This window comes from Neofelis nebulosa, chromosome X, assembly GCF_028018385.1.
Source record: "Neofelis nebulosa isolate mNeoNeb1 chromosome X, mNeoNeb1.pri, whole genome shotgun sequence".
Classification (NCBI taxonomy): Eukaryota; Metazoa; Chordata; class Mammalia; order Carnivora; family Felidae; genus Neofelis; species Neofelis nebulosa.
The window spans coordinates 42,949,938-43,088,214 of NC_080800.1; the positions used below are offsets into that span (position 1 = coordinate 42,949,938).

The 138,277-nt window shown below is 48.6% G+C and overlaps 9 protein-coding genes across 21 annotated transcripts; 2 read left to right on the forward strand and 7 right to left on the reverse strand.

Annotated features, from left to right (window-relative positions):
* Positions 1-1,793: 1,793 nt before the first annotated feature.
* On the forward strand, positions 1,794-3,088 carry ERAS (ES cell expressed Ras). The gene has a single exon (XM_058712252.1). It carries the CDS (start codon positions 2,146-2,148, stop codon positions 2,845-2,847), a length of 702 nt encoding a protein of 233 aa, XP_058568235.1. The 5' UTR covers positions 1,794-2,145; the 3' UTR covers positions 2,848-3,088.
* A 906-nt stretch (positions 3,089-3,994) lies between these two features.
* Positions 3,995-9,261, reverse strand: PCSK1N (proprotein convertase subtilisin/kexin type 1 inhibitor). The gene is made up of 3 exons (XM_058712251.1): positions 9,054-9,261; positions 4,804-5,264; positions 3,995-4,359 (listed from the first exon to the last, which is right to left on the reverse strand). Exons 1-3 carry the CDS (start codon positions 9,165-9,167, stop codon positions 4,164-4,166), a joined length of 771 nt encoding a protein of 256 aa, XP_058568234.1. The 5' UTR covers positions 9,168-9,261; the 3' UTR covers positions 3,995-4,163.
* Positions 9,262-24,779: 15,518 nt separating this feature from the next.
* Positions 24,780-28,930, reverse strand: TIMM17B (translocase of inner mitochondrial membrane 17B). 2 transcript variants are annotated; one of them, XM_058712254.1, is made up of 6 exons: positions 28,800-28,930; positions 27,838-27,937; positions 26,373-26,436; positions 25,449-25,577; positions 25,252-25,362; positions 24,780-25,155 (listed from the first exon to the last, which is right to left on the reverse strand). In XM_058712254.1, exons 1-6 carry the CDS (start codon positions 28,823-28,825, stop codon positions 25,067-25,069), a joined length of 519 nt encoding a protein of 172 aa, XP_058568237.1. In that variant the 5' UTR covers positions 28,826-28,930; the 3' UTR covers positions 24,780-25,066. The 2 variants fall into 2 exon arrangements, with proteins under 2 accessions (XP_058568237.1, XP_058568238.1); XM_058712255.1 differs by lacking the exon at positions 26,373-26,436 and having other exon boundaries at positions 28,800-28,911.
* Positions 28,931-29,009: 79 nt separating this feature from the next.
* Positions 29,010-33,055, forward strand: PQBP1 (polyglutamine binding protein 1). Of its 2 annotated transcripts, none has more exons than XM_058712249.1 (7): positions 29,010-29,158; positions 29,616-29,700; positions 31,411-31,522; positions 31,784-31,896; positions 32,077-32,361; positions 32,593-32,656; positions 32,839-33,055. In XM_058712249.1, the coding sequence occupies exons 2-7, from the start codon at positions 29,634-29,636 to the stop codon at positions 32,993-32,995; spliced, it is 798 nt and encodes a 265-aa protein (XP_058568232.1). In that variant the 5' UTR covers positions 29,010-29,158; positions 29,616-29,633; the 3' UTR covers positions 32,996-33,055. The 2 variants fall into 2 exon arrangements, with proteins under 2 accessions (XP_058568232.1, XP_058568233.1); XM_058712250.1 differs by lacking the exon at positions 29,010-29,158 and adding an exon at positions 29,249-29,384.
* Positions 33,056-33,113: 58 nt separating this feature from the next.
* On the reverse strand, positions 33,114-42,272 carry SLC35A2 (solute carrier family 35 member A2). 3 transcript variants are annotated; one of them, XM_058712246.1, is made up of 6 exons: positions 42,135-42,272; positions 41,339-41,918; positions 39,607-39,789; positions 36,335-36,486; positions 34,736-35,478; positions 33,114-33,422 (listed from the first exon to the last, which is right to left on the reverse strand). In XM_058712246.1, exons 2-6 carry the CDS (start codon positions 41,427-41,429, stop codon positions 33,395-33,397), a joined length of 1,197 nt encoding a protein of 398 aa, XP_058568229.1. In that variant the 5' UTR covers positions 41,430-41,918; positions 42,135-42,272; the 3' UTR covers positions 33,114-33,394. The 3 variants fall into 3 exon arrangements, with proteins under 3 accessions (XP_058568229.1, XP_058568231.1, XP_058568230.1); XM_058712248.1 differs by lacking the exon at positions 41,339-41,918; XM_058712247.1 differs by lacking the exons at positions 41,339-41,918; positions 42,135-42,272 and adding an exon at positions 40,455-41,216.
* A 1,047-nt stretch (positions 42,273-43,319) lies between these two features.
* Positions 43,320-48,395, reverse strand: PIM2 (Pim-2 proto-oncogene, serine/threonine kinase). The gene is made up of 6 exons (XM_058712253.1): positions 48,132-48,395; positions 47,887-47,996; positions 47,104-47,154; positions 45,270-45,642; positions 44,598-44,774; positions 43,320-44,499 (listed from the first exon to the last, which is right to left on the reverse strand). The coding sequence occupies exons 1-6, from the start codon at positions 48,190-48,192 to the stop codon at positions 44,336-44,338; spliced, it is 936 nt and encodes a 311-aa protein (XP_058568236.1). The 5' UTR covers positions 48,193-48,395; the 3' UTR covers positions 43,320-44,335.
* Positions 48,396-51,336: 2,941 nt separating this feature from the next.
* OTUD5 (OTU deubiquitinase 5) lies at positions 51,337-79,867 on the reverse strand. 6 transcript variants are annotated; one of them, XM_058712236.1, is made up of 10 exons: positions 78,513-79,867; positions 77,936-77,986; positions 67,710-67,803; positions 59,874-59,938; positions 59,631-59,787; positions 59,384-59,532; positions 54,670-54,855; positions 52,979-53,180; positions 52,776-52,889; positions 51,337-52,471 (listed from the first exon to the last, which is right to left on the reverse strand). In XM_058712236.1, the coding sequence occupies exons 1-10, from the start codon at positions 79,104-79,106 to the stop codon at positions 52,347-52,349; spliced, it is 1,737 nt and encodes a 578-aa protein (XP_058568219.1). In that variant the 5' UTR covers positions 79,107-79,867; the 3' UTR covers positions 51,337-52,346. The 6 variants fall into 6 exon arrangements, with proteins under 6 accessions (XP_058568219.1, XP_058568217.1, XP_058568218.1 ...); XM_058712234.1 differs by having other exon boundaries at positions 54,652-54,855; positions 78,513-79,865; XM_058712235.1 differs by having other exon boundaries at positions 51,337-52,468; positions 54,652-54,855; positions 78,513-79,862.
* Positions 79,868-82,978: 3,111 nt separating this feature from the next.
* Positions 82,979-91,313, reverse strand: KCND1 (potassium voltage-gated channel subfamily D member 1). 4 transcript variants are annotated; one of them, XM_058713179.1, is made up of 8 exons: positions 88,486-91,313; positions 86,386-86,548; positions 86,200-86,283; positions 86,010-86,108; positions 85,487-85,737; positions 84,179-84,400; positions 83,814-83,853; positions 82,979-83,065 (listed from the first exon to the last, which is right to left on the reverse strand). In XM_058713179.1, exons 1-7 carry the CDS (start codon positions 89,604-89,606, stop codon positions 83,835-83,837), a joined length of 1,959 nt encoding a protein of 652 aa, XP_058569162.1. In that variant the 5' UTR covers positions 89,607-91,313; the 3' UTR covers positions 82,979-83,065; positions 83,814-83,834. The 4 variants fall into 4 exon arrangements, 3 of the variants coding, with proteins under 3 accessions (XP_058569162.1, XP_058569161.1, XP_058569163.1); XM_058713178.1 differs by having other exon boundaries at positions 82,979-83,853; positions 88,486-90,870; positions 91,049-91,312; XR_009257053.1 differs by having other exon boundaries at positions 83,814-84,400; positions 88,486-91,312.
* Positions 91,314-93,090: 1,777 nt separating this feature from the next.
* On the reverse strand, positions 93,091-115,624 carry GRIPAP1 (GRIP1 associated protein 1). The gene is made up of 26 exons (XM_058713781.1): positions 115,510-115,624; positions 113,372-113,438; positions 113,169-113,230; positions 111,633-111,659; positions 110,734-110,841; positions 107,759-107,909; positions 106,598-106,782; positions 106,355-106,402; positions 105,631-105,662; positions 105,480-105,527; positions 105,249-105,348; positions 103,654-103,731; positions 103,359-103,451; positions 102,509-102,643; positions 101,609-101,704; positions 101,139-101,351; positions 100,890-101,003; positions 99,560-99,637; positions 99,359-99,454; positions 99,178-99,234; positions 98,993-99,092; positions 97,088-97,218; positions 95,473-95,595; positions 95,250-95,343; positions 94,343-94,497; positions 93,091-93,640 (listed from the first exon to the last, which is right to left on the reverse strand). The coding sequence occupies exons 1-26, from the start codon at positions 115,549-115,551 to the stop codon at positions 93,548-93,550; spliced, it is 2,526 nt and encodes an 841-aa protein (XP_058569764.1). The 5' UTR covers positions 115,552-115,624; the 3' UTR covers positions 93,091-93,547.
* Between the last annotated feature and the right edge of the window lie 22,653 nt (positions 115,625-138,277).

Below are 138,277 nucleotides of genomic sequence, written 5' to 3' on the forward strand. Positions count from 1 at the left end.
CCGCCCCTCGACGCACACCCCTGGCAACTGGGCGAATCCACACACCATGGGCCAGCTGGCTCCGAGTGGGGCCACAGCGTCTCAAAGGCCCTATGGTGACACTCGTAGGTCTCGGCCCACCGCAAGTGACTTGGTATCACCCGGGGAGCGCGAGACCCCTCTGTGGTTGATCTCCCGTGGGCCCTGTGATCTCGGGCTGGTCACCGCCACCGCCAACTCGCTTGTCCCGGCATCGCTGTTCCTGCACTGACAAAACAGCCATGGTGGTGATGGCCCAGCATCTCCAGGGTGGCGGGAAGAGTCGAGTGGGCCGTCATGCGGGTCCCCTGGCACCTGCCGAGCTCCCAGGAACTAATGCTGCTGCCCCTTATCGCTCCTGGTGCCCTTTGCCAAGGGGGCAGAGCCCGTCTCATAGGTCCCTGGCCTCAGGCGAGAACACCCTCAGATTCCCAGCTGCCCGGACCCCAATCCTGATAGTTATCCTTGAACCACCGCACCCCCTCCCGCCTTTTACTCAAGAGCAAATCCTCTCCATGAGTTCCACCGTCGGCACCTACCAGAATCCGATCCGATCTCTCCCCTCAGTCTATCTTTGCTGCTACATTTCTCCCTCTTTCTGTCCCCCAAGCCTTCGGGTACCGCAGAGCTCCATCCTCAGTTTACCTTTTTATCATGCCCCCCCCCCCGCGCTCTTCTTTCTGAGCCAGCGTATCTACCGAGAACCCCACGGGTGGATCCCCATCTGGGATCTGCCCCACCCCCCAACCCTGACCTCCAGAGCTCAAACTCAACAGAGCCCCCCCACTGATACCTCTAACCCGCCCTCTGTCCCCAAACTGTCATCATCCCTGGGTTTCCAGAAAGACCCGAGGTAGCAGCCATTATGATGCATTTCCTGAGGCCACACACTGAACCAAGACCAGAATGTGTATTGAATAAATTTAATCGTAATTTGCTATTAATAGCTAACACTAATTGAGCGCCTGCTGTGTGCCCATCCTCTCCTTAACTGCATGATAATTTACTTGCTTATCTTGTTGATTGGCTCCTTCTCACTTCCAGAATCTAATCCTCCCAAGGGCAGGGATTTTAGTCTATTTTGTTCGCTGCCACTTCCCCACCCCCACACCTCCCACCTTCCTTCCCCACACCCATCACAATGCCTGGCGCTTCAGGAAAACTCTGGAAATAATGCATGAAAATTAAATAATAATAAGAATGCCTAACATTAACCAATCCCCTTCTGCATGTTTATCACCTATTGTTGAGATACATTTTGCTGATTCCCCTTTGTTGTCTGTTTTCCTGACTAGAATGACAAGTTCCTGGCAGCCAGGGTTTGGTAACAATTTTCCCAGTTGTTTGTCCTTGCCACACAGTAGGTTCTCAATAGCTGTATGCTGAATAGGTAATAAAGGCTAAATTCTAATGTTAATGGATAGCTGACCTCATAATTTGCTGATTTACTTGGTTTATTGTCTCCACCTTTTAGAATACAAACTCCCTGGGGGCAGGAATGTTGCTCAGCATATAATATGCAATGGGGCACTATGTGGGGCTTGGGGATCAATCAACAGTGATACAAAACCAAATAAAAACTGACCAAAATCCCTGCTCTCCCTCCTCCGGAACAGGGAGGGACTGCTAATGGGCAGGAGATTTCTTTTCCGGGTGATGGAAATATTTTAAAAGTAGATTATGGTGATGGTGGGGGCGCATGCGACTCCAGACCTCGAGGTTGTAGGTTCGAGTCACGTGTTGGGTGTAGAGATTACTTAAAGGGTAAAAAAAAAGATTATGGTGATGGTTGCAGAACAGTTGAATGTACTAAAAAACAGTGAATTGTGCACTTTAACTGGATTAGCTTTATGGTCTATCAATTAAAAGTAAATAAAACTTTTTTAAATCACTGCCTTCACATAGAGGGAATGAGACAGAAATTAAGCAACATAAATAACGTATATAGCATATTAGAGGGTGATTCGCACACACCTAGGCCCTTAGGGAAAGTGATGCGATGCCATCCAACTGTCCCCTTGCCCCCAAATGGTCTTGCCTAACCTACCCCCGTCCCCATTGTCTTTTCTTCTCTTTCCCTCGTAGGGTCTGGTGTTCACATCCCTTCCCTGAGCTGCCCACGGGGTAATGGCACTGCCAAGAAAGCCTAACATGTTTGATCTGGGCCTGGGCACGTGGAGCCTTAGCTCCCAGGAGGAGAGCCAGAGGGCGCAGGGACCCCCCAAGGGTGTCAGCAAGCAGCTGCCTGAGTACAAGGCGGTAGTGGTGGGCGCGAGTGGCGTGGGCAAGAGTGCGCTCACCATCCAGCTGAACCACCAGTGCTTCGTGGAAGACCACGACCCCACGATCCAGGATTCCTACTGGAAGGAGGTGGCCCTGGGCCACGGGGGCTGCATTCTGAATGTCCTGGACACGGCAGGGCAGGCCACCCATAGGGCCCTGCGTGACCAGTGTGTGGCGATCGGGGATGGTGTGCTGGGGGTCTTCGCCCTGGATGACCCCTCATCTTTAGCCCAGCTGCAGCAGATGCGGGCCACCTGGGGCCCTCACCACACCCAGCCCCTGGTCCTTGTGGGCAACAAGTGTGACCTTGTGACCACCACCGGAGACGCTCGTGCGGCCGCTGCAGCCCTTGCGAAGAGCTGGGGAGCCCCCTTCGTGGAGACCTCAGCCAAGACGCGGCAAGGTGTAGAGGAGGCCTTCACCCTGCTCATCCATGAGATCCAAAAAGTCCGGGAGGCCATGGCAAAAGAGGCCGTGGCAGGGCCAGGTGGGGAGAAGGGCCGGCACGAGAAGGCCATGTGCCGCTGCGGCTGCTCTGTGGCCTAAAGATCTTGGTCAAGAAAAGCGGCCCTCCCCCAGGCCAGGGTGGTGGTTCCTAGACATGCAACCTCGGGAGCAGCTAGCTGTGTGGGGACACTGTTGGTGTACTGGGGATAGATGAATCCCTCTCTCTCAGGGAGTTTTTTGTTTGGTGATGGGCATCTGATAATGTAGGGCATAGTACTGGTTACTGTTGAGCTAAGAGATTTTGTGCAAAAATAAATGGTGTTCTCAGGTTTCAAAGCTGCCTCTGTGCCAAGTGTTCTGTGGGTGGGAGTGAAACTGGGGAGAATGTTACTTGTGAGATTTCTTTCATTCAAGAAATGCTGGCGGGGGGAGCCCACTGTGTGCCAGGCCCTGCTTTGAATGCAAAGGATGGAGAGGCACAGACACTTAAAAATCCCTGCCCTCCTAGATCTAACATAAGGCAGGTGTAGGAATAAAAAGTGGGGGAGGTCGAGGAAAGCCTTATCGAGTAGGTGACATTTGCGCAAAAATTCGCAGGTAACCTGGGGCAGAGGGAATAGCCAGTGCAAAGGGCAGGAGCATAAACCAACTACCACCACACCAACTCCCAATAGTGCAGGGCTGGGTGAGAGTACAGGTAGAGCGAGCCTCTATACTGCGGAACTCAGTATGTCAACATTAGAAATCAAGCTAACTCAAAATGCACCCTAGCTTTCTGCCCTGACAAAGACACTTTGTTAATGACCTGGAGCCCCAGGTTCTAATTTCTCAGACTCGGAGTTCCAAGCCGGGATAAGGCCTGCAGCTTGCTCCCTCTCTTCCCACTGAGAGCCCCTCCCTGCATCTGGAAGCGCTCACGTGTGCTTCTGGACCCCCCCCCCCCCTTCCATACAGCCCAACCTCTGCTCCCACCTCACAGCCACCCCTTGGTCCTCAGAAGGATGGACCCTAGAAAGATGCTACTGCGGGCCCCTGAAAGAGTCCTCCAAGCCTTCCGGAGTGGGGCATGGGATCTGGGTGGTTACTACCATTGTCTTTATGGATGCCGCCTCCTGCGAGAAGAGGCTTTAGAGTGGGGAGGGTGTCTCTACCGCCCCAGGGCAGGGGTCCCTATGCCTTTGTCTAAGGGCAGCCATCACCATACAGCCCACCAGCCCCCTAGAAACTGCCACTCAGACAAGCAAACAGCTGCTTTAGATCGCATTTATTGTGGGGGCAAGGGCGGGGACCTTGGGAGTCCAAGGGCAGCAACTGCAGCTGACGGGGTAAGCCGCTCTCAGTGTGCCGACGGGGAGCAGGTGGGGTGTTGGGGTGAGTGGTCCTGGGCCGGAGGGCGCGCAGGATTCAGGCGGTGCTCAGGGGGGCAGGAGGCGGCGCACCGGCGCCTGGGGCGAAGGGTTCTCCAGGCGCTTCACCCGCAGCAGGGCTCCCAGCACACCCTCAGGGGGCACCTCCGGGCTCAGATCCTGGTCCGCGGCGCGGCGGAGGCGGCGCGGGGCAGCCACAGCCTCGGGGTCCGCGCTCCCCGCCAGGATCCGCCCCAGCAAGTACCTGCAGGAGAGCCGAGTGGAAGGCACGGAGAATGTGCCCGCTCATCAACATCGCGGGCCTAGGTCCCAGATGACCCTGCAACCCCATACTGCCTGGGGACCCAGCAGTCACCAGCCTCCTCCCCACCCAGGCGTCCCCAGCCCACAGCTTTCCAGCTGTCCCTGCCTCCCATCCCAGAAACTATAGTTTCCCTGCCCCCCACTACTCCCCCCAGGAAGCAGACATTGGAGTCCCCTCCCCGGGACCGAGAGTCCCGTTCCCCCACTTTCTCCCCAGCCAGACATCTCCGACTCTACACCCTGGGTCCAGCTCCTCACTCCCTCCTAGGGTCCCAGGGCCTAGGTGTTGGCACCACGCTGTGAGGCAGGCCCCAGCCGTCCCCCTCGCCTTCCTTCCCCCGGCAGGATGCAGGCACCGCCCCCTGCCCGCCCCTTGCTGGGCTACCTCAGCAGCTCCGGGTCCACATCTGGCGTCTCCTCGCCGGCGTCCTCTGCATCCGGGCCCGTGGGGCCGTCGTCGTAGACTGGGGGCCGGGGTCTGAGAGCAGGGGCAGGGACGAGCTGGGCCGCGAGGGCTGCAGGGTCCAGACGGGCGCGGAGCAGGGCGCGGGCTAGCTGCGCGGCGGGCGCGTCGGGGTCGTCCTCCAGGCCCAGCGCGGGGTCGTTAGTGCGGGGTGCGCTCCAGGCGCGCAGCAGCTGTGCTAGGACGCGCGCCTGCTGATCCTCGGCCTCCTGCGCCTCTGCCCGCGCTCGCTCCTGCCTTTCGGCCTCCAGCAGGTGCGCCAGCGCCCGCGCCAGCTCCTGCATAGCCCCCGCCCCTTCGCCGCGGGGCACTGCTCGCCGGAAGCGGCGGGGAGCTCCAGCCTCCGCCATGGGCGACGAGGCTGCGCCCAGGCCGCGGAGTTCCTGCCAGAAGACGAGGACGAGGAGGTGGGGGAAGAGATGTCAGCGTCCGTCAGGCCAGGGACCCCCCCACCCCCACCCCACCCACCCAGGGGATCTCCATGGACCTCGAAAATCCCCAGATGCCACCAAAGGCACTGTGGCCCCGCAAATATACCCAGACACCCCTAAGGCCACTGGAGACCCCCAAATATCTCCAGATATACTTAAGACAACCAAAGCCCCCTATAGATCCTCAACCCCGCAATGGTTTCCTAGTGATTCAATTTGCCCCGGGGCTGCTGAAGAACAGTTTTTCTTTTTCTTTTTCTTTTTTTTAACAGGAGTGGTGATGGCAGACATGACAGCCATAGATTTTTCTGTATTGATGTTATGGACTAGAAGAACCATATCTGCATTTTATGGGTTCCTATTTATTGTTCACTTGTGTTACCCAAGAGATAGCAGACTGCTCTGCACCTTGAACTTTGGAATCTATATCTAGATCAATACCTTTAAGTTCATCTTTCCCCTATCCCTTTTCTTTCTCCTCACTCCCTCCCTTCCTCTCTCTCTCTCTCTCCCTTCTCTTCCTCCCCTTCCTCTCTCTCTTCCTCCATCTCCCTCTCTCCTTCTCCCCCTCCTCTCTCCCTCTCCTTTTCTTTCCTCTGCATTGAATTGTTTTCCTGTGGATGTACATATTTTATTTAACTAGTCTTCAATTGATGGACATTTAGGGTGTTTCCAATCTTTTGCTATTCTTTTTTTTTTTAATATTTTATTTTTTAAGTAATCTTTACACCCAAAGTGGGGCTTGAACTCAGCCCCATCAAAAGCCTCACGCTTCACCCACTAGGCCAGCCAGGTGCCCCCAATCTTTTGCTGTTCTTATCATGTTGGGATAAATAACCTTGTTCATATATTATTTGGCTTGTGTGTACGTCTTTCTTTAGAATAAATTACCCAATGACTAATTTTCAATTTGGACAGTTTTAAAACAATTTCAAAAAGTTTAAAGAAATTTTAAAAAGGTATCAGAAGTGCGAGTAAGGAAAAAAAGACCATAAAAATGACCATGAAGAGTTGAAAAAGAAACACATCGAACATCTAGAAATATGTTTTGTTCTTTGTTTGTTTTTGTTTTTATTTAGGTAATCTCTACAGCCAACGTGGGGGGCTCGAACTTACAACCCCGAGATCAAGAGTCGCAAGCTCTTCTGACTGACGTATCCAGGCGCCCCTAGAAATAAGTTTTAAATGAAATTAAAAATTAAATAGGCAAGGGACGCCTGGCTGGCTCAGTCAGAAGAGCGTGGGACTCTTGATCTCGGGGTTGTAAGTTTGAGCCCCCCACGTTGGCTGTAGAGATTACTTGAAAATGAAATGTTAAAAAAAATTTAAAACAGGCCAGTTAAATAGCAGATTCAATAGAGCAGAAGGAAGTGATAAGATTGAACAGATCTTGACACTTGCTACACAATGGAAGGGACACTCCGAGCAGACAGGATCAACTCCTTCAAAGACTCATGCAGGGACAACAAATGATCCTAATGCGGGAGCAATGGAAAGGAAAAGATGAATACGTTTGACTCCATTCAAATTAAGGATTTCCTGTTATCCCAAGACACCACAAATAGAGTGAATGGGAGAAGATGCCTGCAACACAAATAAAGGATTGGCATCAGATACACAAAGAATGCCTAAAAAGCAAAGAGGCAAACAAACTAAACCTAGGGAAAACTGATGATCAAATATTTCACAAAAAATGAAACTCAGTTACTAAATATGAGACATAGGGCACCTCATTAGTAGTGAGGAAAATGCAAATTAAAATGCCAATGAGCTACTATGCACAGTGCGTCCAAAAGATTGCCAAAAATCAAACTGTCTAATAATGTCCAATGTTGGCGTGGCTGTGGAAAAAATGGAAACTCTCATACACTGCTGGTGGGAATTCAACTGCCAGAATAACTTTGAAAAAACAATTTGGCAATGTCTAAAAAGACGCACAAATCCTGTGACCCACTCCTGGGGTGGTACACTGTTTGAAATAGCATAAAAGTGGAGAAGGGGAGGACAAAAGCCTGGAAACAACCCAGATGTCTATGGGCTTATTGAGAATGCATTTATAAAACCATGATATACTCATATACTGGCAATATACTCAGAAAATAAAATATTATGCAGCAATTGACTTTTGTAAACGAATTACAGCCATGCACTTCAATGTGGAAATGTGGATGGTGGACGTATCTCACAACCGATGCACAGCCAAAACAAAAACAAAAACAAAAAGGAGGTTGGAATTCGATTTCAGGCGGCCTAAGACATCCTGATGACTTCCTAGTGACCCCTAGTGACAACTAGGAGCCAGATGCCTGGCATGATTCCATTTCTATGAGGAAAGGCTAAAACAACATATTGTTTAGACATATATACCTATATGAGGATTCCTTTAAAAAGTAAGGAATCAATGAACAGAAAATACAGGATAATGATTCTGGAGGAGAGGGTTGCTGTGCGCAGGGGCACCAGAGGCTTCTAACTACTGATCATGCTCTATTTCTTAAACTGAGTGGTGGGTAGACATGGGGGTTATTTTATCATTATTTGCTACATCATACATGTATGTTAACTATATTACGCCATATGTAAAATATTTAATAATTCTTAAATCCCCCATCCTTGACGCCGACAGCGCTGAAGAGTTGGAGGATGTTGTGCTCCAAGCGCCCTGTGCGCCACAACCCCTCAGCCCCTGGGGAACCACACACTCACCAGCAATCACAACCTCACACACACTCACATGGACTAGCAGGTGTTGAGATGTCACATGCGCAACGCAAAACTGCCACATCCACTCACAAGGAACCGCACACGTTCACACACACGGCTGCTCATGCAGTTACAATCGCCAAGCTACCCAGATGCGTGGACACGCACCATCCTTAAAGACACAATGCAAAAAAAAAAAAAAAAAAAAAAAAAAAAAAGACACAATGCAGCACAGAGACATCATGGCTCCTCTCCCCACAATGACACAGCTCCACAAAGAGACAGAGAAACAGCCTCATGAACACCCATACAAAATCCTAGTCACTCGGTCCAACAGAACCCAAATGGGATGTGCACATGGGAATGCAAAAAGTATTCCCTCCCAAAGATGAAATCTCTTTCTCCCCCCCCCCCCCGCCTGCCTCTCTCTCTCTCTCTCTCTCTCTCTCTCTCTCTCTCTCTCCCTCCCTCTCTGTCTCACACACACATAGACACGCCCAAAGGTCAGTCATCACCATAGGATTCACCAACACACGGTGTCACTGAGACAAGTCACACGCAGGAACACCACCGGCATCACACACGATGCACACTCAGACCCACAACCGCACCTCTGTATGGACGCTTGGAAGCGCTGACATCAAAGGACACACACTTACAGGGCCATCACGTTCTCACGCCCCTGTCATAGCATCTCGTGCACACAGACCGGTGCGCGCACTCCCTTCCCGAATACGCGCTAGTCCCATGGAAAGCGCACAGGCGACGCCGGGGCGAGGCCCGGCCTGCGCCAAGTGCCAAGGATGGGCTGGGCGCGGCTGCCAGGCGAGCCCCGCACACCGCCACCCACACACCCAGAGACCGAGTCCGGCATGGCCTGGGCGCCGACTGGCGGCTGCACCCCAGGCCACCCTGACCGACCTCCCCGCACGTCCGGGAGCAAGGGCCAGCGAGGATGAAGGGCCAGCAGCCGAGCGCAGACCCTTGCCTGCAGCACCCTTCTCCCCACCCCCACCCCGAACCCGACTGGTGTCCCACCTTTCCCGGCCGTGCGCAGAACGCAGGGGGAGGCCGAAGTAAGCCCAACAGCAGCAGCACCAAAAGGCCGACGCCCCCGGCCCGCGGCCCGCCGAGCAGTGGCGACCACGCCATGCTGCCCCAGCGAGCCGGGCTCCGGACGGGCGGACTGGCTGGCAAATGCGCAGCACCTGGGCTAGCGGGCAAGGCTGCGGTGCTCTGCGGCTGCGCACACCAGGGAACCCGGCCCTCCCCTGCCCACCCCTCTGCCGCCACTCCACGCAGGCGCAGCTTGGGAGCACCAGTAGCCCCTCCGTCCAGCCCATCGCCATGGAGATGCCCAAGGGGCAAGGTGGAAAGCTGGAGCCTGCGATGGCGGTTGCCATGGCAGTAGGAGGGCAGTTGCCGGGGCAACAGACCTTGCTGTCCCTTAGCAGACAGGCAAGAAAAATGGACTCAGTGGAGTGGAATGGGGGTCTGGTCCCCACCTCTCCCTCCCTGGGAGGAGATATATGACTTGTTCAGTGAATAAACAGTTACTCGCTACTGTGGGCGAGGATGGATACATAGATACATAGATTTCACCCATATATTGCTCAAGAAAGGATTTCAAGTCACTTAAAATGATATATCAAAAGAAACAAAACTGGTAAAATTTGTGTATCCATTGGGCAAAAAATGTTGGGAAAGTAATGTTAGTAGTTATTTCGGGGTGAGGCAATAAATAATGGTTTGTCAGTTTCTCCTTCACACTTCTCTCTGCTGTCTGAAAAATGTTGCAATGGATATGTATTACTATTAAAATTAGATAAAAAGATAAAGATTATTTTCATTTTGGAATTAAAACAAAGTATGCTAACACAGCATAAATTAAAAGTGAAGAAAAGAAAGACCCATTTATGTTGCTGTGAGTATATCTAATCCATTGATTCTGTCTCCATCTCTGCAGTGTAACAATTTTACAATGAAAATCATTATACACATCCTTTTATGGACCTGAAGATGATATACCCAGCCACAGTGTGATGAACACGTTTAAGGTGGTTCCCATGATCCTTGCCTCCTGGTGTCCACAATCTTTTTCTCTTTCTTTAATGTTTATTTAGTTTTGAGAGGGGGGAGGGACAGAGAGAGAGGGAGACAGATGATCCGAAGCAGGCTCCCCGCTGACAGCAGCCAGCCAGACGGGGGGGGGGGGGGGGGGGACTTGCGCTGAAGTCAGATGCTCAACTGACTGAGCCACCCAGGCGCCCTCTGGTGTCCACAATGTTGTGTAATCCCCTTCCCTTTGAAAGTGTGCATAACCAAAGGTGAGCAGATATATGGGCTTACGTGTACATAATTATGTTAGAAATGAGGTTGACACTGTTACGGATGGGAGAGTCTGCATTTGTGTGAATGGAGGTCTGGGTTCTTGGATTCCCCAGGAAAGACTCTTGTGATGATCCTTGCTCAAAGAAAGACAGCCAGAAGGAAGGTAGCAAGCACAAAGCAGTTTATTAAGGACAATACACTGTCAAGAAGGGAGGGTGGGCAAGCCCAGAGGCAACAACTACTCCAGGGCTAGGGGTGTCTTTTCTTTTTATGTTTGCAGAGGGTATGGGTCATAGCTTGGGTGGTCTCCAACTGAGGTTTTTTCCATTCATCTAAGGGACTCCTCTTACCAGTTGGGAGGGGAAGTTTTTGGCCCTACAAGGTTCTTTTTTTTTTATTTTCCATTTATTTTAAAATTTCTTTTTAACGTTTATTTATTTTTGAGACAGAGAGAGACACAGCATGAACGGGGGAGGGGCAGAGAGAGAGAGGGAGACACAGAATCGGAAGCAAGCTCCAGGCTCTGAGCCATCAGCCCAGAGCCCGACGCGGGGCTCGAACTCGCGGACCGCGAGATCGTGACCTGAGCTGAAGTCGGACGCTTAACTGACTGAGCCACCCAGGCGCCCCTGGCCCTACAAGGTTCTTGATGGAACTGTCACAGCCATCTTTCCCCAGGGAGGAGGGGCTGTTGGTGTGGGGGTTGAAACCATAATGCAAATATATTTTAATGGAGCTATAGGTTACCCTGGGGCAGAGGTTGAAGAGAAAAGTGCATGTTCTGCACCTGAGGCTCTTGGTCTGTCAGCCCTGGGGTATTGGAAGCTGTAAGGCCCGGATGCTAAAAGCCACAAAGTCAGGGTGTGGTGCCCTCAGACTTCTTTTAAAGTTTATTTATTTATTTTGAGAGAGAGAGAGAGAGAGAGAGAGAGAGAGAGAGAGAGAGAGCACACAAGTGAGGGAGGGGAAGAGAGAAGGAGAGACAGAATCCCAGGCAGGCTCCACACCATCAGCACAGATCCTGATGCAGGGTTCGAACTCACTGTCAGATCATGACCTCAGCTGAGATCTAGAATTGGACATTTACCTGACTGAGCCACCCAGGCACCCCTGCCCTCAGGCTTCTAATGTGTCACCTATTTATCACTGTCTTTGCCTCCAGCTGATGTCTAACTAACTGCGTACTCTATTGAAATGACCACGTTGTGAGGTGATTCCCACTCCCTTACCTCTAGGTAGCCTCTAGGAACTGAAGGTGGCCACCAGCTGACAGCCAGCAAGAAATCAAAGCCCCCAGTCCTTCAACTGCAAGGAACTGAATTCTGCCAATGACCTGGGTGGGCTTGAATCCTTCCCCAGTCAAGCCTCAGATGAGGCTGCAGCCCTTCCCAACACATTCATTTCAGTTTTGTGAGACCCTAAGCGGAGATCCCAGTTAAGGAACTGTGAGCTAATGTCCTTGTAAGTATGTTGTGTTAAGGTGGGAAGTAACATATCATCAACAAACGAGAAATAGAAGAGAACTTCTTCAGCCTGATAAAGGACAAAACCCCACAGCTAACATCATACTTAACAGTAAAAGGCTGAAAATTTTTCCTGCAGGGATCGGGATCAAGACAAGGATGTTCCAGGGGTGCCTGGCTGGCTCAGTTGGTAGAGCATGTGACTCTTGATCTCAGGATGATGAGTTCAAGCCCCACATTGGGCGTAGAACTTACTTAAAAAAGAAAAAAGATGAGGATGTTCCCTCACCACTTCTACCACTTCTATTTGACATTGTACTGAAGGTTCTAGCCAGGGCACTTAGGCAAGAAAAAAAGGCATCTGTAGTGGAAAGGCAGAAGTGAAATTATTTCCATTTGCAAATGACATGATCTGACACGTGGATAATCTTTTTTTTTTTTAATTTTTTTCAACGTTTTTTATTTATTTTTGGGACAGAGAGAGACAGAGCATGAACGGGGGAGGGGCAGAGAGAGAGGGAGACACAGAATCGGAAGCAGGCTCCAGGCTCTGAGCCATCAGCCCAGAGCCTGACGCGGGGCTCGAACTCACGGACCGCGAGATCATGACCTGGCTGAAGTCGGACGCTTAACCGACTGCGCCACCCAGGCGCCCCAAGACACGTGGATAATCTTAAGGAATCCACAATAAACCCATTAGAGTTAATGAATGAGACCAGAAAGGTTGCAGGATATAAGATCAATATTATAAAACTCAATTGTATTTCTATATACTAGCAATGAACAATCCAAAAACTGAAATTAAGAAAACAATTCCAGTTGCAATAGCATCCAAAAGAATAAAAACACTTAGAAACAAATTTAACAAAATTAGTGCAAGACTGTACCCTGAAAACTACAAAAGCCATCTAACATAAGCTCAAATCCCATAATCGCTCACTTCCAACACCCCTTTTTCAGATACTCCACAGCTCCCTATGGTGTGTGGGCTCCCTCACTGCAGCAAGCCAATAAACCCAATTTGGTTTTGACTGCAGCTGTGTTCTGATGGTCTTTGACTGATGTGCATTAACATAAATGAAGGAGGTTCAGCAGAAACCCTCACTTCCTTGCTCTGTGACCTTCAACTCAGTAATAGTGTTCCTATCTACAACACCTTGTGTCTCCAGCTAATTAAGTCACCTCCCCGCCCATGCTTGGAAGGAAGTTCACAGTGACTTGAATCTAGACATTTCAGTGAGGCCCCCTGCATTGGGTTTATTTGTTTTGTTTGTTTTCCTAGGAATAAGGATCCCTGGGACTGTGGTTATCTGATCAGATATGTAGTGTTACTTGGAAAATTGTTTTGTAGCTTTCTACCACCTGCTCCTATGGTCTGTCTAATTGTGTATAGTAAATATATAAGTGTTCTATTTAGTTACATAGTTGATTGTTACTACACAACAAAAAGAAAAGTCTATAGGAAGACAAAAAAAAATGGCCCTGACACATTTATTCTCAAGCTGGCCCTGGGAGGCTAAGGAGCTCAGGTTTCCTCAGACCAGCATCCTTTGGACAAACAAGGCTTGGATCACCATTAGAAAATCTTATGTGGAAGCAGTCTCAAATAGGTATCTGTTCACACATGTTCACAGCAGCATTATTCACAACAGCTAAAACATGGAAGCAACACAACTGTCCATCAGAGGATGAATGGATCAGCAAAATGTGATCTATACCTAAAATGGAATATTATTCAGCCTTTAAGAAAGGAAATTCTGGGCGCCTGGGTGGTTCAGTCAGTTGAGTGTCCACCTTCTGCTCAGGTCATGATCTCACAGTTCGTGAGTTCGAGCCCCGCATCAGTCTCTGGGCTGACAGCTCAGAGCCGGGAGCCTGCTTCGGATTCTGTGTCTCCCTCTCTCTCTCTGCCCTTCACCCCACCCAAGCTCTGCCTCTGTTTCTCTCTCAAAAATAAACATTAAAATATTTTTTTTTCTAAAGAAAGGAGATTCTGACACACACTACAACATGGATAAACACTGAGGACATTATGCTGAGTGAGATAAGCCACTCCCCGAAAGATGAATACTGTATGAGTCCACGTATATGAGGTACTTAGAATAGTCAAGATCACAGACAGAAAGTAGAATGGTGGGTTGTCAGGAGGAAGGGGAATAGGGAGTTAGTGTTCAATGAGTACAGAGTTTCCATTTTGTAAGATAAAAAAAGTTATGGAGATGGATGGTGGTGATAGCTGCACGATCTTATGAATGTATTTAATACTACTGAAATGTATACTTAAAAATGGTTAAGATGGTAATTTTGATGTTATGTGTATTTCACAATAAAACGAACAACACTTACATGAATTTCTTTGTCAGTTTTGTCTTTGTGTCCCTGAGAATTGTTTTGTTTAGTTTCATCTTCCCAGAGTCAGGAGAGTTTTTATTCCTGGCCCATGATCAGTGACAATTGGCCTTTGGCCAAAATCTGGAGACACAGTTACACAAGCACCATCCTTATGGTGCATTGCAATTCTTGTGGGATCTCCTCAGTCTAAAACTGCCTCCTTCTGGCCACATACCTGCTTCCTTCATGTTTTCTCAGTGAAATGTCAACACCTATGTTTATCTCTCTAACTGGCATGATTTCACCAGGGAGATTTCAGAATTGCAGTAACCAAACTTTTGCTATGAAAAAGATAATTCATTTGATGGATACCTTAGAACCGAAAGGGCAGAAATCCATATGAAGAGATGGTTTGTTTCATTTATCTAAGAGAGAGATCATTTTGTTTAATAAAGGAGATGTCCTTCTCTTCATTTCTGTATTTGGGAATTACAAAGTGCTGATTTTCGAGGCACCTGGATGGCTCAGTTAAACGTCCGACTCTTGATTTTGGCTCAGGGCATGATCTCATGGTTTGTGGGATTGAGCCCCACATCATGCTCTGTGCTGACAGTGTGAAGCCTGCTTGTGATTCTCTCTCTCTCTCTGCCCCTCCCCTGATCATGTGCGCACACTCTGTCTCTCAAAATAAATAAATACATACATACATAAATATTTTAAAATTCCTCTTTATTTTTTAAATGTTTATTTATTTTTGAGACACGGGGCTCGAACTCACAAACCATGAGATCATGCCCTGAGCCAAACTCGCATGCTTAATTGACTGAACCACCCAGGCACCCCTAAAAATTCCTCTTAAAAAAAAAAAGTGCTGACTTTTTAATAGTATGCCTCGGTGACATTGTCAAGGGCCTGATTTATTGTTTAAATCAGCTGTAATAACTCTCTTTGCAGTATGTTTATGTCAAATTGTATTTTCTTGCAGCCAAAAGTCTTCCCCTCTGCTTTCTGAGGGAACATGACTAGCTTTTTACAGTGTTCATTTCATGTTCATCTGAAGACACTATGGGAACCCTTATCAAAATGGACAAACCAATGAAGGAAATTCTACATAGCTTGCCATTATTTGAGATAACTGTAATAAGACTGGAGGTTGGCAAACATACTTCATGATATTAGCCACAGTAGCAGAGAGAAATTGGCCTTGACACTGAACTAACATTGATGGGGTAAGTTTAAGGGTCTTGCTGAGATGGTCCCCTTGAATGTCATACTTCCAATGAGACAATCATGGCAAAGACTGTAAAGGTAGGACATGGATAGGAACCAAAGACTTGAGGCCCCTTTGAACACCTCCAAAGTGGCTATGAGCACGTTCTGGCTGTGATTTATCTTCCAGGTGAACTGAGCCTTTCATCGCCAGGGAGCTTTTGCTTTAAGGGTAGGAATTATCAACCATAATCTTCAGAAAAAGTAGAGAGACCTAATAGAATTCTAAAAGTGGGGCACCTGGGTGGCTCAGTCAGTGAAGCATGACTTTGGCTCAGGTCATGATCTCAAGATTTGTGAGTTTGAGCCCTGCATTGGGCTCTCAGCTGTCAGCACACAGGTTGCTTCGAATCTTCTGTCCCACTCTCTCTCTGCCCCTTCCCCGCAGGGGCCGGCTGGCTCAGTCAGTGGAGCATGTGATTTGCCATCTACGTCGGAGTTGTGAGTTCAACCCCTATGTTGGGTGTAGAGATTACTTAAAAATAACCAAAAAAAAAAATCTTTAAAAGTAGAAGCAACAGAAAACAAACTGATGGTTGTATGGTTGCCAGAGGGGAAGAGGATGGGCAAAAAGGGGTGGAGGGGAGAGGGACATACAGGCTGACAGTTATGGAATGAAAAAGTCATGGGGATGCAAGGCACAGCAGAGGGAATATAGTCAATGGTACTGTAATGGCATTGTATGGTAGCAGGTGTTCAGCATAGCATAACATACGGAGATATTGAATCACCATGAATCACTATGTACACCTGAAACTAATATAACATTGTGTGCCAACTATACTTCAAAAAAAAAAAAATCTGGGGCACCTGGGTGGCGGAGTCAGTTAAACATCTGACTCTTGATCTCAGCTCAGGTCACCATCTCATGGTTCCTGAGTTCGAGCCCTGGGTCGGGCTCTGTGCTGATAATGAGGAACCTGTTGGGATTCTCTCTCTCCTCTTTCTCTCTGCCCCTCCCCTGTTCACGTTCTCTCTCTCTCTCAAAAATAAATAAACATTAAAGAAAAAAACCTCTGTTTCTTTAAAAAAAAAAAAAAAAGTAACAGGGTGAGAATAAAGGAGATCATCCTGAGAGATACTTTAGTTGGATACTAGAGGGCATCATAGTACAATAATAGTCAAGATCCACAGTGGAATAAAAAGAAAAAAAGGAGTGTTGTAGAAATCAGAAAGTTAATCTTGTTTCATCATCTTGGGGACAAGCTCTGCACCTCTGCAGTCATCAGCTTCTGGAGAATTCCTAAGAATCCTGTTTCATGCCTATTAATATGTCTTTTTCAACAAGTTTGAGGGAGATTTGCCCTCTGATTATGCCGGCTTTGTTCTGGTGGATATTTTGAAAATTTTTTAAAGTAATCTCTACACCTAATGTGGGGCTCAAACTCACAACTTTGAGATCAAGAGTTGCATGCTCTTCTGACTGAGCCAGCCACACGCCCCTATATGGATTTAAAAAAATTTTTTTTCCCATTTATTTATTTTTGAGAAACAGAGTGAGACAAAGTGTGAGTGGGGGAGGGGCAGACAGAGAGGGAGATACAGAATCTGAAGCAGGCTCCAGGCTCTGAGCTGTCAGCACAGAGCCTGAAGCGGGGCTTGAACCCACAAACTGTGAGATCATGACCTGAGCTGAAGTCGGACGCTCAACCGACTGAGCCACCCAGGCGCCCCCCTACATGGATATTTTGAAAATGCAGCTCGAACCTGTTAGGGAGACATCTGGAGGCATCAAATGAATTTCTAGGGGTATGAAGTTAAATTGGCCTGTAATAGGGTAGAATCCAGGATTCCAAGTAAAATTACAAAACACATGGGCTGGTCTGTTATTAACTCAGAAATAATTAACAAGAGATGGTCCCCAGAGGGGATAGATAGATCTTATTGCCATCAGTTTTGAGGGGTTACAGAGAAGGAGGGAGGCAAACCATAAGAGATTCTTAAATACTGAGAACAAACTGAGGGTTGATGGGGGGTGGGGGAGAGGAGAAAGTGGGTGATGGGCATTGAGGAAGGCACCTGTTGGGATGAGCACTGTCAAATTTATTTGACAATAAATTATATTTAATTTAAAAAAAGAAGCGTGTTGACTTTTTATATTTTTAAAAATTTCTTTTAAAAATAAAATTTTTTGAGAGAGAGTGGAGGAGGGGTAGAGAGAGAGAGGGAAAGAGAGAGAATCCCAAACAGGTTCCGCACTGTCAGTGCCGAGCTTGGCCCCGGGCTCTTGGTTGTTTTCTCAGACCATGGCTACTACTCTGAATGTGATTTCTCTCTCTCTCAGGCACACACACTCATCCACCAAGACAAAAATTTCATAGCTATTTTTTTTTGATGTTTATTTTTGAAAGAGAGAGACAGAATTCAAGCAGGAGAGGGGCAGAGAGGGAGGGAGACACAGAATCCAAAGCAGGCTCCAGGCTCTGAGCTGTCAGCACAGAGCCGGATGCGGGGCTCGAACTCACGAACTGCGAGATCATGACCTGAGCTGAAGTCCGACACCCAACAGACTGAGCCTTCCAGGAGCTCCATTCATAGCTATTGTTTTAAATACCTCCAAAGTGGGGCACCCGGGTGGCTCAGTCGGTTGAGGATCCAACTTTGGCCTGGGTCATGTTCTCACAGTCTGTGAGTTCAAGTCCCGTGTTGGGCTCTGGGCTGACGGCCCAGAGCCTGGAGCCTGCTTCAGATTCTGAGTCTCCCTCTCTCTCTCTGCCCCTCCCCTGCTGATGCTGTCTCTGTCTGTCTCTTAAAAATAAGTAAACATTAAAGAAATTTAAATACCTCTGAAGGTAGATTTCTTTCTTATAGGTCCCTTCTGGTACTAACATTTCCCTCAAAAAACTAATCTCAACCCCTGGTCCTGTAAAAATTGGACACTGACTTCACAGAATGCTTCTGCTGAGGTCATTATAACCCTATCAGCATGACCTAGACCATCAGGAATGGGAACTAGCCTTGGGACATTTTGTTCTTTTCAGAGACTCCAGCCTGTTGGGCTGCTATTGTTTAACTCCACTCAAGCAATCTTTCCCTCTTGGGGCGCCTGCGTGGCTCAGTTGGTTAAGCATCTTGACTTGATTTTGGCTCGGGTCATGATCTCAAATTCTAGTGAGACTAAAAGTAAAAGCCTCTGGGGCGCCTGGGCAGCTCAGTCGGTTAAGTATCTGACTTGGGCTCAGGTCATGATCTCACAGTTCGTGAGTTCAAGCCCTGCATTGGGTGAGCTTGAGCCCCACATCAGTTGAGCCCCGTTTCTCTCTCCCTCTTTCTTTCTCTGCCCCTCGTGGGATTCTCTCTCTCTCTCTTCCGCTCCCTCTGTCTCTGCCCCTGGCTCACTTGTGCCCTCTCTCTCTCAAAAGAAAAGAAAAAGCCGCCTGGCTCTCTAGAGACCAGCTGGACTTTGGGACATGATTCCATGGCTTGAGTTTGGTCATCTAGGCCCCTGTCTCCAAGGTTTATTGTGAAGACTAATCATTATCTTGTTTCTGGTAACTGCTTGTGCATTTGGCGTATGTATCCTGTCCAGAGTGTTAAATGGCAACTGTGCAGCCCTTGTCACCTCAGGGGATCCGACACAAACACATCTAACACAAATCCAAATCCTGTAATGTCTTTCCTAACACCCTTAACTGAGATGCTCATGGTTCCCCACGGTGTGTGTATTCTCCCTTGTTGCAATGAGCTAATACACCCAGCTTTGTTTAATCATTGGTGTGCTCCTGGTGGTCTTTGGCTGAAGTCTAAGAACATTATTTACTTAAAAAATCCAAGAGAATCATCTAAAAAACTTCTAGACCTAACAAGAAAAGTAAGGTGACCAGAAATAAGATCAAATGTGAAATTGAATAGCCTTCCCTTATAGACATTAAAACATTTTTCAATGTAATAGAAAAGGACATTGTTCCTCATGATAAGAAAATCCATCAACTTCCTGGGAATGCCTTGAGCGAGAAAAGTATGAACTCCACATTTTTACAGAAGAAAAAAAAAATTGGTTTCAAAGAATGGAAAGAGATATCATGTTCCAGGCATGAAGAATCAACACTGGAGAAATGGATCCCCAAATTAATCTATATATTCAATTTAACACCAGTAGAATCCCTTTTCATCTCCTAAATCATGAAATATTTTCAAATGGACAATAATCTGCAGAAGATATTGATACAATGGATGCCTGGGAACTCTCATCATTTTCTCATTTGCCTCAATTTTTTTTCTTTAAGAAACAAAATATTTTGGGGCACCTGGCCCAGTTGATCAAGCGTCTGACTCCTGATTTCCGGTCAGGTCATGATCTCACAGTTTATGAGATCTGCACTGACAGCAAGGAGCCTGCTTGGGATTCTCTCTCTCTCTGCCCCTCCCCTGTTCGCTCTCTCTCTCAAAATAAGTAAGTAAACTTAAAGAAAAAGAAACAAACAAAATATTTCCACTCCAGCTGAAACCTATCCCTCCACCCAATTCTATCCTCCCCTCATCCTCTGAGTAAGTGCAATTCTGAGTTTATTACAGATCATTTCCTTGCATCTTTTTATTCTTTTATTATATAATTAGGGATGCATGAACTGCATGTATTGTTTGCATGTGTTTAAAACAAATATCATACTCTACATAGCAGTCTTTGACTTTCTTTCTTCTGTCTCATACTGTAAGCTTGAGAATGATCCATGTTGATACACATGTCTCTAGTTCGAATTTAACTCTTTAGTGAGATATACATACATAAAAGTCAATGTTAGAAGAGTCCAATCTGATGAATATTTTTTTTTATTTTTGAGAGAGAGAGAGCATGCACGCAAGAGAGAGCAGGGTAGGGGCTCCTGGGTGGCTCAGTCAGTTGAGTGTCCGACTTTGGCTCAGGTTATGATCTCATGGTTTGTGGGTTCAAGCCCTGCGTTGGGCTCTGTGCTGACAGCTCAGAGCCTGGAACCTGCTTTGCATTTTGTGTCTCCCTCTCTCTCTCTCTCTGCTCCTCCTCTGCTCACACTCTCACTCAAAAATAAATAAACATTAAAAAATTTAAAAGAGAGAGAGAGAGAGAGAGAGAGAGAGAGAGAGAGAGGAAGAGAGAGAATCCCAAGCAGTATCTTCAGTCAGCGCAGAGCCCGACTCGGGGCTTGAGAACACAAAACTGTGAGATCATGACATGAGCCGAGATCACGAGTCAGAGGCTTAACTGACTGAGCCACCCAGGCGCCCCATGAATGTTCTTAAACTGAATGCACATGATCATCTAAGATGACTGTGTGAATGCCCAAGATTGCCACCAACTTCATCTCCACGGAGTCACTGAGATTACTGAGATTATTACTTTAACAAAGGGAGCTCAGAAATTGTTATGATGGCCTGTGAAAACCTTCAAATGACACCTGTCATGACTGATAATTATGTGTGGGAAATTAGGGTGCAAAACACATGTCGGAAACTCTAAGTGCTATAAATAAGGATATAAATAAATGCCAGTTTTGCCACTTTCAAGCCAGTGTGACCATGGGTGAGTTGCTTTACCTCTTTGTGCGTTCGGTTTCTTCCTATGTATAATGAGGGTAACAAAAGGAAGGTTTCTCTGTCCCCTCAGAAGGGATTGTTGGCCCATTCTTCCTCTTCCACATGTTCGCAGGCAATTTGATGACACTGCAGATTCTCTAGAGGTGGCTCCCATTGTCCACTGCAGAGATTGGCCCCAAATGGGCTCCTTGACACCATCTGAGCTTTTCTCTCTAAAGGTGTATCCGCAGGGGAGGCTGCCCTCCCACCCACTTCGATGACGTGGGGTGCTGGGGGCTGGGGCTGGTAGAGCTGCCCTGCCCAGTCAGGCCCTGTTCTCTGATTGCCACTAAGAAAACAAAGCAGGGGCACCTGGATGGCATAGTCGATTAAGCGTCTGACTTTGGCTCAGGTCATGATCTCGAGGTTCAGGAGTTCAAGCCCCGCGATCGGGCTCTGTGCTGGTGGTACAGAGCCTGCTTCGGAGTCTCTCTCTCCCCCTCTGCCCCTTCCTCACTTGTACTCTCTCTCTCTCTCTCTCTCAAAATAAATAAGTAAACTTAAAAAAAAAGAAAACAAAGGAAATAAGAACACTCAGACCAGCACCCCCAGACACAGGATAAGGCGTATGCATCCAACTCTCTTGTCTCTCTTGCTTTCTGCCTTTCTCTGCTCTCTCACTGCTTTGTTTTGTTCTCTCTCTGCCCATTTTCAACCCCTGCCCCCTGCACTGACTCTCCTAATCTTTATGTCTATCTCTTACACTCTTTTCCCATCGTTTTCACTTGTCATACTGTTTTTTCTTTCTTGATATCTCTGTGTCTCTGTCTCTCTTTTGATGTCTCTGTAAATTGTGCCTTCTCTTTGTCTCACTACCTTTCTCTGTGTCTGTCCTTTTCTATTTTCTTTGGGTCTAATTTCCCCATGTCTGTCCCCCCATCCTCTCAGGGTCTCTGCCTTAGACAGTGATTCCTTACCCAACTGTCATGGCTGGACCCCCTCGTACTTCCCTGATTCTGTCCATCTTTCTAACCCTTCTTGTCCACCAAATATTCCCCCCCACCGCCTGCCCCATGCACATCAGTGGGTGGCAAAACCAGGGGCCACAGGGAGTGTGGGAGCCACCAGCCAGGGATGGTGGCAGAGAAATGGGGGAGGAGGGCTGAGAGGCAGCTGAAAGCATATGGAGGGTGACTTGGGTCTAAGGGGGTGGGCGTGGGGGGGATCAGGATAAGAAGATAGGAAGGAAGAACTTGAGGCATGAAATCCTTGTTGGAAGCAGATGGGATTAGAGATGAGAGTGAGACAGCCAGAGGGAGGAAGGGGTACCTTTCTGCTTCTCCGAGGCCCCTCAGCCAGAGGGTTATGGGAGGGGGACCTGATAGCCCTTCAGCGCAGCTCACAACTACAACGGCTGCCTCACCTTTCCTGCGGTTCCCTCCATCTAGTGCCAACGGTCTTCCCACATCCCTACCTGCATTTTTGACCCTCACATAGCATCTTACAGTTTGTCTCTGCCCTTTCTCCTCTCTTTTCCCGTATCTTCTGTATGTCCCTCTCTGCCTCCATCTTTTTCTACCTCTCCATTGTTATCTCTGTCTCCCTATGTGTGTCTCTAGGCTTCTATTTCTCTCTGTTCATCTCTCCATCTGCTTCTGTCTGCCTCTCACCTTCTCCATCTATTGCCTTTTCTTGGTCTCTGTAGTCCCTCCCGATGGAAACCGCCCAGGATCTGACCCCGTATTCCCTTCTCTGGGAAAGAGAAGCTGTCTGTGGGCCCAGACCCGACCTAGCTGCTGCCCCGTGGCCGGCTCCAGCTCCGGGGACCTGGGTGACTCTGGGGACCCTGGGACCAGCTAGGAGTCCAGGGGCTCTGCGGACGCCAGGCGCCCATAGAGGCCTGATACCGCCCAGAGCCACTCTCACCCAAAGCCCTGAGCCTCGGTTGCTAAGCCTGGTCCTCCGCTACGAAAGCCAGCACTGGCCTGGCCCCCGCAGCCAGCGGCCCGAGGAGCCAGAGCAGAAAGGCCTGAAGGTCGCCACAAACTGTGCTGAGGTCCCACAAATCCGGCTGCCTTCCAGGTCCAGAGACAGTGAACAGAGTCCTGGGGTTGGGAGAGGAGGGCAGAGCGCCTGGGAGTTTGGAAGAACCTGAAGGGGAGGGATCTTAAAGAGGAGGGGTGGGGCCTCAAGGTGGGAAGAGGTTCGGTCTAGAGGTTGAGAAACCTGCAGGTGTAAGGTGCCTACAGCAGCAGAACCCACTTGGAGGGAACCAAGGAGATACAGTAGGGACGGGGCCTCAGAGGAGCCAGAGCTGATACATAAGGCAGGTAGGTCCTGCACGAGCCTTAGAGGACAGGGATGAAAGATAAGGAGCCAGGGCCTGGAGGCACAGGTCTGTGGATACCACAGCCACATGAGTGGGGTGGACGGGAAAGGCTGGGAGGTGTTAGTGGGGCAGTGTTTGATAGGGGCTGGATGGGGTCTGGTAACACGAGGCTGGGGAGGGGCAGGGGGGGTGGGACCTGGTGGTGAAGGAAGAAGGGTCTTGCGTGGAAGTGGCAAGACCAAAGAGGCCCAGAAAGGACCACAGCCTGGGATACCCTGGGCCTGACGGGCACCTGGGCCGTAAAGGTTGTGTGTGCCACTGCTGCTGATGTGCCTGCTCGTGGAGGTTTGAGTCTGAGGCCAGGGCCCTGCGAGAGCTGTGTGCATAGTGCTGGTGGTCCACCCTCACTTTGCTTCCCGGGAGGTCTTCAGCCTGGTGGCTGCAAAATGTCTGCCACTGAGGCACTCAAGCAGGCAGTGTTGCAGTTCTGCTACCATTGAGGCCTTGAAGCCACTGGGAGGTCAGGAACTCTGTAGTTTCGCCCCCAAGAAGCAATTTTGGATAAGGACATAACCTCTTTTTAATGGCTTGCACAGAAAAGACCGTTCTTAGGTCTCCCATGAGGCCATTGGTACCCCAGTGGTGACGATATTTGTCTCGTATGTAGGGGTCTGCATGGAAGAAACAGTGTTTGGGGCTAAAGTCCATCCAGAAAAATCTCTTTCCCATAACCATCCCCCACCCCAATATGAAAACTTCCTGGTTATTTTATGGTTGCCCTTAAAAAAATTACAGGGGCACTGGGTGGCTCAGTCGGATAGGTTTCCGACTTCGGCCCAGGTCATGATCTCGCAGTTTGTGAGCTGGAGCCCCACATCAGGCTCTGTGCTGACAGCTCAGAGCCTGGAGCCTGCTTCAGATTCTGTGTCTCCTCCTCTCTCTGTTCCTCCCCCACTCACGCTCTCTCTCTCAAAAATAAACATTAAAAAAATTACAACACAGACCATCATGGAGCACAAGTATCTCTGTGATACAGCAGAGACTGACACAGGGCATCTTCTTCAAGAAAGCTAGGTCTCTCTGACACCTACTTCCATCCCAGGTTCACAGGCCACACAGAGGGAGACTACCTTCATAAATGGGTTGACTGGTATCCAGAAAGCCAGAATTTATTGTGAGGCCAGATTTTCCAGCCTTGGCAATGGGGGCATGGGAAGGAGGGGCCAAGGTATTGGTGTGCATGTGAGGGTAAGGGGTGCAAGATGCAGAACTATACCCCGCCCCCCAGCAATCCTTCTGTTCACTCACTTCTTTCCCAAGCCTATTCCCCTGTTTGTTTATGATTCATCACCGGGCCCCCACATACCCTTATTCATGTACCTATTCATATCTTGATTCATTCCCCCTCCTGCTCATTCATCCCACAAATATTTAGTAGAGCGCCACTCTCTGTGGGATTCCAAATCCTACGGCTTCTGAGTCCCTGAAGAGGGCTCTGCCCCTTGTCCTTAAGGAGGGGCTCCCATGGGTGACCCAAGGAATACATACACAGGCATTTCAAAACTGGCTTTAAATACTCATCAGGGCGCCACGAAAAGGGGATGGGGTGAGAACTTGTTACATATGAGTATGGGGTTGGGGTGCCCTGAGAGAGAAGGGGACCCATCCGTCAGGGCAGCTGGGGTGCCCCACCCCTACCCTGGGACAAGGAAGCAGAGTAGAAGCCCTCTCTGGAGGGTCCCAGGGCCAACTGGGAGCCAGCCCTCCCTTCGAGGTAGATCATCTGGGAGGGAACGGAGGAGGGGCTCCCATGGTGGTGATGAGAGGCAGTCACTTCCTCAGTGGTACTGCTGATAGCTGGGATAGCCTGGGGCTGGGGTACCCTCCTTAGGGGGCAGCTGGCTGGGGTCCTCCAGGAACGGGGGTGCTGGAGAGGATAGAACCAGGTAAGGGTGAGAAGCAGTGCACAGGCAGAGCAGAGCATTCTGCCCCTCTCCCTGACCAGCATGCGCCAGGTACTCACCATTGCGGAACTGCTGGGCAGTGTAGCGAGTGAGGAGGATGCCAACGCCCTCTATGAGGGCCAGCAGGATGCCCCCCATCATTGCTGAGCCCACCATGGCCAATGGGCCACCTGGGAGAGTGAAGAGGCAGGGAGAAAAAGGTGAGGGCAGGAGGAACAGGGTGGAAGGGGCCGGGGCCGGGGGCCGGGGCACTCACTGCGGGCAGCCAGCACAGCCCCAGTCAGTGCTCCACTGGTGATGGAGTTCCAGGGATCTTCCTTGCCCCGCAGCCGCACCAGACCACAGTCGATGGTGGAGAACAGGCCTCCCCACACGGCAAAGCTACCTGCAGGGAGACCAAGGCCTGATTAATGTTCCTGAGGAATCCCAAGAATACACAGCACAGGGTCTGGGGACCTCCAAGGCCTGAATGCTCTGGCAATGAAAGGGGAGAAAAACCCAAACACAAAGGCAGATGAGTAAACTCCTATAGGATGTTCCCCCTCTGCCATCATGCCTGCTCCTTCTTCAAGTGACCCCTAATCGTCAGCAACATTCCCTTTACATTTGTAGGGGTCTAAAGTGTTTGGAAGCAAATTTTTCTTCTCTATGATTTTTAAGAGAACCACTTTGATCTTCCTAACCAACACACAGAGTTGGGAATTCCGATCTTGGTTTAAGGGAGAAGAAAACAGGTTAGGAAAGCCAGTTAATATGATAGTTAAAGGCCTTACTATGTGCCAGGACCTGTTCTAGGCACAGCACGTTATTTGACTTCTGAAGTCTTAAATTCGTTCATATTATTCAAGTGCTTAGCAGAGCAACCGGCACTCAGCAAGTACTATGTAAACTACAGAAATTATGAAACAACTTAGGTGGTTACTGCTATCATCATCCCCATGTTACAGATGAGGTTTGGAGAGGTTAAGCCATGAGCCCAAAGTCATACATCAGGGAAAATCCAGGAACTGGATTTAAACTCCAGAATTCACATTCTCACCCCCTCCAAAACATCACTGACCCAGAAATCCCCAGGTAGAGTTGGGGCTGGAATCTGTACTCCAAATTTGCAGTCTAGACCCAAAGGAGCAACCACCCCCAACTTGGTATCACATCTCTTAGGTCTCTCCAAGCCTCTCACCTCCAATCTGGGGGGCTCGGATCCTCACAGCGTTGACACTACCTCTCAATCGGTGCCGTATTCCCTGGGAAAAGCGAGGAGTTGGGGAGTCAGAATAGGGATGAGGTCCCTGGCACACAGGGTTTCTAGCTTTTAAGAGAGGGACAGTGATGGATTAGGGGTATCAGGAGTAGAGATGTGGAGAAGTGGCTAAGAACTAGGAGGCTGGGGAGCACTCTAATATGGGTGTCCTCAGACCAGCGCTGAGAAGTTCTCATTTGTTCAATGATTACTAGCATCTGTGTGCCAGGCACCATGCTGTATGCAGGGATAGTGAATAAGACAGACCTTAGCCCCTGCCCCCTCAGAACTCACGTTATAGTGGGAGACAGATCCCTAGCAGAGGTACAGATAAACAAGATGCTTTAGACAGCAATACATACTCTAGAGGAAAGAGGATCAAGAATATGATAGGGGCGCCTGGGTGGCTCAGTTGGTTGAGCACCCGACTTCGGCTCAGGTCATGATCTCATGGTTTGTGTGTTCGAGCCCCGCGTCAGGCTCTGTGCTGACAGCTCAGAGCCTGGAGCCTGCTTTGGACTCTGTCTCCCTCTTTCTCTGCCCCTCCCCAGCTTGCACTCTGTCTCTCTCTCTCAAAAATAAATAAAAACATTAAATTTTTTTTAAAAAAAGGAGATATGATAACAACTGAGGGGTTAGGAAAGGACTCCAAAGGAGGGGGCATTTGTGCTGAGGTTTTGAGGATGAGAACAGGAAACTTGGGCAAGGATCCAGGAAAGAGTCCCAGGAGTTGAGGGGAGGGATAGGACTAGATATGTAAATTGCAGGGACCTTGGCAAATGGATGGCATTTAAAGCCATGAAATTTGAGAAGATCTTGGAAGACGGTGGTCAGAGAACGACAGAGAACTGATTAGGTTAAATTAAAAGCATTTTCAGGGTGCCTGGCTGGCTTGGTTAGTAGAGCACGCAGTGCTCAATCTGAGGGTGGGTCATGAGTTCGAGCCCCACGCTGGGCATTAAGCCTACTTAAAATGAATGAATGAATGAATGAATGAATGAATAAATAAATAAAAGCATTTTCTTAACTTTAAGGCTGTCCTTCTCCTGCCAGTTAAACTCCTGTCACTTCCCCGTACAGGTTTCTGACCCAGAATCCGCCTCTGGGTAAAATCTTTCTGGCTTTGCACAGTTAGGATTTGGTAATGATCGTTTTGACAGTGCAGCATTTCTACAGAGGAGCTCCAGTTGGGTTGGGGGGGAAGGGGTGGTGTTGAGAGACATGGGGCCCTGTCTGCAGTTCTCCCCGAATCACATATCCTGGAGCCAGGCAGGGCACACAGTAGGTGAGCAGGCACCATAACGAGTAAGTGCATACGACTGGCAGCTCCAAGCAGTTTTCAGAGCAATATCGCGTGTGGGCAGGGAAGGACCCCCTGCACCACCCACGGAAGGCCACAACTCACGACAGGGGCGTTGCGGAAGCCCTTGATGGCCTGGAAAACTCCGCCGCCGATGACGCCCATAGTGAAGGCTCCACCGCAATCGTCCACAATTCGCCATGGGCTGCAAGCCAGAAGGGGAGGATGGGGTTAAGTGAGCCCCTCGACCCCCGCCAGGTCACATGGACTCTTTCCAATTGGGAGAAACCAAGTCACCCGAAGGAGAAGCAGCACTTCAGATAATGAGATTATTTTCCCCCTCACTTATGCAAGAAATGGTGCAAAAGGGGAAAAGTATTCGTCTTTGCCCTGTCCGCACCTCCCCCTATAGCCAACCAAGGAATCTGCCAACTGCTTTACTACCATCAAAAGATTAAGTGAACTCATACAAGCAGAGTGGACGCGTGTAAATCAGCGTTACGTGTTAATTTGCTAATGTTATTAAAGCGGGAAATGGTCTCACCCCCGTCTCCGACAATGAGCACGTCCAACCAAACCCCGCCTCCTTCCCTCCTTTTTTAACCGGCTGCAGCTGGTAAAAACCAAGAGCGGACCGTGGGGAGGATACAGCTTGTCCACAATAGGCTCACCCAGGCCCCGCCCCCAACAACTCAAGAGACCGGAGAAAAGCCACGCGTGGCAACCCTGGGGATTTCCGCTCGACACCGCGCCACCCCTCGGCCGGAATGGACTCGGCCCGCGTGTCTCTTTTAGTTAACAAAGAGGGACTGGGGAGATACGGAGTCGAGGGAAACGTGGAGTGGTTGGTCCTGCACGGCATCTTCTCCAGGCGCATGCCTGTGGCTCCTCTTAACGGAGCCCGCGTGGGAAGAACGAAACTGGGGGAGCGGAAGGATACCACAAATGTCTCAGAGTCTCCCGAGTTTGGGACGTGGCGCGGTGTGGCCAGCACCTCTCCCGCCCGCCTCCCCCAGCTGGCCGTGGCGCCGCGGCAACAGCCCCGAGGCCTGTGCCCATCGCCGTACCAAGGCTCCCGAGCGTACTCCTCCATGGCGCCGGCGTCCGGCCGCGCAGTCTGGCTAAAACCTGGCCCGGCCACGCCCCCACTGTAAACGCACACAGGCGCCCGAGCTTGCCACCTATTCCAAGACAGCGATTGGGTCGCTTTGCCGCTCGTCACGACAGGGTCGCACTGTCATTGGCCACCCAGGTTTGCGTCATCTGCACTGCAGCCCGAGCGTCGTCCAGTTATTTCAAGGCTCGGGGAGAGACGAGCTCGTTCTGTGCTTTGGGAGAAGGCAGTTGTATGGCCCTGGCGGTCTTAGTGGCGACAAGAGAGAGGCGGCCGGTCTGACAGCCTTCCGCTACTCGCGTGACTGTATTGGTAATGTCGGGGTGGGCGCATTTTTTGGAGCTGGAGGAAGTGTTGCGCTTTGCTCCCCCATCCCCAGCGCTTTGGTTCCTCCTACCCAGCAGTCTTTGGGGGAAGTTGGGTGAGCCCATTTCTAGGGCGCGGGTGAACCGAGCTTGGCCCCTTCGGCGGTGGGCGGAGCCTGGGCCCGGGAGAGCTATACTGGGTCCTGGAACACCCAGCCTGGAGGGAAGGGTTGGTGAGTTTTGGTGGCATTGCCACCTATCTTCCATCTTTTAGTACGTAGATTCCGTCCACCCAGCTATTCGTGCAGGTGGGCGTGAGCACATGCCGGGAGGAGGCGCTTGGTTTTAGGATTTGGATTTGAATCCTCATTTGAGCTGTTTTTTGTTTTGTTTTGTTTTGTTTTGTTTTGTTTTGTTTTGTTTTGTTTTGTTTTGTTTTTTGCCTGCATGTCCGTCCATCCTAGGTCCGTCTGCTATCCGCTATGCCGCTGCCTGTTGCACTGCAGACCCGACTGGCCAAGAGAGGCATCCTTAAACATCTGGAGCCTGGTGAGCGAACTAAGAGCAGATGGGCCTACCATGTGCCAGGCTTGACAGGCACTTTGTTGTTGATACTGCCACTTGATACCTAGCATGGGCCTACCGCGAACCAATCAGTAGGGTGGCAAGCATTTCACTGATAACAATATGGGTTCCTGATGTCCATTCCTATTTCCTCCGTAATACTGACACCTAATGGCACGTGCAGTCCATCAAAAAAATCCGTGGAAGTGATTACAAAGTATGTAACGCTAAGGGCAGCTGACAAGGGTAATAGGATAATAAGATACTGATACTTTGTTCTTTATCTTACTGGTCGATACCATTATCTCAGACCTATTGTGGTGCTAGTAATGATCTATACCTTATTGGTCACCATATCAGTAGCTGACCTGTATTTGGGGCCTAAGTGTTTGGTATACACATTATGGTTAACAGTATAAAATAATGATAGGATCTATCATTTACACACTTACTCTGCTGCTGCTAATGTTTACACCTCATTGTCAATAATAGTAAAAGCTGACATTTGTTTTGGGCTGCAGTGTGCTAGGCACTGGAAAGTACATCTTATTTTCATCTTACTGATAAATGACATCTATCACCAGCGAATGTGTGCCAGGCATAGATCTTGTGGTTAACAATACTGATAATGATCATTGATCATCTATTTTAAGCCTATTGAGTATCAAGTCCTGTGCTGATGGTATATATATCTTACTAACAATACTGATGCTTACAGCTGACATCTTCGGGCCTATTGTGTGACAGGCAGTATGTTGTTGCTGACATATACGTTTCATCGTTAGTTATATCCACAGCTGAAATGTGTGGTAGGCCTACTGAGGGTCATATACTGAGCTGACAACCTACACCTTTTTTTTTATTTCACTGATAGTGACAACTGTTGTAGGCCTACTGTGTGTCAGGCTTAGGAACTGAATGGATTCAGAGCAGTGTTTGGACAAATCCCTTGCTATCCAGACCTGCTACTCAATATACAGAGTCCGAGGGGTGCCTGGGTGGCTCTGTCAGTTGGGTGTCTTGACTTCAGCTCAGGTCATGATCTCATGGCCTGTGAGTTCGAGCCCCACGTCGGGCTCTGTGCTGACACCTCAGAACCTGGAGCCTGCTTCAGATTCTGTGTCTCCCTCTCTCTCTGCCCTTCCCCTGCTCATGCGCTCTCACTCTCTCTCTCTCTCAAGAACAAACACTAAAAACATTTTTAAAAAAGGATTAAAAAAATACACACACACACACACACACACACACAGGGTCCGAAACCCTGTATTTGCCAAGGTTGGGAGCTGAATAGATTTGGACTATTTTCAGCTAAACCCCTTACTGTGCAAGCTCATTTTACCCAAATAGATTTGGATAGCATGGTGTCACGTGCTTCCTGAACTCAGGAACTGGAGGATACATTTGTTTTGATGAATCCCTATCTAAACTCTGAAACCAGATAGGTTTGGGTGACAGTATCAAATTTCAAATCTTATCTGAAGCCAGAAACAAAGGATTTAGGTAAACTTTTTTGCAAATCTTCAGATTTGGAATGTGAGTGACATCTGCCACAGCAGGTGAGATGCGGAACACACACGTGTACGTGTGCACACACACACACAGTCCATGTGAATCTGAGTGTCTCACCAGGCTCTGACTGTAGGATGAGAATCCCTCTGGTCCTTACTGCTTTTCTCCACCTCGCTGTCCTGCCAGAACCAGAGGAAGAAATCATTGCTGAGGACTACGATGATGATCCTGTGGATTATGAGGCCACCCGCTTGGAGGGTCTGCCACCAAGCTGGTACAAGGTGTTTGACCCTTCCTGGTGAGCCTGGGGGACTCGGGGGGGGGGGTGCTGACTTCTGACTTCACCCTTCCTGTGCTGTTCCTGCCTTGGGGTAAATGGGGAACACAGGGAAGAGGTTTGGGGGTCCTCCTTCCGGGGTCCTGACATGGGGCAGGTCTAGGCAGAGATAGGGGAAGACAAGAGTTGAGGCTACAAGGAGAGGACATCTGTGCTGACACTCCTTCCCTCCCTCTTTCCCTCCCCTCCTTCTCTCCTTCCTTCCCTCCCACTGCCCTGCAGTGGGCTTCCTTACTACTGGAACGTGGACACAGACCTCGTGTCCTGGCTCTCCCCACACGACCCCAACTCGGTCGTTACCAAGTCTGCCAAGAAGCTCAGGAGCAGTAATGCAGGTGAGTTGATAGATCCAAGGGTGCCTCACATGCTTCTGCAGCTCTCACAGAGGGGTCAGGTAAATGATTGTGGATCAAGAAGGGACAGGTGAGGCAGGCAGGCCCAACCCCCAGCAGGGGAGGTTGTTGAAGGCAGAGGCTGCTGGGTCCCGAGTCATTTCAAGGATTTTGTGTCCCCAGACACTGAGGAGAAGTTGGATCGGGGCCACGAAAAACCAGAGCGGGGCCACGAAAAACCAGAGCGGGGCCATGAAAAACCAGAGCGGGGCCACGAAAAACCAGAGCGGGGCCACGAGAAGTCTGACAGAGATCGAGAGCGTGGTTATGACAAGGTGGAAAGAGAGAGAGAGCGCGACAGGGATCGGGATCGTGACCGTGGGTATGACAAAGTAGACCGGGAAGAGAGCAAAGAACGGCGCCATCATCGCCGAGAGGAGCTGGCTCCCTACCCCAAGAGCAAGAAAGGTAAGCAGAGCAGCAGGACCAGGAGTCGGGGAAGGCAAGTGAGGCACACCACAGGTGAGCCACGTAAAGGAAGTCCTCACTTTGCTCATGCAACTGCCTGAACCTGGGTCCTGCGCCAAGGTGCTGCCATGGCAGCCATATGCTCCATTCCTTCCTGGGATGGGGGAGCTTGGTGATCAAGCGCTCCTTCTGCCTCCACTGAAGATCTCACTCTTTCACCTACTTCCACAGTGGCGAGCCGGAAGGATGAAGAGTTAGACCCCATGGACCCCAGCTCATACTCGGATGCACCTCGGTAAGTGACAATGCCTCATGAGCCCTTCCTTCTCTTTCCTCGTGACTTACTTGTGTCGATGACCATTCCTTTTCTCCTGTCTCCTTTCCCCATTTGTCAGTTGTTGGGAGTTGGGGAGAGTGCCTACCACAACCCACATTCCCAACCGCTGACCCATATTCCCTAACCCTTGTCACCCCCAGGGGCACATGGTCAACAGGACTCCCCAAGCGGAATGAGGCCAAGACAGGTGCAGACACGACAGCAGCTGGGCCCCTCTTCCAGCAGCGCCCCTACCCATCACCAGGGGCTGTGCTCCGGGCCAATGCTGAGGCCTCCCGAACCAAGCAGCAGGACTGAGCCTCCCCGCCACCCTACCACCCTGGGTATTTTTAATAAAGGCTTTTCAATGGATTGTGACCATGAGACCTGAGTGCTTCCTTCCCATGCACTTTTGAGGCTTCCCAACCCAAACTGGCAAGATGCAAAACACATTTTATTTGTAAAAACTCACCTAAGAAAGTGCGGGAGTGGCAGGGATAGGGGGATGGGGGTGGGGGTGGGGCCGGAGGCAGGGGTGGGTTCCTTCCGTGCCCTCATTACCAGAGTTTGGCCATGTTAGCCTTGCGTGGGGGTGGGGGGTGGGGCCAGGGAGGGTTCATTGTCTACCTCCCCCCACCCCTAATACTGATCAGAGTTTGGTCCTGGCTGGGCCAGGGCAAGAAGGGAGAACGAGGCCAGCGTCTTCAATCCCAGCAGCTACGAACCCTTCACCTTGGTGAGCAACCTGTGGTGGGAATGGGGAGGAAAGAAAAACACAGAGAGCTGGGGTGGGCTGGCAGGTGGGTGTCCTGAGCAAGCGAGGGTGACAGTTGTGAGGCTGGTAGTTCCTGGGGTTAGTAATAGAGCCCCCGCAGAATCCCCTGGGTCAGAAAGCTACACGTGGACTAAATAAATACAACATCTTTATTTGGCATTGGGTATCCTGACATTTGTTCATTACAGTTCCTTAGAAAACAACCAAAAAATCAGAACAAATTAATCAAAAATAAAGATCCAATGGCCCTATTTACACATAGCAAAGACAGCCCAGGCATCTCCCATGCGTGCATGTGCGCATGTGCACACACATCCTGGGAGACAGTTAAGGGGTTAATAAGCTTTGAGGAGTGCAGGGGCAGGTTCCACATTCCAGCTGTTTTTAAGACACCCTTGGCCCTGTTACAAAGTAAGGGTGCCTCATACAGCCAGTGCGTATCAAGAGTGTGGTTGGCAGCTTAATTTTCCCTCTCAGAACGTCTCAGAAAATAACCCTGCGTCCAGCAACTGACAGTGTCTTAGGTTCAGTGAGATTCAATCACCCCAGTGACCTCGCCTGCCTGCTTTTCCCACACCCTGGATCATTAATTACCCAATTACACCACAAATTCCCAAACCTCTAAAAAAATGATGGCCCCCTGCTGCACCCTCCCCTGGACCAGACAAAAAATCTCAGCTCCTACCCCTTCCTCCCCGGGGTGCTCACAACAGGCCCATTTTTCAAGGGTCTCCTGTCAGGAAAGCTGCCCCAAGGCCACACACAAAAAAAGACTGAGCGGCTAACACCATCCATTGTGGTTGTGAGGGAGGCAAGAAGGCCTCAAGCCATGGGAAGCTGAGCCCCACAGATCAGCATCTGTCACTAAAGAGCTGTAGGATTTTTGTCCAATTTGTCCTTACAAAGGTGGAGGGATTGCCGGGAGGGACTCTCCCAGTCATGGAAGACAGGACGCCTCTGGCTAAGGGCAGGCAGACAAAAAAAGGCCTTGAATGACAATACTGCCAACCTGGTCCCCAAGGGGTTAACTTGGGGCAGAGGAGGCAGCTCTTAAGAACCCCCTCCAGGGGAGTGGGAGGTCAGTCTACAAGGAAGGGTTCATATGATACCCTGCCCAGTTCCACACCCCTCCAGAAGTCTCCATGACCCGGGAGAAAAGACTCTTCCAACCCCAGAGCCAGGCCCAGTGGCGACTCAGGTCCTGCAGATGCCCAACACCCTCCACCCAGTCCCCCTCCCTGTCTCCCCCCACCACCACCAGCCCTCACTTCACCAGCACTGACTTTGGCAGAAAGGGCTCCGTGCTGAGGTCTCCACGATGGGAAGACAGCTTCGGTGGCGGCGGCTGCCCTGGAGGCTGCTGGTGAGTGCAGGGCCCGGAGGTGGAAGTGGAGGCAGAGGTGGAAGCTATGGCTTTGGCTGCACCTCGGGGAAGGCTGTAGAGGTAGACGGCACCGATGACCAGCCCAGCGCCAAGGGCAAACAACGGGTCCACATGGAAGCCAAAAAGGCGGATGGAGGCAACAGTGGACAGCACGATGGACAGGGAGGTGGCAAAGCCCTTGAGGATGTTGTCGGCGTACTTGACGACAACAGCCACCAGCAGCCCGCCAAAGGCCTGGTTGAGCACCACGCCCCAGACAGCAGGTGTGTACCCGAAAAAGAAGCCACGGCGGGCCACAGCAGTGCCCTCAGCCCACCAGAGCCCCACCAGGCCCAGGGCTGTGCCGAAGAGGCCCAGCTGCAGGTTGCGCAGCCACACCGAGCCTGAGCTGCCCTTGAGGATCTTCTCGAAGTAGACACCTGCGAATCCCGAGGACAGACACGAGGCCACCACAGCTGCTAGGCCCGCCCCAGGGTTCTGATCCAGCGGCCGAGGGCCCCCACCACCGGCTTGCTGTGCCTGGACGATGGCGACGCCAGTGAAGAGGAGCAGCAGGGAGGCCCACTGTAGCCGGGAAAGGCTGCGGTTCAGCATGAGCACGGAGAACAGTGCCGTGGTCAGGATCTTCAGCTGGTACGTCACCTGCGAGCGGTAGGTGGAAGGCACTAAGGGGTGTTCCCAACCCCCGACACGTGCACAATGGAGGGACGGGGTGGGGCAGACAACAATAAAAATATCCAGCCACTGGCCACTGATTGGCATGCAGCATGACATGCCTCCCAGAAAGTCCACAGCTGCGGAAGTCCCGGGCCACACCCAGGTCGACATCCCAACCCCATTTTCTGGCTGTGTGACGAGGAACAAAGCACTTGCCCTGTCTTGGCCCAGACATGATCTATAAAACACAGCTGTTGTATGTGAACCACTTCCCACGGTAGGTAAAGAATGGGCAACAGGCTCTTTGATGAGGGCATTCGTGACAAATAGGTGCTGAAACAAACAAATCCGCCACAATGACATCAGCAAACGTTTTGTGTGCCAGTGTGGGTCTAAGTACTTTGCATGAATCCATTCACTTAATGCTCATGTATGAAGTGGGCACTATCGTAACGTCCAACAGAAAGAGGAGAAAACTAAGGCACAGAGAGGTTAAGTGATTTGCCCAAGATCACACAGCTGGAAAGTAGCAGAGCTGGCATTTGAACCCAGGCAGCCTGGCCCCAGAATCCAGGCTCTTCAACCATTTTCCAAGGCCGAAAGCTCACCTATTGCCAACCAAGGGCACTTCCCGGGTATCATTTCTTTTAGCCGTCCCAGCCTCCTGGCGAGGCGGCATTCCCATTCTCAATTCTCACAGATGAAGAAACCGAGGTTGAGGGAGAGCCAAGGCCATTTCAAAGGTGACACGGCTCCTGCTCTCTGCAGCCCTCCCTTACCAGCAGCACACATCCCCCACCCTAGCCAGTTCCTCTGAGGCCATGCTGGGCATGCGGCTCACCTGGAAAGTGGCAGCTGGCAGGTTGGAGATGGCAACATACTGGAGGTTATTCTGCAAGGTGTAGATGAGAGACGGCACTGCGAGCTTGAGTGTGTCCACATACTGCACCAGGACAGCCTCGTGGAGGAAGAGAGCCAGGTGCTTCACGTTACCTGGGTGGGGTGAAACACGGCCCCTTTTAGCACTGACTACACCAAAGAAGAAGATCCTCTGAGGGCCAGGACTGGGCCTGGGCCTGGGCCTGTGTCTCCCAGCCCCCTGCTCTGACTCCCTGAGGGCCATTATGAGGTCTGTGTTATCAGTTTCCTGACAGTACAACCACGTCCCTAGCGGGTGTCTCAGGTACCAGTTTGATGGACACAAAACAATCATCCTTAACACTGCGCCTGAGAATCAGAGACCGTATTCACTCAGCTTACAGCCTACCTCCGTGGCAGAGTCCCATTCAGGGCAATCACTCAGTAAAATGTCTGTACAAGGAAATAATCAGCATGAACTAGCTTGTGAAGCAGAAACCTTAGGAGCATGAAAGCAAGATTGTTTACCAGAGGGGAAGTTTTAGACTCGACTTTTACACTTATCCTAGCTCCTCACTGGCTGGCGAACTGCCTGAGGGCAGGGGCCACCTCCCAGTTAGACACTTCTCTCTGTCAGCCCCACACACAATCATGTGGTTGCCCTTGCCGCAGGGAAGAGTGGAAGCTTGACTATTAAGCAGAAAGTCTGTTTGGGATCTGCTCCCACCAATACATGAGAACACCTTCCTGTGTCATAAGGCCTTTGCAAAGCTCACCCCATTTTTTTTCAGTTCATCTTTAAAAAAATAAAAGATTTTAGGTGTGCCTGGGTGGCTCAGTTGGGTGCCTTCAGCCGAAGGGTCCAACTTCGGGTTAAGTCATGTTCTCATGACTCGTGGGTTCGAGCCCTGCGTCGGGCTCTGTGCTGACGGCTCAGAGCCTGGAGCCTGCTTTGGATTCTGTGTTTCCACCTCTCTCTGCCCCTCCCCCACTTGCAGTCTGTCTCTCTCTCAAAAATAAACATTAAAAAAATTTTTTTTTAAATACCAGCCCTATGAGGGCAAGATGCAGACTGCATTGCTAACACATCCACCTCCACAGCTGGAGCAGGGCCTGCTGCAGTGAGCACTTGAACTGTTTCAGAGTCAATCAAAAACAGAGCAGATGGCCTGGCAGGGCATTATGTTAAGGGAAAGAAGTTAGACCAAGAAAGAGAAATACTGTATGATTTCATTTATTCGTGGAATGTAAAAAAAAAAAACAAAAAAAAAACAGACAACAATAAAAGCCTCAGAGAACTGGTGGTTGTCAGGGAAATGGTGGGGAGTGGGGAGGATGGGCGGAATAGGTGAAGGGGATTAAGAGGTACAAACTCCCAGCTATAAAATAAATAAGTCACGGGATGAAAAGTACAGCATAAGGAATGTAGTCAATAATATTGTAACAACTTTGTATGGTGACAGATGGTAACTACACTTACCACAGTGAACACCGTGTAATGTACAGAATTGTTGAATCACTATGTTGTACACCTGAAACTAATAGAATATTACAGTTGCCCCTTGAGCAACCAACAGGAGGTTGGGGCACCAACCTCGCACACAGTCAAAAATCCATGTATAGAGGGGCCTGGATGGCTGTCTGTTGGGCATACAACTTCGGCTCAGGTCATGATCTCACAGGTCCTGGGTTCGAGCTCTGTGTCTGCCTCTGTGCTGACAGCTCAGAGCCTGGGGCCTGCTTCAGATTCTCCCTTTCTCTCTGCCCCTCCCACTTGTGCTCTCTCTCTCTCAAAAAAAAACATTAAATGTTTTTTTAAATCCACGTATAACTTTTGATTTCCCCCAAACTTAACTCCAATAGCCTACTGTTGACTGGAAGCCTTATCGATAACATAGTCAATTGATACGTATTTTGTATGTTAATACATATTCTGTATTCTTACAATAAAGTTAGCTAGAGAAAAAAATCATAAGGAAAATGCATTTTCAATACTGTAGTGTATTTCTAAGAAAAAAAAAACTTGGGGCACCTAGGTGGTTCAGTCGGTTAAGCATCTGACTTCGGCTCAGGTCAAGTTCTCATGGTTCCTGAGTCCCGCCTTTAGCTCTGTGCTGACAGCACAGAGCCTGCTTGGGATTCTCTCTCCTTCTCCTTCTGCCCCTCCCCCACTCGTGTGCTCTTTCTCTCTCTCAAAATAAATAAATAAACTTAATTTTAAAAATATACTGAGGGCAGAGCTAGATCGTACATCTATATCCTTTACACACGCAAGGCCTTTACAGAGAAATGATTGGTAATGTTTTAAAGGAGGGCTTTAAATTAGTAGATAAATCCACCTTACAGGAAATACAGAGGATAAAAGAACATGTTAAATGATACCACAGGGAGGCAGCCAGCAAAATCCAGGCCACCCAAAATCTACAAGACATACAACCTACTCTCTTCAGCAAATTAACTGCAGATCAAAAAGAGCTGGAGGGGAGCCCTGAGGTTGACAGACCTAGAAGCCATCAACCAACTACAAGACACTGACCATATATAAACCTGACTGAGACAAATTCTTAAGACCTGTTAGGATATTTGAGAAACCATTATAAATGTGAACACTTGACTGGATATGTGATTATTTTATTAACTTTAAAAATTATTAATTTTCTGGTGTATGATTTTTAGATATCGCAGTAATTTTTTTAATGTACAAAAATATTTATTCAGGACTGTAAGGGGGGATTTACTGCAAAATAATACTTAGTTCATGTGGGACATACTGTAGTATAATAAGGCAGGGGGTGGGTACGTGAGCAGACATGTAGACTGGCAGTGAGTGGGTAATCACTGATGCTGTTTAATGGTAGAGTGGTCATGGGTTGAAAACTGATGAATCTGGGTGATGGGTACATGGACATTTTATTATTACCTCCGATTTTATGTATGTTTAACATTATCCATAACGCAAAGTTAAAGGGAAATAACTGAATCACTATGTAATGGTCACCTGATACCTTATGGGCACAGATGGTCTCACTCCTACAGTCCACACAGGCCAGCTCCCAGGGGATTAGGGATATAAAAGTGTGGGTGCAGCTACTCATACCTGGAGGGACAAGGCAGCTTAGCTACACATACATATTCTCCAGGCAATTTCACGGACACAGTGATACTCCCCCAGCAAACCCTCCATGTGGGGATGGGTACACACCCACACAGTCCCACCCGCCAACTCCAGTGCAGGACCCCCTTTCTGGTTCATACCCCTCTTCTGTGCGAAGAGCAGCAGCAGGCAGGTGAGACCTTTGAGCACTTCGGCCATGACCACAGCAGTGGTGGCAAAGAAGCGGTCCCCAGGCAGTGTGCGGGCATAACGGATGCTGAGGATGAGGGAGGCATTCTGGACCACCAGCACAGCTAGGGATATGTATTTGAGGCGCCGGTGAGCTGTGGGGAATGGAATGAGCAAGGGGGAAGAAGGGATCAGAAGCTGCTGGGGCACAGCCACACCACCACCTTCCCCCTCACTCCTTTCTCAACCAGGATCTTCCTAGCCACTTGCTACTTCCTCCCTCTGCCTCCTTCTCCTAACCCAATGAGGGTATGACTCCCATCTACTTCTACTGCCTCAACAGGCAGGAAGGGCCACAAAGGGAGAAATGGGCCTCACCCTGTCCAGCCCATACTTGGAATCCTTGGTGAGGTATCAGGAAATGGCTAGGGCAGGTTCTGGACACACTTTGGCCCCCTCTCCCCCTCTTCTGTGTGAGAAGCAACTCACACCCAGACAGAATACCAACTACATTCTCAACATTTGAGTGCTGACCATCTGCCTATCACTGGGCTAAAGGATTTTATATGCATTACCTCAACAGACCTCTATATTGCTCTGATCTCTGAATGAGCTACAAGGATTCCATTCTATGAATGAGCAAATCGAAGACTTATATGAAATGATGCTTCTATTTAATGAGAGGCTGTCCTATGTAAAGAATGATACCTCAATACAGGGACCACTGTATAAGGCATGTCCACCCCCTAGTAACAGTCTTTCTCCCATCTAAAATATCATTTCATCCCCTTCAACTATGAATGGTCTCTCCAACTCCTACCTTGTATGACCACCAGAGTCCACCTGACCCAGAATGGTTTCATAAACATAAGAAATAATTCCTCCACAGTCCCTAGGATTGAACCCCATATAATAAATGGTTATTGCACCAAGAATGGTCTGGTTCCCTCTAGACATAAGGAAATATTTTTCTATACTCCACATGGTCCAGTCATCCTCCAACCACCGCACCACCCCTACCTCCAGCCAAGGAATCATTCCTGTTCTACTCACACTCATAATGAACTCTCTCCGCTATAAAGAAGGGCCCTGCACCCTTAGAAAGTCTTTTCTCTGCCATATAAGGAAGGACCCTCCCACTCCAACCTGCAATGAACTCTACCTCCACTAGGAAGGGCCCCCCCCAATGGTCCTCTCCCCTTCTTATGAAAGACATACCAATCCTCAAAATGGACCCTCTTAAGTTGTGTAAGGAAGGACCCGCCCCACCCTAACTCACAATAGCCCCTATCCCTTTATAAGGAAGAAACCACCACTCTCAGAATAGCTTTTCTCTTCTATAAGGAAGAACTTCCCCACCCTCAGAATGCTCTCTCCCTTCTATAAGGACGGACCCCCCCCCACACACACACTCAGAATGGTCTTAATGATCTTAGCCTCCACCAAAGGGAATAACCCCCCAGACTCAGAATGATCTCTGCTCTCCATATGCGGAAGGAACCCTCCATCACCTTCAGAATGGTCTCTTCCCCGCCTTCCAACACACTCACGACAGTCCGTTCCGTCCTCCACCCCCCACCCCCCCAACACACATAGGTCGGTCCATATGGGATGCTCCCTCTAGCTTCAGTGAGGAACCTTCCTGACCCCCCAGCGATCTCGACTCTCGCCCCGCCGCCCCTGCTCGGTCACAACCTGTCTCACCCGCACTCGCTGTCCCAGGCTCCAACGCCCCCGCGGAGACCGCCCCAGGTCCTGCCGCCGCGGTGGAACCGCCAGACCCAACCGCTGCCATGTTGGCATCTGCCTGGTCCGTCCCCTCGGCAACAGCAGGCCACTTCCGTGTCCCTCACTTCCGCTTCCGGGCCTCTTGGGTGGAGCTGGGACCAGCGAGGGGCTGGCCGGAGCCGGGGCTTTCCTCGTCCGCTCCCGAACAGTGAATCTAAGACCGCGGCCTTGGGATTTCCAGATTTTGTCGGGAAGGGGAGACCCGACAGGCGGCCGGCTCAGCCTCTTGATGTCTCTACAGAGCCTCATTGGCTTATTCCCGTTACCAGACCCGCCCTCATCTTCATTGATCCTGCTTTCCAGATCACCCGCCCATCCTATGTCCTCGTCTCATTGGTTCAGCTGACCCTCTTCTATCTCGGCTCTTTATTGGCACCTTCTACAAGAGGATACCTCCCTTTCCGCATCAAAACTCCTGGGTCCTTTCTGGTTGGACTGAAGTTCCCCTTTCTCCCACCTCCAGCGAGGTCCCGCCTCCTGGAGAGCCCGCGGGCATCTGGGAGGAAAATGAGACTGAGGGGGCGGGGCGGGTGTGCGTCAAGTTTCATCAAGCATTTGAAAGCAGAGCGGTTGAGGCCACACAAGTGCCAGGGCATAGGAGAATTGAGACTGGAGGATAAATGAGTCCCTATTGAGGGTGCGAAGGAGACCCGTAAGCCAGCAGGTGAGGCGGCGTTCAGGTTAGCTTTTGAAAGAGGGGGAGGGGGCGCACCTGGGTGGCTCAGTCAGTTAAACCAAGCGTCCCACTTCGGCTCAGGTCATGATCTCCTGGCTCCTGAGTTCGGGTCCCCGCGTCAGCTGGGGAGCCTAGAGCCTGCTTCAGATTCTGTGTCTCCCTCTCTCTCTCAAAAAAGAAGGGGCGCCTGGGTGGCGCAGTGGGTTAAGCGTCCGACTTCAGCCAGGTCACGATCTCGCGGTCCGTGAGTTTGAGCCCCGCGTCAGGCTCTGGGCTGATGGCTTGGAGCCTGTTTCCGATTCTGTGTCTCCCTCTCTCTCTGCCCCTCCCCCATTCATGCTCTGTCTCTCTCTGTCCCAAAAATAAATAAAAAACGTTGAAAAAAAAAAAAGGGAAAAAAAGGGGGGGGGGGCAAGAGAGGGTTCAGCTGAGGTCAGGACAAGTGAAACCAAGACAGAACAGGGCAGGTATGTCAAAAAGTGAGGACTAAGGGGCGCCTGGGTGCCTCAGTCAGTTAAGCGTTGGGCTTTGGCTCAGGTCACGATCTCCAGGTTCATGAATTTGTGCCCCGCAACTGGCTCTGTGTTGACAGCCTGGAGCCTGCTTCAGATTCTGTGTCTCCCTCTCTCTGAACTCTACCCGTTTGCACGCTCTGTCTCTCTCAAAAATAAACAATTTAAAAAAACTAAAAAAAAAAATAGAAGTGAGGGATGAGAGATGAGAGGGATGAACAAGTTAAGACTGCAAGGGAGACATGAGATCATAGGGGCAAAACATGTGACTTACACCCTGAATGTTACAAGGAAACAAGGAAAGGCTGGGAAGGTTTTTGTCTGTGCCCAACCCTGGCCCCTCCCTCATCAGTGCCCTGAAAGGCATTTTCTCTTGTGGATTTTATTTCCTCCCCTGGGGGTGAGGAAAGCAGTTTTCTCTGCCTGAGCAAGCCCATTTTTGATTAGGGAAGTGTCCCAAACATCTTCAGTGTCTATGGTATCTCTAATGGAGCCCTTCTGCACATCCTGGGAGCTACATAAGAGCTGAAGAGGGGGAAATCAAGTTTTTCTTTGTGGTCCTGCTTAAATGAACCCTAAAGGAGCTTTAGGATGGTACCACAAGGCTAAGAATCCCCAAGAGCTGAGGAGAGCTCCAGCCCACCTCCTTCTTGGCTCAGCATACAGATGCTCCATAATTGCCTCACTGTATCTACAAATGGCCAGTCGCTTCTGATTCTATAACATTTATTAAGTAGTGGGTTTCCTTGCTGCATCTACAATGGCCAGTCGCTTCTGATTCTATAACATTTATTAAATAGTGGGTTTCCACACATGGCTTTTTAAATAATCCAGGCAGGGGGAGAAGGAAGAGGAGGACACAGTTGGAGTTCCCCTCCCACCAATACATAAGTATTTACATTTCAGCAACTGGACAATCCTGGCTCAGAAGGAGGCAGCAAGAATCCGAAAAAGATGGAGGGGGGGGGGCCCAGGAGAACAAACAAGACTTATTTCCCCCACCCCATCCCCCAAAAAACCATCCACCCCATCCTAGCGGACTCTGGTGGTGTCCATCTTCCATTCCTTCCCCAAATCATGGAAGAAGGGTTCTCCTCACCAGAATAAGAGCACTTGGGATAACAGAGTAGGGTCCCCTCACCAAAAAAAATAATAATAAAATAAAATAATAATAAAAAAATTAAAAAAAAGTCCTGGAATAACAATAGGGCATTACCTCCCCCAGAATAAATAACCCTGGGCTGAGGTAGGCAAGCAGCTTGACTGAATATAGACCCTGGGCTAGAGGAAAGGGTCCCTTTGCTAAAATAAGAGCTGCTGGGGCATTGGAGGGAAAGCACCCTTGCCCAAGTGAGAGCATTTAAACTAAGTGTGTTCGGTGGTAGCAGGAGGTGCCAGTGTAGGGGTTACAACTTATCAGAATAAGAGTCCTGGGGCTCAGAATGGAAGTAACTTCAAACCAAATAAACACCCTTAGCAAAATGAGAAATATGGAAGTCCCCCCGTCCAGAATAAGAGATGTAAGTTCTGGGAGGAAGGCTCCTTAGCAGGATTGGGATGGGGACTGGGCAGACTTGTCTTATGTCTCCTGATCCCTGATCCCCAATCTCTGACCCTAGTAACACTGGATTTTTACTGACCTGTATAACCAGGTCAACAGATGTCCATCTATCCCTGTGGCATGCCATGGGACGGGTATTTAAACTAGTGGGGGCCTGGCCAGGACTAGGGCAGCAGGGACCAGGCCAAAGAGGTGGGACCCCCCGTGGGGGCATTGAGGGATGCATCCTCAGCTGGTGTCTGCATCCAGGGGTCCAGCAGTATCTCCTCCAGTGAGGGTCGGGCAGAGGGTTTGGGGGCCAGGCACCGGCGGATTAGGGCACAGCAGTCTGCAGATCAGAAGTACACAGAAGATTAGCAGTCAGTTCGGGGCACTAGTCCCTGGGAAGGATGCAGTCCACTGGGATGGGACCAGTGAAGGCCTCACCTGGGGAGACATGGGCAGGGAAGTGGAGCTCAGCCTCCAGAATCTCCTGGTCCCTCTCAAAGGGAATGTCCCCACACACCATGTCATAGAGGAGGATGCCCAGTGACCAGACAGTGGCTGGGAGCGCGTGGTACTGGTGACGAGAGATCCACTCTGGGGGGCTGTACACCCTTGTTCCTGCACACAAGCCAGAGATTAGACCACTCTCTGATAATGCCCTTCTCCCACCTCACCCTCCCCAGGAAGTGTGGTCCCCTCACCAGAATTAAGAGAACTCAGTACACGAGCAGGGTTCCCTCACCAGAATAGGAGCTCTTTAAAAATAACAGCAGAGTCTCATCATTAGAAAAAGGTAATAGCAGAGTGCCCTCAACAGAACAAAAGCACTTAAAAGTAACAGTAGGATCCCTTTACCAGATAGAAAAGGAATATTCAGGATAACACAATCCCCTTACCAGAATAAGAACCCTGAACAAGGTCTAGGCATTGTCAGAAGATGGACTTTGTCAGAGGACAAGGCTTGAGCATTCCCAGTATTAAAGATCAAGAACCTTATAAAGGTGCAATACACATCAAGGATTACAGGACACCCCTGCACTAGAGGCCAATGATCAAGAGACCACAAAGATAAAAGGTAAAAAATCCCCCCACTGAGATTTAGGGAAGACTTACCATCAAAATCAGTATAGGGTTCATCATGAAGTAGGGCACCGGAACCAAAATCAATGAGTTTGGCACAGCCCCGGCGAAGGTCCATCAAGATGTTCTCATCCTTGATGTCACGATGGACAACTCCACGAGCATGGCAATGCCGAACAGCTGCCACTACCTGGGCAAAGAGGCAGCGGCTTCGGCCTTCACCTAATGGGCCCTGCTCTGTGATGTAGTCAAAGAGATCCTGGGCAGGCAAAGGTCGCTCAAGGACCAGCATGAAGCCTTCTGGTGTTTCAAACCAGTCAAGCAGGCGGATCACACCAGGGTGCCCACCACCTGCACCCACCTTCCATAGCAGTGCCACTTCCAGTGGGCATGTGACTGAGTCTGACTATGAGGAGAAGAGGAGAAAAGAGAGAACACAGACGTCAGGGCAGCAGCTGTGAGGCGGACTTCTTGCCTGAACTTAATTCATAGCCCCTCAGCCTCCTGACTTTGTGGTCTTCAGCAACCCACTTCCCTCCCTGAGCCTTAGTTCCCTAGCCTTAAGGGCCACTGCAAAGGTGGTTTGAGCCAAAATCCTATGAACATCTGACTCAGTAACTATTTGAATAAATGAAAGTGGTTCTTAAAAAAAAAAGCCTTCTGCAGAGGAGCAATTGATGAACACTACTATGTAATAGTGTATCTTTTGTTCACTGGCATCTCAGAAAAGATTACAACAGTACCTTACATATAGTATATGCTCAATAAATAGCTGTTAAATAGCTGAAAGTACTCTATAGCATAGAATCTAACACAGAGTTAGCACTCAATAAATACTATTATTGTGTAATAGTTGTAATGTTTTGTTCACTGACATAGCTCAAGCACTAGAACAAGGTCTGGTAACAGGGCAGGGCTTAATACATGTTTGTTAAACAGGTAAAAGCAATTAGTAGAAAGGACCTAGCACAAAATTAGCTCTCAATAAATGTAATATTTTGCCAAATGCCTAAAACTGTGCCTGGCACATAGTAGGTGCTCAATATACATTTGTTAAATAGCCGAAGCTGATTAAGTACAAAGGAACAAAGAACTCAACATCATGTGATGTTTTGTCACTGACACCAAACATCTATAGAACTGTGTTGCAAGTACTCAGTGGGACTTGGAACACAGTAAGCTTTGATGATGAAGCAAAACCTGAGACATACAGTCAGTGCTCAATAAAAGGCATAAATGCTAGGCCATAAAAGCGCCTCACGCTAGAAGCCCAACGCGGGCACGAGGGCTGCCAGAAGCAGCCTCCCAGCCTGAGGTGGGGCCCTCTCCCGGCCAGTCCACTGACTAGCACAGCCGCAGACAGGTTTTCTCACGGTGGTGAAAATTCCGCTACTGCGCAGGCGCACCTTCTCCCTCCGGGTCCCACAACCTGCGCGGGCGCACTCTCCCCTAGAGTCCGCCAGGGGGCGCTCGCACCCCTACAACTAGCCCAGACCCGCCCAGTTGTCCGTTAGCGTTCTAACGGCCGGAGTGAAGCAGCCACCGTCACCATGGCAACCAGTGACCTCTGCCCCTCTTTCCCCACCAGCATGCCCCGCGGGCAGCCCCCGAGGCAATGTTCGGAGGGAGGAGAAAGACGGTTTGGAGGGGAGAATCCAAGGCCATGGGGGTAGCTGGGGTGAGAACTGTTTGGAGGTGTGGATGTCACCACAGGGGAGTAAACACGGGCTGGTAAGAGTGTTCTCCTCACCATTACAGGGCCCAGGGAATCATACAAGCCCTAGAAAGGCAAGGGGGTGAGTCCCTCGCCAGGGCCCATCGTCAGAGATGGCGTCGCCAGGTCAGGCAGGACTCCAAAGATACTCACCAAGGGGGACCAGCCCAACACACGATTCCGGGGGATCACTTTGATGGCCACCTGGAGAAGGGGGCTGAGGTGAGGGGACCAGCAGATGACCCCCAGGTCCCTCCTAGTCTTGACCCTCACCCCAGTCTTTCTGGTCCCAACCTCGCCACGCCACAACCCAAAATGAGCTGGAGCTTCTCCCCTGCTCTCCAAGTGCCCAGAACCAAGTTCACCTCTCCCATCATCCTTAGCCCTGGGTTCTCCCTTCTCAGGCTTCAGGCCCCTCGCTCCAGCTCCTCAGCTCTTAATTTCCTAATACCCCAAGCCCTCGATCTTTCCATCCAGCTCCAGGACACCCCAACTCTCTACCGGGGTCCTGGTGCTCAGGACTCCACGCTGGACATCTGCCCTCAAAATCCCCCAAATCTCAGCTCTGAATCTCCACCTTCCCACACAGATACATATCCCCTGGATCCCAGGATCTGGAATCCTCACGACCTCCCAGTCTTCAGTCTCACCCCCCTGGACCCCCAGAATCTCTGCCCTGAAACCCCTTTCCCCCCCACATACCCACCTGGATCGCCACACACACAAACAAGCGCGCGCACGTGCGCGCGCTCGGGCACCCCCACCAACCTGGATCCTGGTCCTCATGACCCTACCACGCACACATTGTTGGCTCATCCCCTGGTCAGTCAGCATCCCAGCCCCGGGACTCCGGGGCCCCGGGACTCCCTCCCCCGCCGCGCACACACACGCGCACACGCACACCCCTGACCCACCCAGGACCCTCGTGGTGGATACCTGGAGTCGGTCTGTGACGCGATGTCCTGCGAAGACGGTACCAAAGCCCCCCTTACCAAGGAGAGGGCCAAGTCGGTACTCGGCCTCGAACGCTTCCCGATCCTTGCCTCCTACGCAGGCGGGGGCGAGGAAGTCAGGATGGCTGCGTGCTGAGCCCGGCTGCGACCCTCTCCTCCCCTCCTCCCGCGCCGCCCTCAATCACTTCAGCCCGCCCGGCCTAGTCGCGGTAGGGGAGCCTCGCTCACCTGGCGGCGGCGTGGGGGTCACCGGGGCCACGGGGAGCCCTTGCAGAGGCTTAGTCAACATGGAGGAGGTGCTGCGCAGATTGAGCCCGCTGAGCCCGCAGGGCGTGGACGCCCGGGGCAGTGAGGCTGGTGAGCCAGGACTTGGGGGCGCCAGGGTGGAAGGCAGAGAAGCTGGTGGCCCAGAAGGGCCCTCAAACAGCGCAACGTTCGGATTCGACGCGCGCGCCAGCCCTAACGCTACTGAGCCGGGGCACGCGCCTCCCGAGAGAGTCGCCCCGGGCGACAGCCCCGCCCACTTGGCTTTGATCAATCCGGACGCGGCACCTGCTGTACCCCAGCCAATCGGAGCCAGCCCTTATTTGCATACCACCCTCAACGTTTCAAGTACCCCCTTATGCAAATACATGCCCGGATCTTCCGCGGGGGCCGGGCCCGCATGCAAATGTGGGGGGCGCGCGCGAAGAGGAAACCGGTTCTGGGAATCCCTTTGCAGCGACCGCATTTGTTTTGGTTGTTGCGCGGTGTTGTTTTTATATATATGCGTGTGTGTATGTGTATAGATATAAACTTAAAAAAATAACTGCACCGCCTCCTTTCCTAGGAAGTTGGTTTGCAGCCGCTGCTTCGAGATTAGCGTGGAGATAATGCCAGGCCCGGCTTCTAAGAATGCGAGCCTGTGGCTACCCTGGACCCGGTCCCCGAAGAGTGCTCAGCACCCAGGACAAGAGCCCTCAAGGCGACCGGCGGCCTCTCCCCCCAAACTGAAGCCGGGGATCCTGGAAGAACCCCGCCCAGCTTCCAGGGAGGGGTAGACCTCCTGACCACCACCGCGGGGGACGCGCTGGTCAAAGACAGCGTTCCCAAGCCCTGAGGCGGAGGCCTATGTTTCAGAGCCCTTAACCTGGCCAGACCTGGCTAGGTCTGGCCACGAGCCCAGTAAGCACGTCTAGAATCTGGAATGGCAGGGGGAAGTGGATCTTGGGCGGGGGTGAGGAGCAAGCCAGAGTGATGGTGGCGTGGGAGTATGCTTCCAAATGGCAGAGACGGACGGGGAGAGCTCAGACAGGTGGCAAAATACCCTCAGTCACAAATTTGTGAAAAATAAGTACAGTGTCATGCCACAAGAAGATATGCACTCAAGGCACTCACAAAAGTACCATATGATATACACAAAACCCATACTGTCAGACACATTCATGTAAACTTACATGACACAGATGCAGACACGTACTGTCACAGAGACTGACATCCACTGTCAGACAGGCATGCTGCCAGTTATGTCCCAGAATGACACCCAGAGAAACACTGTTACAGAAAGACAGGCACTCCAGAGAGACTCACATGGACCTACATTGCCATGTGACAATGACACAAAAATGTCAGACTCACCACCACCAGAACTTGTCACGATACTGGCACCATCAGACACACACTATCACAGGAAGACTTGTACTGTCCCAGAAATGAGAGACCTTGTGGCTGTCACAGGAAGACACACAGATGCTCCAGAGACACACAAGTACTGCTCCAAAGGCAGACATAAATACTTATGCAACAGAGCCACATGGATAGGCAGTGTCACAAAAACAGATGTGGATAGACCCAGTCAGACACACAACCAGCAAACATGCAGCGTTGTCACTGAAATTGTCCAGAAATAGCTACCTAGAATCTGTCAAAGGAATACAAACGGACATCCACCCCATCAGAATGAAACCACAGATGCACTGTCACAGACAGACCCACGCAGACATGCACTTGTCTCAGAAACAGGCATAAACTGCCAGAGATAGAGTCCCACACTCAGTCACCATCTGACACACCTGGAAACAAGCCCTTGTCACACACACTGGAGACACTGTGAGAGGCATGTGAAGACTTGGACTCACCAAAGTCACACACAGACAACACTCAAAAAGCAAATACACACATGTACTCTCCCTTATTCATCCAGTATTTATTAGGGGTCTACCGTAAGCCTGCCAGGCCCTGGCAGGGGTGCAGATATTAAGAGATACACAGATTAAGTCAGGCATCACAGCCCTTGCACAGTTATTGGGGAAGAAGTAAAGACACATTTGTGGATAGAAGTGAGAATGTGGAGTCACACAGGGCTTCTCAGAAGGTGACCTTCTACCCATCTTGAAGGACAAGGTTGGGGGCTCAGGACAGGGGAAGGGCAAATTCCAGGCAGAGGCCAATGAAACTGGACAGAGCAGCAAGAAGAGGTAGGCAGGGGCCAAATGGTGCAGAAACTTCAGTATTAGGATAATAAATACTATCTGCTAACATCTGAGCTCTCAGAACGTGCCAGGCACCGTGCTATCATACATTATATTGACCACATGCATTCTCTCTCTGTGCTCACAACCAGAGAGTGTGAGGTAGTAGACATTAATCACTCCTGTTGTACACGTGGTGGGACCCTTGAAACTCACAGAGCCTGTGATTTGACCAAGGCCATACATCTAGAAAAAGCCAGGTAGGTTTCAAACCAACTCTCCAACATCTGCATGCATGACCAGTGAATTCCAGACACCCCACAGGTGGCCACCTGGCCAGCCATGCCCTCACTGGCAGACCTAGACATGCACCCTTCCACATGGGCCCCATTAGTGAGGCACAGCAAACAAACAAACCCCATTCTTGACAAAACATGGGGACCAGCCATCCTTCTCTGCCTTGACTTTACCCCAAGGAAAGGCAGACAGGGGTGTTAGAAGACTGGGGACATCAATAAGAAAGAACTTAACCATTCCTTAAACCCAGGAGGCCCCACCAGTCAATTCCACTAAACTTACGTTGATATGAGGCCTCTGTTGTGCCTTTCCAAAGCATTCCTTATCAAAGATCACAAGGAAAGAGCAAACGTATGCAGGCAAGGAGGCAGGCAGAGAAATTGGAAGTTCAGTCCCAGCCCTCAAGCTCATAGTCCTCTGCTCCCATCATACCCCAGGACACAAGGTGGGCAGGCTACATGTGCCAGTATTGAGGCAGGGGCCGCAGGCAAAGATGGAACTTTCTTGCTAGGAACGGGTCCAGAAGTTGGTTTAGTGAGCAGTGAATCAAATATGAGCAAACCCCGGGCCTGGGGAAATACCGTACTGGAGAGCATGCAGCCCTCAGAGGTCAAGCCAAGGCCTATGCCATCACCGCCTCTGCCCAAAGCCCCACCCATCCCATGCCCCACACAGAACAGAGGCGCTCAGGGGAAACTGACATTTGGTTTTATTGTGCCAAGGACATTACAGATGGTGGATCTTGTCAACACCTGCAGGGCACAGGTGCCTCATCTGTTGAGGCTGCTCCCACTCCCCACACTCAAATCCTGGGCAGGCGGTGGCTGCCATGATCCTCAAAGGTGCCTCCCACCCCAAGATTCCCAAGAGACCAGTGGTGGTGGTGGTAGTGGTGGTGGTGGTGGTGGTGTGGAAGCAATAGGAATGCAGCGAGGTCAGAGTCTCAGTGTCCAAAGCCCATATGACACCTGGCCCCCTGCCCCCCACCCTGCCCCGGCTTGCACTCTAGACACTGCCCACCTCCACAGAGCTGGAGGCTAGAGACAGCAACCACATCTTTGTGCTCCCTCTGTGGCCCATGGCCTGCCTGCTCCCAAACCAGAGATGCCGCCTTCACAGAGCCAATGCTGTTGTCTACATCATTTTGGATTGATTGATTTTATAAGATAAAAGTACATTTTAATAAAGAAAAAATTCAACATTGAAGGCTCAGACATTCTTGGGGTACTGGGAAAGGGAATTCCCACTTCTTCCTCGCACCTTCCCAGCATCATTGTGGAGGTGGGGGTAACAAGTTTTTCTGAAGTTGGAAGAAACAGGGCAGGGAGTGAGGGGGGCAGGGAGACTTTCCTCTGTCTGAATGTTTCTCCTCGGGGACTGCCTGGCTGCCAGTTGGTTTGTCTCTGTGTGCCTCTCGCCTATGTTCGGCACCCTTGCCCAAGTCCCCTGTGGAGTGCAGGGATGGTGCTGTGCAGGGGGCAACAGGGCCCGTCAGCTGGCAAAGAGACGGGTGATGGTGGTGGTGGCAGCGATGAAAGGGGGTGCAGTGGTGGGTCAGCCAGAGGGAAGTGGGGAAGAGGGAAATGAAGGGAGAGAGGGAAGAAGGCAAGAGGGAAGAAAGCCAAAGAAGGTGGGTCGGCACCGGAGGGCAGGAGTGGTGGGGGTTGGGAGATGGTCTCCAGTCTCTGGGTCTCCATCAACTCTTGTCTGGGGGTGGATCTCTGTGCACTTTGTTTTTCTTCATACTGTCTAGGTATTCCTGTTGGGACACTGCCAGCACCGATGCTAGGATCTCATCATCATCCCAGTCATTCAGACCTGCTGGGCCAAGAGGAAGGGGAAAAGGATGATGGAGCACTTCCAGCCCTCCTTCTCTTCACCCTTTGCTGATCCCTGGCTCTAGAGAGATCCTATCCAGGCCCCTCTACATTTCTATGGAGAAGGCTCCTCTGGGCCTATGAAATCCCATTCAGATCCCCTCCAGACACATCCTTTGGGTTTGAAAAATTCCCTTTTCTTGGGTAGATGGCCAGAGGTCTGGAAGGCCCCCCTTATGGGGTCTGTTGGTTCTTCTCTCTCCCCAATTCCCAGCTGGCCTCTGGGCCCCTAGACAGAGGAGGCTTACCAAACGCAGAGGGGGACATCTGCTGAATGAGGGCCCGGCACTCCAGAGCAGGGTAGAGGGACACGAGGGGGGGAGTAGCCCGGTCAGCCCCTGCCGAGAACTGGCTGCTTGTACCTGGGGCAGAGGGATAGTCAGAAGCAGGGCCCAGGACCTAGGCAGCACCTCCTAACCCCAGCATGCTTCCCTGTCACCAACTCACTGACCTGGTGCACAGGGTGAAGGAGGTTTGGCAAGAGCTAAGACAGTGCCTGGGGAAGGGGGCTTGATGCCCAACTCGGTGTGCAGCTCAGGGTGCTCGGGTGAAGAGGCTGAACTCCGCTGCCGCGGGGACCTATTGGTCCACTCCTCTAGGCCACTGGAGGCTGCTGCTGTGGCAGAACTGCATGTGGCGCTGGCTTTCCGGGGCTGCAGTGGGAAGGAGGAGGAGGAGGGAAGGACCAACGCCAGTCACGACCCTCCTATGCCCCATCCCTGAGGGCTGGCTCCCTCCCGGAATCCTGGCTATGATACAGTTTCTACATAGGCCACCATCATTCCTGGTCACACAGCAGACCACAGGACAAAGGTAAGCTCCTTAATCCTCCCTCACACCCTTACAGCCAATTTGACAGGGAACCTATACTTCCACCTTCAAAATCCATTCAGATTCCATCCCCTTTTCTCCTTCCTTCCTAGCCAGCTCTGCCATCAGTTACCACTGGGATTATTCTAGTAGCCTCTGCCTCACAGGCCCCTGCTTCTACCCCTGCCCCCTAGATTCCATGTTGCACTCAGCAATCAGGGGATCCTGTCCCTCCTCTGCTCACAACCCTCCAAATGGCTTCTGCCTCACTCACAGTAAAAGCCAAAGTCCTCACCACAGCCCACAAGCCCCTTCTCAATCTGGCCCCACCACCTCTGACTTCATTTACTACTACATTCTGCTCAGCCACACTGGCCTCCTGACCACACCCAAATCACACCAGGTGTGCCCTACCTCAGGGCCTTTGCTGGCCTTCTGCCTTGCCTGGCACATGCACTTAGCTAACTGCTTCACCTTCTGCAAGCTTTTGCTCACATCTCACCTGCTCTGAGGCCTACCCTGACCACGTTATTTAATACTGTGACCTCTCAACGCCCTTAGCCCTACTCATTCCCTTTACCCTGCTCTACATGTTTCATCTGTCCCACCTCTCAACTAGTGTACTCATTATGTTTACTGTTTATTTTGTTCCACTCTGCAAAAATTTAAGCATCACAAGCACAGGGATCTGGGCCTGCCTGGCTCACCAATGTACCCCCGTACACTGAGAACAATGCCTGGCACAGACCTGCAATCAATATTTGTTAAGTAAATGACTCAACTCTTTCCAGCATCTACAGTCACTCTAAACTCCTTGTGATTCCTCAAATGCCTGCCTGCTCTGCCTCCTCTCTGCCCTAAACATTCAACCTTCCTGTGTGAAGACTGATCAGAGCCCCCACAACTACTGGTCTCCTAGACAGGGTCAAGGGCTTCACTGATGTATGTCTCCCTCAGTAGACAGGGGATCTCTGAGAGTGGAGCAGGCCAGACCTGATTTTACATCCTCAGTACAGAGCCTGACGCACAAGGACCTTCAACAAAAGCCTGTCCCTCTGGAACTACCCATCAATCCCACATGTCACCACCAGTGGCTGGCCTCCCTCACTCTTTGAGAGAGAGCTTGTTCTGCAAAGGTGTTGAGAGTTCTAAGGCACAATGCCAAGACTCAGGCCAAGATGCGGTACAGAATGGGCTGGGAGCTTCCTTTTCTCCCAGATGTCAAAACTGCTTAATTTTTTTCTGCCAGTATGGGGGCAGAGCATGGGAAGTAAGGGGTTCTTGGCCAGGCCAGTGACAGAGCCCAGGACACACCTGGCTGGGGCCGCGGACCTGGCGGGCCTGTTTCTCTTGATCCCGTAGCCACTGCAGGTAGGATTCCCGAGCCACCTGCTCCTCAATGGCCTCGTTTGTGGCCTCCCAGTCTGTGGCCCGCTTCTTGTCTTCCAGCATCTGCTGTTCAATCCATGACTCCTCTGATGTTTTTATGGCATTCTTCATCAGGGACTGCTCTGCAAACTGCAAGGCACGGAGGACAGGGATGTAGGGTGACACTCTGAACTCCAGCCAAGAGACAGAACTGGCTCAGGATTATGAGTCTGTAGGCTCAGAAGACAGGGGATAGGAAGGCAGGTACTCCTACTAAGCACCCCCCTGAGCAGGCTGTCTATTCATCAGGTATCGGGGGAAGGCAGGCTGGGGTAGTGGGATTTGTCACTCCAAACTCCTACACTCAGAAGCCCTGCTCCCAACCCCAAGACACTTTGACTGAAGTACTATGTCTGGGGCAGCCAGGTACTGGAATTTAAAGACGCCTTACCTAGAGATGACTCAGTTTCATAATGCTAAGGCCTTCCTCACCTATGCCCACATGGGACAAGGAGAAAAGATTACCTGACCTGAGAAGTTAGCTGTGTGTACACAGGGCGAAGGGAGTATTTGGACATTTAAGGGGACAAGAGGACAGTACTGTCATGGTATAGGGTGTTATGAATTGTGGGACACCGTAGGAAAGTGCTTTTCGTCAGGCTATGAGATATGAAATAATGAGAAAAATATCAGAGCATATTCCAGGCATTAAGTGTAATTATTGCTCAACAAAATTCTAACATTATTTTAATTCAGATATACATACTACACACCAGTGTGTGTGCACTAAGTTATGATGTAAAGCGTAGTTTTTTACCTATGTGTAATAGTCCAAAAAGTATGTAAAACTGTTAGAACAAGTCAATTAAAAAGTGGGCAAAAAAAGTCTAAATACACAACCTCCTCAAAGAAGATATACAGATGGCAAATAAGCACATGAAAAGATGCTCAACACCATTTGTCATCAGGGAATTGCAAATTAAAATAATGAGGTACCTTATCTGTTGGAGGTATCAGTAAGAACTGCAGCTTCATATAGATACAGATGGTTACATAAAGAAATATTTCTAGATAAGAGTATACATAGAAATATTTCTAGGTAAGTGTATACATATGGGTTAGTATACACAGATATATTTCCTTGCTCTGTCAGCTGAAGGAGCCTAGAAGCAAGGACACCCCAGTAACAAGGAGCATACTCAGCATCCAGATCTTGATTTTTCTTTTTTAAAATTTTTTTAATGTTTATTTTTGAGAGAGTGAGAAAGCAGGGGAGGGGGGAGGGAGGGGGAAGAGGGAGAGGGGAGAGGGGAGAGGGAGTCACACAATCTGAAGCAGGCTCCAGGCTCTGAACTGTTAGCACAGAGCCTGTCGTGGGGCTCGAACTCATGAACCACAAGATCATGACCTGAGCTGAAGTCGGATGCTTAACTGACTGAGCTACCCAGGCACCTGCAGATCTTGGTTTCTAATAACATACTCCAATAAAGGGAACCAGGGATCCTTGGAGAAATGGCTGGTTCTAGAAATGGGGCAAGAAATACACAAGATGAACCTGGAGCACCTCACAGTGCCAGAAGCTAAGAAAGTGCTACAAAATGAAACAAAATAAACAAACAAAACCCAAAATTTAAAACAGCTCACCATCACAATGATAGGGGGATGTCAACGAGATGTAGGAACCAACTAAGCTCTTAACAGCCAAAACTGGAACAATGTGAGCATCAAAATCAATAAAAATAGTACTGGATTACAATCCAGTATAAAAGAAATACCCTTGAGTCCACAGTGATATAAATAAATGGAGGACAAGAGACCAATCTCCCTTGCAGAATTCTACAGTTTATATAGATACTACGCCCTCAAGAAGATAGAGCATAACCTCCACTTCTCAAGTGTGGGCTGTACATAACGGTTTCCTTCCAAACAGGACAGTATGAAAAAGGGAATGGGGAAAGAGAGTAATTTTACAGTGGAGAGAATCTGACAAACACTACTTCTGCTATCAATCAAGGTCAACATCAACAGTCATAAATCATGTTCACAGTATATACTACTGACATGATGTGATAAGAATGGCACTTTCACCACTGTGATCTTTCTCCCTAAAACCCATAGCCCCAGTCTAATCATGAGAAAAACATTAGACCAATTCCAAAAGAGAAACATCCTACAATATACATGACCAGTACTCTTCATAACTGTGAAGGTCATCAAAAACATGAAAATGTGAGAAATTGTCACAAGGGAACCTAAAAAAACATCATGATTTCAGTTAATAACAATGTATCAGTATTAGTACAAATATTATAACAAATGTCAATTCCAAAAGAGAAACATCCTACAATATAAGTGACCTGTACTCCTCAAAGCTGTCAAGGTCATCAAAAACATGAAAATGTGAGAAATTGTCACAAATAAGGGAACCTAAAAAAACATCATGATTTCAGTTAATAATAATGTACCAATACTGGTTCAAATATTACAACAAATGTATCATAGTCATCTAATGTTAATGATAGCGAAACTATTGGGCTTGGGCGGGAGAAGCGGAGACAAGAATACATGGGAACTCTATACTATCTTCTTAATTTTTTGGTAGATCTAAAACTTCTAAACCATTAAGTCTAGGTGCGCCTGGGTGCCTCAGTTGGTTAGGCGTCTGACTCTTGATTTTGGCTCAGGTCATGATCTCCTGGTTCGTGGGATCGAGCCCAGCTTTGGGCTCTGTGCAGAGCCTGCTTGGGATTCTCCCTCCCACTGCCCCCTCCCCTTCTGGCATGCATGCATATGTGCTCTCTCTCTAAATAAGTAAATAAACATTAAAAAAAAAAACCCAAGCCTACAAAGAAAAAAAAAAACTTAAGGCATTCACATTTTTTTAAAAAAAGGAAAAAGAGAGGTGCCTGGGTGGCTCCCCAGTTGAGCGTCTGCAGCTCAGGTCATGATATCAAGGTTCATGAATTCGAGCCCCACGTTGGGCTCTGTGCTCACAGCTCAGAGACTGGAGGATGCTTCGAATTCTGTGTCTCCCTCTCTCTCTGCCCCTCCCGTGCTCGTGCTCTCTCTTTCAAAACATAAATAAACATTAAAAAAATAATTTTTAAGGGGCACCTGGGTAGCTCAGTCAGTTACGCATCCAATTTCGGCTCAGGTCATGATCTCACGGTTTGTGAGTTCAAGCCCCATGTCGGGCTCTGTGCTGACGGCCTGGAGCCTGCTTCAGATCCTGTGTCTCCCTTTCTCTGCCTCTCTCACTCAAAGGTAAATAAACATTAAAAAAATTTTTTATGTAATTTTTTAAAAATAATAAAAAAGGAAAAAGAAAAATGAGTGATCAGACCACAGAAAGTCATGGATGAATCTTAAATTTAAATACATAGTGTTGGGGCGCCTGGGTGGCTTGGTCGGTTAAGCGTCCGACTTCGGCTCAGGTCACGATCTCGCGGTCCGTGAGTTCGAGCCCCGCGTCGGGCTCTGTGCGGACAGCTCAGAGCCTGGAGCCTGTTTCAGATTCTGTGTCTCCCTCTCTCTGTGACCCTCCCCCGTTCACGCTCTGTCTCTCTCTGTCTCAAAAATAAATAAACGTTAAAAAAAAATTTAAAAAAAAAAAAAAATAAATAAATAAATAAATACGTAGTGTTATGTGTGAGAAGCCGCTCTGAAATACTGTAGGATTCCAATTCCATGACATTCTAGAAAAGGCAAAACTAGATCTGTAAACAGATCAAAGACAAAAACAAGGAAACTCAGAGAAACTGTCAGAGCCAAGAGGAGCCAAGACAACTAAATGTAGTACGGTGTCCTGGACCAGATAAGATCATAAGGGAAAGACTGAGGTCATTTAAATAAAGTACGGTCTTTAGTTAATTATCAATATTGCCTTTTGATTGTGACAAACGTTATATGCTGACATGCTAATCAGAGTGGGGAACATGGAAATTCTCTAATTTCAGTAATTCTGCCAATCTAAAACTATTCTAAAATTAAAAGTTTACTTAAAAAAACAAAACAAAAAACCCTCCATTGGAGGGTGTGTTGGTGTTAGGGTGTGCATTTCCTAAAATGAGGCAGGGGCACTTTCTGCTTATAGGAAGTGAAACCTGAATAGAAGATAGTAAAATCCCCAGAAGATGACTGTTTATGAGAGAGAATGAGAATGTCAGCGTGTGCTGGAAAACATACTGCCACCTTCTGAGCACCTACTAGGCACCAGGCTCAGTGTTAGGCACTTACTGTATAGGCTGAGCTATCAGCCCAGATTACTTGGGTAATCTACCCTAGGTCCCACAGCCAGTAAGTAGTATAGCCAAGCCCACACTTTAAGTCTCTGAACACAGCTGTCTATAACTGCTGAGTTTCAGAAGAGGATCCATGTGGGTGCCAAGATACCCATATCAAGCCTTGGTTCACAGTTCTCAGATGTGCCTCCATATCACAAAATGTCAACCATCAACAGGCATGAAAGATGGGTAAGCCAGCTCGGACAGGCAAATGGAGACCACAGACTGAGCCCTGAGATCCCCTCGAGTTAACTCCCTATTTTTATAAAGGTGAGACCTTAGGGGCAACTCAGAGGGTACAGGACATTTTTGTGGACTAGGGCATAACTGAGACCCCAACAGAGGTTTTTGGCCTCTGTATCTAGCAGTCATCCTGAGCAGGGGGACCCACTTACCCCCGGTTTGAATGACGGCAGGCCTAGCCCCACACCAATGGTGGCCTTGTTGGGATTCACCACTGAATTGTAGTGGATATTCCGATGGTAGCTGACGCGGATGGGTTCATCCTCATTTTGATGGATCCCATGGAATGTGTTGATGGGTTCTGCAGAGAAAGAGAAGGAAGGAGCATCCACAATGGGCCAGGCAGGGCAGGCTCAGACCAGGTGCAGTCGATCGCTCACCTACCCACCACAGAAGTACCTGTGCTGTACTGGTACACCTCCACGGGCCGGTTGTACATCTCTGCCATGGCCTGCATCTCAATGTGGTTGCCATGGCAGTTGTTTTTCCGCTTCCTGTTGATGTAGGTGGTGAAGTCCTCTGTGACATAGTTGGAGAAGTAGTCCGCATTCTTCATCTGCAGAACAGATTGGAGTCAAGGTCTGCGGGGGGGAGGAGATGCACCCACACTGCCCCCACCCCAAGGCCTCCACAGGGTCTCACCAGGTAGTCCATGCAATGCTTTCGTACAACCTCATGCATGTCCTGGTCTCCATATACCTGGTCAGCTGTGGGGAGAGGAGAAAGGAGAGGCTGGGGTTAAGAGCTGCCACCAGAAGAGTTTGGAGTCATGGAACATCCTTGGCGGTGGAGGGCTGGGGGCCAGAAAAACTCCTTTTCCTACACTAAAGGCCTGGAGAGTGCTAGGCTTTGTGGGCTAGAATGGGGTCATGGAAAAAGAGGCAGGCAGGGACAGTCTTTAGGAACAAGAGTATAGGCGAGAGGAACACAACCACAGTCCTCTCAGGCAGATGAATTTGTCCAGGGCTTGCCAAGCCACTCAGACAAGTCAATAAACATTTTAAGTCCCCTAAGTGGCCTTGAGCACCAGCAACTCCACACTCCCCCTTCACTCTTCACACGAGGAAGCCAAGGTTCAGGGAGAGTTTGTGGCTTCATCAAGGTCACACAGCAAGTGAGTCTGACGGATTCAACTCTAGAATCCAGTTTTCCTGACTCCTGGGAGCCAGCATGGCCTCTGTAGGTTAAAAAAATGAAAAAAGAAGAGACAAGAAAAACAACTGGGCTCCAAGCCTAGTTCTGCCAGGTACTAGTGAGCTAAGCGACTAGAAGAAAGCAACCCAAGTATTCCGAGCCTCATGTGCCTCACACACAAAACAGGAACAAGTAGGATGACTCCCTAGCAGGCCTCTTGTGGGATCAATGAGATAAAGGGTATAAGGTGACTAGCACTGGGCTTGGGACAGACCAGCCACTCAGCAAATCAAGAGTTCCCTACCCATAGTGGGGCCTGAATGTGGGGTACTGTGAATGTGAGAGAGGTGAGTAAAATCCTGCCCCTGCCTGCAAAAAGCACATAATCTAGCAAGAGAAATAAGACACATATGAACATAACTTAAACTTAATTCAGGAAAGGCAGCCTATGGCCCAAATGTTCTAGGCATCATGGGGTTTTGGTCAAAATAAGAACCAGGCTCCTCCTGCCTCACTCTGCGGATCTTCACACATGCCATTTCCTCTTTTCAGGGCATTCTTTCCATTCTCCTCGGCTGCCTACCTGTCAAATACCCATGTGTTCTTTATACAGTTCGCCATCTCTCCCACCCTCCAGAGCACTTGTATCACCAGATTTATCAAAGATGTATGCGGACTTCCTCTGCCTGAGCACTCTGACTTCCACTGAGGGCTGAGAGCAGTTTACATCCAAGTCCACCCCAGCTCAGAGGCCAATACAGTACAGGAAATCGGGAAGAGCTTGCTGACTGGATGGATAGGCTGGGGTGGGGGGAGGCCGGGAGTCTTGTCCCTGGGAAATTAAAGTGGGCTTGAAGACGAGGCCCACCTGGTGTCCACTGGCTAAGACAAAGAGGGAATTTCCCTTTGTCTCCCCAAAGGACCAGGACCACTGCTCTGATGGGATCACCTGGGGCACTGGGGCAGGGTCAAGTCCCTCAGGGGACACCACAGAGTTCTTCCATGAGAGCCAGTCTGCCTCGGAAGAATCGCCGGAAGAACGCCTTTGCCGCCCTCCCCCTTCCCTCCCTGGAGGATTCTGTGAGATAAGGAGAAAAATGCTACTTCTGAGATAGAAAACGGGGCCAATGCCTGTCTCATGTCCTCTTCGGAGGTGCAGAGGACTGAGGGGGAGGGGAGCTGTGAAGGCGGGAAGGGGTAGCCCCTTCACCGATGTAAACAAGGATGTGGGTTCTGCGGCCACACTCTTCCCCACCCCCCAGCAGCACTTCCAGCAAGTCATGTGCCCTGCGCACAGGCTGGGGGCCCCCTGCTGCCGCCTTTCTTAGAAGCCAGGACCACAGAGCCCTCTGTGGCTGCCGAGAGCTATTTATGTAGAATGAGCTTGGGGTGATGAGGAGGCAGTGCTGCCAGCAGCTGCAGTAAACAGGAACTGAGATGGCGGCAAAGGGGTTAAATAGGGGCCGGGCTGCCAAGCTCAAGGAGGTGGCTGAGATGTTCCTAGGGAAGGATCAACAGGCATTTGCAGGCCTGGGAGATGGATCTACCTGAGCTAGATGCCAGATGCAAGAAAATGGAGGAAAGGGGAGACTGGGACAGGGAAGGGAACTGAGGGAACCTCATGAAGGTCCCCCTGCTCCATTCCCCTGCCACTGTCTCCTTTGCCTTAGCAGAAAGGCTCTGCTGCCTCTTAGCTGTGTGGCACTGGACAAGACCATCAAGCTCTCTGGGTCACAATGTCTTCTTCCGAAGTGGGGAGAGTAACTTCTCTTCCTTTCACAGGGAGCTGTCAAAACTAGGGGTATGGTTTGCTGAACACCTAAGGTGTACTAGGTGTTCAAGAAATGGGGTCCCATTTATTACGAGTAGATGCTGACTCTTTCAGATGGCCAACCACCCACAAGTCAGTCAGAATGTCACCGGAACCACTTATTTAAGCCCTTCCTCATTTCTGTCACTTCCTCAGCCAGAGGAATGCCCCAAACTTAGGAGTCTAGGTTGTCCCTCCTCACACAGGCAGGACTGGGTCTCAACCTTTACTGAATTCAAAGGTCCACAGGTCTACCTTCTGTATCCATAGTTCAAATCTTTAGCAACCAAATTAACATCAAATCAATAATACAAGCTTCACAAACCAGGGCCCTTAAGTGTGGGCAAGGTATAACTTTACCTTCCTACCTACCTCCCTGTAAAATATCCCCTTCTCTCTTCAATTCTAAGATGCACTGGTAGGTGGTACCACACATGCATTTAAATCGCAGCTTTTGTTAGGGGTGGTAGTGGCACGGCACGACCCACCTACCTGATTATAAGATATACCCCAGTTTGGGGATCATGCACATGGAAGAAAATATGTTATCTGAACCAGCAAAACGGAACAATAATACTTCCCCAAAGAGGGAGAGGAGAAGAGTCTTTACAGTGATCTAAGGCAGGGAAAAGCATCCAGGGCAGGGCAGAAACACAGGCAGCCCTCACTGAGGCGGTGCTTGCCTGACTTTGCTAGCCCCACCTCTGTCCTCCAGAAAGCCCTCCTCCTCCGAGAGGGTAGGCATATGGGACCAGGGGCTAGGCTGGGCTGGATTTCCCTGTGGGGGCCAAGGTGGGGGAAAGGGCCAATGGACCTGCAGAGGTAGGGGAATTCAGAGAACTTGTTTTGATAGAAACTGAAACTCCTCTTTTGCTGACGCTGCACTTGTGGGCAACGTGCACCTGCTCTCCCTTCCCAGAGTCCAGCTGAAGGGGGTCCCCACTACCTTACCTCTGTCCCCAACCCAAAGAGTGCTCAGAAATCCTCAGGACAGTACTACAATTGGTTCCACTAAGGTCTTTTCACATTCCAACTTCTTCCATCTTCACCCCAAAAAAGCCCTACTTTACACAGGAGGGATACTGAGGTACAAAAAAACAGCACAGCTGGCCCAAGGCCACACATCTGGGAGGGTGAAGGTGAGGCCAAGCTCTCAAGAAATAACCAGTGACTTCAAACACTCATGCTCCAGGTGATGTTACCCCCACTCCCAATCCACCTATCACCTTAGCCACCTGACTGCCTAGGCAAGGCCTGATTCTGTCTGCCTCAGTTTCTCCACCAGCACAAACAGGAATCAGCTGGAACCCAGGAAAGGTCTGGGAGTGAGCAGAGATTACAGAGAGGTCAGTATCCCACACCGGTCCTTTCTCTGAGCATGCTGAGACACCAGCACAAAAATCCATGTGCACACACACACACACAGCCAGCAGATCCTGCCAAAGACATTCCCTGAGGCCAAATACCCATACCACCCTGACAACTACAGAGACCTATTGCATTCCACAAGTAGTTGCCCTTGCTGCTAACCAAGAAAGACTAAAGGTTGCACATGAGGCAAGGCTGTACAAACTGAGGACCCCCACCTCCTTCCTACCCTTTGCCAGGGGCTTAATGGGAGGGAGGAATAGCCAATAGCTCTAACAGACTTGCCTCAACCTCCTTCCCCTATTGCCTGAGGGAAGGTCCCCCAAACCTCTGTAATCCTTCCTCCTTAGGCTCCCTAAAATAAAGTCACTATTTGCCAAAGAGTTATGTGCAGAAGCAAGACAGGAGAGCCTGGATAATCTAAAGGAGTTTAATGAAGTACAGGGCTCTACCATTTGTTTTAGAGACACCTGGGACCTGCCTCCCCACCAGGCTGCTGCCTGCCTGCCTGCCTGCTAGAAGAGTCACAGCAAGTTCTGCTGAGGACAGAAAAGGAAGCTTAGTGTCTGCAGGGAATCTAAAAACAAACCACACAAATGTGTGTACACACAGCAGCAGGGGGAGACAGGAACCTGATCTGTTCCCCACTTGCCTCCTGGCCCACTGTGAATGCCAGCCCCACCAAGAAGATGAGCCAGAAAAAAAGGCCTCACCTGCCTATCAAGCAGCTGTTGTGTGCACCTGGCCCATTGCCCCAAATGGCACACCCTCAGTGGGGGAGACATCCTCAATTAGGGGGAGACAAAACTCAGTCCTCTTAACAGCCTGTCTCTGAGATGCCTGCTCCTCTACTTAAGGATTCCTGTGGCAAAGATGGGAAAACTGAAAGAGGCAGGGCAGAAAGAGCCCAGTGGAAACTGGTATCATGGTGGCCCATGGGAATTTTCTCCTCTGGCCTAGTTCAACCTCAAACACCATGTTCTGACACTGGCTATGTGACCTAGATAATAACGTCCTGGCTTTCTCATAAGGCCTCAGTTTTCCCGTTAATAAAACAGTCAAAATTAATCAAAGATCCATCCCTCCAATGCTGATGGTCCAGGCTAATGTTTCTGGGCCCCACCATTGTAACACGTACAACTCCAGCTGTTTCCTCATGGCCCATGCAGACAGATACATGTGTGGCCTCCACTTTGCCCACAGAGGCCAGGGCCAGAGGTTTTTGCTGAGTCAAAGCCATGTGGGGAGAGGGAAGGAGGAGAGAGGCAGACTCATGTTTCCAGGGGGAGGTTATCTGAACATAGCAGGGGCAGGGTGGGCCACCGGACACCTCAGGAACTCAGACTTCTACTTCTACTCCACCCAAGCCTTCACTGATGCTCACAAGTCCCCAACAGGGGGTAGTGGGAGAGAGCAGTGAATACTGGTTTACAGTACGGACACCTGGACTGCAGAGGTAAAACAGAGGGTAGAGAAGCAAAGCTGAGAAGGCAGGGCTTTCCCAGGGTCATAGAAAGAATGTGTCCTTGGGATACCTCTGGGTCCCCATGCCAGCTCTACCACTAATGACCCTGAGTGTGTTATTTCCCTTTCCTGAGCCTCAACCTTCTCACATGTCTCATGTGATAATGATCCCAATTTTGCAGGTGAATCCGAAGCACCAAGCTGAGTGCCAGCGAACAAAACAGTCAGGGTCAACAAACAACAGAGTGGTCTCTGTGTGTGCAATCCCCCTCCAACTCCAACCCTCAGTGATGTGCTCCTTCCACTATTCAATGCATAGCAGGAAGTCAGAAGCTATAGGCCTTCTCACCAGAGCTCAGGGCAACTACCACCTGTCCCTGTACAAGCCAGGCTGGAAGCAGAGGGGCAGCAGAAAGCTGGAGGACAAAGTCCCTTTCTCAGGCACATGTCCTGTGCACTCTGCTGCAGGGAAACTTCCAGATGAGGCTTGGAGACCCAGGGGCCATGTACTTCTAGAGAGAGGCCATGGGGCTTCTGAGGTTTTACAGAGAAAAGCCAAGGGCAGCTCAGTTGGGGGAAATGGGTAGCCATAGTGCTGATAGGGAAAGGCCTTCAACCTGCCACGGTCAGCTCTTCCTATAAGCTCAGGCCCTTTACTGGAAGGCCTGGCGTGGGGGCAGGGGGAGTGTGGTGTGGTGTCAGAGGGTGTTTGCGGAGGTCAGCTAGATGGACATACGTGAAAATGTTGCTGTTGATATGGGTTACTACATAAACCAGGTCGTTACTAGCCCCAAGATCTGCCTCAAAGACTGCCTGAGACCAAGTACACCCAGCTACATTCTCTTACATTCACTCCACCAGTAGCCCTGTTTATCCCACATCTCGCCTGAGGTTTCAGCACAGGGCCTAGCACCTAAAAGGCCCCCACCTATTCTTTCTTTGCCTTCCTTGGTCCAAGATGCCCCCAAACCCAGCACTTTCTCTAGGAAACATTCCAGGAGAACACAGACTTGAGCCACAGGGGGAGGAGGACTGGGATTTTCCCAGGCCAGCACAGACCACTGCCTGGACCTCTTCCCCTTGGTAGAACTGGCAGGCAAGCACTCACCCCATGTAAACTTCTTCCACCCATTCAACAAACATTTGTGGCTCTGAGACACCACCAAAAACAGCATTCAGGCTTTACCAATGCTACTGTTCCGAGGGCCTACTGTCAGGCACTAAAGGGATTTACTGAAGTAATCTCATTTATCCGTTGTAACACTGGGTCTCTCAGCCTCCTGTTACAGCCTTGGAAGTAGGCTCAAGCAAGAAGAACTGGTTGCCCAAGTTCACACCAAGAATCAGTGGCACAGCCAAAAGTGGAGCCTGAGTCAGTCCAGCCCACCAGTACTCATGGGGGCTAGCTACAGAGAGGATAGCAGACCTTGTAGGGATTCAAGGAGTCCTTCAGAATCAGTACCATTTAACAGATGGGGAAATATAAGTTTTTGAATCAGGGCCAGAACTAGAAGATAGCGCTTCTGACTCCTAGCTGAAAGCTGCTATCAGAGAGCCCTTCTTCCTGGTAGATTATCAGAGCCCCAATGGAAGGGTCAGATCATGTTCCCCAATTTCCCCGGACACTAGCACAGGGCCTTACAACTGCCTATTGAGTCACAGGTTCAGAGCCAGAGGGAGCTCAAAGATACTGCTCAGACTGGACAGTTGATGGCATTAAGGAATTATGAATGTTGTTAGGTAGGATAATAACACTTTGGTTATGTTAGGAAAAAACAGAAAGAAAGAATCCTTATCTGCCAGAGAAACATACTTAAGTATTTAACATATGAAATGATCCAATGTTGGGGTTTTGCTTTAAAAATACTCTTGCTTCAGGAGAGTGAAAAAAAAGTGGGCAAGATAGTGATAAAACAAGGCTGGCCATGTGTTGATGACTATTTTGAAGATGAATGATGGGTACATGAGAATTCACTATTCTACTTCTGTGTAAGTTTAAAAAAATTCCATGGTCCCAGGGTGACAGCAGTGTGCTGTGGTTAAGAGCATGGGCCTCAGACTAACCTGACCCAGAGACCCCCGACTGTACTATGTACTACCTGATCCTGGGCAGGTCACTCCCCTGCTCTAAGCTGCTTTTCTCATCTGACAAATGGAAACCACGACAGTCCCTACACTTACCTAGCCTGGGGGAGAATTAAAAAGGGTTTCCTTGGGGCGCCTGGGTGGCGCAGTCGGTTAAACGTCCGACTTCAGCCAGGTCACGATCTCGCGGTCCGTGAGTTCGAGCCCCGCGTCGGGCTCTGGGCTGATGGCTCGGAGCCTGGAGCCTGTTTCCGATTCTGTGTCTCCCTCTGTCTCTGCCCCTCCCCCGTTCATGCTCTGTCTCTCTCTGTCCCCAAAATAAATAAAAAACGTTGGAAAAAAAAAAATTAAAAAGGGTTTCCTTTAGTGGCGGACAGTGCAATCTGTCACCAAGCACTGTTATTTTCTTTATCACTATTACTGTTATTATTACTTCCATGCCACCACACTGCCTCATGACCAAAGGCTAGAGGCCAGATACTAATTTGAAGCTGGGGCCTGGAGTCCTGAAAAGACCAGTAAACTCTACCCTCAACCCTATCTTAGGGATTACTCCTAAAAATTAGAAGTAGCTCAGGGGCATTGCTAGGCCCTTGAAGGCTGAGGCAGAGACTCACCTACAGCCCGGAAGAGACAGGCGCCGTCCTCCTTCATCTGCTTGATGATGAAGCCCTTCTTGTCCCTCAGGGCCTTTTCAAACCAGTGCTCCTGCTGGAGGGAAGAGGTGGGGGTCAGCAACAGGAAAGACCTGTACCCCTTCCCCATGGCCCCGCCCTCCAATTCCCGAAGGGCCTAGCTAAATGGCAGGGTCAAACTCCCAGCCCTGTTTGACACTCTATGCATGCAAAGGAAAAGGAGACCCTTTCTTTTAGGGAACTGGTCATCATGTGAGCAGAAGACTTGCTCCCAGAAGGGCCTCATCTGCTTTCTGACGGACCCCTGTTGACCATGTTGGGAATCCAATGCTTGGCCTTCCCATAGGCAGCCAGAGGCCCTGACCCAGCAAGTACCTGGAGGTAGGGGGCAGCAGAGAACCTGGCTTTACCTCAAGGAATTTCACCTGGGGACCCTCTAGTCACTTAGGGTAGGGAAGATATGGAGGAGGGAGTAACTGGCAAGAGCCTAGATCCCATTTTGCCTTTGTATAAGGCAAAATACATGCAAGGTATGATTTCACTTACAATTGAACAAGTTTAACATACATACATGTGACTATACATATAAGTATACAAACATGTAAAAGTTGGGAAAACCATCCAACAAAATACCCCTAAAAGTTGGCATTACAGGTGATTTTGACTGTCTTCAAGAGAAGTATGCAATCCCTTGTCCAAAATTCCAAAACTCAAAAAGCTTTGAAAACCAGAAGTCTTCCTCTAATTCATCTGCCATCATAACCTGACCTGAGCTGGCAAGAACCTATTTATCCCCCACTTGGAGGTGAATATTCAAACATTGCCATGCAGAAACATTCAGGTGTTCATGAGGTACTGCCACAGACTCCACCAGAGGTGTTACCAAACACATAGTATATACATCAGGTGATTTTTCTAAATTCTGAAATTTCTCTAAATTCCAAAGCACATCTGACCCCAAAGGTTCAGGTTTAGTGTGCCTAGACAAATGTGTATTTTCAGACTTAAAAAATAATAATGGATGAGCGCCTGGGTGGCTCAGTTGGTTAAACATCTGACTCTTGGTTTTGGCTCAAGTCATGATCTGTTTGTGGGATCGAGCCCTATGCTTACAGCATGGAGCCTGCTTGGGATTCTACCTCCCTCTCTCTCTGCCCCTCCCCTGTTCACTCTCTGTGTCTCAAGAAATAAATAAACTTAACCCTCTGTTTGTCCCTCTCCCTGTTTTTATATTATTTTTGCTTCCCTTCCCTTATATTCATCTGTTTTGCATCTTAAAGTCCTCATATGGGTAAGGGGCATTAAGGAATCTACTCCTGAAATCGTTGTTGCACTATATGCTAACTTAGATGTAAATTTAAAAAATAAATTAAATAAAAATTAAAAAAAATAAACTTAAAAAACAAATCTCTCTCTCCTTCTGCCCCTCTCCCTTGCTCACATAAGCACACCCTCTCTAAAAAAAAGTAGATGAATAGGCAGAAAAGAGGGTATTTAGGGCAGTGAAACTACTCTGTATGGTACTTTATAAGTGGGTATGTGTCAGGGCACCTGGGTGGCTCAGTTGGTTAAGCATCTGACTTTGGCCCAGGTCATAATCTCATGGTTCGTGAGTTCAAGCCCTGCAACGGGCTCTATGCCAACAGTGTGGAGCCTGCTTGGGATTATTTCTCTCTCCCTCTCTCTCTGCCCCTCCCTGGCTCATGCTTTCTCTCCCTCTCAAATAAAATATAACTTAAAAAAAGTGGTTATGTATCATTATTCATTTGTCCAAATCCATAGAATGTACAACACCAAGGGTGAAACCTAATGTAAACTGTGGACTTTGGGTGTTTATGATGTGTCCTACATGGACACTGATTGTAACAAATGCACCACTCTGGTGGGGGATGTTAATAATGGGGGAGGCTATGCATGTGTGAGGGCAGGGGATATATGGGAACTGCCTGTTCAATATGAGAACTCTTGTTCAGTTTTTTTTTAATTTTTTTTCAATGTTTATTTATTTTGAGAGAGACAGAGAGACAGAGAATGAGCAGGGGAGAGGCAGAAAGGGAGACACAGAATCTGAAGCAGACTCCAGGCTCTGAGCTGTCAGCACAGAGCCCAACACGGGGCTCGAACTCATGAACCGTGAAATCATGACCTGAGCCGAAGTTAGACATTTAACCCTCTTTTGTTCAGTTTTTCTGTGAACCTGAAAGTGCTCTAAAATATTGTCTATTAAAAAAATAGGGGGGCCTTGTGGCTTAGTCGGTTAAGCGTCCGACTTTGGCTCAGGTCATGATTTCGCAGTCCATGAGTTCAAGCCCCACGTCAGGCTCTGTGCTGACAGCTCAGAGTCTGGAGCCTGCTTCAAATTCTGTGCCTCCCTTTCTCTCTCTGCCCCTCCCCCACTCATGCTTTGTCTCTCTTGCGAGAATAAACAAACATTAAAAAAAATAAAAAAATAATAATGTCCACGGGTCACTTAGAACATATTTTCCATTTCAAAACAAAACTAGAAGCAGCAGACCTTTCCCAGGCCCCTTACGCCCTCTGGCGGCCACCAGAAGAAACCAGCCTTACCTATCATCCAGGCTAAGGACCAGAAGTACCAAGCCTGCTCCTTCGGGACACCACCCTGACCAGGGATTTATAGTATACGGCTAATGATCACTAGACAGAGGGGATCACTACTCTACAGGCCACTTTTCCCCAGCTCAAGTGAGCAAAATTCCTGGCAGAGTAGGAAGTACGAAGTCTGGAAGCCAAAAGCTCTGCATTCCAATCCCAGCTCTGCCACTCACTCGCTGCATGATTTCAGGTAAGCTACCTGAATTCACCAAGCCTCAGTTTCCTATCAAACAGGGGATATGTGATCTACCTGATGGAGCTGTCAAGAAGCTCAGAGGAGCTTCAAGACCTGAAAAGGCTTTGTAAATAACCTAAGTCACCAGTCACAGAAGAGTGGAGACTGGCCCAGAGATGATGCACAATTGAGGCCCTCAGAGAGTCCCAGGTGAGTGGCTGGACAGTAAGGGATGAAGATGGGGGTGACAAAGGAATGCCCAGCAGCCCCACCATTAGGGCCCACACCCCGGGAAGGTGTTACCGGCTTTCCAGAGATGACAAAGGTACCTGAAAGCCCTTAATGGGTTCCCATAGACAGCACAAAGACTCTTATTTGAGCACAACACTCCAACAACCAGGTGCCTGTCCACAACCAAGAGACTGTGGACTAGTACACTCCAGCCAGTTCCCCCAAGTCCATCCCTGTCCTGCAGGGACAGTCATATCCCAATACCATGGTGCCTGCTCTAGCCAGGGGTCACCAGCAGGGAAGCTACAACTATGACTAAAGGCACAGACTGGACAGAAAGAAAAGTTCTTAAAAAGAAGGGCACACAGCAACCTCCTGCCCTCAAGTGTGTGTGGGGAGGGAGTGGGGGGAGATGAGATCAAGGTGATCAAAGAGGATGAGAGGGGCCCCTACTTATTCATCCAACAAAAGTTTACCAGGCAGCTGCTAAGTCAGACCCTGTCTGTATTAAGGCTGGCAATGAGGACAGAGAAATGAATCAGACTTGGTCTCTACTTTCGATAAATTCACAAATTGCTGGGGGGGGGGGGGACAGGGAATGATCACACACAGTGTGAGCAGGGCAGTGAAAGAGTTGAACACACAGTGCTACGAAACACCGAGGAAGGGACCTAATTAAGGCTGGCACTTGAATAGAGGTGCCAGCTGACCAAAGGATCAAAACATAAAGACCTCCAGAAATGCTTAACTGGGTAAGAAATCACTTCTGGGGACACCTGGCTGGCTCTGTTGAAGAAGCATGTGACTCTTGAGTCTTGGGATTGTGAGTTTGAGCCCCATGTTGCGTGTTGAGATTACTTAAATAAACTAATTTAAAAAAATCACTTCTGCCACAGAGCACCAGGGATGCCAAAGGCCCAGCAATGACTCCAGCACAGCTCAAGTCCTGGGTAGGACTATGCAGGTAAGCAGGGCGGGGCCAGGAAGAAAGATAAACTCATATTAGCCAAATGCCTGCCCCTCACCAGGTGCCTGATGCAAAAGGTAACTTCACTTAATTGTTCTTATCACAGTCCAGCTGCCAGTGAGCATTAACCTCATTTAACAGAGGCAAAAGAGCTGCGGTTTGGGCACCAGCAAAGGCTAGTATAGAGGTAACAGGGGAGGCCTCATGAGCCACAGTGTGGAGACATACCTGGCAGCCTATCCTAGGAAAATCCTGGTTTGTCCCTAAAATTGAAGGAGGCCTGAATCTGGAGGCCAGACCACTACCTACCCATTGGCTTTAGCATCAGCAGCCTTAAGGGCTTAGGCTCTGGATAAAACCGTGCCTTTCCCTTTGGGGAGAGAAAATAGGACATCATTGTCCTGGGCTCCAGAAAGAGATGAAGAGTCCCAGGAGCCTCTAGCATAGTCTCCTCCTTCCCACAGCTGGACAGGAGCCTCTGAGAAAGATGCCAACTTGGGAACTGTTTAGGAAAGTGGCCCAGGAAAAAAATGCTGGTGGGGGAGAGGGGCGGGGGTAGTCCTGCAAGTTTAAGTTACAATGCTCTAGCCTGAGAAAGTCAAGTCCAGACCATGAATCTTACAAGGCCACTGCTGAGCCTGTCAGTGAGTCCCTCCCACATCTCTGAGCCTCCATAAGGGGACTAGACAAAGTTCTCTGACATCAGGGGATCCCAGGAGCAAGACTCTGCAACCTACTGGTCCAAAGGCCCAAAAGAAGTTGAAGCAGGGGCGCCTGGGTGGCTCAGTCAGTTAAGCGTCCGACTTCAGCTCAGGTCATGATCTCACAGTTCATGAGTTCGAGCCCCACATCGGACTCTGTGCTGACAGCTTAGAGCCTGGAGCCTGCTTCAAATTCTATGGCTCCCTCTCTCTCTGCTCCTCCCCTGCTCATGCTCTGTCTCTCTCTCCTTCAAAAATAAATAAAAACATTAAAAAAAATTTTTTTTAAAAAGTTGAAGCAGACTGTGGGACCCAAGTAATCTAGGTTCCAATCCAGCTCCACCAATTACTAGCCATGTGATGAACCACTCTAAAAACTCCACAGTATTCCAATCTGTGAAATAGGATAACAAGCTTCCCAATAATAGGGTTACTGGGAAGACTCCAATATTACATGACTTTACCTAGCAGAATAACACTTAATGGGTTTCCTTCTTCCCCTGGAATACCCCTATAGTAACCTGAATGATGACCACCCACAGATATCAGAGGCCATAAACCTGAAACCTGTAAATGGTACTTTGTAAGGAAAAAGGGTCTTTGGGGTGTGATTAAGTTAGGGGTCTTGAGATGGGGAGATTACCTTGGGAGTATTCAGGTAGGACCTAAATGCAATCACAAGTGTGAGAAAGACCTGACACAGAGAGGAGACCACACATAAACAGAGAGGACAGTATGAAATCAGGCAGAGGCTGGAGTGATGTGATCACAAACCAAAGAACACCGGCAGCCACCAGAAGCTGGAAGAATACTGGATTCTCCTTAGAGCCTCTGCAGCAAGTGTGGCCCTGCCAACACTTAGATTTTGGCCCAATGAAACTGGTTTTGGACTTCTGGCTTCCAGAACTGTGAGAGAATACATTTCTGTTGTTCTAAACCACTCAGTTTGTGGTAATTTGTCACAACAGCCACAGGAAACTAATACAACCCATTTGTAGCACTCCCTAGTGTGAGCCATGAGGCTATATGGCATGGTTCCCATCCTGCAGGATCTACCTCTCTAGCATTCCCCCAGGGAGAGGATTAGAATGAAGGCAGCAGGGGCTTGGAACGCCCCCTCCCAGTCTGGGAAGCTACTGACCCTGCCTATCAATGAATGAGCTGCCACTGAAGACAGAGGGGGCAGGGGAAGATGGCAGCAGCAGTGGCAGCTCTTGGGCAGATGTCTTCCCAGAGCCTGTGGCCAAGAGGTGTTTAGTATTCTGGCCTTCACAGCTCTGTCCCAGCAAGTCTGATGCCAAGACCACCCCTCTCTCCCCCCAAATCACCCAGGAACACTGGCTCAACTCCATGGGCAAAACACAGGCAACCCATCCAATGAAAAACAGAGACACACTGCTCTCTAAGGAGCAACACAAGCTCTCCAGGGTGAAGGAATGGGGAAAGGAGCAAGGCCCCAAACCTACTGCTGGGCCACTGAGGGGGCAAGGGGAGAGGGGCTGGGTTAAAAAAATGAAGTTTCTATCATTCTTCAACAAAAAGAAATGAAGTACTGCTGCATACTACAACACGGATGAGCCTTGAAAAGAATATGCTAAGAGAAAAAACCCAGATACAAAGAATTTCACATTGTAGGATTCCATTTGTAGGAATTGTTCAGAATAGAAGAATCAATCAAAATGAAAAGTAGATTAGTAGTTGCTGGGGCTGGGAGGCGATGGGGGATTGAGAATTGGGGATGATGCAGAGTTTCATTTGCAAGTGATGAAAATGTTCTAAAATTGATCGATCATGGTAATGGGTGCACAACTCTGAATACACTAAAAGCTACTGAATTGTACACTTTAAATTGGTGAATTCTATGGTGTGTGAATTATCTCCATAAAGCCGTTAAAATTAAACAAACCCAAGGGCTGACAGCAATGGCAGAGGAGAAGGAAGCCAAACATTGTATGAGACTTCGTAACACACCCCCATAAGCCAACGGGCCTTACCCAAAACTTTCAAAATGGGGAGGGGGAGTGGGGAGCAGGGAATTAAGAGATTACAACCAGCTTCTCAGAAATGAGTCCAACCTCCCTCCTCATTATTACCCATTTCAAGGCTGGAGAAACTGAGGCCCAGAAAAGGGAACTGCCTGAAGATACAGAACTCAAACCCAGAAAGCCCAGGCAGGGACCACTTCCTGCTATAAGATTCTGTCTCCCCGCCAAAGGAATCCGCGGGTTCCTGGATGCCAAACAAAGGGTCTTTGCTAACAAAGCTCGATTGTTAACAAAGCCTCCCAGGGAGAACCTAGATTGTCCTGGGGAAACTGCAAGAGAAGAAATCAGTCAAGCTCTGAGGTGGACAGGCACTCCTACACTCAATAACCCCAGGCATGGGTGGACTCTTGGCGGTGGGGGGAAGGAAGCTGAGAGTTTGCCTGAAGCCATAAAACAGCCAAGCAGGAGACCCTAGGGTTTGAACTCAAGCCTGCCCAGCTCCAAAGCCCCCAATTTTTCCACACACAAACCTACCTCTACACCATCCAATAGGCCCCTTGACGGGCAACCCCCAAGCCTATTCACCATAACACAGCTGGACATAAAACATCACTGCCTGCCAACCCCAAACATCACACTGAACAGACACTTGTCCTGCCCACCAAGCTCGGGCAAGGGAAAGAGGAAGAGGAACCCAGTTTTTCCTCAAAAGACACTCACCATTCTCTGTCACCTCTAGGTCCCGAGGGCTTCGGTTTGAGTTCCCTAAAATCCCAAAGCTAAACGACCCTTCACCAGCTCCTTACCTGACCCATGAAGAAACTGAGACCCAGAGAACACAGACCTAACTATTCTGGTTCATCCAGCAAAGCTCCAGCAGAGTCAGAGTTGGAACCCAGGTACTCTGGCTACAGTGCCAGGTCCAGTACCTCTGACCACCTCAGCATTGCACACCCCATTCTTAAAATGCTCTGAGGGGTCCTCAAGCTCAGGAGACTTACAAGTCATTCTTTTCACAGTGTAGACTCGGTAAGGCAGCCATGCCTGGAAAAGAAACCCCCAACATCACCACCTCCCCAGCACCAGGACCCCAAGGTGCCAAAAGAGCTCCTAAAATCAGCGGAGGTAGTGACAGCATCCAAACAGACAGGAAGTCTGAGTAGTCGGAACAAGGATCCACCATCTGGGTTTCCTCTCACCAACTTCTCTCTTTTCCACGGGATCTAATGGGCTTCCAAGGCTATAAATGCCCCCATAGTTCAGGACAAAGACTGGAACCGCAGGAAGAATCTCCGCTCTTCTCATCCCCAGAAAGCCCCAAGTTGGACCAGGTGAGGCAGGGAGAAGCATCTTATTCTCCTTTTGTCCCAAGAAGTGTGAAGACAGGAAAAGCCTTCCCCGTCATTGGGAAGGCATCATGCAACCACAGAGTTTTACTTCCACGCATGTTCTTATGGGAACAAGTATGGGGGAGGGACTCCCAGCCTAGAAGATGCAAAGGGGGTGTAAGGAGATGTCTTTCTAGTCACCATGTCAGCACGCAACTTTCTTCCTTTATGTCCCTGGGACCAGGGATGTAGCATTCTCTAGTTCTGTGGAGGAAAGGCAGCCTCCTACAATCAGGGAGAGAAACAATTCCTGGCCCTGACCCTGTAGACTCAGACAATTTATTCTACCTGTAGTAGTAAAGGGTAGAAAGGTATCAAGGACAGGGGGCTCAAGACAAGGCCCTGGCCCCTGTGAAGTGCAGAAACATTTATATGAATCAAGGGGAATAGGAATATGGGTAGAGAATTTCCCTGGAGTGGGAATGTCTCCAGGAAGAAAAAAGCTCGTTGAAAGCAATTCAGAAAGCTCAGGATATTTCCAATCCTGGAAACAAGAAGCAAACAGAGCTGGGTCAGGGAGAGACTCAGAGTTATCTCCTAGTTCTTGAGGGGAGGCCTCAGCCCCAAGTCCCCAGTACCTGGCAACCTTCTCATAGAAAGTAGGAAGATCTTCTTGGCCTGTGAGAGCTCAGGTAAGGGGTTCTTAGGACTATATAGCACCCAGGTCCTTCTGTTCAATGGCGGAGGCCTCAGGCCACACTGGAGAGGACCTCATGTCCCTCTCCCTGGTAAGAAAGGATTGCCTGGTTGTGGGGAGGGGGAGAGCACCTCATACCCAAGGGGGACTCAGGTCCCTCCTTAAGATAAATGATCTCTTGTCCCTAAGGAGAATCTTAGGCCCCTAGGAAGAAGCTCAGCCTCTTCCTCAGAATCCTGTCCTATCCATGTTCCCAAGGGGAGTAGAAAGTTCTTGGAATTTAGTTCACAAATGGCCTGAAGCTCAAGTCCCCAAAGCAAAAAAAATCCCTCAAAGGCCCCTATAACGGGTATACTTATGCTATCTAAAGTGAGGTGACAATTGGTACTTTCAGGACAGACTCAGGTCTCAAGTCCTAAGGTGGGTAAGGTGTCTCACGCACCTGAAAGAAAGTTTAAACTGTTAGAGGGAGACTCGGGACCCTATTTTCCAGGGACTCCCTATCCACGCCCCCAAGAAAAGGGTCTTGGGGCTCAATTCCGAGTCCTAAGGTAGAAGGAGTCCTCCTGTTCCTGAAGAGATCCTTAAATTCCTTGAAGAGAGAAGCCCAGACCACATTTCTAGAGACACACCAGTCACTGGGGTATTCATGGGTCTCTTGTCCTTGAGGACAAGCTCAAGTGTCCTTGGCTCAATGGGTCTCAGGCCCTTGATCCATGGGAAGAACTCAGGTCCATCTCTAGGACTCCATGCTGCCCATGTCCCCTGAAGACTGGTATCAGGCTATAGTTCCCAAAGCAGGGATCTTACATCCCTTACAAAAAGCTCAGGCCCTTGGAGCAGGGGGTGCTCAGATCCATGTTTCAGGGGGAGAAGGGGCGTTTTTGGACCCAAAGTATGTTTCAGTCTTTCATAATTAGGGTAGAAGAACCTCATATCCCTGTGCTTGTGTGTGTGTGTGGGGGGGGGTCTCAGACCCCCAAGAATACTCAGACACCAATCCCTGAGGAGAAAGGACCTCCGTGGATGGGGGGTAATCCATCTCCTGAAGAGGCTTCAGACCCAGTCTCTGTAAGCCCCAGTTCATAAGCAGGAGGACCTTAGGCTCAAGTGCCCAAAACAGTGAGGCTGATTTTCTTGAAGAAAGGCTCAGGCTGGGGAGGTGGGGAAAGAGAAGAGCTGAAGGTCTATCACTTAAAAAAAGCTTAAGCTCCTAGAGAGAAATTCAGACTCTTGTCCCCAAGGAGGTCTCAGACCACTGAAAGGAAGCACAGACTCTTGTCACCTGGAAAAGGGATCAATCTCATGTACCCTAGTAGTTTCTGGTCCATGAGTGTTAGTTTTGGCGCTTGTCCCCAAGGGGAAGAGAATCTTATCTCCATGAAAGTCGTTTTATTTCCCTGAAGAAAAGCTAGAAGATCCCCTTCTCTAAAGGGAATGTATCTGTGTGTGTCAGATACTTGATTCTAGAAGGTGGAATCTTAGGCCCTTGAAAAAAGGCTTAGAACCTTTAAGGAAGTCGCTGGAATCCATTGGAATGGTCCTGTGTTTTGTTCCCCCTGAAAAGTAAAGGGAGGGGTTGTCCTGTATGTACTGTCTCAAACTCCCGAAAATGGTTTAGATATCTTGGGGACACTCAAAAATGTGTAAGGTTTCCATCCTATTTGTGTTCCCCTGAGGAGAAATCTCAGACCCTATTCCAAGAGGAAAGAAAATCTCAAGACACAGAACACAAACCAAGGTCCCCTGGAGTCATGAGACTCCCCTCTCAGGTGGCATTCCTACCTACTTGCCCTACACGAGGACGTCTCAGGGCCCAGAATAATGGCTATGGGTCCCAGAAGAGACCACGGACTTCATCGTTAAGTCCGCCATCTTATCTGGGGCTTCTAACCCTCAAGTACTTGGTGGGGGGCAGGGAAGAGGGTGTCTTAGGCCCCTACCACCAGAGAAGAATGAATGCCAGGCCCCGGGAGAAGACGTAGGTCCCTTGGGGGGGTGGACCTCAAACAGCCTTCCTTGGGTCCCTATCCAGTCTGGGGATCCCACCCACCACATCCACTCACCTATCACCCCCAGCCATACCTGCTCAACGGTTGCGGGGTCCATAGCCTCGATGCGAGCTGCAGCCGCTTCGTATTCGTCCTCACTGTTGTAACCCGCGCCGACCTCCTCACGCTCCGGACTGCCCCCGCCAACCGCTCCGACCCCGGGGGCTTGACGTCGCCGCTTGCTGTGGCCCGGCCCGGAGCAGCAACCTCCCACGCCTACGGTTCCGCCCACGCCCACCACCACGCCCGCCGCGCCCACACCCGCCGCCGCTGAGCCCAGCGCGTCGCCGGGACCGCCGCCGGGACCGACAGGGCCCCCGCAAGGAGGAGGAGAGGCCTGCTGTGGTCGCGGACCCGCCACGGCGCCAGGCGGCACGGCCAGCGCCCAGCGGTGAAGCGCTCCCGGCGGCCCCGGTAGCGGGCCCTGAGGCGGTGGTGAGGCCCGGGAACGGGGCCCCACGACTCCCGAGTCACGGTCGCGGTCGCCACCGCCCACACCCGTGCCGCCGCCGCCCACGCCCACACCCCCGCCGCGACGCGGCGCCGGGGGCAGCGGCCCGGGCGGCGGCGGTTCGTTGGCGGGGTCGGCGTCGGGAGGCGGCGGCTTCTTTTTGGGGAGAATAGTCATGGCGGCACCGCCAAGTACCCCCCAGCAAACCCGGCGCGAGGCACGCTGGGATAGAACCCGGATGAGGGGGCTACTCTGGTGCGCGAAGCACGACGGGATCGGCGGGACCCGGATAAAGAGATTGAGGCACCGGTTCGAGAACCGTCGGTGGCGCGCAGGTCACGGGGCAGGAGAACCCGGATGTGAAGTCCTAGATGATGGCACCGCGGCGAGTTTGTCGTAGCCTTTTCTCCAAGTCCAACAAGTTTACTGCTATGCTCGCTCGTTCCGGCCTGCCGCTTCAAAGGAAACAGAACCAAAACAAGCACCTCTTCGCCCCGCCCCCTCGCAGGTTCTTGAACTACAGGGTGGGGCCCCGGGGCGCTGCGCACGCGCGCCAGGGCACAGTCCCGCCTCTCGTTCGGAAGTACGTGGGCAAAATCTTCGCCGCCGCCAAAACAATTGCAGACACCAACCAATCGAGGCAGTTGCGTGGGTCTACGATGATGCCCACGGGCCAATCAGAAGCTAGCGATCGCCCTCCCGTGCCCTCCGTCTCAGATTTCAGTCAAAGTCTGCACTCTCGTTCCTTGCCTTTCTTCCCTCGACCGTCCTGTCGCGCTCTTCTCTCCCCGAGGCTCTGACTCACAGGCGGGGGTACTATGACAGCACAGTGCGGCCGGCCCCAGGCGCGACAATCTGAAAACGACTCCCTGCCAGGCTTCAAACCTGGCCGCAGTCAGCCGGACTGACTGGAAAATATCAACACTCCCACAGCATAGCAATCCCCTGAAGCGTCAGTTCCGGTCCCACCCACCTGCAAATCCCTGTCCTGCCGAGAGGCGGGCTCCGCTTCACCCTGGCAACAGGCCGAGTTCTGCGGTAATTGGTTAAGAGAAGCCGTCACTAACGTCGGATTGGCCAACCCCGGGACAGACCTGCATCGTGGGGACCTTGGGTGTTAGGGAAGCAAACACGCCCTCTTTGGCACCACTGCTCTCCCGCCCTCGAGTTGACCTCCCCGCCACGGTGGCTAGTGCGCAAACGCGGCACAACCTTCCCACCGCACACCGCTCCCCCCAAACGGTTTACCTGGATTGAGCAAAAGTTTAGGAACCAGCACTGTCCACCAGCCAGCGTCTCGCAATGGGGTTGGTAAAATTCCTGGTAAAGAGCGGCTGGAGATCTACAGGCTAATCGTAGCTCTGCTCCTCCTGAGTGATCCCTGACAAGTCATTTAACATCCACCCCATCCTCAATTTAAAAAATTATTTATTTTTTTAGTAGTCTCTGTACCCAAGGTGGAGCTCAAACTCACAACCCTCGAGATCGAGTCGCATGCTCTTCCCACTGAGCCAGCCAGGGCCCCCATCTGCAATTTCTACTTCTCTGTAACATGGCAATGATAATTCCAATTTAGGGATCAAAGATTAATGCTTGTAAAGGGCCTAGTGCTGTGGTTGGCACAGAGTTAAGTGCTCAATAAATTAGTCTGAATGGCAGTGCAACGAAAATGATCCCAGGCTTTGGAGTCAGGAAGACATCAGTTCCAGCCCTCCATGGACTGTTACCAACTGTATGACTTTGAACAAGTCATTGTCTCAAATTTGAGATTACCCATGCAAAACGGGAATGATAATGCCTGCCCAGACTACCTCAGGGAGCAGTTATGGGGTTCAGATAAGCTTATGAGCCGAAAAGTTGTTGCGAGAGGTGATGGCTTGCTGCCAGTCTCAGGAGTCAGGCTGTACAACATGTTGACTGAAAGAGAGATGATCAGAAATCTCTTCTGAGTGCCACCTAACCTTCTTCCTTCAGATGCCGACCTTGGTTCAGTTCTTCCTTCAGGAATAATATTCAGGAATACTCCTGAAGGAATAACTACAAAAATAGTGTTGTGTTTTCTGCTCTGGAGACTTAATGGGAGAGGACTCATGTTTACTGGGCTTATCGTGTTCAGGGCACTGTGCCAAATGCCTGTGCATGTTATCACATTGAATCTTCTCCTGAACCTCTCATGTGACATATATATCCCATTTCCTACTGGATATTTGTCTAGCACTACACACCTAAACATGAACTTAGGATAATCATTGTAGCTAATCTTCACCAAGTACTTACTCTGTGCCTGGCACTGTGTGTGAACAACTTTGATGTTCCTTTTGACAGTGAATGGTGCCCCCATTCAGCCTTTGCCCAAGCCAGAACTTTCGAGTCAACCCTGCCTGCTCGCTTTTCCTCAACTCCCACATGCCTGTCAATCCCAAGTCTTGCCAACTCTACCTCTCAAATCTCTTGACTCTCCAACTGTTACCACCACTACGTGGTCCAAGCCACCATCACCTACCAATACTGCAAAAGCCTCCTCACCGCTCTTCCTCCCACCAGGACTGTTTCTTTAGAATCCACTCTCCACAGCCAGAACCATCCTTCTGAAATGCAAACCTCATGACAACTTTCCTATTTAAAAACCTGCAGAGGTGTCCATTATCCTTAGGATGAAGTCAACAATATGTATCATAACTTCAAAGGCTTTTTGTGAGCTGGCGCGATCTCTTGCTCTCATCACAACCTCACACTCTCCTCCCCAGCTGTACTGAACTCATTTAAGTTCCCCAAGGGCCTTGGGCTTGCTCTCTAACCTCTAGGTCATTGTACATGCTGTTCCCTCTGCCTGAAACGTTTTTATCCTTTTGCCTGGCCAACTCCACCTCATTCTTTGGGTGTTGGCCGGCTTAGGTCCTCCTGCCATCTGCATGCTTCTGCAATCCCATCGATTTCAGTCCTACAACACTACATTGTAATTGCTTAACTATCTGCCTTCCATGCTCACCTCAGGAGATCAGAGATAATGTCTTCTTTACCCATCTTTGTATCACTAGGGCTAGCATGTGATATGCAGTTAATAAATATTTAGTGGGGGCACCTGGGTGGCTCAGTCCGTTAAGCATCCGACTTTGGCTCAGATCATGATCTCACGGTTCACGAGTTCGAGCCTCATGTTGGGCTCTGTGCTGACAGCTCAGAGCCTGGAGCCTGCTTTGGATTCTATGTCTCCCTCTCTCTCTGCCCTTCCCCCACTGGTACTCTGTCTGTCTCTCTCTCAAAAATAAATAAAACATGAAAAAAAATTTAAATATTTGGTGAATTACTGTATTATGTTATTATACATGTATTATATTTGGTAATTATTATTTCATAGATTAGCAACCTGAGGCAAGAGAAGTTTTAAGTTTTAAGGATTGGAACCCAGGTTAAACCAAATGCGAGGTCTTAGTGCTCCATAGTTCAGTCACACACTAGTCTAGTGTACCCAGTAGCCCAGAATGTAGGGGATGTCCACAAGGAAGGGAAACTTACCAAACCGAGAAATACTTTTTTCTTCTTTTTCTTTTTCACTCTTGAGTTCTTTTTCCTTTTATTAAGTAGGCTCTAGGCCCAATGTGGGGCTCGAACCCATGACCCCAAGATAAAGAGACTCATGTTCAACTGGCTGAGCCAGCCAGGTGCTCCCAAGAGATGCTTTTAATTAGGGTTCAATTCAGAGCCGTTTGCTGTTGGGAAGTCTGGGTTTAAGTCTCCTCTAACCTAGCATGTGCTGCTCTGAGTCTCAGTTTCCCCATCTGTGAGTGAGAAAGCTGGAGCAGATGATGTCCTAAGGGCATGTCTCAAGACATCCTGGCCTGCCTTGCTGGATGTAGATTCAACTCTTCAAGCCACTGTCTTCAATTTCTCCTAGATCCCCATTTTCCACAATGTGTCACCAACCACTGACCTCCCATACCTGTGCCCACACCAGTCCTTCTAGTTGAAAGGAATTGAAACCAGAGTACTTTCAACCCCCCAGCCCAACCCAGCCTCCGAACCCACAGAGCCAGGAGGTGCTCATCCTCGTCTCTCCTCTCAGGTTTTATTGACTGATGGAAACTACATCTTTGTCAGCCACCAGCTCCACAGGGACAGTGCTGGGGACAGGGAACCTGAGATGATGCCAGATTTCAGCCCAAGAGCAGACACAGAGTTCCGGAAGGTGACCCAAGAGGGAAAAGAAATAGGAATATGTGAAAAGGTGTTGTGGGGGAGGAGGAGGAGGAAATCAAGAAGTTCCTCCTGCCTCCTACAACTCCCAGAGTTCAGGAACAACCCAGGCCTCAGCCCCTGATGTTTCTGGACTTCTGCCCAAGAACATGGAATCAGCCTATGATCTCCAAATACAGCCCAGCTCTCACTGGCTGCTAGGCTCTTATCTCAGCCAGTCCAGGCTCCAGCTCAACCCAGGAAGGAAACAAACCAGAGAAGAGAGGAGGAGTACTTAGAGGTGGCCCCTCTGATTAGGGCAGATGTAAACGCTGCAGCAAACTGGGCAGAGGCTTTGCATAATGTCACGGCAGCAGCTGCTATTGCTAGAGATTGCTGGGGGCCCAGCGGAGGACGGGGTTGCAGGGACCCATTTCCAGCAGCCAGGAAAGGGGAATGGCATTTGTGCTATCTGTGTGTATTGGGAGAGGCAGCCTGACCCCTGAGCCAAGGTGAGGGCAGGGGGTAGCAGGTCACTGCTGAGGCCACAGCCCATGAAGCCTGTGGTTGCATTCCGAGCTTCAGAATCGGGGAGTTGTTGGGCTTGGTGGAGGGTGGGGACCTCCCCTAGAGGCCAGAACAGAAGTGAAGGTTCTCTTCTCTGAACCCCCAAACCTCCACAGCCCAGCCAGAGAGAAGAGGGGGTCTCACCTCTTCTCGTCAGGCCAGAGCTCAGAAGTCAGGTGGGAGCCTGGGACACAAGAAGAGGAGCATGCAGGAGGCCAGCCAGGAGACAGAGGCCAGTCCCAGTGTGCTGGGGCAAGGAGACCGGGGGCCTGAGGAAGCCCAGCACCTCAGTGCCCACTGGAACAGCTGTCTGGGGTGGGGAAAGTTGCTCCCTTCCCTGGCCACTTCCCCACCAGATGAGCCATTCCATGAAACTCCATTGCATAGTTCTCAGTGGGGGGCAGAAGGGGTCCCCAGGCATGCCCCTCCCCACCTCCCCAAAATATGGCTTTGGAAAGGAGTCCCCAAGAATCGAGAGGGCCCTCTGGATGGGCGGGCCCACTGCTCACAGGGAAGAGATCTTGACAGTCTCCGGGAGGAGGCAAGGGGTACCCAGGCTGGAGTTCCTGAGGGTGCTGCTGGCCCCACCGCCACCACCAGGGGAGGAAGGCTGGCTCTCATCTGGGGTGTTGGCAGGAGGGGTAGGGATACTGATAATGGCAGCCACGAAGTCCCGGCTGTCGCAGTTCAGGTCAAGGCAGTCATGGGGCTTGGCATTGAGGCTCGAGCGGCTGTGGATAAGGGTGGGGAGACAGAAGGCTCTTAAAAGGTCATCTTAATACTTGCCACAGTGATCATGACATTTAATGAGCGCTGACTGAAAAGCTGGGACTGTGCTAAATGCTTCGTCTGCATCCTCAATTATGGTGGTGCCCAGTGAGGGCTCTGGGGTCAGATGGTCCTGGGTTCAAATCCTGGTCTCATTTTAGCATCTCTAAACCTCTCTTCTCTTTCTTTCATGTGTAGCATGGGAATAACAGCATTTTCTACCTCATAAGGTCATTGTGGAGATTACATGAGATGGTAAGTGACACAAAGTGCTCAGAGCAGTGCCCGGAACAGAATGAGCACACATTCAAAAATGTTCTCTGTTTCAGTTACTCCTTATGATGCCAAAATTCTCACAACAATCCATAGTAAGATCTACACAACCCTGTCCCTGTTCCTTTCTGGTTTTACTTCCTACCACTCTCCCCCTCACTCACTCCACTCCACTCACAGTAGCTTCCTGGCTGCATCTCTAACATGCAGACCCTTTTCGGCCTCAGGGCCTTTGCACAGGCTATTTGCTCTGTCTAGACAGCTCTTCCTCTAGACATCCACATGGCTCCCTCCCTCACCTCCTTCAGGTGTTACCTCAGCAAAGCCTTCCCTGACCACACTATTTAAACTGCATCACACCCTCTTCTGTGTTCTCTGTCCCCAATCCCCGATTTATTTTTCTTCTTGGCACTTAACATACTATATCATCTCTGTGTTTCTTTGTTTATTAATTGTCTCATCCCACTAAAATATAAATTCCAGAAGGTCAAGGATTTCTATCTGTTCTCTTCACTGCCTAAAGTGAACTCAACTCCTAAACTCCTGAAGTGAACTCCAAAGTTCCTAAAATTATGCCTGGCATGTAATAGGTGCTCGATACATGTTTGTTGAAAGAACCAATGAAGAACAAGTTCCAGACAAGATAATCCCAAGGTCCCAGCATACAGGAGTTTGGGTTCGAGCTAGGCTTGCTAGCCCCCAAGTCATGAAACCTCAGAGGCCCTGGTGCAAGGTCTGAGCTTCCCCAGGGGTAGCCAACAGGTGGGAGCGCTTACCTCTGAGGGGCAGGACTCCTCCGCAGCCCTGCCAGTGTGTCCAGCTCCTGCATGCTGCCACGACTGACCGAGGCAGTGGAGTTGGCAAGGCGAATGGCACGGCGCTTGGCCCTGCGGGGACAGCAGGAGGACAGCAGGCTGCCAGGTCCCGCAGGTTGGGAGGACACAGAGGTGCTGCGGCTGGTGCGGCCCCCCAGTGAGTCGGCACCCACGGCCTCGCTGAAGGTCAGCTCATCTGTGAACTCGTGGCACTGTGGGCAGAAGGAAGGCACAGTCACAAGGCACCACACAGGAACTGACCCCACCCCTAGGCCTCTGCTTAGGCCATTCCTTCCTTTCCAGAAGTCACTCTTGATTCCTTTCCCTTGCCCATCCTTCAAGGCTCAGCTGTACCGGGGCCTCTTCCAGGAAGCCCTGTGTGATTTCCACAATTAGTAGTGAGCCTCCCATCCCAGGGTGGGAACTGGCTTGCCCACAGAGAAACTCCCCTCATTCCACCATGCCATCTCTCATTAGGTCTCACCGTTGTCTTCTCCAGACAGTGCAGGAGGTGGTGATGTTGTTGCTCAAAAGCAGAACGGTTCCTGATACAGAGTGCCTGTTCGTCCACACTGCTACTGTCCTGGAGTGGACGGAGCAGGGGGATGAGGTCAGGACCCTCTCCTCCTCCCATCACTGCTCACCCCCCAACCCCAATTCAGGCCCCTCCCCACCTCAAGGCCCCCGTTCTGCTTGTACTGCAGGAAGGCATTGGTGGTACCACTCTTTGCCAACCGGATCCTTGCCAAGCGCACCTTCTACAGAGAGAGGAGGAGATAGAGGGTCAGGTGGGTAAACACAAGAGTAGACTGGCTTTGGGTATGGGGAACAGGAGGTACTCAGATGGAAGGGGCAGTTACCTGCTGTGCTCGGCGCTTGTCAGCACGCTGGTTCTGGTGGTAGATGCGGCTAAAGTTGGACACGATGACTGGCACAGGCAGTGCAATGACCAGGACACCACTGAGGGAGCAGATGGATCCAAAAATCTTGCCAGCAATGGTGCTGGGCACCATGTCTCCATAGCTGGGGCCGGGGGAGGTAAGCCAAGGTCAAGAAAAGTGTTCAAGCACCCCTCAGTCTCCCCCTCCGTTCCATCCAGCCTGACCCACTTTGCAACCCTGGCCAGGCACTGAAACTCTCTGAGCCTCAGTTTCTCACTCTGCAAAATGTGGGGAAAGACCTCTGTGGCCACCAGTGGGGGGTGGGGATCAAATGAGAAACTGGCCCTCGGGCCCCTACCATCTGCTGCCCCCATCTGAGTTGCACACCGAACATCTGAGTCAGCTGGAAATCTATTAAAACCAAGAAGAGGGGAGAAGGAGGAAGTGACAGGCAGTACATATAGTCTCCTGGGGAGAGAGTCCCAGCACCACTAGCCAGCTGAGGGGCTCTGAGTCCCGGGAGAAGTGCTCTGTTGTATTTGCTTACATCTGTCTTACCTTCTGTAGGTAGGACCCCTTCTTATCTTCCAGAAAAAAAGTCTTGAAACTGTCTTCATATGAAAAAATAGGGGAGGGGGGAGCATTGAAACTCCGTTCTCCTTGTCTCCATGCCACCTCCTCTCCCATGGAGCTGGAGCAGTGCCAGTCTAACCAACTTGTTTCACAGGGTGGGGGTGGGGGGACCAAAGCCCAGGGAGGTTCTGTAATTGACTGGCTCAAGATCACACAGCACACTTTTGTTCTGATCACGGGACCAATTAGATCCCCTCCCCTCTGCGGTCCCAGCCTCTAGGCCTTAGCTCAGTCCATGTCCCTCTTCCCCCCAAGGATGGCTGTTGCTTATTTCTTTGTTTTGACTCATTTAAAAGTCTCTCCAACTTGGCCATTTCTGGTCTGTGATGTGTCATCTCAGACTGTGCCCTCAACTATGAGATGCAGGCAGCTGTCCACCCTCCCGGGGTTGTTGTGTAGGGTAAAAGGCACCCAAATACCCAGTTCCAACCCACTCTCAGGGCTCAGCATTTGTTTGTCGATCCAATTGTGAACCTCCAGCCAGAATTACTTTCTACTCCATACAAACCTCAAATCAATTTTTCTGTACCTCTGTTAAAGCACTGATCAAGCCCAATCCATCCATTCAATAGATATTGAGCAGCAACTGTATACCTAATCCCAGTGATGGAAATTTAGAGGAACATGGTACCTGCCCTAGACAATGTCTTTAAGAAGAACACGAGTTTGGTGATTCTGTGTGATACTTTTATCCCAACTGTTTCCTCTCAGGGATTGGCACTTAAAAAATAATGTCGAAAATACATGGTCCTGGAGAACATCAAAAAATCACAAAGCCACAGGGGTAGTACCCCCATACAGCAGATGATTCTAGAGGTTTGGGAGACATGGGTCCTCAAGATGGGAAAAGGGGGTGATAAAAAGCCAGTACCTATGTAACCTACACCAGAAACTTTCAGAGAACTTTCACAACTGTGATGTCACTGAATCCCCTCTAGATGAAGGGATAATCATGTCTCATTTGACACAGGAGATAACAGGCCCAGAGAAAACAAGGTCAACAGAAAAAGTGCTGCTAAAACAATCCTTGAACCCAAGTCTCCTGACCTGGAAAGTGAAGGCATTGTCAGAGCTGCGAGGGATTTGGAGATTAGTCCAGCTCCCTTCGTTTTGACAGATGAGCAAACTGAAGTGCACATTGAGAAAAAGAAATCATTTATCTAATCTTCCCAATCTTTTTTTTTAAGAATGAGAGAGAGAGAGAGAGAGAGAGAGAGAGTTAGTTTATGTGCATGAGCACACAAGTGGGGGAGGGGCAGAGAGGGAGAGAGAGAATCCCAGTGAGGAGCTCCATGTGGGGCTCAAACCCATGAACCATGGGATCATGACCTGAGCTGAAGTCGGACGCTTAACCGACTGAGCCACCCAGGCAGCCCTCTAACCCTAACCTTCAGAAAGGGTGAGTGTAATTGATCAGGCAGCTCCCAACACAGGGTCTGCACTCACCCAAGCGTAGTCATGGTGACAATGGTATACCAGAAGGCCGCAGGGATGCTAGTAAAGTTGGTCTTGTTTGTGCCCTTCTCGGCATAAAACATGACAGTGGCGAAGATGATGATGGCCATGGTAAGGGAAAAGAGGAGAAAGCCCAGCTCAGAGGCACAGCTCTTGAGTGTGTAGCCCAGAATCCTCAAGCCCTGTGAGTGCCTGGAGAACTTGAAGATGCGGAATACCCGGAACACACGCAGGGTGACAAAGGCGCCTGAGACATCCTCGTTCTTGGGCACAAAAAGCCCAATGTAGTAGGGCAAAATGGCCACGACGTCGATAAGGCTCATTACGCTCCGCAGGAAGCGGCAACGGCTGGGGGCGGCGAATAGCCGCAGGAGGTATTCACCCGTGAATATGAGCACACAGGCCGTGTCCATACAGAAAAAGGCCAGTGGGAAGCGGTCGCCACAGGGCTGCTCCCTCGGGGGCCGCCGCGCGGGGCCGCGGCACGGAATGGTCTCGACCACATTGGCGATGACCGACACGGCAATGAAAAAGCCGGTCACATAGTAGAAAACGAGGGCCGCCGTGCTCGTGTGGGGGTTCTCGAAGGCCCGCCAGAGCCGCTGCCGCAAGGAGCTGCCGGCAGGCAGGGCTGGGCCATCCCCGGCCTGCTCAGCTTCCTCGTCCTCCGCCAGGCGCTCGGCGTTCTCCTTCTTGCGGTCCCGGTACTCTTCGAGGCAGCAGTCGCCCACGAGCTCAGGCACCAGACCATAGAAAGCCAGCTCTTCGTCGAAGGCCTGGATGCACTCCTGCCGCGGGCAGTGCAGCCGACCCGTGCGGTAGAAGTTCAGAACATGCCGGAACATGTCGGGGTCGCGATCGAAGAAGTACTCCCCGGAATCAGCATCATAGAAGAATTCCTTTTCTGAACTGCCCAGGAGGGTGTCAGGGTAACGGTCCAGAGTGTTCTTCCAGGTCTCAAAGCGCCGTCCGCTCACGTTCACCACCAGAACCTCATCCCCTCGAGATGCCTTCACCCCGGGCGCAGGAGGCAGGGGCTGCTGGGCCAGGGGCAGCCAGCCCACCGCGGCCGCCCTCGCAAACGGCAGCCACGTGGCCACGCCTGCCGCCATCCTGCCGTGCCCCAGGCCCACGGAGACTGGGGGGGGGGGGTGGCCTTTAGGAGAGTGTGGCTGTCTCCAGGATGGTGGGAACTTGGGGAGGCCCTGGGCCACTCGCACAAGCAAACTGGGGGTGTCTACAGAGGCCAAGAGGAACCAGGAGGAGGAACTAGAGAGATGGGCAGGGGCTTGGGGAGCATTTAGAGAGGGTCTGGGAAGGACCTGGGGGATGTCTTGAGGGAACTACAGAGAAGGGGCTAGGGGGACATGGAGAGTAGCAGAAAAGGGGAGCCTAGAGGGACCAACGAGGATCTCAGGGAGTGTTTAGAAACGCTGAGATGGTTCTAGAGGGGTCAGCAGGTGCTTGTGAGATGTCTGAGGTGTCTAGGAGGGGCAAGAAACGCTGGGGACCTGTCCACACTCTCAAGAGTTCTGAGGGAAAATGGGGCTGGGACCTCTTAGTGGGCTTGGAGAGGGGATTGGTGCATCCAGAGGGCTAGAAATGGGACCAGAGGTGTTTGAAAGAGGCCGAGAGTGGCTGGAACGCGGTTCTGGAGGGACTGAGAAAAGTGAGGTGGGTTGTCCACACCCTCAAGACTTCTGGGGAAAAGATTAGGGGATTGAAGCTCCCTCGTGGATCTAGGAAAGGGGTTGGTGAATGTAAGAGGTGGCTATAGAACCAGGAGGTTGTAAAGAGGCTGAGAGGTGTCTTGGGAGTGCCTAGAGCTGCCAAGAATAGCCTGGGGGGGGGTGTCTATACTTTACAGGAGTTCTGGGGAAGGCGAGGTGGCGCCCCCTAGAGGGGCTAGGGAAGGCAATGGGGTATCTAAAGGAGTAGATATGGAGCTAGGTTATCTTTCAGAGACTGAGAGGTGTCTGGGAGAGAGGGGTATGGGGGGTGCTGAGAAAGTCTGGTCTACCCTCTCCAGAGTTCCAGGGGGAGGAAAGGGGCCCGAGGAAGCCCCCTGGTGCTCAGTTGGAAGTTGGGAACAGCCCCAGCGCACCCAGATGGAAAAAGACTAAGAGGAGGGGGGTCCCCCCAAAATGGGTTGGAGAGTGGGATGAGGTGTTGAAAGGGTGTCGGGTGTGTCTCCAGGGAGGGGGGCTGGTGGGCCTTGCAGGAAGTGGATGGGGGAGGCCGGGATAAAGCTGCGTCCCACCGTTGGGGACTGGTCTGGGGAAACCACACCCCGATGGGCTGGCGGTGTGTGCCGGACAGCGGCAGTAGCAGCAGCGGCAGCGGGAGGAGGAAGAGGAGAAGCAGCCACAGCCAGGCCTAGGAGAGGAGAAGGCAGCACAGGCAGGGGGAGGGGGCTGGGTCCCTGGAAGAACAAGGTCCAGCAGAACCCCTGGGGACTATCCCAGGATGGGTTAGGGTGTGGGGGCTGGACCAGGGAAGGACAAGGACAGCGCTGTTGGTGGCCCCCTCCCCCTCCCCAAAGGGCCGTCCTCACCTGTGTCCCCGCTGCAGCAGCGGCAACAGCGGTGGGGCTGGGGGTACCAAACACCGGAGCTCCTACCCCCCTCTGCAGAGCTGCCCGAGTTCTCCTCCTCTGGCTCTCTCTCCCCGCCCCTCTGAGCTTGCAGGGAGATAAAGAGAGAGACAGGGAGGGGCCTCGTGGCTCCCAGAGCCCCCTCCCCTAGGACAGCCTGAGAGGGACCCTGGGGAGACTCCGCCTCCTACAAAGCTGGTTGGGCCTCAGTCGCGTCATCTGGAAAATGGGGGTGGCAGGGAGCTTTGCCAGTTCTCCCCACCTCCTTCCTGGACTCCCCCCTCTTCCTGCCCAGCTCCTACCCCCTCTGCCCCCAGGGGCCCCCACCCCCACCCGTCTGAATCAGCAGCACTTAGCAGATCCGATCGATGGGGAGGCGTCTGTTAATGGCCCCAGAGCGGAGTGCCATGGGGAATGATGCAGCGCTGTGTCCCCTCCCTGCCCCCATGCTGTAGAAGGGCTGGAGAAGGGGGTGGATGGAGGGACGGGTGGGGGGCATTTCTCTAGATGGCAAGGCCCCCAAAGCTGCTCCCTGAGGGGGGGGGTGCGTGGGTTAGATCCCAGCTCTGACCAAAGCTATTGCTGTGGGATTGGAGCACCATCCTGTTTTCAGATGTGAAGTGGGGGGTAAGGGGAGTGCAGATGGGACAAGTCAGGTCCCACCCCCATACCAGCTTCTCTCTCAGGCGGGCCCCACGCTGAGGGGCAGTCTCCCTCATCCGTCCATGTCCAGGAGCCTTCTGAATTCATGCCTTCTCCACTAGAGGACTCTGCTCCTGGATGGCATAGAGCACTGGGTACCAAGCGTACCAGGCATGGATGGGTTCAAACTCCAGCTTTGCTACTGACTTATGTCCTTGAGCAAGTGACTTGCAATGTATCTTCAGTTGTCAGATGTCATGTTACCCCAACTTTATAGTGTCATTGGGAGCATTAGGAGTGACATGAAAGGGGATGGCACAGGGCAGGGCACACCCAGGGGAGGCCTCCGTTTTAGTAATGAAAGGTGTGGTGGGAGCGCCTGGGTGGCTCAGTCAGTAGAGCATCTGACTCTTGGTTTTGGCTCAGGTCATAATCTCAGGGTTTGTGGGATCGAGCCCTGACAGGGCTCCACGCTGGTGGTGCAGAGCCTGCTTGGGATTCTCTCGCTCCCTCTCTGCCCCTCCCCTGTTCAGGCACTTGTGTGTGCTCTCTCTAAATATAAATAAACATTAAAAAAATAAAGGTGTGGTGCAGGGGGGCAATAAGTCCAGGCCAATTTTCCACTTTTCAATCAATCTAACCCATGCACATAATCCTCAGTTTGCCCACTCATCACACTCCCGATCTGTCCATTTCTCCATCCCTGCACCCACTCACCACACACCTAACCATTCATTCTCCCACCCACACAACCAAATGCTCTACCTATCCCTCCACCCACCCACTTGCTCACCCATTTGTATATTCACCCCATGCACCCATTTGCCAACCTATCCTTATGTACCCCCTGCACCCATCTACTTGTCTATCCATAGCCCTGCCCGTCATTTATTTACCTACTCTTTACTCTTCCTCATCCATCCATCAATCCATTCCTCTAGCCATCCATCTGTCCACTTACATCCCTGACCTATCCATCTATCCATTTATTCATGAATCACCTATCCATCCATCTGTCTATTTATTTCTCAACCTATCACTGATCCATGCAACCTTCCACTTATTTATCCATCAGTCCATCTAACTACTTATCTATCCTCTCATCTGCCCACTCATCCACACCCACACCCCATACATATCCACCCACATACATATCTGCCCATGTTTCTGTTCCATTCAGTTTGAGGGGTGGGCCCACAGTGACTGGAGACAGCTGGGTGAAGGTAGGGGAAGGGGGATAAAATTGTAGCCAGAGACCACCCTCCTCATGCCACCAGAGACCTCCCTTCCCATTCGAATGGTGTGACCTCCCCATCACCAGCACATCCCTCCTGGTTGGAAAGAATGAGAGTAGACAGTCAGTGGGTGGGCCCATCTGGCCAGATGGTATTTTGGCTGCAGCCTTTACACACACACACACATGTTGCTAGAACGCTGAACATGGACCGTGCCCCACCCAACATCCCCAATCCCAAATGCAGAGTAGCCAGGCTTCCAGACATAAATTAAAAAATAAAATAAAATAAAAAAGAGTTGGTCTCTGGGGAGGGAGAGCTCATGCAGAGATGAAGGCAAAGGCCCCTGGGAGCCAGGGCCAAGAAGGAGGAGAAATCCCTGCCCCTCCCCTCAGGATCCCCACTCCCCAGGGGCTTCTGCCCTAAAACAGGGTCATTAACACCAGCCATCAGGCCTCCAACCCCTTTAATGTCCAGTCTCCCAACCTATTTGATTTTGGCGGTCCCATTTTCCCACCGCAGCCCAAGGGAATGGTTTCCTGGTGGGTGGGGAGGGGAAGGAGTAGGTGCAGCTCGCAGGTCTTTAGCTGGTTTCTCGAGGTTCTACGTCTGGGTCAGGGGACCCCACGCACTCCTTGCTGAGCCGCACAATTTCCTGGGAGAGAACTTCAATGTCCTAAGAAACAAACGAGCCATCAGGGGCCAGAGGAAGCAGAGGGGAAGCTCCCTCATCAAGCTTGGGGTGTCATCCATCTCACTTCATTAATCAATGCCCAGCTATGTCTAGCCTGGCACAGGAAGGTATTTTGAGAGGCTCACAGAACCCCAGCAGTGGGCTGGGCTTGGAAAAGATAAGTGTGGGGGGGAGGGGAGGGGGAGCCTCCCAGGGATATGGATATAGGCATGGATCACCAGCTGTGCATGGTGAGGGCTGGAGGATACAACCCTCACCTCACGACCATCTTTTCCACTAAATGGTGAGCTCACTTCTCAGAGGCAGGGGCTGGGTCTGCATAATTTCTGACTCCCCCAGAAATGGGGGAATATCTGGGGGGCAGGATGAGCAAGTAGACGTTTGGGTGGATGCATGGGGGATCCATGGTAGGCAAACAGGTGGGCAACAACAGGTAGGCAGGCAGGTTGCTGGGCAGGTGGGTAAAAGGTAAGACAAGGGGCTACTGATGAGTAGGTAAGAGGGAGAGAGGGGTATGTCAGGAAATGGGTGGAAAGAGAGAGGTATGTCAGGAAATGCATGGGGCAGATGATTAGATGGGTAGGGGGCAGATGACCTGGGGGCTGTGTGGTGGGGGGATCAGGTGGGTGTGGAGGGAGGAGGTGGCTAGATGGACAGATGGGTAGGCTGGTAGGCCACACTCGCCTTGTGCAAGTGCATATTCTTGGTGAGCTGCTCCTCCAGCATGTTCTGTAGCTTCTTGTTCATCTCCCGAAGGTTCTCGTCGCCTGGCTTCACTAGGTCTCTCAAAACGCTGCCCAGCCCGCTGCGGTCTGTGTGGCCTGCTGCCACAGACACATCTGCAAGGGGCCAGGCTGAGAACCACCCCTTCGGCAGAGCCGGAGGAGAGATGACAGAGATGGGGCAGAAAAGAGGGAAACAGAGAGTGGGGGCAAAAAGTGGGGGGAGAAGCCATGTGATGCAGGGGGCAGAGGCCTTGCCATGTGAAACCTGGCTGTCACTTACTACCTGTGCAGCCCTGAGAAATGGGGCTAATAAACAATTCGTGGAGCTGGAAAAGTGTCTTTGGCTGCACGCAAAGCGCAGAGCACACGGTCAGCTCTCAGCACGTATCAGTCCATGTTATTCTGATCAATATGGGGAAAACAGGGATTGGAGAAGGTGTGAAAGAAAGGAGCAAAAGAAATGAAGATGGGAGAGGAGGGCAAAAGAGGAGAGAAAGTGGGAGAGGGGAGAAGAACAGATAAGGAGCCCCAAAGGGGTATGCATGCAGAGGATGAAAACGTCCAGAGGCGGCACAGGACAGACAGGCAGCAGGAGCAGTGAGACAAGATGAGGAGGCAGGGCAGATAGAAGAGGTGGAGGGAAGAGAGAAGGACAGAGAAACACACTGGGGAAAGGAGAGACCCTGGCAGAAGGGAAGAGCCGAGGTGAAAGACAGACACAGTGACAGGCCTGGCCTGCTCTCCCCTCTGGCAGCTGTGGTCCTTGTCAGTAACTCTGCTGAGTTGCAAGAGGAGAGGAAACAGTGGGGCAGGAGGGGGCAGGTCAGAGGCTGGATGGTGGGTGAGGCTAGGGATGGAGCACTGACCGATCCGGCTGTCCATGACGTAGGTCTCAATGATGGCACTCTTCCGGCAAAGGTCCTCTGCCATGGAGGCACTGCTCACCTCCAGGTGCTTCACCTGCAGGGTGGCCCAGCATGTTCATGCACAACAAGGGGCCCAGCCAGGCAGCCCCCCCCCGACACACACACAACGCCCCAGCCTCCTCTCCAAGTGTGTGCCAAGTGGGGACAGGCAGGCAGGCAGCACCTTCTCCTCCAGCATCCATTTCTCCTGCTGTGTCTCTGCCAGGCGCTGAAAGAGCTCGGCCACTTCCTCGTCTGACAGCTCTGCTGGCCGCGGAGGCTGGGCCTGAGGGCTGCTGGATAAGGACTGCAGGGAAGAGGAGGGGAGAGGCCAGCCCTGTCTCAGCGCTGCCACCTGCCCTAGATAGGATCAGGGGCTGGGAGGGAGCCAGGGGGGATGAGGACGGGCTCTGTGACGGGGGCTATAGGCAAGTCTCAGCACCTGCAAAGGCTCTGGGTCTCCCTTTGCCTAAAGAGGGACATAGGAGCCACCAAGTCATTTCCTTCCTGAGAAGATGAATGAAGGGCCTATAACAAATGAGATCTCATTTCCAGTTGACAGGAAAACTAGGGGACAGAGGGACAAGAAATATGACACCACTAGGAAGCCAGCAGGAAAACCAAAAAGGTGGGATGCTTTCTGCAGGTTAACTGGGTGGTTTCCTCTGTGGGTTGGTGCCATGAAAAAGAAAAAAGGGACCACACTAGACTCAAGACACTTAACGGACATAAAGCAGCCAGATGTGACATGAGCCCTGAAACTGAATGCTAGTTTTCGCAAAACCAGCAATCAAGGACATTTTGGGGCCAACCAGAGAGATGTGATTAAGGCCAAAGTACCAGATCAGATGAAAATTTACAAAACTGGGAGGGTAAAGATCAGCTGAACAAAAATGGGTTACTTATGATCTCATTTAGGTTCAAGAAAGACCAAGATTCAAGGGACCTAGGTGGCTCAGTCAGTTAAGCATCTGACTTCAGCTCAGGTCATGATCTCGCAGTTTGTGGGTTCGAGCTCCACGTCAGGCTCTGTGCTGACAGCTCAGAGCCTGGAACTTACTTCAGATTCTGTGTCTCCCTCTCTCTCCACCCCTCCCGGGCTCACTTTCTGTCTCTCTCTCAAAAATAAACAAACATTAAAAAAAAAAAAAAGAAGCAAGATCTAGAAGGGTGTGAACCAAGGCTTTATAGTGGTGACCTCTGGATCTCTGGATGGTGAAGATGTGGTTTCTTTGGATTTAAAAGTCTTTGCTTGTGGGTGTTTTTCAAACCTTTCTATACAGCACACATACTCTTTACAGATTGATAACAAATCATTTCCAAAGAAAAGTGAATTTAAAAGTCTTTGCTTCTTTGGATTTAAAAGTCTTTGCTTGTGGGTGCTTTTCAAATCTTTCTATACAGCGCACATACTACTTACAGATTGATAACAAATCATTTCCAAAGAAAAGTGGCCAGCCCAGGAAGCTGACATTATAGACGACAGTCACAAGTGATAATTATGAGTTGGAAAAAAGGACCTCCCATAGAGATAATGCACCTTCTATGAGCTACATATTTTATGACACCAGGAAAGGTGGAATTAGTTCACAGATGAGGGAACAGAGGGTCAGAGAGAATAACTTGCCCATCCCTGGTTTGGCAATCTGAATCCAAGTTGGTAAGCTTGGAGAACAGTTGACAGGAAAATGTGTGTGCTGGGCCCAGAGCAGCAGGGGAGGCTGCAGGGGAGGAGAAAAGGTGGACCCCCAGAATCTGGGTAGGAGAGGCTGGGCTGTTGGCTCTTCCTAGCCCCTTACCCTGGCAGGAACAGTTGAGCTTTCCTTCTCCCGCAAGATCTCCCGGTAGCTGAAGGAGGAGACACTACTGCTGTCTCCAGTCTGGGTCCGGCTTGGTGAGTTCATCTCTGACAGAACCAGCTCCTCGAGGCCTGGGCAGAGAGAGAAGAGAAACCTGAGCCCCAATCCCCCAGGGTCCCAGGGCAGCGACTGGCAAGAAGAGGCAGAAATAGATTTGATGGAGATGGAAGGAGGCGATGTGACACTCGGGCACGGGCAAGGTGGAAGCAGACAGTACGACAGGGAGAGGCAGAAACAGAGAAAGTGGCTGCCTCTCCAGGCAAACACACACACCAGAAGAGAAACAAAGGTGAAGCAGCTGGGAGAAAGTTGGCAGTGTGGACCCGTACGGGCATAAAGGGCCACATGCACTCACTCAGACGTGGGTTATGCAGAAAGGAAGACCGACAGTTGGAGAGAGCACAGGGGCACACCCACACGCAGAGGGGAAATCCCAGAGAGATAGTAAGCCACAGCAGATGAGAGGCAAATAGAGACCGGGCATAGAGACGTGGGTCAGAGCAGAGACCAGAGGGAAAAAAGATGGAGACGGACATGTAGCCATGAACCTAAATCCGGATTTCATCTAATGGACAAGGACGATGTATGGCAAGCCACTGGAATCTGCTTGTTGATGCATACACTAATCGGTTAGCAAAACAGAAACAAAACTCCCTTTATAAAGAGAGGTCACTTCAGGAGACCCAGGGTCTCTGAGAGACACAGATTGGGTGTGCGATACATCCATTTTTGCCATGTCACTTAAAACAGGGCCACCGAGCTCGGGCCTCTACTCTTGCAGCTGCTTCTGGGTATCAGGGAAGGGGGCTGTCATCCCACCCCGAGGGTCTCCAGCAGGAGTCGATGGCTGCAGGGGGACAGGGGAGCAATTTTCTCTGAGCCTGTGATGTGGGAGATGCACCAGAGCTATCATCACTGTGTCTTATCTATTTATTTAAATGTATTTATAGGCCATTTCCTTCTTAAAAAATAAAGTCCAAAGCAACTCAAGGGTTTTTGTTGTATCTTCTGCCCTAAGCGGCAGAAATAACATGGATTTTAGCTGCATGGTGATAATGCTGCACTGCTGTGTGTCTCTCTAGCTCAACCGGGAGCTCCCTGAGGACAGAGTTTCGGGGGGTTTCCTATCAAAGACCCTGGATGTGAGCATGGGGGCTCAGTCCCTATTCATAGAATGAGAGAATGGCTACAAGAAATTTAGAGACACCAGGTGAGGTGTGGGAATATGTATGAGTTGGGGGGATCCAGAGACAAAGACAAAGACAGAGAAGAGAGAGAGAGAGGGAAGATAGAGACAGAGAAGGAAAAAGCAGCAAGGGGAAAAGAGAGAAGAGAGAAAGAAAGCAGGGAGAGAGAGAAAAGGAGAGACAGAGAGATGGCACAAGGCAGCACAGAGAGACCAAAACAGAGAAGAGACACAGAAAGAGGTAATGCAGAGGGGCACCCAGGGGGGCTCAGTCAAGTTAAGCATTCGACTCTCGGTTTTGGCTCAGGTCGTGATGTCATGGTTTTGTGAGTTCCAGCCCCACATCAGGCTCTGCGCTGATGGTGTGGAGGCTGCTTGGGATTCTCTCCCTCTCCCTCTGCCCCTCCCCAGCTCACGCTGTCTCTGTCTCTCTCAAAATAAATAAACACACATAAAAAAAATTTTAAAAATGAAAAAGAAAGAGGTAATGCAGAGAGCAGGAGAAAGAGAGGAGAGACAGACAGACGCACCAAGTTCAAGAGGGACAGAAAGCGCAGGACAGCCCGGTGGAACGAGGTACAGGAAATACCTCTGGCCTTTGGGCCCCAGCCTGGCCTCCTCCCCTCCACCCCAGCCCCCCCTGCCATTTGGTCCCTCACCAGAGCGGCTCTTGCTGTTGGTAAGGATGTCCTGCAGTCGCTCCTGCAGCTTATCAGCCCGTTTCCGCTCCAGGTGCAGCTGGCGCTTGAGGTCCTTGAGCTGTGGGGAACAGGGGGAAAGGGGAGGGCTGAGGCCCAGTGGACCCAGAGGTGGGGGGCTGTGCTTGGACACCTCCCCATCATACCGCAGCACTGCCCTTCTTCTCCAGGATTCGCTGCCCATCCACTGTGTCCTTCACTTCCTGTGGGATAGAGAAGGTGTGGCTGGTGGCTGCCACAACGGCCATGTGCAGTGTGTTCCCTCCCCGCCCCGTTACTATGTGCTGAGGCCCAGGCTGTATCTGGACTGGCGGAGGGACAAGTGACCTGTTTCAGGTTGCTGATGGTCTTCAGGTGGCAGTCCCGCTCCTCCTGGGCCTGCTGGAGCTGATCCCGCACACCCTGTAGCTCCTCTTCCTTGCTCTGCAAACCAGAGGGCAGCTCAGGCCTCTACTTGGGCAACTTCTGTTCTCCCTCTAGGGCCTGGCCCTCCCAGGAGAGAAGGATGCCATCATGCAGGGGGGGCACCTTCAGCTCATCAGCGTGCTGCTCCCGACATCGCTTGAGGGCTTCCTCCTGCTCTTGCTGCTGCTGCTGCAGAGATTCCTATAAGACAAGTGGTGGGTCTGGCCATGGCCTCCCAGAGGACATCACGCCCAGTGAGGGATGTGATGGCGGCAGGGGCCTGCGGGCATGTAGGAAACACTCCTGCAGGGAACACTGTGTGCCCTTAGGCAGTACACAGAAGTGTCACATCCAGGGCTGTGCTGTTTGCATCACAGACTGACATCTGCATTTTATTCTATTTAACAAAATATAACACAGCACTTACTGCACGCCAGGAATGTTGTAGGGATTTGACATATATTGACTCATTTTATACAATCCTCCCATAATACCTAGATGACAGGTATTATTATTATCCCTTTTTTACAGGTGAAGAGAACAGGCCACAGGTCAGGTAACTTGCCCACAATTAGCAAGGGGCCCAGCCAGGATGCAAACTCATGCAAATGACTACTTCCAGTGTCTGTGCTCTTCACTACTATGTGACACTTCCTCTGAGGTACTATTATGAGTCTTCAAAAAAAATGGCAGTAAAAATCCTTGTTTGAACAAAATCAGTATATTATTACAGGGGCGCCTGGGTGGCTGTCGGTTAAGCATCTGGCTTTGGCTCAAGTCACGGTCTCACGGCTCTTGAGTTCAAGCCCCGCATTAGGTGAGCTCAAGCCCCCGCTTCAAGATTCTCGGGGCGCCTGGGTGGCTCAGTCGGTTAAGTGGCCGACTTCGGCTCAGGTCATGATCTCACGGTCCGTGAGTTCGAGTCCCGCGTCGGGCTCTGTGCTGACAGCTCAGAGCCTGGAGCCTGTTTCAGATTCTGTGTCTCCCTCTCTCTGACCCTCCCCCGTTCATGCTCTGTCTCTCTCTGTCTCAAAAATAAATAAACGTTAAAAAAAAATTAAAAAAAAAAGATTCTCTCTTTTCACCTCTCTCTGCCCCTTGCTCACTCATGTTCTCTCCCTCTCTCAAAAATAAAAAAAATAATTTAAAAAATAAAATAAAAATAAAAGAATAAACAGATGTTATAAAAACAAACAGTATATTACAATAATTTCCTGACAGAAGCAGGTTCAGAAGGAAGAGATGCCTTTTCAAATTTGCATATCTGACATCCTGCCTTACTGATGGCCATCCCCTGACTCCCCGCTGGATGGCTGCCGTGGAGCTGGTGGGGCTGCGGGGATGTCCAAGTCCAGAGTATCTCAGGAAATTCCAGGGTCTGACTGCTCCCAGTCCCCTGGTTTGGCATGGATGTCCCCCAGTAGCCTCTGTGCCTCATCAGGCACCAACTCACCTCGGCCTCCTTCAAGCGCCGTTCAAACCAGCCTTTAGCTCCATCCATGGAGTGTACCTGAGCTTGAAGTTCTTCCACCGTTTGCTGGAGATTCTCCAGCTCCCGTGTTCGGGCCTGGAAGAGGGGAGACCGTCATGGATGGGGCAGGCGGAGGAGCGAACACCTCACCCACACCATCCCCTGGCCCACGGGCGATGCTGTGCTCTCCCACTTTTAGAGACAGAAGGATATTGCCATCCACCCACCCACCTTCTCCTCACGGATCTGCCCACGGAGCTCCTCCTCCTGCCGCTTCTTGTCTTCATGCAGCTCTCGGAGCTCCCGCTCATAGCGGGCACGCACCCCCAGCACTTCCTTTTCATGCCGCAGTCGGACCGCTCCCAGCTCTTCCTTGTGCTGGGACTTCTCCTGCAGGGTCTCCATTGCCAGCTCATCCAGCATGGCCTTCCGCTTTTCAGCACTCTGGGGGGCAGGAGCATGCCAGTCAACCTCCTCTCTCAACGTCAGACACGGCCTACCACCTTCTCCCCAAGGAACAAGCCCAATTCTGCCTCCTCCCCGTTCCCACAGAACCAGCGAAGTCACTCGTCTATCCTCACAGAACTGGTCACTTTCCATCCTTTCCTGTTGCCATGCGTTTGCCCACATCACCTGCTCCCTCCCCACAGACCAGGGCCAATCCCTCCCCTTGCAGCCTCTGGGCTTCCAGAGCTGCCCACCTTCCGAGCCTCCTGTAGTTCCTGGGTCAATTGCTCCTTCTCCTGCCCGATTTCTTGAAGTTGTTCCAGGAGCCGACTATTGGCACGTAATGACTCCTAATGAGGGGACAAAGGAGATGAGTTTCATATAGAGCCTCCGGCAGGTGATGGTCACCCAGGACGCTTCTGGTAGACTGGTCTCCCCTAACCCCAGTAAAGTTGGTGCTGTTCTCTCCATTTCTAGATGAGAACCATGGCAGAGACTGGCAGCAGCTCCCCAGTGTTCTATGTGTCCTCCCCTCTGTCCCTAGCAATAGATTTCGCAGTTGGACACATGGTTGTCGAACTGATTTTTCCCTGCCTCCCTCGCAGTTAGGTGTGACCCTATGATTAATTTCTGTATGAAGAAGTAGTGAGTGTAACTTAGGTTATACTCATAAAGGAAAGGGGCATGCTGGGCCCTTCCCTTTTTCCTCCTTCCTTCCAGACAGAATACAAACATGATGGTAGGGGAGCCTGAGCAAGCATCTTGGCTGCCAAGATAGAAGTCTTATGTTGAAGGTGGCAGAACTGCAATGTGGAAGGAATCTGGGTCACTGGTAATTGCAAAGCCATTGTTCCATCCCTAGACAGCCCACCCGGATTCTTACGTGAGAGAGAACGAAGCTTCTATCTTATTTAATCCACTATGGTTCTGGTTTCTACTATAGACTCAAAATGGCTATCCTGTCTAACTGAAGAGGTTCAGTCTCAGCCAAGGAAGACAACATGGTCTAGGACACAAGGTGCTAATAAGTCAGGAAACCAGACTGGAACCTGGGTCCTCCTGATTCCATAGTCTTCTCCCTGCACCTCATGTAGGACTCCATGGAGCCAGCACTAGGGAACCAGGAGAAGACAGGTCATAGCCAGAGATGTCACCTGCAGCTGTGAGTTGAGGTCATCTTTCTGCCCCATGAGGTCTTCATACTCAGTCTGCCGCTGCCGCAATTCAGCTGCCAGCCCAGTATTCTCTTCTCGGAGCATATTGAGTTCTTGGGTCTTTGCTGTTTGGATCTGAAATAAACGGAGGTGATGGGAATTGGAGGGAAAAGGGCCCCAGGGGCCAGCCATAGGGTGTGAGCTTCCCAGTTCTGGGGAGACAAGGAGAGAGGTGGAAAGAGAGCCAGGAGAGTAAGAGAATTTCAAAGGAAAAACGAATGAGATAAAGAGATCAACAGGGGAATGGATAAATGTAGTATGGTCATACAGTGGAATAGTAAACAGAGATAAAAGAACAGACCAATGCTAAGTATGGATGAGCCTCACAGGAAAGAAGCCAGGCACAAAAATGGGTGTCTGATTCCACTACATGAAGCTAATGAACAAGTAAAACTAATCTATGTCACTAGAGGTCGGAGGAGTGGTTATTTCTGGGGAAGTACTGATTGGGAAGGGGTAAAAGGGGCTTTCCAAGGTGCTGAAAATGCTCTACATCTTGATCTGCGTGGTGGCCCCATGGAGACAGACAGACAGACATGATTCACTGAGTGTACACCACGATTGGTACACTTCTTGTACTTCACTGGAGAGAAACTAGAAAATGCAAGAGAAGCAGGGATGGATGGCCAGAGAGAAGGGTGGAAGCCATCAGAGAGGAGAGGCTGAGAATCAAGCAGAAACAGAGGCAGGACAACAGCAGGAGGTCCAGACTGCTCTGCCCTGATGTGGATCAGAAGCAGGAGACAGGAAACTGGGGTGGGATGAGCGAGGGCTCCCGGGTATCCTGTACCTGCTCCAGGGCTGCCAGGCTAGTCCTCAAGGCACTGTTCTCAGCCAAAAGTCCTTCCACTTGTTCCTGTGCGTCTGCACTCTGGATGGACACCTGGCCCCACCCACACAATAGGTGAGAGTGGGTCCAGAACAGGGGGACAGGACCTACCCACAGCCAAGAAAGAAAACACACGGGTGCGCACCCACGACTAGGGGAGACAGGACCCCTGGGGCCTTGCCTGCCTGTACGATACCTGCTGAGGCTGCCCTCTACTCATCCCCTTACCTCCCAGAAGCTTCCCATTACCATGTACCTGATCTTGTAGGGCTCGCAGAGCTGCTGCATGCTCCAGGCGCTCCCCTTGCCGTTGATCTCTTAGTTCCGCCAAGCTCTGTAGGGACCAGATCAGGGGAGCCCATTCTAGACCTCAGTCTCCCTTGGGGTACATATAACCATACAGGATCCCTCTCTGACCCCCTAGCAGAATGTTCCCAGCACTTGAGGGCCTCGGACTACCCAGCCATCAGACTCAGACTCACCCAAATTCTAGGTCATTACCCCCAGGGGCCTCAGACCCCATATGCTAACTCCAAGAATCTCAGAAAACATCTAGGTTTTTAGGGATTTCAAACTCACTCCACTTCCATCCAAAAGAGGTCTCACACTCACCCAGATGCTAGCTTGGAGGCCCCAGGATTCTCAGACACACTTAGCCCTCAGGGACTACAGTGTCACTCAGACTCCTGACCCCAATCCCCATGGGTTTCAGGCACACTCAGTCTATGTCGCTAGCTCCCGAGAGTCTTAGGGTCCACCCAAACTCATAGCTCCAAACCTTAGAGGTCTCAAACTCCTACAGTCTCCTAGATTCCAGCTCCTGGTGATATCTGACTGACTACCCCCCCTCCACCTGCCACTCCTGTCCCCAGTCTCTGGGGATCTTCAGACCTAAGTAACTGAAGACCCAGCTTTACCCAGACTTCTGTCGCCAGCCTTAGACCCCCAAACCACCATATCCCTAATCCAAGGGATCTCAGACTCACCTGCTCTAGGGGGAAGCCTGGAGGCTTTAAAGTCCCCTAGCCTCTAACTCTCAGACTTTTGCTCCAGTCTCTGGATGTCTCCAACTAACCAGTTTTGTTTTGTTTTGTTTTGTTTTGCTTTGTTTTGTTTTTATTCACAGCCTCCAGAGGTCTCAGGACCACTTAGCCTAAGTAATCCAACTTACTAGTTGTCTCAGCTCCCCAGACCAGCCCCCATACCCTGAGGGCCTCAAACACACTCAGCCTCCAGGCGCACCTGTCATACCCTTGAAAGTCTTGTATCTAGAGGGTGCCCCTGGGTGGCTCAGTTGGTTAAGTGACTGACTCTTGATTTTGGCTTAGATCATGATCTCACAGTTCATGAGTTTGAGCCCCACATCGGGCTCTGTGTACTGACAATGTGGAGTCTGCTTGGGACGCCCTCTCCCCCCTCTGCCCCCCCCCAATAAATTAACTAATTAAAAAAAAGAAAGTCTTATATCTATGCAGCCCCCAAAGGTCTCAAAATCACCAAACCTCCAGGGAGTTCAGGCTCACTCCAGCTCTCGCTCCCAGCCCCCAATGACTCTAGACTCCTATCTCTAAACTCCCAGAGTTTGAGATTCATCCAACCTTGTGGCACACAGCTCCCAAGTCCTCAGCCCCCTGAGATCTTTGATTCATGCATACTCAGGCCAATTCCTAGGGCTCTTGGGGCTCCCTAATTCCCACTTTCTTAGCTCCAAGGGGGTCCAGTACCCATCCAGTCCCTATATTTCCAACACAAGAACTATTAGCCTCCCCAGCCAGTCTCTGTAGACCTCAGGGTTCCCTGGACTCCCGGCCCTGGTCTCTACCCCAGCAATCCCAGAATCCAGCCCCTCACCTGATTGGCAGCCTCAAGTTCCTGCTGCAGCTTCTGAGTGCGAGCCAACTGAGCTTTGAGATCCGCTTCCTTCCGCTGCTGTAACTCCTCAATCTTATTCCTGGGGGCGATGTGGGGGCATGTTGACCATGGCCTGAGGACCCGTCTCCCACCTCTGCCCTTGTGGTCTTCAGGCAATTCTGCTGGGTACTGTCCCTATTGTCCACCAATACACCCACCCCTGGTAGTTACCGGCTATCATTGAATAGTGTCTCCTTTTCTGTCTGCAGACGGCAAAAACTGGGCACAGAAAGACAGACATAGATGGGTCAGTTCCACAAGTCAGTCCCCTCTCCAGTCCCTCAAAATTCATTTCCCCACCTTGGGAAAAAAAGAAATTTACCTTTCTTGCTTCTTTTTCAGTTTCTCAGAGAGCTGGGGTGGGGTGAGGGAGGGGGATGCAGACAAATGATTGCATATTAATAAATACAAAAAAATAGATTTAATATTTATAGACACTTCTTACTAAGTCCTTTTTGGGAGCTGGAATTTACTTATGTTATCTCATGGGATCCTCAGAGCAGTCCTGAGAAGTGAGTACTACTGGTTTTACAAATGGGGAAACTGAGTCTCAGAAGAGTTAAGTAATTTGGTTGCCCAGGTGGTCAGGAGCAACAACATGACCTCAACCCAGCTCCCTCAGGCCCCAAAGGCCAGCATTTATGCCCCCAACATATTGCTTGACAGCCACATCATAGAATGGCTAGGGGAGGAGGCCTGGAAGGCAAGATCATGATCGCCTGCCTCATCGCTGGGTCTCCAGCACCTAAGATAAGAGCCAGCAGTCTATACAATGGATGGATGGATGGATGGATGGATGGATGAACAAGCAGAACTGAGAGGACACATAAGAGAAAGATGTGGCCTGCCAGCCACAAGACAGAGGAAGCACATTAGCCTATTCCATATTGAACGCAACTCTGAGACATAAATGTGAGTCTCTCATTTCACAGATAGTGACATTGAGGCTTTGAGGGGGGTACTCCGCTCCTCCTGCCCTGCCAGGGGAAGCATGGCAGGTGGGGAGTGGGGTGGAACAAAGTCCAGGGAAAACTCAGCAGCCCCACCTTAGCAAGTTCCTCCTGCAGTCTGGATGTTTCAGCCTGCTTCGAGCTCTGCAGGGAAGGATGAGGGAGGGAGCTATCTTCAGCAAAGGGGGAGGTGAGGCCTGTGGCTTCCCCTACCCTCCTGCCTTCCTAATCCATTAGCCCATAAGATGGTGATGTCACAGACATTTCCGTGGGACCATAGACTGAGCTAGGGCACCTGCCTGCCTCCTGACACTCCAGCCCCAACAGACCCAGATTCACCTCCAAGCCTTGCAGTTGCTCCCAGAGCAATCTCTTTTCTTCCTTCTCCATTTCCCATTTCAGCTCCACTTCTGCCAATGGCATGGGGGCTGGGACAGTAGGGGCTGGGCCCCCTGGGGGGTCCCCTTGGCCCTCACTGGCAGCTTGGGATCTCTCGGCCTCTTTCCCATAGCGCTCTTGCAGGGCTGGTGGGTAGAACAGAAATATATGATGGATGAGGTGGTCTCCGAAGACCCTTGCCATGCCTCAAATAGATGGGAGAATTGGCCTTGGATCCCTCAGGTAGAAGAGACCCTGCCCAAAATGACCAAAAGCTTACAAAACAAAGGCTCAGCCCCATCCACACCTCTCACAAATATTTTTTTCAAGTTTATTTATTTATCTTGAGAGAGACAGAATCTCAAGCAGGCTCCGTGCTGTCAGCGCAGAGCCCCATTTGGGGCTCGAACTCACAAACCATGAGATCATGACCTGAGCCGGAACCAAGAGTCAGACACTTAGCCAACTGAGCCACCTGGGCACCTCCCTTCACAAATCTTTTAAGCCCTACCATCCACTGAAATCCTGTCTACAATCAGACCAGCCCAAGCCGGTTTCCCTGAGCCCCACCCCTCCACCCCCCAGGCCCCACCATCCTCTACTCACTACTTACAGCTGAATCCTCCTATAACCTCATCTTCAACCAAATTCTACAAAGTCTCCCCCCGGATCACCAAACTACCACCCACCACGCCACAAGCCCCAAACATCCCCACGTTGGGACCCACACTCTACTAGCCTTTATCCCAGACCCCACTGACAATCTGGGCTCAGAATCTCCCCCAAGCTCCTTTGTTCACTTTCTCCGTTTAGCAAACAGCTCCTTTCTGATGTTCAATCTGCTAATCTAACGTTTGCTAGGTACCAGGCACTGAACTAAACTAAGAAAGCTACCACCTCTTAGCTCAGCTCCACTGCAATCTTCCGGGGAGTGTACATCCCTACAAGCTCTCTGTAGATGAGGAAGCTTTGACTCAGAGAGGTGAAATGGCTTGTCCAAAGTTATACACTGGTTCATAGCAGGGCCAAGCCTAATTCTGAAGCCTTTCCCCTGCCCCCAGGGGGAAGACACCCTACTCAGCCCCCAAGGTCTCTGCATCTCCAAGGAGGGCCTCCTTGTACCTGCCACATTTTTCTGCAAGGCTGTGTTCTCGGCCTGCAGCCTCAGCAGCTCACCATCCACAAGACTCCCAGCTTGGGTAGTGCCTGCCCTGGCAGCCCCATCCTTCAGTTGCTGGTTCTCCCGCTCCAGCTGCTCCATCTGGCTGCAGAGCTGAACAGGGGAGGAGGGAGGGAGCAGAAAAGCAGAGAATCAAAACAACATTTGCTGAAATATACATGGTGCTTGGCTGATTTACTTTATAGTTCACTGAATTCTCATAATGTCTCTGTGATGTAGGTGCTGTCATTCCTCATTATCTACCCCCCCCCCCTTCACAGATAAGGATGCTGAGCCACAAATGTTAAATGACCTCAAATTCCACATCTGGTAAGTGGCAGAGTCACAGAGGATTGAGGATACCAAGAACACTTTTCTGCTTGCCCAATCCCAACCTCATAGTCATAATTCAAGACCTCAGGCTCCTCTGGAAGTTGCTGGTCCCAGATGTCAACATCACAAATAGCCCTGCTGCCACACCTCTTCTGTGAAGGGTCTGTGTCTGGGAGCCTAGGCACCACAGCTTTCAGGGCATTTCCAAAGCCAGTGCTACCCACAGCCACCTCCCCTCCCCCTGCCTTCCACCATCATCAGCGCTCGGCCTTGGAGCGAGGTACAATGCAAATAAGACTAGGCCAGCCCCTTGCTAGACTCCTGGCCAAAACACAGTTTGCAGAGCATTCCTGATAAGTGACACTAAAACCCCATTTCCAGATGAGAATACTGAGACCTACAGAGAATTTTTATTTTTTTGTCTGGAATTACTTTCTACCCAGAACACTATTCCTTTCATCCAGTTCTTCACATGACCGTCTCCTTTGCATCCTACAGTGCTCTGTTCAGATGTATTCCTTGAAGTAGTAATCCCCCAACACAGAAATCCCAATACTCTCTGTCACAGCACTCTGTTAATTTCTTTTTTTACCTAGTACTAATCACAATTAAATTTACCCAGTACGCTAATTTCCTAAAGCTCTGAACATTTTTGGATTATAAATTGTGATCGACAATTAAACTTTATTTTGTAACATAGGGTCACAAGCACAGATTCTGAAACCAGACTGTTTGGATGTGAACTTCTACTCTGCTATTTATTAGCTATGTGACCTTGAGACAAATTACTTTACTTCTCTGGGGCTCAGTTTTCCTCATGTGCTTAGTAGGGATACTACTAATATCTCATTGGCCTGTTGTAAGAATAAATGAGTGAATAATGTAAAACACATCAAACAGGACCTGGCACACAGTAAACACTATGTAACTGTCAGCTATCTGTACTATTATTATTTTTTAATATCTTATCTTTCTCCCCACCCCATAAGCAGAATATAAGCTACCTAAGAGTGGGGGCTGTTCTGTGCTGCTCACAACTATGTCCAGAACACAGAGCATGAAGGAGGTGCTCAATAACTATTTGTTGAAGGAAAAATTGAGCTGAAATATCTTGGCAAATAAGTGGTAGAGGTAGGCCTTGAATCCAGGTCTCTCTGTTAGCACTTCCAGTTCCCAGGAGGAGGAGGAGGGGGAGTGTGAAGGAGGTTCTATACCTGGTCCAGTGCCTAGCCCAGGACAGGTGCTGGAAAACACAAGCTGTATTTATGGAGGAATCCCTGTCCCTGCCTCATCCTAAAAGAACCATGATACCATTGAGGCTGGAGGCAGGATGCAGTGAGAAGTGAGGTGATGAGGTCAGCTATTACATGAGCACCAGGGGGTCTGAACAGTCAGGGTCAGGGACCTACTCAGAGTTGTTGCTTAAAGGAGTGATGTGGTAAGGCCTGCAGGTCAGGACAACCTCTAGGGCACAGACTGGTAGGACAAACTAGAAGTAAGGAGACCAGCAAGAAGGCTGTGGGAATAGAGCAGGTAACAGGCAGTAAGGGCTGAGGCAGAGCAGGGCTACAGGATGGATCCAAAACTTTTAAATAGTCAAAAAATATTTTAGAGGGAAAATGAATCAGTAATAATAAAAAGATAGTAGCTAACACCTACATAGCTGATACTATGTGCGAAGCTCCGTTATAAGTGGTGTACAGACATTAATCCATTCAATCTTCACAAAATCCCTGCAAAGCAGGTACTGTCATTATCATTTCCAATTTAAACATCTAGGAACCAAGGAACAGGCAGGTCAAGTGACTTGCTCAAGATTACAGTTAGTAAAAGGCAGAGCCAAGAGTTTAATCTAGGCCTTATGGTTCTTAACTTAGAGTTGTTAAATCACCTCTCCCGATATTGTAACTGTTTAAAGGTTGTTTTCGTATTTTGTTATTTAAGGTCTTAAGTACTACATTCTCACATGCAGCCCTGGAAATACCATTTTTGCTGCCGTGATAATTTTTTCCTCAAAACACACTAAAACTTTAGAGACTTATTGATCATGGATACAGAAGATAGATAAAGAAACAAAAGACAATATCTCTAACTCCCTAGTAGATTCAGAAACAGCCAGGACACTAAAACCAGTGAGGAGATAGAATGATCCAATCCAGCACGAATTATCTAGAAGAACTAGAACTCCAGGCTCATGTCAGATGAAGGGAAGGAAGAGTAAAGGGAAGCAGCTAGAACATCTTTCCATCTCATGCTAAGCATAAGAACTTTACCTAAGACCCTCCAGACCCTCCAATGCCCTGGAGCTTCATAGCATCAGCTGTCAAATATACACAAGGGAACTTGAAGCTCAAAGAAAAGGAGTGCCTTGGTCTGGAATCAGCTGTCCTCAGGGCTTGCAGCCTTCTAATCGCAGCACAGTCGGCAGCCCCATTTGTCAAATCACTGCCCCCCAGCACATAGCAAGGATGTTTCAGCACCATGGACAGTGATCCAGGGCCAGCCTCTGTCCAACCACTTTCAGCTGCCCTCAGACTTTAGCCCAGGTGGCCCCTCCCCTCGGATACGCCCTTGGATCCCCTTTGGCAATCCCAGGCACCAGCACCTTGCTGAACTCCGCCATAAGTGTGCTGTTCTGCAAGCGGAAATCCTCCTCTTGGCTATGCAGCTTTGCCTGCAGCATCTCATTTTCGCTTAGCAACCCTTCGACTTCCTGCAATGGCAGACAAGGGCAGGGTCTCCAACAAGGGCAGAAAGGATGGAGAGGTAGGACAACGAAACAGGGAGAAAATGATGGGGCGGGGGGGGGGAACATAGGGTACAGAGAATGGGATGGGTGAAATCAGGAGATAAAAGGAAGGAAAGAGACAGACATGGAAGGGTAGAGAGAAGGGAAGATGGACATGGCAGGGGAGAGAGTGGGAAGAAAGAGAGGGGTAGATAGAAATAGGTGAGAGGAGGTAGAGAGAGATGAGGGAAGGGGGATATATAGGGATGGAGAGGGAGAGAAAAAAAAGGCAGAAAGAAAGATAGGAACAGAGAGATCAAAGGAGGGAGAAAAGAACAGAGGCAAGAGAGAGGGGGTCAGGGAAAGAAATGAGTCAAGAAGAGACACAGGAACAGGGGGAGAGAGAAACAAGGAGTCAGAGGGAGAGATAAAGAAAGGGAGAGAAGAGAAATGATGGCAGACAGGAACAGGCGGGGGAGAGAAAAAGGGAAGGTTGGATGGGGAGAGAAGCAAGAGTCAGAGAGGAACAGGAAAAGAGGCATAGAGAGACTCAGAGAGAAGGATGGGGAGAAAGGGAGAAGGAAAGACACAGAAAGAAGCACAGAGTGAGACAAACACAGGAAAATAAAGACAGACATAGAAACAGGTGACAGTGAGGTAGTCACAGATGTGAGTGCACACACAGAGAAAGAAAGGCCAGTACTAGGAGATCCCAGCATACAGAAATATCGCCCCTCAGTCTCCCAGACACATTCACCCACCATGGGTCCCCTTACCTGAGCTTTCTTGCTCTTGCTCAGTGCCTAAGGGTGAGGGGGTGGGAAGAGAGATAAGGTGAACAGAGATGGACTCCCTCACTAGGGTATGGAAACATTGTGGCAAGTGTCAAGGGGGTGGGTAATGATGACAGGTTCAAGGGATGGGAGTGTCTTTAACCACAGAACTTGAATGAAATTTGTAGTCCACAGGAATGATGAAGTGAGTGAGTGAACGACATCCTGTTTACATGTTTTCTTCTAAGCTCTGGAGACTGTTCATGAGTTTTAGTATTTAACCCTTCATGGGCTGGGTCTCTGGGCTCAGAAATTGCGGCTTCATTTCTACATCAGTCCAAACACATCTATGTGGATCCCTCCCATGCACCATGAAAACTGCTGCTCTCTTGTTGGGTAGCTGAGGGCACTGCCAGGTTGGGCAATCAGCACCCTACCAAAGAGAAGCTCACCTTCAGGACTACCAGACTTTCCGCATTCTGTATTCCTTCATCTAACAAATATTTATAGAGCACATAACATTGAGTTATGCTTGGGGACAGGAAGAAAGAGATAAAGGAGGGCCTTGAATGCCTTGAGGGGCCATAATAGGTTACATGCAATTCATCTTCAGATGATCTGAGAGGTAGGTTTAGTCTCAATTTACCAACAGGGCCAGGACAGGGATGGGAAGTGGGAGCACAAGGCAGGAGTGTGAGTGGAGGATAGAAGGCAGATTCAAGGGGGGGAGCCTGGATGGCTCAGTCAGTTAAGTGTCTGACTCTTGATTTCAGCTCTGGTCATGATCCCAGGTTCATGGGATCAAGTCCCATATCGGGCTCTGCGCTGAGCGTGGAACCTGCTTAATATTCTCTCTCTCTCCCTCTGCCCCTCTACCCTGCTTGTGCACTCTTTCTCCCTCTCTCTCTCTCTCTCTCTCTATCTCTCTCAAAAAAATTTTTTTAAATACAATTTAAAAAGGCAGATTCAAAACAGATTCACCCATGGATGTAACTATTTTTTAAAAGATTTTTAAAAATGTATTTATTTTGAAAGAGAGAGAGAGGGAGTGTGAGCAGGGGAGGGGCAGAGAGAGAATACCAAGGGCAGAGCCTCACAAACCATGAGATCACGACCTGAGCCAAAATCAAGAGTCCAACGCTTAATCGACTGAGCCACCTAGGCAGCCCAAGAATTTTTTTGTTTTTAAGTAATCTTTACACCCAACGTGGGGCTTGAACTCACAACCCTGAGATCAAGAGTCGCATCCTCCACCGACTGAGCCAGCCAGGTGCCCCTGGATGTGACTATTTAGTTAGAAGGTAGTGAATGAGAATAAGTAATTGAAATTGAAAATGAATTAAGAGTAAACTAAAAATCAAGAATTAAGCAGGATTAGATAAAATTAGCAAACTAAAGAGACTTCTGTGAGAGTTTTTTTGAATAACTGATGACAGCATGTAACATTAGGTCTGGTTCCCTGTAGGTGCTCACTGGCTAGGTGAATGAGTCAGAGGGCTACAGGGAAAAATGGATGGGTGAGTGGGTGGAGGGAGGTACCTTCTGAGCTTTGTTGAACTCCTTATCCAGGTAGGCAACCTTCTGTCGAAGACTGGTGAGTTCTAGTGTGGGGAAAGCAGGGAGTCTCAGCCTCAGTCTGTGGTAGGAAGCTGAAAGGTCTTCCTGCCAGGCCTCTGAGGTTTTTTCCCTTGGCCTCTTATCTCCCAAAGCCACCCCCATCTACTGAAACCCTCTTGGCTCACCAACACCATTCTTGCGTAGTTCATCTGAAAGCTGGTAGTTATTTGTCCGGAGTTCCAGGAGCTGAGCCTTGGGGGAGGCAGGGAAGGGAAATGACTTGGTCAGGAATGTGTCCCTACTCTCACAGTGAGGGCACCAATCCCCTGAGCCCCACGGATCCTGCTGTCTTCCACATGCCTCTTTAGCCACTCCTTAAGACCTATGTACCCTGCATCCTAAATGAGCCTCCAGCCCCTCAGCCCATGTCCTACCTTCTCTAGCTCTACTTATAACCACAGCCAGCCTCACTCTTCTTTCTATCCTCTTCCAATTCACTCAGCACTCAGGCCATGACAGAGCACTGCTCCAGCAGGTTCTTGCTCATATGCATGTTCCATGGTTCTCCACGCCCACAGGATAAAGTTCTTCCTCCTTATCCTCACTGGCCTCATCAGACACTAAACATTGTTCTATCTTTCTGTCATAGAAGAGTATTGTCTATACTCTTGGCTAGACTTGGAGGCCCCTGAGTATAGGGGACAGGGGCCTGCATTCCTCCTTTTTCAAGGGAAGAGGGCCCAGAATACTCCTGTCCAACTTACACTAAGTTGGGGGCTGCCTGGATCCTCCTTACCCCCAAGACTCTCAAAACACATCCAAACCACTTTCAAGAATTAAGGGAGAGTGAGGTATGGGCCACTCCAAATAACATACCCTTCCTAACAGCCCTGTAAGGCACTGAGGCCAGTTATTCCCAGACCTACTGTCCCTTACCCCACCAAGATCTTTCCCTCTTCCCATGGCACCAGCCTCCACCCCTGGTGGTCGGCTTAAGGTCAGAGGGCTTGGCCCTGTTCTTCTACCAGACCCAGTGATCTACCTGCCTTGACCCAATTTGTACACCCTTGTAACACATGGAGAAGCCCTATCTATCAGAACCAAATGGTTTTTCCTTCACTCATGGCCCAGTGAAATCAATCTTTCTCACCCAAGGGTCCCCCACATCCCTCAAGAACTCCCCAGTCATGATCCAATGTGATGGTCCTACATCCTTCAGGGTCTCTCCTCCACAAAGCCTTGGGTGGGCCAGTTGAGTGAGTACTCTTACTTGGAATCTCCCCACACAAGTTACAAGTTTTAACTTCCCCTTTCATGGTCCAGTGATCTTACCCTCTCACTCTAAGCCTCCATCACACAGGGACAACTGGTTTCTCTCATTCAAGGATCAAAGGACTACCTATACTCACTTGGAGTTCTTCCTCTCCTCCCACAGAATCCCACTCAGGGCTTCCCCCCCTTTCAGAGTCTCCTCCCACACAAAATCCAATGGTCTTCCCCGGTAAGGAACTCTCTCAACAAGGGCCTACTCTGGCCTTTCATCCGATCTCAGAGTTGTCCCAGAAAGAATCAAGTGGTCAGGATACCCAATTAGGGTACCTCCCTAAAGCCCAGTGATTTCCCCTCCATGTGGTCCGAGGTAACACTCTTTAACCTCTTCTGGTCTTCTCTCCAACAGGAGTTAACGGTATTACCCACTCAGGGTCCTCTTCACCCCAGACCTAATGGGATCACCTGTAATCACCCAATGGTACCACCACCTCTTAGGATCCAGTACCAGCACTCACGCAGGATCTCCGCCTCTCAGGAACAATGACAGCATGTGGGTTCTTTCCCCAATTCCTCGGCATAGTGGTATCTCCCACAAACATTTCCACCTTCCACCGGGTAATGGTATTGCCCATTCAAGGGCTCCCCCCACCATGACGCAAATGGCCCAACGTCTGCTTCCTTCCTCTCCAGACAAAATGGTTTCGCCCTCTCAGGATTTCCTTCCCTCAAAACCCAATGTTATTATCACCGACCCATGGTGTCCCCCGCACGGGCCCAAAAGTCTCGTCTCCTCCAGGTCTGAGTAAGGTATCACCCACTCTAGGACTCTCTCCTCCGCCCACAAAGCTAATAGAATCCAACCCCTCAGAGCCCAATAGTATCTCGGAATCCAACAGTCTCACCACTCAGAGCCTCAGTTTCCCTTCTCCAGACCAACCCCTTAGACTCAAGGTCCATCCCAACCAACCCCTTCTCAAAGCCGGTGGCCCGACCTCTCTCTACCCCGCCCCCCGTCGGTTAACGCGGTGGTCTTTTCCCCGGTGAGCGGCACCTGCATCCGCTGAAACTCCTCCTCAGACAGAGCTTGCGCCATGTTCCTCCCCCCACCCCCCCGACAGCCTTCAGCGCAGACGCAGTTCGTCCCTTCTGTCAGTATTCTGGCCGGATCAAACCACCGGCCAGGAATGGAGGGGGAGGAGTCTACCCCGGAAGTTCAGTATTTTAGAGACAGATAGAAGAGAATGAAACTGACAGGTCAAGTGAATTGCAATTTAATGTTTTACCACAAACTAGGTCATCTGATCTGGCTTTTGAGCTCTCACAAAGTACCCATTGTGATGCGACCCTGTGGTATCCCTGTGTCATGGTTGGACTCGTCGCTAGGGAAATGTTTGCCGACAGAAAATCACCCTTCCGCCGTACTCCTTTAATGAGAATGGTTGACTTATGATGTTAGAAATGAAAGCGGAAGCTTTGCGCAGGTCTTGTTCCCGCCCTCCTCCGTGTGACCCCGGAGGGGAATCCCGCCCCCTGTGAAGCCCTTGGCTTTTTTTTTTTGTTTGTTTGGTAAGATTTGACGCTAATTTTCTTGATATGATGCTGTAAATCATGTTAGGTAAAGGACCTAGGCACAAATAAATTTAAAATACCTGAGAGGAAAGAATGGCAGTGAATCAAACGAAAAACTTCGTTTAAAAAACAAAACAAAACAAAAACAGGATGGCGAAACACCAGGAACATCCAAATAAGTAGTAAAATGCTCTATAATCCTCTCTTGTGCTTTCTGGCCCCCTCTGCAACGCCCGCCACCCAAGCAGTAGTTTTTATCTGGGAAAGAAAAACATTAGAAAGCCTGTTTAGAAACATAAATACTAGCACGCTATTTTTTTAATATTTCTTTGGGGGGGTGGTAACTTAACTTTGATATTTTAAATGTACACAGAAACAAGAATGGTACAAGGAAATTCTATGTAGCCTTTACCCAAATTCATCAATTGTTTACGTTTTACCACCTTTTCTTTATCATTCTTTCTATATAAAATTTCTGAACCATTGGCTTCTGTATTTATTGATGATTTTCTAACACCAACTCCTTTGGTATTTATTAGTTGCTGTTCTACTGTAAGGAAGAGCTTTCTCTTCCATTTATGTATGTATAGCTGTACAGACTTATTTTATTCGATGAATTATAATCACTATCATTATTTTCTTTGCCGCTCAAACTGTTCCGGATTTGGCCAGTGGGAGTTCCTTCAAGTTGACTTCTGTGTCCCTTTGGCATGCTGCCATCACAGTTTTTTTTTCTTTCTTTTTTTTTTGTAGCACTTTCTTGTTGGCACTACAAGATGCTACAGACTCACCTTATTCTTTTTCAGCCCCAGTTGACAAAGTGTTCATTGCTACTAGGGTCTAATTGTTTCTAGGCCCTCTTAGTGTACACAGTTAGGAAATATATGTATGTATTCTAATCCAGCTAGTCATACATATCTATTTATATATTTTGCTATAGGTATCTATATTTTGAAAACATAAGTTCATTACTAATACCTTACATTTCAGCCCAACAACACAAGGTTCATTTTAGTTTTCTCACTTTCCATATTTGTAAATCCCTTCTCCAACAGAAAGAAACCTGGCTCTCATTATCCACAATAAATTTACTTATTTGTGTAATCATACACATTAAATAACCAAAATTGCTAAACCATAAGACTACTTCAAAAAACAAACCTACCAACTAGAGGTCAATAGTTGTATTACAGTCTTTTGTCTTTAGGATCATGACAGTCTATAGTCAAAATACTGGGTTTTACAATCTTCAATATTTGACACAGTTCCTTTTGTCTTTAATATGATAGTAGTCAAAATACTGTGTTCAAAAACTACTTGAATTAGTTCTCCTCCTCCTCAAACCCCTTCAATTAGGCTGTGTTATTCATTTGAAATGCAGTAAGATTCCTTTGTTTCTGTTTGAATTACATTTTGCCCCTCCCACCCTTGCTAAGGTAACCACTCTACTTTCTGATTTATCCCTTCTGTGTTTCTTTTCACTCAGATAAACAGGTATATGTATATTATCTTATTTATCCTACATGAAGGATAGCATGCTTTGCATTTTTCATTTGATAATATCTCCTTTCTCACAGCCACACAGTACCCCATTATGTAGACACAATTTAACCACTCTCCTATGTTTTCCCATGTAGGTTGTTTCCAATATTAATTATAAACAATGCCGAAAAGAATACCCTTGTACATATATGTATTTTTGTATTATCTGAGGTATATCTTTAGGGTAAATACATAGGACTAGGACTGCTGCATCAAAAAGTGCATATATAGTTTTGTTAGGTATGTACAAATTTCCTACCAAAAGGGCTGTTCCAATTTTATTTCCACTAGCACTGTATTTGACAGCCTGTTTCCCCACAGCCTTTCCAACAGACTATGTTGTATTTAAAACTTTTCCCTGATCTGAGAGGCGAGAGATGGTAGCTCATTGAAGCGTTTGTGGGTTTTTCTGCCCTCATTTCATAGGGATAAATAATTTTCCTGCTGTGGGAAAATGTTTTCAGCCAAGGCTCCTTTTTCCCTTTTGTAATTTCATGAACCTTATTGAGATGCTCTCCCTCTCTCTCCCACCCCCCCAAAAGATAAACCGAGGCTTATTAAAAATTTTAAGAGTTTATTTAAGCAAAAATATATTTGAATTAGGCAGTGTGGTAAGGTCCCCTCCCTAAGGAAAAAAAAAACAAAACCTCAGGGCAACCTGGCTATACACATACGCGACATCAGCCCTCAAGACCTTGTAACATGAGACCACTTAATTAGACTACATGTTTATGTGTTACCATATATGGGAAACAAAAAAGTAAAAAATATATATATTTTTAAAAAAATTTTTTTACATTGATTTATTTTTTTTTTTTCCAACGTTTTTTTTTTTTTTTTTTTTTTTTTTTTTTATTTATTTTTGGGGCAGAGAGAGACAGAGCATGAACGGGGGAGGGGCAGAGAGAGAGGGAGACACAGAATCGGAAACAGGCTCCAGGCTCCGAGCCTCAGCCCAGAGCCTGACGCGGGGCTCGAACTCACGGACCGCGAGATCGTGACCTGGCTGAAGTCGGACGCTTAACCGACTGCGCCACCCAGGCGCCCCTACATTGATTTATTTTTGAGAAAGAGTGAGACAAAGCGTGAGCGAGGGTGGGGCAGAGAGAGAAGGAGACACAAAATCTGAAGCAGGCTCCAGGCTCTGAGCAAGCGGTCAGCACAGAGCCTGATGCGGGGCTTGAACTCACAAACTGTGAGATCATGACCTGAGCCGAAGTCGGACGCTCAACTGACTGAGCCACCCAGGCGCCCCAAAAGTAAAAACATATTTTAAAAAACTACGCCATGTGGCATTCAGTGCTCAGTTCTTGGGGTAAAAACCCAACTGAGCCATGCTGGCACAAATAAAGTTGTTCCTAAAAACAAAACAAAAAACAAAACCAAAAACAAAAAAAACCACATTGGCGTCGTGACTCTATGCGAGAATCCTGCTACAGCAGCATCTAATCTAGTAGATGGAAAGGAGCCCTGAGAAGCTGTACAGAAATAAAAGATTTTTATGGCTGGAAGGGAGCGGGAATAAGGAAATTTTCTAAGCAAAAAACCCAGATTGGTTGTTGCAAGGTTACTTTCCTTTAGGGATGGCAGGAGTCTGTCAGGCAGACTACCAAACTAGTACTGATCAGGTGATTCCTGATTGTGTACGATTCTATTTCTGGGAGAGCCAAAACTGTAATTAAGTCTTGGTTTGGTGAAGTGGGGCTTAGCATAAGCAACTCCATTTTGGGCCTGTTGTCTTGTTTGTTTATTTTAACAATACATATACTTATCTTAAGGGTACAGTTCAGTGAGCTTTGACAATGTATACAACTTTGTAACCACTACCACAATCAATATATAAAACATTTTCATTGCCCCACAAAAATTTCCTTTGTGCCCCATCCTGACACCTGCCCCCCAACATCAGGCAACCACTGGTGTGCTTTCTGTCACTGTAGGTTGTATTTGTCTTTTTTAGAGTTTCACACAAATAGAATCAGACAGTTTGCACTCTTCTGTGTCTTGCTTCTTTCCGTCAGCATAGTGCTTTTGAGATTCATTCAACTTGTTGTGTATATCAGAATTTCCCCCCTTCTTATTGATGAATAGAATTCTGTGATATAGATATTTCACCATCCATTTATCCATTCTCGTTGTTGTTGTTTTTTCTTTTTTTAAGGAGGCTCCATGCCCAGAGTGGAGCCCAACACAGGGCTTGAACTCATGACCCTGAGATCAAGACCTAAGCTGAGATCAAGAGTCAGACGCTTGACTGACCGAACCACCCAGGTGCCCCTCTCTCAGTGTAGTTTTCATTTCCGTTTCTCTAATTATGAGAGAGATTACACTTTTCATATGCTTAAGGGCCATTTTAATATCCCCCTTTAATGTGTGAATTATCTGTTCACATATCTTGCCCATTTTTCTGTTGGCTCTTTTGACCTTTTTCCCTTAAATTTTTTTAAATGTTTATTTAATTTTGAGAGAGAGAGAGAGTGAGCAGGGGAGGGACACAGAGAGAGAGACACACACAGAATCCAAAGCAGGCTCCAGGCCCTGAGCTATCAGCACAGAGCCCAACAGGGGGCTCAAACCCACAAACCATGAGATCATGACCAGAGCCAAATTTGGATGCTCAACCAACTGAGCCACCCAGGCACCCAATTTTTCCCTTAATTTTTTTTTTGCCATTAGAAAACAAAATAAAATCTTTTTAAATCTTGTTTTATTTTTTTTTAATTTACATCCAAATTAGTTAGCATATAGTGCAACAATGATTTCAGGAGTAGATTCCTTAGTGCCCCTTACCCATTTAGCCCATCCCCCCCCCACACCCCCTCCAGTAACCCTCAGTTTGTTCTCCATATTTATGAGTCTCTTCTGTTTTGTCCCCCTCCTTGTTTTTATATTATTTTTGTTTCCCTTCCCTTATGTTCATCTGTTTTGTCTCTTAAAGTCCTCATATGAGTGAAGTCATGATTTTTGTCTTTCTCTGACTTACTAATTTCACTTAGCATCATACCCTCCAGTTCCATCCACATAGTTGCAAATGACAAGATTTCATTCTTTTTGATTGCTGAGTAATACTCCATTGTGTGTGTGTGTGTGTGTGTGTGTGTGTGTGTGTGTGTGTGTATACCACATCTTTATCCATTCATCCATCGATGGACATTTGGGCTCTTTCCATACTTCGGCTATTGTTGATAGTGCTGCTATAAACATGGGGGTGCGTGTGTCCCTTCGAAACAGCACACCTGTGGGGCGCCTGGGTGGCGCAGTCGGTTAAGCGTCCGACTTCAGCCAGGTCACGATCTCGCAGTCTGTGAGTTCGAGCCCCGCGTCAGGCTCTGGGCTGATGGCTCGGAGACTGGAGCCTGTTTCCGATTCTGTGTCTCCCTCTCTCTCTGCCCCTCCCCTGTTCATGCTCTGTCTCTCTCTGTCCCAAAAATAAATAAAAAACGTTGAAAAAAAAATTTAAAAAAAAGAAACAGCACACCTGTATCCCTTGGATAGATGCCTAGTAGTGCAATTGCTGGGTCATAGGGTAGTTCTATTTTTAATTTCTTGAGGAACCTCCATACTGTTTTCCAGAGCGGCTGCACCAGCTTGCATTCCCATCCCTTAATTTTTAAGAGTTCTTTATATATTGAGGATATGAACACTTTACTGCAATAGATGTTACATGTATTTTCTCCCAGATTGTCAGTTGTCTTTTGGTCATGTTTATGATAATAGTATCTTGGAAATAGAGGTATGTATATTAATCCATGTATACACACCTATCTATATTTCTGTATCTATCAATCTGTATGTATTTTAAGGAAAACATGAATTCATACTGATATTCCAGTACAACATGGTTCATTCTATCTCTTCTTGCTCATCTGTGTCCTCCCACTCCAACTATGAGAAACCTGGCTCCAACCATCCACCACCCATTTACTTTATTCAGTTGCAGTACACATGTATAGTGATATCAGAATTGTTAACTTGTAGCTCTATGGGAAATAAATTTGCCAACATTGAGTTAAATGCTTTTCTATGGTCCCTTTTATCTTTAGCATTGGAGTCTCCAGTCAAAATGCCACTTTCTGGGGCACCTGGGTGTTTTAGTCGGTTGAGCATCTGACACTTATGAGCTCAGGTCATAGTCTCATAGTTGTGCGATCGAGCCCCATGTCCGGCTCTGCACTGACAACATGGAGCCTGCTTGGGATTCTCTCTCTCCCTCTCTCTCTACTCCTCCTCCCTTAAAATAATTAAATCAACATTTAAAAAAAATACCATTTCAAAGGTTACCTAGTTCAGCATGTCTTCTTCCTCCCCCTTCAGTGAGGTCATGTTATTTATTTGTCATACACGTTAGATTATGTTGTCATAGTCTGCATTGCATCCTGGGATTACCTGATTTCCTGGTTTGCTTTTTAAAATTTTCATACATTAAAATTTATTTTTTGTGTTGTAATGATCTATAGGTTTTGACAAACACATTTTTTAAATGTTTGTTTATTTATTTTGAGAGAGAGAGAGTGTGTGGGGAGGGGCAGAGAGAGAGGGAGACAGAGAATCCCAAGCAGGCCTGACAAGGGACTCGATCTCAAGAACCGTGAGATCATGACCTGAGTTGAAATCAAGAGTTGGACGCTTAACCGACTGAGCCACCCAGGTGCCCCTGACAAACACATTTTAAAGTTTTCCTCACATAGATTTTTTTTCACATTTCTTCTTAGGTTCCTTCTTAAGGTATACTATCTTCTTTGTTGCTATTTTAAGTGGAGTTTTCACATTACAATCCTCTAACTGGTTATTATTTGTATATATAAAAGCAATTGATGTCTTTTTAAAAATATTTTATTTTTGAGTAATCTCTACACCCAATGTGGGGCTCAAACTCACAACCCTAAGATCAAGAGTCACATGCTCTACAGACTGAGCCAGCCAGGCACCCCAAGAAGGCCATTGACTCCTTTATGTTAATTTCACATCCTTCCACTTTGCTGAATACTTTTATTGTTGGAGTTAGTTTTTATCATTGATTCTCTAGAGTTTGCCAGGTACAAAATCATATCGTCTGAAAATAAAGGTATCTTTATTTCTTCTTTTCCAATTCATGTACCTCTAATTGATTTCTCTTATCTAATTACCACTTTCTACAACAGGAACCAGGGCTTCTTGTTGAAATGGTTGATTCCAGGGCTGAGACAGGACAGTACAAGATGAACCTGGGGCATCTTGTTTTACCTGCCATTAAATGAATTTGAACTTAAAAAGAATCTCTGGGGATGGCTGGCTGGCTCAGTCTGTAGAACTTGCAACTCTTGATCTTAGGGTTGTGAGTTTGAGCCTCATGTTTGGCGTAGAGATTACTTAAAATTAAATTTTTTAACGTTTATTTATTTTTGAGAGAGAGAGAACGGGGGAGGGGCAGAGAGAGGGGGAGACACAGATATCGAACTCGAGGCTCTAACTCCTGAACTGCGAGATCATGACCTGAGCCACCCAGGCGCCCCGAGATTACTTAAAATTAAATCTTTGGGGTGCCTGGGCAACTCAGTCTGTTAAGTGTCTGACTTTGGCTCAGGTCATGATCTCATGGTTTGTGGGTTTGAGGCCTGCTTCAGGCTCTACACTGACAGTGCAGAGCCTGCTTGGGATTCTCTCTCTCTGCCTCTCTCTCTTCCCCTATCCCATTTGTGCCTTTTCTCTCTCTCAAAATAAATTAAAAAAAAAAAAAGTCCTTGGGGTGCCCGAGTGACTCAGTCGTTTAAGCGTCTGACTTTGGCTCAGGTCACCATCTCAAGGTTTGTGGGTTTGAGCCCCGTGTTGGCTCTGTACTGACAGCTCATACTCTTGAACCTTGAGATCATGACCTGAGCTGATGTCAGACGCTTAAACGACTGAGTCACCCTGTTGCCCCCATCCTCACAAATTACTTCTATCTATCTATCTATCTATCTATCTATCTATCTATCTATTATTTTTAATGTTTATTTAATTTTGAGAGAGACAGATAACGAGCAGGGGAGGTTCAGAGAGAGAGAGGGAGACACAGAATCCGAAACAGGCTCCAGGCTCTGAGCTGTCAGCACAGAGCCCCACGCGGGGCTCGAACTCATGGACCGTGAGATCATGACCTGAGCTGAAGTCGGATGCTTAACCGACTGAGCCACCCAGGTGCCCCCCGCCCCCGCACACACACAAATTACTTCTTAATTATAATGAAGAAAGGGGTAACTTTACAGTTGAGAAACCTGGTGGACACCACCTTAACCAAGTGGGTGACATTAACATCAAAGAGATGGGGACAAACTGGTATTTCCTGCCCCCTGATGTGATGTACTGAGAAACACACTTCACTTCTGTGGTGTTTCTGCCAAAAATTCAAATCTGAATCTGATAATGAGAAAATACCAAGCAAACCCCAACTGAGGGACATTCTACTAAATAACAGTTTGTACTCTTCAAAAACATCAAGGTCATAAAAAAAAAAAAAAAAGAAAAACTGAGGAAATGATCCACATCTAAAAAGATTAAAGGAACATGACAACTGTATGCAATCGTGATTCTGGATTGAATCCCTGTACCAGAAAAAAGGTTTTTATTTTACTATAAAGGATATCAATGGGACAATGGGCAAACTTTGAATAATGTCTGTAAAATAGATAAGAGGATTATATCAGTATTGACTTCCTGATTTCGATAATGATACTGTGGTTATATAGGGGAATAACTTTCTCTTAGAGATCTTTGTAAAGGAAAGAGTTAACAGTAGGCCTGAGACTGGCTATCCTCACGAGGACTTGATTGCAAGGTTAGCCCCTGACTAGCATCTGGAAACTTGGCTGATAAACTGTTCCCTACAGTGATATAAAACTTTTTCTAAATGATAAGAATGGTTCACTGTGCCAAACCGTTTGTACAAACAATTTATGCTGAGCACCTGCATTCCTTTAGGAAGTCTAGAATTTTGCTCCATGCCAGGTAGAGGGTGACTTGTAACCATCCACCAGTGAAAACCTTAAGAACTGAGTCTCTAATGAGCTTCCCTGGAAGACAACATGTCACATGTGTTTTCACAATTCATTGCTGGAGAGGTTACATGCATCCTGTGTGACTCCGCTGGGAGAGGACTCTTAGAGGCTTGTGCCTGGTTTCCTCTGGACTTCAGCCCATGTCCCTTTTCCCTTTGCTCCGGGGAGGTGGGCAGCCTAAGGAGGTCTGTGTGAGGATTTCTCCAGATTCCACCTGTGTCTTTTGTTCTTAGTGATCCTATCATGGACCTATCCTTTAACTGTAATAAATCTTAGCTAGGAGTACCACTATATGCTAAATCTTGTAAGTCCTTCTACTGAATCACCAAACTGGGGGATGGTCTTGGGGACCCCTCACACACACACACACACACACACACACACACACACAGAAAGAAGGAATGATAAAGGGAAGTGGCAAAAATGTTAACATAGGAACATCCCAATTAAAGGGTATAAAACTTCTCTGTAAATCTGAAATTATTTCAAAATAAATTTTTTAATGGAAAATGAAACCAAATGGATACATTGCATACTGCTAAAGGTGTATCTACTTCCAGGCCCTCTTCAAGAACATACGTGGGAAATATACATACACAGTTCTCTTTCTCTGACTATCTTATCTAAAATCTTGAGATCATCTTGTTACCTCCAATTCCAAATCAATACTTCAGGGTACATTCTTGTCTCCTCCATCCATCTTTATTTATTTATTTTTTAACTTTTTAAAATGTTTATTTTTGAGAGGGAGAGAGAGAGAGAGTATGAGCAGGGGAGGGGCAGAGAGTGAGGAAGACACAGAATTTGAAGCAGGCTCCAGGCTCTGAACTGTCAGCCAAGAGCCCGACGCGGGGCTCGAACTCATGAACCATGAGATCATGACCTGAGCCGAAGTCAGATGTTTAACTGAGCCACCCAGACACTCCCCCCATCCATATTTATACCTTCCTTCTTATAGCTATAACTCTGTTTGCAAGTAACCTAGCTCCTATTATTCCTGATATATTTACTTGTTTCCTGAAGCCTAGATCACACAAAAGGGATTTGGGGAATTGTCAACCCATATCTCTACAAGAGCAAATCTATTTACTAGAGTCCAACATTTATTTATAGGCATTTTAAAGGTAAAATTTCCATACAGAAAGATTTACAAATCAAAATTTATAGCATCTCAGGGCGCCAGTGTGGCTCAGCCGGTCGAGAGTCTGACTTTGGCTCAGGACATGGTCTCTTGGTTTGTGAATTTGAGCCCCGCGTGGGGCTCTGTGCTGACAGCTCAGAGGCTGGAGCCTGCTTCGGATTCTGTGTCTCATTCTCTTTCTGCCCCTCCCCGACTTGTGCTCTGTCTCTCAAAATTTATAGCATCCTGGCAAATGATGAATATATTCAAGTAGCCCATACCCTTATCAAGTTATAGACTATTTACCAGAACTTTCCCTCCTCCCTCTTTCCAGTCAATCCCTTCCCCCATGGGGCAATTATTGTTCTGAGTTGGGTTTTTTTTGGGGGGGGGCATGTGGATATTCTATTGTTCCATCATTTGTTGAAAATATTGCCCATTCTGCACTGCCTTTGCACCTTTTTCAAAAGTCAATTGACCATATAAGTGTGGGTCTATTTCTGGAGTTTCTATACTCTTTCATTGATATATGTTGCTGTCTTGACACCAGTACCACAATGTCTTGATTAATATAGCTTTGCAATAAATCTTGAAGTCAGGATGTCCTACAAATTTGTTCTTGCTTTTCTAAGTTGTTGTGGTTTTTTTCTAGAAATAGCTACCATTTTGTTTGTTTGTTTGTTTGTTTTGAGAGTGAGAGAGCACGAGTGAGTGAGAGGCAGAGAGAGAGGGAGAGAGAGTGCCAAACCTAAAGCAGGGCTCCAGATCACCCAATGCTAGCTCACTGGCCAGACCGTGACATCATGACTGAGTCGAAATCAGATGCTTAATTGACTGAGTCACCCAGGAGCCCCATGAATGACATTTTAAAATTTCAATTCCCTAAGGGTCATTGCTGGTATATAGAAATACAGTTAAGTGTAGTATATTGGTCTTGTATCCTACAATCTTGCTAAAATCACTTATTCTAGTGTTTTTTTGTAGATTCCACATGATTTTTTACATAGATGAATACATACATACATACATACATACATACATATTATCTCCAGATAAAGACAGCTTTGTTCTTCCTTTCCAATCTGTATACGTTTTCTTTCTTTCTTGCCTTAGTGCACTGGCTAGAACCTCCAGTACCATGTTGAACTGAAGTGATGAGAGTGGAGATCCTCAGTTTGTTCCTGATCTTAGGGGGAAAGACATTCAGTCTTACACTGTTAAGTTTGATGTTACTAACCATTTGCAACGACATGGATGGAACTGGAGAGTAGTATGATGCTAGGTGAAGTAAATTAGCCAGAGAAAGACAAATACCATATGATTTCACTTCTATGTGGAATTTAAGAAACAAAACAAATGAGCAAAGGGGGAAAAAGGGAGGGGAGAGGCAAACCAAGAAACAGACTTAACTATAGAGAACAAACTGATGATTGCTGGAAGTGAGGTGGGTGGAAGATGGGTGAAATAGGTGATGGGGATTGAGGAGTGTATTTGAAGTGATGACCACTAGAAGATGTATAGAAGTGTTGAATCACTATATCGTACTACAACTGAAACTAATAAGACACTGTGTTAACTAAATGGAATCAAAATTAAAACTTAAAAAAAATTGAGGTGGGGCAGCTGGGTGGCTCACTTGGTTGGGCGTCCGACTTTGGCTTAAGTCATGATCTTGCGGTTTGTGTGTTTGAGCCCCATGTCAGGCTCTGTGCTGACAGCTCAGAGCCTGGAGCCTACTTTGGATTCCTTGTCTCCCTCTCCCTCTGCCCCACCCCTGCTCATGCTCTGTCTGTCTGTCTCTCTCTCTCTCAAATAAATAAATAAATATCAAAATTTTTTTTTAAAGTTTGAGGTTACTACACATTTTTTGTAAATGCTCTATATCATGTTGAGGAGATATTACCTTTTATTTCTAGTTTTCTGAGAGTTTTTTTTTTTTTTAAGTCAGGAATGGATGGTGGAGTTTGTCAAATGCTTTTTCTGCATTTGTCAGATAATCATATGGTTTTGCTTGCATTCTTAGAGTAAATTCAACTTTGTGCTGATGTATTCACTTTTGTATATATTGCTGGATTTGATTTACTAAAATATTGCTAAAAACTTTTGCATCTCTGTGAAGGATAACTGTGTATACAGTTGACTCCTTTTTTTAGAATTTTTTTTTTTTAATTTTTTTTTTCAACGTTTTTTTTAATTTATTTTTGGGACAGAGAGAGACAGAGCATGAACGGGGGAGGGGCAGAGAGAGAGGGAGACACAGAATCGGAAACAGGCTCCAGGCTCCGAGCCATCAGCCCAGAGCCTGACGCGGGGCTCGAACTCACAGACCGCGAGATCGCGACCTGGTTGAAGTCGGACGCTTAACCGACTGCGCCACCCAGGCGCCCCTAAGTAAGCTCTATACTCAACATGGGGCTTGAACTCACGACCCTGAGATCAAGAGTCAGTGTCTCCACCCACTGAGCCAACCAGGCGTCCCTACAATTGACAACATGGGGGTTGGGGCACTGACCCCCTGCACAGTTGAAACTCCACATATAAATTTTGACTTCTCAGTGCTGATGCATAGGGGCACTTGTACCCAATGTTATAGCAGCACTTTCAACAATAGCCAAATTATGGAAAGAGCCTAAATGTCCATCAACTGACGAATGGATAAAGAAGATGTGGTTTATATATACAATGGAACACTACTTGGCGATGAGAAAGAATGAAATCTGGCCATTTGTAGCAATGTGGATGGAACTGGAGAGTGTTATGCGAAGTGAAATAAGTCAGGAAGAGAAAGACAGATACCATATGTTTTCACTCATATGTGGATCCTGAGAAACTCAACAGAAGACCACGGGGAGGGGCGCCTGGGTGGCGCAGTCGGTTAAGCGTCCGACTTCAGCCAGGTCACGATCTCGCGGTCCGTGAGTTCGAGCCCCGCGTCAGGCTCTGGGCTGCTGGCTCGGAGCCTGGAGCCTGTTTCCGATTCTGTGTCTCCCTCTCTCTCTGCCCCTCCCCCGTTCATGCTCTGTCTCTCTCTGTCCCAAAAATAAATTAAAAAAAATGTTGAAAAAAAAACAAAAAACAAAAAAAAGAAGACCACGGGGGAGGAGAAGGGGGGAAAAAGTTACAGAGAGGGAAGGAGGCAAAGCATAACAGACTCTTAAATACTGAAAACAAACTGAGGGTTGATGGGGGGTGGAGGGGAGAGGAAAGTGGGTGATGGGCATTGAGGAGGGCACCTGTTGGGATCAGCACTGGGTGTTGTATGGAAACCAATTTGACAATAAATTTCATATAAAAGAAAGAAAAAGAGGGGCGCCTGGGTGGCGCAGTCGGTTAAGCGTCCGACTTCAGCCGGGTCACGATCTCGCGGTCCGTGAGTTCGAGCCCCGCGTCGGGCTCTGGGCTGATGGCTCGGAGCCTGGAGCCTGTTTCCGATTCTGTGTCTCCCTCTCTCTCTGCCCCTCCCCCGTTCATGCTCTGTCTCTCTCTGTCCCAAAAATAAATAAAAAATGTTGAAAAAAAATTAAAAAAAAAAAAAGAAAAAAAGAAAAAGAAAGAAAGAAAGAAAGAAAGAAAGAAAGAAAGAAAGAAAGAAAAACTAGAAGGCAATGTGAAAAATATGAAACTTACTTGTGTTCGGGGAGTAAGATTAAGATGTTTATTTTTCTACTTTAAAAGTTATTTTAATGGTATTATATCAATTTTTATAAAGCTAAAAAAAGAAAAATAAATAAATTTTGACTCCTCAAAACCTTAACTGCTAATAGCCTATTGTTGACCACGAGCCTTACTGATAATATAAACAATTGATTAACACATATTATGTATGTTATATTTATTATATATCATATCCTTATAATAAAGTAAGGTAGAGAAAATAAGATGTTATTAGGAAATTCATAAGGAAGAGAAAATACATATACAGTACTGTACTATATTTATCTTAAAAAATCCACGTATAGGGGCTTAGTTTGTTGAGCATCTGACTCTTGATATCAGCTCAGGTCATGATCTCACTCCTGAGATGGAGCCCCAAGTCAGGCTCTGAGCTGAGCTTGGGATTCTCTCTCTCCCTATCTCTGCCCCCTTCCTCATTTGCACTCTCTCTCTCTCTCTCTCTCTCTCAGAAAATAAAGAACAATCTTAAAAAAAAAATTCCACAGTGCTGGGTCAGGCTCTATCCTGACAGCTCAGAGCCTGGAGCCTGCTTCAGATTCTCTGTCTCCCTCTCTACCCCTCCCCTGCTCATGCTCTGTCTCTCTCTCATAAATAAACATTTTTTTTTAATTAAAAAAAATCCACATATAGGGGCGCCTGGGTGGCTCAGTTGATTAAGTGTCTGACTCTTGGTTTCAGCTCGGGTCATGATCTCGCAGTTCATGAGTTTGAGCCCCCAGTTGGGCTCTTTGCTGCCAACTCGGAACCTACTTGGGATTCTCTCTCCCTTTCTCTCTGCTCCTCCCAGGCTTGCTTGCTCTCTCTCTCTCGCAAAATAAAAAAAAAATCCACATATAAATGGACCCATGCAATTCAAACCCATGCTGTTCAAGGGTCCACTGTAGTTTTCTTATAATAACATTCTCTGGTCTAGTATCAGAGTAATGCTAGTCTCATAGAATGAGATGGGGAGTATTCCCTCCTCTTAAATCATCTGGAAGAATTTGTGTAGAATTGACATTATTGCTTCCTTAACTATTTGGCAGAATTACCCAAAAAAACCATCTGGGCCTGGAATTTCCTGTGTGGGAAGATGTCTTATTACAAATTCAATTTATTTTTTTAATTTTTTAATGTTTATTTATTTTTGAAAGAGACAGAGACAGAGTGTGAGCAGGGGAGGGGCAGAGAGCGAGGGAGACACAGAATCTGAAGCAGGCTTCAGGCTCTGAGCTGTCAGCACAGAGCCCGATGTGGGGCTCAAACCCACGAGCCATGAGATCATTACCTGAGTTGAGTCAGATGCTTAACTGACTGAGCCATCCAGGTGCCCACAAATTCAATTTCTTTACTAGATACAGGGCTATGCAAGTTATCTATTTCTTCCTGAGTGAGCCTTGGTATTTTATGTCTTTCAAGGAACTTGTTGCAAGTTATTGCGATAAAGATGTTCATAATATTCCCCTATTATTCTTTTTTTAAATTGTGATAAAATATGCATAACATAAAACTTACCATTTTAACTATTTTAAGTATACAATTCAGTAGCACTAAATAAATTTATAATGTTGTGTAATTATCACCACTGTGTATTTCCAGAACTTTTTCGTCATTCCAAACAGAAACTCTGTACCCATTAAGCAATAACTCCCCATTCTCCCCCAACCCCCACCCCCTGGTAACCTCTATTCTACTTTCTGTCTCTGGGAATTTGCCTACCCTAGATACCTCATAAAAGTGGGATTATACAATACATATAATCTTTTTGTGTCTGGCTTATTTTACTTAGCATAGTGTCCTCAAGATTTATGCATGTTGTAGCATGTGTCAGAACTTTCTTTTTATGGACAAAAACTATTCCACTATATGTATCTACCACATTTTGCTTATCTATGCATCTGTTTTTGGACACTTGGGTTATTTCCACCTTTTGGCTGTTGTGAATAATGCTGCTAAGAATGTTGGTGTACAAGCAACCCTTATTATCCCTTTAATATCTGTAGAAACTGTGGGGATGTTACCTTTCTCATTTTTTTAATACTTTTTAAAAATTTACAACCAAGTTACTTAGCATATACTACAACAATGATTTCAGGAGTAGATTCCTTGATGCCCCTTACCCATTTAGCCTACCCACCTCCCACAACCTCTCCATCAACCCTCTGTTTGTTCTCTATATTTAAGAGTCTCTTATGTTTTGTCTCCTTCCCTGTTTTTATATCACTTTTCCTTCCCTTCCTTTATGTTCATCTGTTTTGTCTCTTAAAGACCTCATATGAGTGAAGTCATATGATTTTTGTCTTTCTCTGACTGACTAATTTCACTCAGCATAATACCCTCCAGTTCCATCCACATACTTGCAAATGGCAAGATTTCATTCTTTTTGATTGCCGAGTAATACTCCATTGTGTGTGTGTGTGTATATATATATATATATATATATATATATATATATATATACCACTTCTTCTTTATCCATTCATCTGTCGATGGACATTTGGGCTCTTTCCATACTTTGGCTATTGTTGATAGTGCTGCTATAAACATGGGGGTGCATGTGTCCCTTCGAAACAGCACACCTGTATCCCGTGGATAAATGCCTAGTAGTGCATTTGCTGGGTCGTAGGGTAGTTCTATTTTTAGTTTTTTTGAGGAACCTCCAAACTGTTTTCCAGAGTGGCTGCACCAGTTTGCATTGCCAACCTCTCTAATTCTTGATATTGGTCACTTGTGTCTTCTTTTCCTGATCAGTCTAGCTAGAAGTTTATCACCTTTACCAATATTCTCAGTAAATTGATTTCCTTTGTTGTTTTTCTGTCTTCCATATCACTGATTTCTACTCTCACCTTTATTATTTTGTTTCTTTTGCTTATTTTTCTAGTTCCTTAAGGTGGAAGTAGGGTAGTTGATTTTAAACTTTCTTAGAATTGCTTTTGCTGAGCCCCATTAGTTCTGATATATTGTTTTCATTTATTCAGTTCATTTTATAATTTCCTACTATAATTCACTTTATAATTTGCCTGTTGATTTCCTCTTTGACCCATAGGTTATTAAAAGATGAATTATTTAGTTTCCAAGTATTTGGGGGACTTTCCAGATCTACTTCTGTTACTGGTTTCCAATTTAAATCAATTTTGGTTAAAGAACATAGTATGACCTGAATCTTTTTTTTTTTTTTTTTTTTTTTTAATTTTTTTTTTTCAACATTTTTTTTTATTTATTTTTGGGACAGAGAGAGACAGAGCATGAACGGGGGAGGGGCAGAGAGAGAGGGAGACACAGAATCGGAAACAGGCTCCAGGCTCCGAGCCATCAGCCCAGAGCCTGACGCGGGGCTCGAACTCACGCACCGCGAGATCGTGACCTGGCTGAAGTCGGACGCTTAACCGACTGCGCCACCCAGGCGCCCCACCCTGAATCTTTTAAAATTTCTTCAAACTTGTTTTATGGTCCAGAAAATGGTCTGCCTTTGAAAATATTTTATATGCAGCTGAAGGAAATGTGTATTCTGCATTTTCTGGGTAAAATCTTCCATAAATGTCAGTCAGGTCAAGTTGATTGATAGTTCTGGTATATTCTACATCCTTACTGATTTTCTATTTACTTGATTTTCTGTCTGATTATTCTATTAATTGTTGAGAGTGGAGGGCTGAAACCTGATTTTATTCATGGATTTGTCTATTTCTCATTGCAATCCAACCAACTTTTGTTTCATTTATTTTGGTTTTATTTATTTATTTATTTATTTATTTTTTAAATGTTTATTTATTTTTGAGAGAGAGACACAGAGTGTGAGCAGAGGAGGGGCAGAGAGAGAGGGAGAGACACAGAACTTGAATTGGGCTCCAGGCTCCATGCTGTCAGCACAGAGCCCGACGCGGGGCTCGAACTCACGAACCGTGAGATCATGACCTGAACTGCAGTCGGACGCTCAACCAGCTGAGCCACCCAGATGCCCCTGTTTCATTTATTTTGAAACTCTGTTATTATCCACATGGTTGGGTTTAAATCCGCTATTTGTTTTCTATTAGTCCTATTTGTTCTTTTCTTCCTCTCTCTTTCTCGACTTCTTCTGGATTTACTATTTTTTAAAATTTATTTGTTTAAGTAATCTCTACACCCAATGTGGGGCTCAAACTCACAACCCTGAAGTCAATAGTTGCGTGGTCTTCTGACTGAGACAGCCAGGCATCCCTTACTGAGTATTTTCTTATGATACTCTCTTATCTCGCTTGTTGATTCATTACAACTCTTTGTTTTATTTTAGTAGTTGCTTTAGCATTTACTTTTAACTTCTTATTAATCTTTATTATATAATGTTTACCATCCAATGATAGTGTACTACTTCATGTATAGCATAAGAAACTTAAAACCATATATTACCATTTCTCTCTTCCCAACATTTGTGCTATTGTTCTCCATATATTTTATTTCTATACATTTATTTCATGTGTTCCTCCCAATACCATGTTCTTCCCCTGCCCCTCTCTCTTGCCTTAAACAAGTATGTTGTTGGGGCGCCTGGGTTGTTCAGTTGGTTAAGCGTCTGATTTCGGCTCAGGTCATGATCTCACGATTGGTGAAATGGAGCCCCACATCTCTCTGCGCTGATAGCGAGTAGCCTGCTTGGGATTCTCTCTCTCCCTCTCTCTCTGCCCATCTCCCACTCATGTTCTCTCTAAATAAATAAATAAATACTAAACAGTTTTGTTGTCTTTTAAAAGTATTTAAATTATACAAAAAAAAGCCTCTCTTTTACTCATGTAGTTATCAATTCTGGTCCTCCTCATTCCTTTGTGTAGATGTAGATTTCCACATGGTATAATTTTCTTTCTGTCTGCAGGTCTTCTGGGGATGAATTCCTTCAGATTTTCCTTTTTTTCCCTTCCATATTTAGGTAGCTCTTATTTTTAACTCTTTATCATCAGAATTATATGCTAACCCCTTTTCAAGTTTTGTTTTAATACTTTTTTAGCTTATCTATTTATTTATTTTTAAGTAATCTCTACCCCCAATGTGGAACTAGAACTCACGACCCCAAGATCAAGAGTCACATGCTCTTCTGATGAGGTTAGCCAGGTGCCCCTTTTTGTTTTAATTTTTAAATGTTAGTCTTTTTTAACCGCTTTATTGAGATGTCAGTCACATCTCATACAATTCCCTTATTTAAAGTGTATGATTCAATGATTTTTTTTTAGGATATTCACAGAGTTGTGCAATCATCAGCACAAGTTCAGAACATTTTCATCATCTCAAAAAGAAACTCTTTACCCATTAGCAACTGTTCCCCATTCCCCTCCAACTCTAGGCAACCACTAATCTACTTTTCATTTCTATAGATTTGCTATGTCAGATAGATGGAATCACACAACATGTGGTCTTTTGTGATTGGCTTCATTCACTAGACATAATGTTTCAAGGTTTATCTGTTATAACATGTACCAGGACTTCATTCCTTTTTATTGCTGAATAATATTCCATTGTATGGGTATACCACATTTGGTTTATTCATTCATCAGTTGACTGGCATTTGGATTATTTTCACTTTTTGCCTATTATAAATAATCATTTAAAATTATTTATTTGTTTATTTTGAGAGAGAGAACATGAGGGAGGGTCAGAGAGAGAGAATCTCAATGAGGCTCCACTGTCAGCACAGAACCTGACTTGGGGCTTGAACTCACAAACCATTAGATCATGACCTGAACTGAAACCAGGAATGGGATATTCAACCAACCAAGCCACCCAGCACCGCACTCCCCTCCCCCATCCAGTGTACTTTAAAATCGTATGTTGTTTTCAGTTCTAGAAATTGAATTTGGGTCTTTTATATATTTTCCACATTTTGTTTATTTATTTTAAGATTTTATTTTTAAGTAATCTCTACACCCAACGTGGGGCTTGAACTCACAACCCTGAGATCAAGAGTTGCTTGCTTAACTGGCTGAGCTAGCCCCTGGCTAGCTCATTTCTCCACATTTCTACTTAACATGTCTAATCTTTCCTTTAGCTTCTAGAACATGAAATACAGTCACAATAACTCTTTTAAGTCCTTATCTATTAATTCTGTCGTCTGTATCACTTCTGGGTCTGTTTCTACTGAGTTTTCTCTTCATTATGAATTGTATATTCCTTTTTTTTTTTTTTTTGGCATACCTGGTGATTTTGTATTCAATGCCAGATGTTGTGACTTTTATCTTGTTGAGTACTGGATATTTTTGTATTCCTCTAACTATTCTTGAGTGTTACTTGGGGATGTGATTAAGTTACTTGGAAACATTTTGTTACTTTTAAGTATAGCTTTTAAGCTTTGTTAGACCAGGGCAGTGTTGAGACTTGGGTTAATTGTCCCCACTACCAAGGCTAGACCCTTCTTAGTGTTCTACCCAATAATCCATTAATTATCAGGTTTTCCTTTCTGGCTTTTGGGAAAAGGTATTATTTCCTGCTCTGTGTGAATTCCAGCTATTGTTCTTTTTAATCTTTTCGTGTATTTTTCCCTGGCCTTGTGTAGCTTCCTCACAAGCCTGTGCTGATTAACACTCGACTGAATACCACTGGAAACCCCTGGTTGTCTCTGGAATTGCTTCTCGGTGAATCCCTCTCACACTCTGATACTCTGACCTGCTAAATGCCTTGGCTTCCACCAGACTCTCAGATTTCTCCTCAAAACAGGCAGACATCTAGGTTTGTTGTTTTTTTTAAGAAATGTTTTCTTATCAAGTAAACTTTAGGGGCGCATGGGTGGTTCAGGCGATTGAGCATCTGACTCTTGATTTCGGCTCAGGTCATGATCCCAAGGTCATGGGATCGAGCCCCACATCGGGCTCTGTGCTGAGCACAGAGCCTGCTTAAGGATCTTTCTCTCTCCCTCTGGCCCTCTCCCCAGCTTGTGCTCTCTCTCTCTCTCTCTCAAAAACAAAAGTGTGTGTGTGTGTGTGTACACACACACATGTATAATATTTAACAAAATAAGTGAACTCTACCTCTACCCAATTGTGGGGATCATACTCACAACCCTGAGATCAAGAGCTGCATGCTCTACCAACTGAGCCAGCCAGGTGTCCCTAGACTTCCAGGTTTTGCCTTAGTTGGTCCCTCTCTGTCTCAGGCAGTAAGCTGAACAATCAATTACAAGGCTCACCTTGTTTTCTCCATCTCTCAGGGATCACTTTTCTTCATGGCCTGATGTCCCATATCTCAAGATTTGTTCGTTGTTTCATATATTTTCTCTAGATTGTTGTTTTAGGCAGGAAGGTCACTTGGTCCACATTAGTCTATCTTGGTTGAAAGTGGAAATCTTCTTACTGTTTTGCTAATGTTGTAATCTTCTCTACTACTAAACCAGGGATGTTAAAATCTCCAATCATGATTGTAGATTTGTGTATTTCACTCTTTATGTTTGTGTTGTGCAATGTATTTTGAGATTCTGTTAGTAGATGTCTTACATATTTATGATGTTACGTCTTCCTGATGAATTCACACGTCTGTCATTATGATATGTCTCCATCTCTGGTAATACTCATAGTCTTACAATGTATTTTGTTGGTTATTAATACAGCAATTCCAGCTTTCTCAAGTTTAATGTTTCTGTGGTATATAGTTTTCTATGTGTTAAATTTCAAACTACCTGTGTCTTTTCATGTAATGGGTTTCTCCCATAGACAGCATATAGTTGGGTGTAGTGCTGCGCCAAGCCATATTGGTGCCTGAGGCAGAAGGAAAACTGTGTGCTCCTATACATTTTTAATGTAATTTTTTCAGGTTAATTTATTTTTCAGAGAGAGAAAGAGAGAGAGATCGCAAGTGGGGGAGAGGCAGAGAGAGAGAGGGAGACACAGAATCCAAAGCAAGCTCCAGGCTCTGAGCTGTCAGGGCAGAGCCCGATGCGGGGCTTGAACCCATGAACCGGGAGATCATGACTTGAGCTGAAGTCGGTAATTTGACTGAGCCACCCAGGCGCCCCTTTAATGTCAGTTTTTAAAAATTTTTAAATGTTCATTTATTTATTTTGTGCCCACAAGAGAGATGTCAGCGCACAGCCTGACCCGAGGCTCAATCTCACAAACCGTGAAATCATGACCTGAGCTGAAACCAGGAGTCAGACACAACTGACTGAGCCACCCAGGTGCCCCATTTTTTTAGTGGTTAAATTTGCTCTAGAATATTAAAGTTGTGAGGAAAAAAACTGGCAAATGGAGAAGTAGATGTATTAAAGTGCACATTATTTTAAGTTTGAATACTTTACTTGTACCAAAAATAGAATTATTATAATTTTGCTTTCTTTGCCTTAATAGAAGCAAGCTCACCAGTAATATTTTTAAAATGTACTTCTTTGCTTATCCTGTTTTCAGTTGAGAGAACTCCCGTGTTTGACAATTTCTCTTGACCAAATAACAACCTGAAATAATTTTTATCAACTTCAGCTTCCAGAAACTTATTTTGTAGGACACCACTGTTACCGCTATTGTTAAAATATTCTCAAGCCCTTGCATGAAATCACTAAAGACCCTGAAAAAACAAAGCAATCTTGAGAAAGAAAAACAAAGCCATAGGTATCATAATCCCAGATTACTAAAAAGCTGTAGTAATCAAAACAGTAAAAATAGACACATAGATCAATAGGACAGAATAGAGAGCCCAGAAAGAAACCCACACTTATATGGCCAATTAATCTACGACAAAAGAGGCAAGAATATACAATGGGGACAGGGTGCCTGGGTGACTCAGTTGGCTGAACGTACAACTTCATCTCAGGTCATGATCTCAAGGTTCGTGGGTTCAAGCCCCACGTTAGGCTCTGTGCTGACAGCTCAGAGCCTGGAGCCTATTTTGAATTCTGTGTCTCCCTCTCTCTCTTCCCCTCCCCAGCTCACATTCTGTTTTTCTCTCTCAAAAATAAATAAACATTAAAAAATATT

Excerpts from the sequence above, each read along its gene's own strand:
- ERAS (XM_058712252.1), top strand. The coding sequence starts at position 2,146 with ATGGCACTGCCAAGAAAGCCTAACATGTTTGATCTGGGCCTGGGCACG.
- PCSK1N (XM_058712251.1), bottom strand. The coding sequence starts at position 9,167 with ATGGCGTGGTCGCCACTGCTCGGCGGGCCGCGGGCCGGGGGCGTCGGC. Across the intron at positions 5,265-9,053 it reads TCTGCGCACGGCCGGGAAAG|GAACTCCGCGGCCTGGGCGC; the intron begins GTGGGACACCAG and ends GTCTTCTGGCAG. Across the intron at positions 4,360-4,803 it reads GTGGACCCGGAGCTGCTGAG|GTACTTGCTGGGGCGGATCC; the intron begins GTAGCCCAGCAA and ends GCTCTCCTGCAG.
- TIMM17B (XM_058712254.1), bottom strand. The coding sequence starts at position 28,825 with ATGGAGGAGTACGCTCGGGAGCCTTG. Across the intron at positions 26,437-27,837 it reads GCTTCCGCAACGCCCCTGTC|GGAATACGGCACCGATTGAG; the intron begins GTGAGTTGTGGC and ends CGCTTTTCCCAG. Across the intron at positions 25,363-25,448 it reads GGCTGTGCTGGCTGCCCGCA|GTGGCCCATTGGCCATGGTG; the intron begins GTGAGTGCCCCG and ends TCACTCTCCCAG.
- PQBP1 (XM_058712249.1), top strand. The coding sequence starts at position 29,634 with ATGCCGCTGCCTGTTGCACTGCAGACCCGACTGGCCAAGAGAGGCATC. Across the intron at positions 32,362-32,592 it reads CTACCCCAAGAGCAAGAAAG|TGGCGAGCCGGAAGGATGAA; the intron begins GTAAGCAGAGCA and ends CTACTTCCACAG. Across the intron at positions 32,657-32,838 it reads TCATACTCGGATGCACCTCG|GGGCACATGGTCAACAGGAC; the intron begins GTAAGTGACAAT and ends TGTCACCCCCAG.
- SLC35A2 (XM_058712246.1), bottom strand. The coding sequence starts at position 41,429 with ATGGCAGCGGTTGGGTCTGGCGGTTCCACCGCGGCGGCAGGACCTGGG. Across the intron at positions 36,487-39,606 it reads GCTCTTCGCACAGAAGAGGG|GTAACGTGAAGCACCTGGCT; the intron begins GTATGAACCAGA and ends CACCCCACCCAG. Across the intron at positions 35,479-36,334 it reads TGCCAGCTGCCACTTTCCAG|GTGACGTACCAGCTGAAGAT; the intron begins GTGAGCCGCATG and ends TACCGCTCGCAG.
- PIM2 (XM_058712253.1), bottom strand. The coding sequence starts at position 48,192 with ATGTTGACTAAGCCTCTGCAAGGGCTCCCCGTGGCCCCGGTGACCCCC. Across the intron at positions 47,997-48,131 it reads GACCCCCACGCCGCCGCCAG|GAGGCAAGGATCGGGAAGCG; the intron begins GTGAGCGAGGCT and ends CCGCCTGCGTAG. Across the intron at positions 44,500-44,597 it reads CCCTGCCCATGTCTCCCCAG|ACTGCTGTGCCCTAATCCGC; the intron begins GTGAGGCCTTCA and ends TCTGATCTGCAG.
- OTUD5 (XM_058712234.1), bottom strand. The coding sequence starts at position 79,106 with ATGACTATTCTCCCCAAAAAGAAGCCGCCGCCTCCCGACGCCGACCCC. Across the intron at positions 59,939-67,709 it reads CTGTCTCTTCCGGGCTGTAG|CTGACCAGGTATATGGAGAC; the intron begins GTGAGTCTCTGC and ends CTCTCCCCACAG. Across the intron at positions 54,856-59,383 it reads TGCCGTCATTCAAACCGGGG|TTTGCAGAGCAGTCCCTGAT; the intron begins GTAAGTGGGTCC and ends CGTGCCTTGCAG.
- KCND1 (XM_058713179.1), bottom strand. The coding sequence starts at position 89,606 with ATGGCGGCAGGCGTGGCCACGTGGCTGCCGTTTGCGAGGGCGGCCGCG. Across the intron at positions 85,738-86,009 it reads ACTGTCTGGAGAAGACAACG|TGCCACGAGTTCACAGATGA; the intron begins GTGAGACCTAAT and ends TTCTGCCCACAG. Across the intron at positions 84,401-85,486 it reads AGGAGTCCTGCCCCTCAGAG|CCGCTCGAGCCTCAATGCCA; the intron begins GTAAGCGCTCCC and ends CCTTATCCACAG.
- GRIPAP1 (XM_058713781.1), bottom strand. The coding sequence starts at position 115,551 with ATGGCGCAAGCTCTGTCTGAGGAGGAGTTTCAGCGGATGCAG. Across the intron at positions 105,663-106,354 it reads TGCAGGAGGAACTTGCTAAG|CTCTCTGAGAAACTGAAAAA; the intron begins GTGGGGCTGCTG and ends ACCCCACCCCAG. Across the intron at positions 105,349-105,479 it reads ACACTATTCAATGATAGCCG|GAATAAGATTGAGGAGTTAC; the intron begins GTAACTACCAGG and ends CATCGCCCCCAG.